Source organism: Bufo bufo, chromosome 2 (assembly GCF_905171765.1).
Source record: "Bufo bufo chromosome 2, aBufBuf1.1, whole genome shotgun sequence".
NCBI lineage: Eukaryota > Metazoa > Chordata > Amphibia > Anura > Bufonidae > Bufo > Bufo bufo.
The window spans coordinates 446,579,788-446,700,996 of NC_053390.1; the positions used below are offsets into that span (position 1 = coordinate 446,579,788).

General features: G+C 43.9%; 1 protein-coding gene across 3 annotated transcripts; it reads left to right on the forward strand.

Annotated features, from left to right (window-relative positions):
* The first annotated feature begins 12,433 nt into the window (after positions 1-12,433).
* On the forward strand, positions 12,434-108,018 carry PALM (paralemmin). Of its 3 annotated transcripts, none has more exons than XM_040417521.1 (9): positions 12,434-12,538; positions 64,491-64,536; positions 70,605-70,685; positions 74,702-74,832; positions 89,334-89,439; positions 102,827-102,848; positions 102,964-102,987; positions 104,966-105,097; positions 106,003-108,018. In XM_040417521.1, the coding sequence occupies exons 1-9, from the start codon at positions 12,534-12,536 to the stop codon at positions 106,518-106,520; spliced, it is 1,065 nt and encodes a 354-aa protein (XP_040273455.1). In that variant the 5' UTR covers positions 12,434-12,533; the 3' UTR covers positions 106,521-108,018. The 3 variants fall into 3 exon arrangements, with proteins under 3 accessions (XP_040273455.1, XP_040273456.1, XP_040273454.1); XM_040417520.1 differs by having other exon boundaries at positions 12,435-12,538; positions 102,964-103,023; XM_040417522.1 differs by lacking the exon at positions 104,966-105,097 and having other exon boundaries at positions 102,964-103,023.
* The last annotated feature ends 13,191 nt before the right edge of the window (positions 108,019-121,209 follow it).

The following is a 121,209-nucleotide window of genomic DNA, read 5'->3' on the forward strand; positions in this document are numbered from 1 at the left end:
ATGCTCGCAATTGTATGCTTGCAATTTGTAGCTTGCAATTGGTATGGTTGCAATTGATGGAACTGTAAGTAAACACACATATATAACTGGTTCAATATACAGTTCCAATCACAATACTAACAACAGGAACATTATATTACTGTTTTAAATACCTAGTTTGGTCTCTCCTGCTTCCATAAAACCACAGCTCAGTGAAGTGAATGTCTCTTCAGCTCCTGTCTCTGGTGAATAATGATTCTAGCAGCAGGAGCTGGGGGAATTCCCAGATAGGCTGTGATTGGTGAAAACTCTTGCTGTGTAAGAAGCTGGCTGTGATTGGTCTAGACTTCTGCCCAGCAACATCAGATTTACACTATGCTTTCAGTTGCTTCTGCGGTGTCACTGAGCTTACCTTACACTATAAATGAATCTTAAAGGCACATTATCTTTTCTGCTTCTGTAAACACAAAATACAACAGTTATATGACATCCAAAACATGATGTCGCAGTAAATAACTCTGCTTTTGTCTTTAACACATAAACATAGGAACTGTATTTAGGTTATTGGCAGGTCTGGCTATATACACATATAAGCTATATTAGCAACCTAGGACAGGTCTTAGCTGGCTAGCTACATAGCTATAGGGTGTGCTGAGGTTGCAGTTGTACCTGGTTCCTGAGAGACCCATATAAGAATGCTCCACTATTATATATGTGCGGGAGGTGAGAGGATGGGAGTGGTAGAGGCCTGATAGTGGTAGTAGTTGTCAAGGTGGGTATAGTCCTCCCTGGTGCTCCCTGGGCAGAGCACAATGAAGTGGAAGGGGCAAATCTTTTGTTCCGCTCGGGGTACATCCTGGCTTGGGGTCCCCTGCCTAGTGGTAGGTGGGGTGTCCTTGGTGTCAGTGAGTATTGAGGAGCAGCAAGGCAGGACTCTGTTGAGGTGCTGGGGAGAGACAATGATGTGGCAGTGCAAGTGGACAATGCCAGACACTTGGTGCAACAAGTCCACAGCTTTACTGAAGCAACTCGGCATATGGCATAAACAAGTGCAGAAAGCCCAGGAGGAGTGAGTGGAGGATGGGAGTGGCAGTAGCTCTGGCAATGAAAAACTAACCATCAGGAAGATAGAAGAAAACAGCAGCACTCACCAAGATTCTTTTGCAGCTTTTATTGTTCCATTTCTAAAACATGGTGGATGCAGGTACAGCATAGCAAAAGGCAGCAGCCGTTTTGCGCTTCCTGCGCTTCCTCAGGCCTCAATGTGATGACGCCGGGGGGTTGTAGTAATCCTTCTCTCTGGGTCTCAAAAGTCTCTCTGCAGAACCTTAGGCATGCATCTGAGGTTCTTATAAACGTTTCCTTAATTCCTCGCCAATTATGCGACGTGAGCCAATTGCCCCAAGGCACTGGGTAGGGATAAGTATGGGACAACAGCAGGGCTGTGGAAAAGTGAGCAGTTCCATTGTGGAAGCATTCATCTCTGCATATTCAACTGTATCGCTGTCCACAGTGCCTGTAGCCTATCAGAGACCATCGCAGGCGGCACGTTGACATCATCATAATTGTGCTGCCTGAGCTGTGCTGCATATAGCTCAGGGCAAAGAGCAGAAGATGCCTGTGTCCTGCACTTTATCCTGACAACCGCATGGAGTTATTCCAGCTTATTATTTTTCTTTTTCAGCATGCTGTTAGGCCACTATGGGGGGAGAGGATCATTATTTATAACTGGCAGGAGTATTATGGGGACATTGGGGGCATTAAAATGAGGCATTTTTGTACTGGCACTCATAATAAGGGAGGTACTATAGGGACTAATTCTACTGAGGGCACTAAAAGGGGGTATTTTGTTGTACAGGCACATGTTATAAGGGTGCATTTTGTGCACTGGCTCACATTATAAGGGGGGCACTTTGAAGAAATTCATTCTACTGGGGACTATAAACAGAGGTATATTTGTATACTGGCAAATGTTATAAGGGGGCATATTTTGTACTGGCACATGTTATAAGGGGTCATTTATTGTACTGAAATACATTATAAGGGGGGATTTTTTGTACTTGCATACATTATGGGCATTGTGTTGGCATACATTATAAGGGGGTATTTTTTGTACTTGTACACATTATAGGTGGGTATTCTTTGCACTGGCACACATTATAAGGGAGTATTTTTGTATTTGCATGCATTATAAGGGGGTGTTTTTTGTACTGGGCTTTTATTACTACCAGGAGCATGATTACTAGTATGGGGGATTATTACTTCTGGGGCACAATGGGGGAAATTATTATTAATTTGGGCACTGTTAACACTCGGGGCACTCTGGCAGAGAATTATTTCTATTTCTTTTGGGAGCAATATTACTATAAGGTCACCCTGGCAAAGCATCAGTTTAACACAATTATTTTTTGGGGACACTATGTTTATGACACTATTAGTGTCAGGGACACTATTTGCTAGGTGCAGTTATTTTTAAGGGCACTGTGTGTCAATAATTATTGAAGGGGGCACTATCTGTGTGGTACTAGTATTTTTTGGAGGATTATCTGTTTCTGCACTATAGTATTGGGGGGGCACTGTTTCAATTTTCTCCTCAGGCAGCAGAAAGGGTAGATGCAACCCTGAATGTGGCTCTCGGGATACGAAAGGTTGGGGCCCACTTTTATAGAGTAAGAGGAGCCTAGCAGATTAATAGTTTTGTGGGAAAAGATTTAGTATAACTTTTACATAATTCATGGAAATCCTTGCTTTTTCTATGCTTAGTAGTCCAGTTTGCAGGTCCTACTCAGTGATTGAAGATCTTCCCTCTATGATTATCCATATAGAGATAACTGTCAATCACTGAGTAAAGACTCCAATTGAATTCTAAGCATAGAAAAGGCAGAAATATAAATGAATTAATAAAATCTAAGTTACACTTCTACTCAGTACCTCCTGCTGTATTACTTGTTCCTGACATATTAGGCACCATGTGCAAAACATCTCACACCCCTAAAAAGTATTTTAGGATTGTACTTTTCCCAGAATTTGCTATTCTTTCTCATCATCCAGAGTGCATTTTACACTTACATTTTCCATTTTCATTTTTTTTTCTATTTGGAAAGAGAGCTAATTGAATTTCCCAGAGGAGCATTGTACCTCCAAAACATGGTCTTCTTTAAACCCTATGGCAGTTGTGGAAAATTACCAGCTTCTCAATCAAAGCCCTAACAGTCTCTCAGTATTCATTAACCCTTTCCACAGAGCCATGTAAATACAGTGACAATGAACAGGATATATATCACGACATATATATAAAAAATGCAGTTACACAGTATGAAGTTTAAACTTTGCATAGGGTAAATAGGCAAATGTCCAAAAATGTTCAAAAGTCAAAGTACTCCCTGCTCCAGGGCACTACACTCTCCCCTACTTTAACTTTGGCGTCCCCGACACAGTCAGGACTATATAACAAAGAAGATTTGTGCAACAGGGCACCAACTATGTACATTGTGTTTAAGATAATCCAGCTCTAGGGGGGCCTTCAAGGTTTCAGGCTCTCAAATGTTACGAACTGGATTCATCATGGGCTTGTTGTGTTCCACTTCGGATTGGTGGGCTGTCGATGCTGTAATCCATCTTGCAATGATGTATCCTGGTAGTTGGTTCTATGGAACATGCAGAATGCAAGTAGACAGGATGCATGTGGCTGATTAAAGGCTGTTTCACACGAGCGAGTCCATTGCGGAAATCACGCTCCGTGTGTGAGTGTGATCCTCTGCTCTGGACTTGCAGGAGCGCACGGCATTATCATGATTTATAATGCTATGTGCCTCTGCTTGACCTTATTTCTACAGAATCATGCTGACAGCTTTATGTCACTATGATTCTGTGGAAAAAAGGCCATGCAGAGACACCTAGCATTATAATTCATGATAATGCCGTGCACTCCTGCAAGTCCAGAGCAGAGGATCACACTGAGCGTGATTCCCGCAATGGACTCGCTCGTGTGAAACAACGCTAAGGCTGTGGTCATCAAGCTGGAATTTTGCAGAGATTAGCAAGGTGATAGTATCCTGCTTTAGCCCCAAGATGAAAAAGGCTGGCATTTTAACGTCTTCCCAGTAGTCATCAGGCAGGTTGGCTGGTGCACCTATAGAAAATTTCGACAGTGCATCTGCATTAATATTATATTTGCCAGAACGGTATTTAATGGTAAATTTGTAATTAGCTAATCTAGAGACCCAGCGCTGTTCTATGGCACCTATATGTGCAATGGAAAGATGAACCATTGGGTTGTTGTCTGTATAGGCCACAAATTCAGTTGCGGTCAAATATTCCCTAAATTTTTCTGTAACTGTCCAGACCAAGGCAAGCCATTCTAGTTTAAAAGAGCTGTAATTACAGTCACTCCTCTCAGTAGGCCTAAGGGATTGACTGGCGTATGCAATTACTCGTTCATGTTGGTCCTGCACTTGAGCCAACACTGCTCCCAAGCCCTTTTTACATGCATCGGTATACAGTCTGAAGGGTTTAGTATAGTCTGGGTAAGCAAGAATAGGGGCTTTGGTAGGTTTCCATTTCAGATCATTAAAAGCTTTTTCCTGAGCATCAGTCAATACAATAGTCGTCTTATTTGAACATTTTTTATTAGGCTGGCCTTTTAACAAGTCCTGCAAAGGGGCTGCAATCTTAAAATTAGTAAAAAAAAGTAAAATCTTGAATAAATCGCAGGTAATATCCAGCAAAGCCTAGAAATTTCTTCACTTCATCGATTTTGGTAGGTGCAGGCCAATTTTTAACTGCAATGATTTTATTGGGGTTAGGGAGGACTCCTTGAGCACTGACCACATGCCCTAGATAGTGCCCCTCAGACTCCAAGTGGCACTTGGATGGTTTTACTTTGAGTCCATGTTTTATGAGTACAGCAAATTCTTCAGTCAGGTGTTGTAAAATGGTCTTCGTAGGATTTAGAGTATATAATAATATCATCCAGATACAATAGCACAGTCTCAAAGTTTTTGTGACCTAAGCAATACCCCATGAAACGCTGGAAAGTGGCTAGTGCATTACACAGGCCAAATGGCATATAATTGAACTCATAAAGTCCAATAGGTGTGGTAAAAGCTGTCTTTCCCCGAACAATGGGTGCCATGGGGACCTGCCAGTACCCACTAGTTAAATCTAAAGTAGAGAATACTGCAGAGCCTAGGGCTGATAGGGACTTTTCTATTCTAGGCAAATGGTACGTGTCTTTATGGGTGATGTTATTTAATTTGCGGTAGTCTACACAGAATCATATTGTACCGTCCTTTTTACGCACAAATACTAAAGGTGCGGCCCAAGTGCTCTGACTGTCCCGAATTACATTAGAGGATTTCATGATGTCCACTAGCTGTTTCACTTGCTGGTACATGGCTGGTGGTATAAGCCTGTATTTTTCTTTAATGGGTAGATGGGACCCAGTAGGGCTGGTGTGTTGGATCACCTCTACCTTCCCCAAATCTGTGGGGTGTTACTGAAAGCAGCCTCATGCTCCTTAACAACCTTCAGGACACCCTCCTTCCACTCAGCGGGGGTGTTCTGATCCCCAATGTGCAGTTGCTCCCACCAGAGACCCTCTGGACAAACTTCCGCCTGGCTGGGAGACTGCGTGGCTGGACAGTCGAAGTGGACAATATGATCGTTCCCAACATGGAGAGAGTTCAGAGAAGAGCTATTAAACTCAGAGGCGTAGCTAGAACTGACTGGGCCCCACAGCAAATTTTTGTACGGGGCCCCCCACACACACTTACACACTTATTCACAAACCCCCTCCTCCTGTGCAAACCCCTCTCATATGGCTATTTTGTGACTTTTTATTTACTGTATTTATTTATTTATTTGAGCACTCTCCCAATGGACCACACAAAGACTATTCAAAAATTATTAGATTTATTACACCAATATATAGATCTAAAAACAAAATCACAATGAAACAAATTACACAATAAAATTACACATTAAGAATAATATAAAAATTGTTGTTCAGATAAAAAGTGAGTCCACTGAGGAAGGGGCTAGGAAAAGACCCCGAAACGCGTCTGGTTTCAAAAGACCCGCACATCAGCTGATGGACGTCCTGACTCTAACGATTTGAATCGACCCCTTTTCACCCTGATGGACTCTTATGGCATATAGCGAACATTCAAACCATTTAAACCCTTGAAGTGACAGAGCTGAAATCAATCTCTTTATCAAAGAATCTCTACACGGAGGGCTACAATATTCACACTGCACCTGCTGAACTGCTACAAACAGGTACTGCCGACTCTGACCCCATCAGCCACGTGGGACGCCACCGTGTGCTATAGTCAGACGGTATTAGTGTTATTTCGTTTTGCCATACAGGGAATATCGACTGATTATTATCGATAGAATAACTATAAGTCTATATCGAATTTCAGTCTGGACATTCATTCGAAAATTTATTTTCCTATTCATTCGAATATTTATCTTCACATAATCGAAAATTTCAGTTTGGACATTCATCCGAAAATTTTCATATTTATTCGAATATATATCTTCTTATAGTCAAAAATTTATTCTCATAGTGTCGAATAATCCATTATCGATCCTCTTGTTTTTTCCAATTAGGACACATCCTTTTTATTCAAGTTGTATATGTTACCCTTTTGTATACCACCGCAATCATAAAATTTTATGCTTTTTATCTGAACAACAATTTTAATATTATTCTTAATGTGTAATTTTATTGTGTAATTTGTTTCATTGTGATTTTGTTTTTAGATCTATATATTGGTGTAAATAATTTTTGAATAGTCTTTGTGTGGTCCATTGGGAGAGTGCTCAGCCTCTCTGTATACAATATTAACCTTTTTGACTGGGTGAGTCATTAGGCTTAGCAGCACCCACCCATAGTTCCAGGCGATAGTGAGCCACCATACTCTTTATATTATTTATTTATTTGCCTGTCATTTTTAGCACAACTTTATTGTTTTTTATCATTCACAGTTGCTGACGGAGTTTATATTCAACTGAACCCCTTTAAAACCTGCGCTGCAATTGTAATAGACATGTCTGATTTACCTCTACATATCCACAAGTATTTTAGCCTCTGTACCTTTCATACTGCAGCCATGGACGCAGTCATACACGCACTCTCCACATACATGGACACAGTCATACACGCACTCTCCACATACATGGACACAGTCATACACGCACTCTCCACGTACATGGACGCAGTCATACACGCACTCTCCACATACATGGACGCACTCTCCACATACATGGACGCAGTCATACACGCACTCTCCACGTACATGGACGCAGTCATACACGCACTCTCCACATACATGGACGCAGTCATACACGCACTCTCCACATACATGGACGCACTCTCCACATACATGGACGCAGTCATACACGCACTCTCCACATACATGGACGCAGTCATACACGCACTCTCCACGTACATGGACGCAGTCATACACGCACTCTCCACGTACATGGACGCAGTCATACACGCACTCTCCACGTACATGGACGCAGTCATACACGCACTCTCCACATACATGGACGCAGTCATACACGCACTCTCCACGTACATGGACACAGTCATACACGCACTCTCCACATACATGGACGCACTCTCCACATACATGGACGCAGTCATACACGCACTCTCCACATACATGGACGCAGTCATACACGCACTCTCCGTGTACATGGACGCAGTCATACACGCACTCTTCACATACATGGACGCAGTCATACACACACTCTCCGCGTACATGGACGCAGTCATACACGCACTTTCCACGTACATGGACGCAGTCAGTCATACATGCACTCTCCACATACATGGACGCACTCTCCACATACATGGACGCAGTCATACACGCACTCTCCACATACATGGACGCAGTCATACACGCACTCTCCACGTACATGGACGCAGTCATACACGCACTCTCCACGTACATGGACGCAGTCATACACGCACTCTCCACATACATGGACGCAGTCATACACGCACTCTCCACGTACATGGACGCAGTCATACACGCACTCTCCACATACATGGACGCACTCTCCACATACATGGACGCAGTCATACACGCACTCTCCACATACATGGACGCAGTCATACACGCACTCTCCGTGTACATGGACGCAGTCATACACGCACTCTTCACATACATGGACGCAGTCATACACACACTCTCCGCGTACATGGACGCAGTCATACACGCACTTTCCACGTACATGGACGCAGTCATACATGCACTCTCCACATACAGTACAGACCAAAAGTTTGGACACACCTTCTCATTCAAAGAGTTTTCTTTATTTTCATGACTATGAAGGCATCAAAACTATGAATTAACACATGTGGAAATATATACATAACAAACAAGTGTGAAACAACTGAAAATATGTCATATTCTAGGTTCTTCAAAGTAGCCACCTTTTGCTTTGATTACTGCTTTGCACACTCTTGGCACTCTCTTGATGAGCTTAAAGAGGTAGTCCCTGAAATGGTCTTCCAACAGTCTTGAAGGAGTTCCCAGAGATGCTTAGCACTTGTTGGCCCTTTTGCCTTCACTCTGCGGTCCAGCTCACCCCAAACCATCTCGATTGGGTTCAGGTCCGGTGACTGTGGAGGCCAGCTCATCTGGCGCAGCACCCCATCACTCTCCTTCATGGGCAAATAGCCCTTACTTTAAAAGTTTTCCCAATTTTTCGGCTGACTGACTGACCTTCATTTCTTAAAGTAATGATGGCCACTCGTTTTTCTTTACTTAGCTGCTTTTTTCTTGCCATAATACAAATTCTAACAGTCTATTCAGTAGGACTATCAGCTGTGTATCCACCTGACTTCTCAACGCCACTGATGGTCCCAACCCCATTTATAAGGCAAGAAATCCCACTTATTAAACCTGACAGGGCACACCTGTGAAGTGAAAACCATTTCAGGGGACTACCTCTTGAAGCTCATCAAGAGAATGCCAAGAGTGTGCAAAGCAGTAATCAAAGCAAAAGGTGGCTACTTTGAAGAACCTAGAATATGACATATTTTCAGTTGTTTCACACTTGTTTGTTATGTATATAATTCCACATGTGTTAATTCATAGTTTTGATGCCTTCAGTGTGAATCTACAATTTTCATAGTCATGAAAATAAAGAAAACTCTTTGAATGAGAAGGTGTGTCCAAACTTTTGGTCTGTACTGTACATGGACGCAGTCATACACGCACTCTCCACATACATGGACGCAGTCATACACGTACTCTCCACGTACATGGACGCAGTCATACACGCACTCTCCACGTACATGGACGCAGTCATACACGCACTCTCCACGTACATGGACGCAGTCATACACGCACTCTCCACATACATGGACGCACTCTCCACATACATGGACGCAGTTATACATGCACTCTCCACATACATGGAAGCTGTAACACTATATATGTTCAGAGCTTGGTTTGTACACACTGCTTGAGGAAGGCTCCTGTGTAAGAGCCGAAACGTCGCTACAGCCTTATGGGTAAATAAAGTTTTTTTGATTTTTATCTATTGGAGTGCTGCCCTTTTTTCATCGTCTATATATATATATATATATATATATATATATATATACACACAGTATATATATATATATATATATATATATATATATATATATATATATAAAGTGCAATTAGACAGTATTAAACAGTGCAAGTTAACCCTTTTAGGTGAAATAAAGTAAGAAGTTTTAACTTTGCATAGGGGAAATAGGCAAATGTCCAAAAATGTCAAAGTACTCCCTGCTCCAGGGCACTACAATTGCCTGGCCTATAAGACTCCTTAGGCCCACTAAGTCCACTCTACAAAGAGAATAGCGCCGCCCAGATCCTGATAAAGGCCTCCTACAGGTAAAGGGGTTATCCAAACCATATAATGCCTGGGCCCCTCACACAGGTTGTCAAGGGCGTCGTTAGGTCAAAACATTCGGGGCTGGAGCCCCGGATGTTTTGTCCAGTGCCCCGAATGTTTATGCTGGTGGGATTTTTTTATTTTTATTAGGCTATTCCTAGCTGTCTTGGCAATCCCACAGATCATCCCCCAACCCCCCTTGTACTTGTTGCGCTACTTGCAGGCTGCGCGGGCATGAGTTCAGAACTTCAGTTACTTCGGTCCGCAGTTCTGTTCTGCGGCGCGAGATCCCGCGAGACCAGCCGCGGGAGGTCGCGGGTCTCGCGGGATCACGCGGTGCAGAATAGAATTGCGGACCGAAGTGACTGAAGTTCTGAACTCATGCATGCGCAGCCTGCAAGTAGTGCAACAAGTACAAGGGGGGTTGATGGGTTCCAACTTCCTACACTTGTTGATGGGTTCCTTCACAGATTACAACAGATTCTGGCATCCCAGCAGCACAATCTGTGATTAGGGGAGTTTGCTTAATTTTAAATTAAGCTGACCATAGGTTAGGATGATATTGCAAAAGTGTGTATTTCAGCAAAACGGCTACAGGGAGAAATGTAAAAAACATACTGTTATGTAATGCTGACATTAGCGCATCACTAATATCAGTCAGCTACGTAATAGTATTTCTGATGGTAGAAACCCTTTAAGGAAGAAAATCCAGGGTTACCCTAACCCCAATGAAAACTAAAAAATAAATGATAAAGCCCTATATGTCACATAAAAATGTTGCAAAAATTATTTTGGTAGTCCTACAAATAAAAAGTTGCAACCGTTTGAACCACCACGTGCGCTAAATCACAAAAAAGTGTCTGGTCATTAAAGCCTTTTCAGGCCTGGTCATTAAAGTGTTAACCAATGAGCGCCTTCCGCACTAGTAAGGGAAAGTGCTTACTGGTTATTATATGGTGTCTGTAACTGCGGGGCAGGAGCTGGTAATAACCATTGGAATGCCGTCCTCTGCAGTGAAGGAAAACGCTAATTTATGAATAGGAGGTAGGATGCAAGGCAATTTCGCCACTTTTCCGGGTTTTTCCTGTAAAAATGATTTTATTAACAAGTTCCTGCAGCATTGCCCCTGAAACAGAAGATTCTCACTTACCTGCTCCATACGGCCCTGGTCCTCTGCGCTGCCTCCATCTTCCGGTTCCAGCACTGTTTACACCTGGCAGTGCATGGCCATGGTCACTTACACCGCTCCAGTCAATGACTGGCTTCAGTGGTGACATGCTGCTTGTGGCCACATCACCGCTGAAGCCAGTCATTGGTTTGAGAGGTGCATGTGACCATGTCCATGCACTGCCATGTGAAAACAGTGTGGGGACCGGAGGCAGTGGGGGCAGTGCGGAGGACTGAAGCAGCGGGGAAGCAGGTAAGTTTAACTCTTCAGTTTCAGGGGCCATGCTTCAGTAACTTGTTAAAAAATCATTTTTACTGGAAAATCCCTTTAAGCCCCTATTACACTGCATGATATTTAAGCTAATTACTGGGAACAAGTGCGACAAGTTCATAAGAACGCTCATTCCTGATATCTGGCCGGTATAATGAATGGTGCTGCTGATCAGCCGATAAACAAGGAATCACTCGTTTGTCGGCTGATTTACCTATTTTATCAGAATGAAAGATGTACAATAATCATCAGCACATCTCACCGTGTAATCAGGGATGTGCTACCGATAATCAATATAACTAAATGAGGGACAATGTGGGCCCCAGACGAAAAAAAGTTGTGCACCCCTGACCAACAGCTTAATCAGCAGCTTGGACACAGCATTTTCAGCAACTTCAGACTATGTTGGGATTCCATTTTTGTGTTCCATCATAGGGGTCTGCTGGGTACCATCATAGTGTCTATCATTCTGTCATGGAGAAATCATGGCCTTACCATAATACAGCCTCAGAGTTATGGACGACCTTGAAGCTGTTGCAAAAATGTGACCTGGTCAAAAAAATAAAATAAATGTTGGGATGGTCGGAAGGTCGTCTGCCATCTTGCTTTATATATGAAAACGTTGAGGTTACAGTAATATCCTGTATTTTCCAGGTCATTTGTGGGAAACACTGTAGCCTCAGCATTTACTTCAGTTTAGTGACACATTCGGATCAGTGGAAGGTTACCATATTTCTCACCGTACAATTGATTTCCCCATTGATTCACAGACTGCATTTTCTTCCTTCTCTCCGAAAGCAAAAATATTCGGATGCCCATCAGAAGGAACCAAACTGACCCTTGCATGGCTTTAATTGGGAATTCAGGAGTGAACCTATCCCGCTTGCCCCTTTCGGAAAACAACCTTCCAGATGTACGCAGCAGGAAACTAGAGGCCCATTTCAAGGGCCATATAATGCTGGAATAACACATAGGGATTTGCACGTTTCCAACACCATGGCGTTGCTGTGGTACAAGATACAGTAAATGTAAATGTGTCCTGCAGCCTCCTGTTTGCCCACTAGAGGGCGCAGGGTACATGCAGATGGTGTAGTGAGGATCCTGCCCTGCCGGTGCCTCCCTCCTTTCACAGCAGCACATCCACACTGAGGGCCAGACCAGGCTCTGCCGCCTGCACATCACCCGAGCTGCTGCAGGAGCCCGCACCATGGAGTGAGTATATGAGAGCTGGAAACGTTTTACCCTGCCTATTGCCTGCAATTCCTTGTGCATCACCTACCTCCCCTCTCTCAGCCCATTCCTTATGTCACCTACCTCTAGGCTCATTGCCATTCCCCTTGCATTCCCATGCTTCCTTGCATTTTCTTTTGCACTTCTGGATTGTCCTGTCTCATCCACATTCCTTAATTCCTGCATGACCCCCAGGCCCCTTTTCCTGTTCTCCCCATATTGGTGTGCACCACCCCCACCTTTCCCAATCTCTGTAGTGCTTTCTCAAATTTCTCATCTTCCTGTAATCACATCTAGTGCCTGCATCCCTGCTGCTGCGCCTCAGCCACTCCTCCTGGTATATCAGGGCTGCTGATGGCTCCCCTCTGCCTGGCCTACACCCCCCCTGCTGTTGCATGTCATTTGCCCAGGACGCCGTTCTCTATGCTGTGATTGCCTGCCCTTCATATGAACTGCTCCTCAGTATAGGGAGTCACCCTCTGGATCCTAGTCCCCCACATCGCACAACCTTCTTTCCTGGCATCTGACTTATTAACACCTGTTGGCATTACTGTATTTGCCCCAATGCTGCATGATTGTGGGACCCCTATAAAAAAAAAAAAAAAAAGGGTGACCACCTGTGCCGCTCGGAAGGAGGGGCTGCGATGCAGATTTTAGACATGGCTGCAAGGTGCAATAGGAGGGCAATAGGCGGTAACGTAAGAAGAGGCAGCAGGGTAGCACTAGGAAGATGAAAGAATGCAGAGGCTGTGGGGGAGAGGAGAAGGAGGGAGACATCATGGAGTGGAGACAGAATGAGCAGGAAAGGGAGCAGGGAGTGAGTGGCCTCAGTACGGAACCAGAGACACATTCCAAAACAAGGTTCCAGTTCCTACTCCAGCCAACAATGCACTTCCTCCAGAAATCCTCCTTCACGAAGCGACACAGCGAGGGGCTTCCAACCTGCAGAGAAGGAGAATAACATGGAACTGGTGTAAAAATCACACAACTGCTTGTCAAGAGGCAGAACCGCTCAGAGAATTAATCACCAACAAACACAATTATATAAGAACACATAGGGGGGATATAATAACGACAATTTAATCACGCAAAGTGTAATATGGATGGCGGCATGCTGCCACCGGCTTTATGTGCGGAGGACTTTTTATTACTGAGCACAGTGTTTAACTTAAATGTTTATGTCGGTATTAAAAAACGGATTTGTAGGATCTCAAAGCCTTCATCCATGCTGCAGAGTTCTGCAATACAGAAAAGCCCGGGCTGGAGCCACTAAACCCATCTCACAGAGGTAGGGTTTCATATTGGTGCTTGGGAGACCAAAACGTGGCCCTCTTCTGCTCTTGGTGGTGCAGTTGATAAATTTACCACCAGTGACCTCTGTATTTTTACTACAGTTTATCATGACAAAGAGGATGTTCCGTAGTAAGCACTCCTAGACATTTTCTGTGGGTGCCCAACATTTTGGGTTATTTTCTGCCGACATGGACGGATTTTCTGGCTGGTGAAAGAAAACAAGCAGGTTCTGCCATCTGTTGTGGTCCAGCCAGTAAAGTGGCAATAAAATCTCACTTATTATCACTCCTGTCCTGTCCTGGTCTACAGTAATTCCTGGTCTGCACGGACACACAGGCAAGGACCACTTACTGGTTTCAGCAGTGACTGGCTGAGCCCTCATTTTCTTGGTGTCGAGAGGGACCAGGGGTGTGCTGAAGCAGGGCTGGGCAGCCGTGAGGTTTCCCCTATTTAGTTTTTTAATGCCATTCTGAAACCTTCTTTAAATCATTTTTTTTTTTAACTAGCCAGACAACCCCTTTAAAAGGGTTGGCCACCTTTGGGGGGACAAAACCTCCCCTCCTGGCCTGACCTGCAAAAGGGAAGAATACTTACCTGCTCCCCGCCACTGGATTCCGGCTCCTTCGCTCCCCGGCCTCAGCTGCCTCGCTGTAAACATCTACTTTGACACCACTGCAACCAATGACTGGCCACAGCAGTGACCTGCTCCCCTTGCCTCATGTCAGTTGGTCACGTGGCACAAGGGGGAGCAGGTCACCGCTGCAGCTAGTCATTGGCTGCAGCTGCGTCAAAGCGGATGTTAGAAGTGAGGGACTAAAGTGAGGCAGCCAAGGTCTAAAAGTGAAGGAGCTTGGACCCAGCCATGGGATGCAGGTAAGTATGCTTCCTTTTTGCAGGTCTGGCCAGGAGGGGGGGTTTACCAAAAAGGTGGCCAACCCCTTTAAGTGTACAGTAATTCGCCCACACTTGCTTTATTTTGCTTTTATTCACATGTGTAACAACTTGAAATCTTCTAATCCAGCATCCATCTGGTCGCATTCATCTACAATTAAAGGAATTCTGCTTATATTGTAGGTGGATATTACATGTGGTACATATAGAAGGCTATTCACACATAGATCCATTCTGATTACGCACATTAGATTTCATTGACATGAGATACACATGATAGCCATCTCTCTCTATATATACACATACACATGCATGCCCCATTTGAGCATGCATGTGTTGTGAATCAGACACCGACGGGGACTTATCGCCACTAAAACAAAAGCATCAGGTGCTCCCTCTGCTGGTGGGTAAATGATATCTCACTGATGCTTTATATTTCTGGATGACCTGTAACTGAGCATTATGGGGGAATTTATAAATGACTAAACTCGCGTTAAAAAGTTGCCGATTGAGAAAAGTGGGTGGAGCTTAGTGAAGCTGATGAGCAATTCTAACCCGACATATTTACTACAATTTTACGGCAGAATTGTGTTTCTGGACACGCCATAGATGCGCCTTTGGTGTATCTTACTGTATTATATTGTAGTATATATTAAGACCGGTGTATAAAACGCTGCACTATGGCAGAGAATGTGCATTGACTTGTATGTATACACTGGGGCCGTATACCGTCCCTGAATCACTGCTTTTCCATGTGTCCTCCAAGGACTGTGATTTAGATTGTAGATTTGTTTGTGTTGAGCGCTGGTGGTTTACAGTATATTTTTGGGGCTTTTTACATTAGATTAGGTGTATTGACAGTTTCTTGAGAACATACAGTAGGTAGTTTTGATTATATTAATGTCTGATGAGGAGTCTCTGTATGTTGCTATGGAGAGATGGGAGGCAGCGAGGAACTATCTTCATAGTAGCATGCTGCCAGAAGAGAGCGACTGCCTAAAAATAGAGCTCATCTAACATGGTGATTATAATGAAAATGACGTACTATACCCTTTTTGTTTTATTTCTAGTGATATTGATTATACAGAACATAAAAATGCAGCTGTGACAGGGATCATTGATCATTGTGGCAGCTCACAGAAATAGCTGCTGATTTCGCTTCATCGGCCACCGTTCCAATGGTGTAGGCGACATTTTGACATGTATAATCTAGGCAGCTTTAGCTTCTCTCGTTTTGAGGTTCTTTCTGTAACGTATTAGGCTACTTTCACACTAGCGTCAAAACTATCCAGTAATCATAAACCTTAGTACAGCAGGGTCACAGAAATGACAAGGCATATCAAATGACCGTTATTGGACCTATTATTTTACTCCATTAAAGGAGTTTTGTGAGATTGGAAAATGCCCCCATTGTCTGATAGGTTTGGGTCCCAGTGGGCACCTATGTAGAGAACGGAGCCCCGAAAGTGGTGGAGGGCGTACTGCGCATGCGCAGCCGCTCTCCATTCATTTTCTATTGGGCCGCCAAAAATAGCTGAGTGCTTGCTCAGCAATTTCCATTGGGCCCATAGAAGTGAATGGGAGCGGTGGCCGGTCATGCGCAGTGTGCTCCCAATCTCTTGGTGATGGCTGGACTGGACTGGAGTCCTCCAGCCACCACTTTGCGGGGCTCCGTTGCAGATATAGGGGAACTGCACCTATAATCAATGGGATCATGTCCTAGAAATATGCCCCCATTGTCTGAGATGAGACAACCCCTTTAAGTTGCCTATACACCTTCAATAGGTGTCGGATGAATGCTCATTTGTCTGACAGATATCTCTCCCGACTCCCCATACACCTACATGCTTGGATCAGCCAGTGTATTTGTGGTTTCTGTCTGTACCGATCGGCAACCGCATTTGCTCCTCCCTTCAGCACCTTTACTCCACCTCCCTCCGCTCCTGATGTCATCAAGCCACCACATCATGAAGCAGAGGGGAGCAATGGATGTGTTCTGTTGCCAATAGGTACATCCCCTTGGGCTCTTTGCATGTGGATCAGAAGCAGATTATGGGGGTAATAAACATCAAGAACATGTTTCACATTGGCTGCATGAGAACTACAGTGCGTCAGGAACAGTTTGAAATGTACAGAAGTGGTGACAGACTCCCTTTAAAAGTAATGAGTAGTGATAATTCAGAAGATCGTCTTTGTCTATTGCTCACTATATACGGTATATTGAATTACTGGTACCCTGTAGTCTCTTATAAAGGGGTAAGGAAATTGACAGTTTTTGGCCTAGGGTGCCACTGATTCTATTCTGCTAGACAGAGAACTGAGAAATGTTCAAGTTAAAGGGAACCTGTCACATTGACCATGATGGGGGAGATATATGGATGCGCCAGTTTTGATCTCCCTGCGCTGCCGTGAGATGCGCCCAATTTATTAAGAGGCAGAAGCCTCTTAACGAATTAGGTACATCTCTGCCCTGCTCAAAAAGTCACAAATTAGGATGCAAACATGACGTGCACGACTTTTTTACACCACAATAGTGATGTAAAGAGCTTAGTAAATGTCCCTCGATGTCTGAGCTGAAGGTACCATGTTTATAGAGCAGGTGGAGCGGAGCAGATTGATATATAGTTTTATATTTAAGTACATTTATACATTTATATTTGTGCTCATTCTCGACTTTGAAGTCCAGGAGACTGTCCTATCAATTACTGACAGCCTTTCCTCTATGACTGTGTATTCAGAGATAGCTGTCAATCACTGATAGGACCGCCTGCTTGACTTCAAAGGCCAGAATGAGCGAGAATTTAAATAAATGAAAAACAAGTTATACTGACTCTTTTCCCACAAACCTATATACCAGTCTGCTCAGCTCCTCCTGCTCTATAACATGCTGCCAGCAGTTTACCCTGCATTTTCATGGTCACAGGCTCCCTTTAATTACACTACAGACTGTGGCAGGGTCTGCATTGCCCTGGATTGTGCAATAACAGAAACTAGATACAATAGGGAAGGACACTTCAAGGCTGAGAACATTTCCAATCAGCGGGGGTAATAATGCTCTGGAGATTCTTCCCATGAATGGATTTTCCACCCTCAGATGATTTCAGAAGATTGATAATGCCTTATATTTCACAATATTACCTAACTTATGGAAAAAGGCAAAAGTTAAAAAAATGCTTATATCTAAAGCATTGTATTGGCAAACTTTGTAGGTATTTAAAAGGGTTTTTCAGGATTTTATTACTGACAACCTATCCTCAGGATAGGTCATCAGTATCTGATTGGTGGGGGTCTGACACCTGGGACCCAGGATCAGCTGTTTGAGAAGGCAGTGGAGCTCCTGTGAGCGCTGCTGCCTTCTTGCAGTTTACCAAGCACAGCGCCGTACATTGTATAGTGGCAGTGCTTGGTATTGCACTCTGCCTCAATTCACTTTTATGGGATTGAGCTGCACCTAGGCCATGTGACCGATGAACGTGACATCACTGGCCTAGGAAAAGCTGTGAGAAGGCTGCGGCGCTACTGCAAGCGCCACTGCCATCTCAAAGAGCTGGGGGTCCCGGGTGTCGAAACCCCACCGATCAGTATAAGGCCTCTTTCACAAGGGCGTTGCGGGAAAATGTGCGGGTGTGTTGCGGGAACACCCGCAATTTTTCCGCGCGAGTGCAAAACATTGTAATGCGTTTTGCACTCGCGTGAGAAAAATCACGTATGTTTGGTACCCAAACCCGAACTTCTTCACAGAAGTTCGGGCTTGGGTTTGGTGTTGTGTAGATTGTATTATTTTCCCTTATAACATGGTTATAAGGGAAAATAATAGCATTCTGAATACAGACTGCATAGTAGGTGATCAATTGAGGGTTAAAAAAATTAAGTTCCCGGTCTCTTCTTTACTTCTTTAATGATGAGCTGTGAGCTAAAGGACCTTTGGTGACATCAGATCACATGCTCCAATCACATGGTACATCACCGTGGTGATGGACCATGTGATTGGAGCATGTGATCTGACGTCACCACAGGTCCTAGCCGGTAGTTCATCTTTTAAGAAGTAAAGAAGAGACCAGGAACTACGCGAACAAGAGGAGAAGGTGAGTTAATAAATATTTTTTTTTTTAACCCTCAATTGATCACCTACTAAGCATTCTGTATTCCGAATGCTATTATTTTCCCTTATAACCATGTTATAAGGGAAAATAATACAGTGAATAGACTGTCACCTAGCAACCATGCGTGAAAATCGCACCGCATCCGCACTTGCTTGCGGATGCTTGCGATTTTCACGCAACCCCATTCACTTCTATGGGGCCTGCGTTGCGTGAAAAATATAGAGCATATAGAGTATAGAATATAGAGCATGCTGCGATTTTCACGCAACGCATAAGTGATGAAAATCACCGCTCATCTGAACAGCCTCATAGAAATGAATGGGTCGGTATTCAGTGCGGGTGCAATGCGTTCACCTCACGCATCGCATCCGCGAGGAATACTCGCCCGTGTGAAAGGGGAGTCTCGGAAAACCCCTTTAATGCAAACAGTTTACCATTGTGTTTCGTTGTGTTTTTTTGTGGTATTTTTATTTCTTTAGCACAACACAGAGTAGCGATAGAACTGCAGAGTCTCGATGTACGCTTTATGGGGTCCATACACAAGGCAATGTCTTGAGGCAGGAGAGGCACATATAATGTATTTCCTGCCAAAGAAATAAGGTTCATGCAATGAATTCCCTGAGATAATCACATTCACAACAATTCACATTCGGTCACCAAAGGATGACCTTTTATTTAAAAGTGTGTAAGGCTCCATTCACACGTCCGCAATTTCGTTCTGCATTTTGCGGAACGGAATTGCGGACCCATTCATTCCTATGGAGCAGCATGATGTGCTGCCCGGACACGGAATTGCGGATCCGCACTTCCAGGTCCGCACTTCTGTTCTGCAAAAAAATAGAACATGTCCTATTCTTGTCCGCAATTGCGGACAAGAACAGGCATATTCTATTAGTGCCAGCAATGTGCGGTCCGCAAAATGCGTAACGCACATTGCCGCTTTCTGTGTTTTGCGGCTCCGTGTATCCGCAAAACACGTTGCGGACGTGTGAATGGAGCCTAATTGTGATTGTTTCTCATCATTGCAATAGGATATATACTGTAATACATATGTTAGAGGGAGTGTGTTAACGATACTTTTTCTGCTAGTTAAAACCAGATAGTGACACATCTCCTTATTTCTAATCCGCTTTTATTTTCTGATTGTAGATTTTTTAAATTCTATTTTCTGAACATGATTATGGGGGCAGCCATCTTGCCTGAGGTGTTAACAGCATTTAGAGAGATGTTTTACAGCAGCCACATGGGCCATAGACACAATGGACAGGAGGGTACTATTTGACTTCTATGGGAGAGTTTTCTAGGCATGCTCTGTGACCTGTGCAGAGGTCAGGAGGGAGTAGGTAAGCTGTGATATCACTTATTATGAATGGTCGATCCTGTGCTATCTATGTATCGGCAATATCTTTCATCCCAATCCTGCCTGTGATGACAATGAGATGCCTGCTGAAAATTGATCTGTACAGATCACTGAAGTGGCGCCTATTATTAGGCTTAGTGGTCAATGCGAAAACTGCAGGATTTTAGAATTTTTCTTAAAATATAGATGTTGACATGGAAAACAAAAAATAACCACAAAAATTCCAAAAAATTATTTTTTAACATAAAACCTTAATTTAAACAATAGGTAATTTTATGATGACAGCTTTCCTTTAATGGGAATTTGTCACCACAATTCTAGACTATTATCTGCAGTAATACATGAATAGTACTGCACATAAAGAGTCCAGATCGCCACTTTTTATTTCCCTACTCTTCTTCTTTTCTCTGCTGCCAGTGCACTAAGCTGTGCTGCAATACACGGGACTGCTGTGCATGCTGACATAACGAAAAGACTCATGTGCGCATGCACAGCAGTCCTGACAGTGTGTTTAGGTGCATCTGTAAATGCTCACAGCGAAGGTACAGGGGGCATTAGGAAAATAAATAATAGGGATCGGGACTCCTTACCTACAGTATTACTGCACATAATAGTCCAAGATTATCCAGCTTAGTAAAATAAAAAAATTATATATTTATTTTTTTTTCAAATTAAGGGTGGTAAAATCTAAAACCTTATTGGAGGCCCCTCATGACTTTTGCTATCGGGCCCTCTTTCTTTTTGCTTTAGTATGCGCAGGTATTAGATATTCAGTTGACTGTTATATCATTGTTTGCAAGCAACACATTGGGGGAGATTTACCATCTCCTTGTGCCAGAAAAGTGGTGTTTAAATGCAACTTTTTAAAAATTAGTAGCAAGTGGTGTTTTTTTACGCTGCCCTTGCCACTTTTTTGAGAAAGTGGGCATGGCTAGGGCAGGAAGGGGCGTGGCCAACCACCATGACAGATTTATCATCATTTATGCCAGTAATCTGGCGCAAATGATGCCAGAAATCGATGGCAGCTCGGAGCTGAGGTGGATTTCTGTTTAGGCGCACGGACTGCCTAATTTATGTCGCGTCCTTCGTCAGCACAGGGGATATCTAGACTGGCCCAATGTCAGGTAAGACTTTTTAGGAAATTGTCATTGAAAGGTGGTGTGAATCCCTTGGTGAATAGAATTTGCATTATGGGGCTAGCCTGCTATCTTTAAACTTTTAACTTTGAAATGCCAGTGTGCTGGTTGATATTTCTTTTAACATATGATCGAAGTAACAAAGAATTTTTTAAATAAATTAAAGCTGAGGGTTTTAATAATTTAGTGCCAGGTGACGTCAGTGCAGTTTATAGTGACATTACTCATTGATTTCTTCCCCACCCGTCAGAATACTGACAGCCCCATGAGTGGCTTGTCACAAGCTATCATTATCCAGTCATTGATTACCTTGGTGCAGGATCACTAGAACGGAGCTCTGATGGAAGTAATTACTCACGACCATTCAGCTCATTTGTTTACCGCCAGTGACAAACTTGTGCTCACGCCATTTTGGCTGTTGGTGCTTGGCATTTTGTATTACATAACCAAGATGCTATTTAGAGCATCAGAGAAGTGTTAAGGTAAACACCCAGAAGATCCGTACGAATTTCTGTGCGGATTTCACTGCATTCCTCCACCATTTGATGTGGTTTTGCCGCAAATCTCACCCTTCATTTGAAAAGAGGGAAATTCACCGCTAAACCGCAAACATAATTAACATGCTGCAGTTTTCAAAATCTGCACAGCAGGTCAATTTCCACGCAGAAGAAATCTGTAAAGTGTACATGAGAATTGTCTAATCTCATATACTTTGCTGGTACTGTTTAATGCTGCGTTTTTTCCCCGCATTGGAATCTGCACTGAAAAAACGCGTATAATCAGTAACGTATGCAGGTAGCCTAAGGGTACAACCACACAGCGTGGAAATGTTTTTAATTCAACTTAGGCCTCATGCACACGACCGTTGTTCTGGTCCGCATCCGAGCCGCAGTTTTAGCGGCTCGGGTGCGGACCTATTCACTTCAATGGGGCTGCAAAATATGTGGACAGCACTCCTTGTGCTGTCCGCTTCCATTGCTCCGTTCCGTGGCCCTGCAAAAAAAATATAACATGTCCTATTCTTGTCCATTTTGCGGACAAGAATAGGCATTTCTTCAGAAAAACGGAACATCGTGTGCATGAGGCCTAACTAGGACTGCACTGTTTAGTCGGTCTGTATTGTTAATGGTTTTTATTGTATTGTGGGCTCTAACCTACTTATAGCCCACTGCAGCTTATACAGCTGTGCAGTACTCGACAACAGTGCAGCCGCAACACAACCACGCCATGTGGTCATACTTTAAGGCATTTTTTTATTTTATTTTTACACATTGGCTTCAGGCCTGGTTTCTAAATAAATTCCATTAGGGCTCTTGCACATGACTGTATCCGTTTTTGAGGACCGCAAATTGCGGATACACAAAATACGGATTTCTGCTGCAGAAATATCCTATTGTTGCCCACAAAATGGACAAGAATAGGACATGTTCTATGTTTTTGCAGGGCCGCAGAACGGACTTACGGATGTGGGTGTGCTGTCCTCATCTTTAGCGGCAACATTGAGATGAATGGGCAGTGTGCATGAGCCCTTAATCAGAAGCATTAAATACACTTTTTATGTTTTTGACTTACAATATTTCATGTATGCTCCCTATTGTATCTGAGGCAGTAAACATCTGAACCAGTATGTGACCCTAGTCTAGGACATGCAGTAACATTAGGATCGGTAAAGGTCTGACCTCTGGGATCCTTAAAGGGTTTATCCCATCATTGATATAAAAAAATAAAAAATCAGTCATCATATACTACATGAGAATCAAGAATCAACAAAGCTAGAACCAGCCCTGTACCTCATATAGATCCAGAGATCTCCCCATTCATTGCTCTGCTAGATTTATATCAAGCTGACAGCTCAAGGGGAGTGTCTTTTCTGCTGCAGCTAAGGGGGCGTGTCCATGCTCTCCCTATTACAGGACAAGGGGAGTGTATTTTCTGCTGCAGCTAAGGGGGCGTGTCTCAGCTCTCCCTATCACAGCTCAAGGGGAGTGTCTTTTCTGCTGCAGCTAAGGGGGCGTGCCAATGCTCTCCCTATCACAGCTCAGGAAGTAGTTGAAAGATGAAACTGAGCATGTGCGGCCTTCTTAGTGAGCAGGACTAAGAAATAAGAAAAAGAGCTAACAACAGGTGGCGCTATACGGATGTATTTCATTAAATAACTCAGTAGCTATGCTACATTTTTAATTACATGCAAATGTAAAAGTAATTAGATTCAGGTGCTGGTTTGAAAACTGTAGAATATTTTTCATAGGACAAGAGAATACAGGGGCTGAGATTCCTTTAGCATTTTTTGCTGCACTGCAGTGTTGTATAGGGAACAGCAACCACTGCCAGTTCTCTCCAAATGGATGGAGCTGTGTTGTATTTCACTGCACAGCAGGCGGCTGGTTGAGTCACTGTGCAGGAGGAATTCGTAAAGGAGCTGCAGCACCTGACAGATATCTGTGTCATACTATTCCCTGATATAAACCTCCAAAGGAAGACTCCAATGCACACCACTGTATAGCCATAGAGTGGCATGGTCACCCATGGGCCCCAGTGTTAATATAAAGCATACTGCGCTATATACATTTTTTGTGGTGGCCCACTGCATTGGAAAGGTTCGCTAATACATACCATCCCAATGGATGCAGAAGGACACTCTTATGGCCTCTGTTGGGTGAATGGGGGCATACGGATACATTCGACATAGTGCTTTTCCAGTGCGTATGCTGCACATAAAGAAAAAGTGCTGTGTGAACATAACCTAAACTCCAAGTCAGTGCAGGAGATTTGGTGCTTTGTATCAGAAGAAATGAGCTCCCACCTCTGTAAAGATATACAGTCATGTGAAAAAATTAGGACACCCTTTGAAAGCATGTGGTTTTTTGTAACATTTTTAATAAATGGTTATTTCATCTCCGTTTCAACAATACAGAGAGATTAAAGTAATCCGACTAAACAAAGAAAACTGAAGAAAAGTCTTTTCAAGATCTTCTGTAAATGTCATTCTACAAAAATGCCTATTCTAACTGAGGAAAAAGATAGGACACCCTTGCCCCTAATAGCGAGTGTTACCTCCTTTGGCTGAAATAACTGCAGTGAGACGGTTCTTGTAGCCATCTACCAGTCTTCGACATCGGTCTGAGGAAATTTTACCCCACTCCTCAATGCAGAACTTTTTCAGCTGTGAGATGTTTGAGGGGTTTCTTGCACGTACAGCCCTTTTCAAGTCACCCCACAGCATCTCAATGGGATTCAAATCTGGACTTTGACTTGGCCATTCCAGGACTCTCCATTTCTTCTTTTTCAGCCAATCTTTGGTTGATTTACTAGTATGTTTTGGGTCATTGTCATGTTGCATGGTCCAGTTCCGCTTCAGCTTTAATTTTCTAACTGATGGTCTCACATGTTCTTCAAGCACCTTCTGATACACAGTAGAATTCATCGTGGATTCTATGATGGTGAGCTGACCAGGTCCTGCTGCAGCAAAGCAGCCCCAAACCATGACACTTCCACCTCCATGCTTCACAGTTGGTATGAGGTTCTTTTCTTGGAATGCTGTGTTTGGTTTACGCCAAACATGTCCTCTGCTGTTGTGTCCAAATAATTCAATTTTGGACTCATCTGTCCAAAGAACATTATTCCAGAAGTCCTGGTCTTTGTCAACTTTATCGCTGGCAAATGTCAGTCTGGCCTCGATGTTTCTCTTGGAAAGCAAAGGTTTCCTCCTTGCACACCTCCCATGCAAGTTAAACTTGTACAGTCTCTTTCTGATTGTAGAGGCATGTACTTCTACATCAACAGTAGCCAGAGCCTGCTGTAGTTCTCGAGATGACACTTTAGGGTTTTTGGATACCTCTTTTAGCATCTTGCGGTCTGCTCTTGGGGTGAACTTGCTGGGGCGACCAGTCCTGGGCATGTTGGCAGTTGTTTTGAAAGCCCTCCACTTGTAGACTATCTTCCGGACAGTGGAATGGCTGATTTCAAAATCTTTTGAGATCTTTTTAAATCCCTTCCCAGACTCATAGGCTGCTACAATCTTTTTTCTGAAGTCCTCTGACAGCTCTTTTGCTCTCACCATGGTGCTCACTCTCACTTCAACAGTCAGGAGCACACCAAACTAAATGTCTGAGGTTTAAATAGGGCAAGCCTCATTCAACATGCAGAGTAACGATCTACTAATTATGTGCACCTGGTGTGATATACCTGTGTGAGATCTGAGCCAATTTAAGAGGGAATACATGTGAGGGTGTCCTATCTTTTTCCTCAGTTAGAATAGGCATTTTTGTAGAATGACATTTACAGAAGATCTTGAAAAGACTTTTCTTCAGTTTTCTTTGTTTAGTTGGATTACTTTAATCTCTCTGTATTGTTGAAACGGAGATGAAATAACCATTTATTAAAAATGTTACAAAAAACCACATGCTTTCAAAGGGTGTCCTAATTTTTTCACATGACTGTATATAAAGAAGTTAATGGCACAGATGTTTTGTCTAATTTAGTAATTTTAGCTGCCAATTAAAACCAGATAGCTGCACATATCCTTTTTTATAATGTTTTTTTTTTTCTGAATATTGCTTTACTGCAGTCGCATGGGCCATACACACAATGGTCTGGAGGGGACCTCATTGGCTTCTATGGGAAAGTTTTCTAGGCATGCTCTGTGACCTGTGCAGAGGTCATTGTACAAGGGAAGAATAGATAAGATTTGATAATCCCCTATTGTGAATGGAGGATCCGGTTTTATCTGTAAGCAGAGTTGATATCATTACAGGCAGGATTAGAAAGACAGATAAGCAGGTAACTGCAGTGATCTGTACACACAAGAAGTGGTTCTAATTAGGATTAGTGGCCAGTGCGAAAACTGCAGGATTTTATGGGTTTTGTTTAAATATAGATATTGATATGGAAAACCAAAAATCTAATCATCAAAATGTTAAAAATAAAACATGATTTCAACAATAGGTCATTTTCTGATGGCACATTCTCTTTAAAGAAAGGAGGAAGAGAGTCACATAAAAGTAAAAGGTGCCCTTTATTAGACCTTCTCTTGTTGCATTTCAGCATTCCTGTAATACACTACTGTTATGTGAAGCCGTTCCTGTACAAGGGGTATTCATATTGCGACGTCTGTCCTAGCACTGCCAGCTGAACGCAGTTGACATTTCCAGCTGAAAAAAGGTCTGTGTTCCTTGAACAGCGCAGGGGTAGCAGGAACAGTTATCTGATTTCCCATAGTGCCTGGGTGAGATACAGGTAAGAGCCGTTTGTTGCTCAAAGCCTAATATACTTCTGTAACTGGAATCAGTCATTAAAGGGAACCTGTCACCGGGATTTTGTGTATAGAGCTGAGGACATGGGTTGCTAGATGGCCGCTAGCACATCCGCAATACCCAGTCCCCAAAACTCTGTGTGCTTTTATTGTGTAAAAAAACAGATTTGATACATATGCAAATTACCCTGAGATGAGTCCTGTATGTGAGATGAGTCAGGGACAGGACACATCTCAGGTTAATTTGCATATGTATCAAATCATTTTTTTACACAATAAAAGCACACAGAGCTATGGGGACTGGATATTGCGGATGTGCTAGCGGCCATCTAGCAGCCCATGTCCTCAGCTCTATACCCAAAATCCCGGTGACAGGTTCCCTTTAAGGAGTGATTCTCACAACAGAAGTATTCTATGGTGCAGTTCCAGGGTGTTCAACCAAAGCAAAATCTATGGTGTAGATACGGTAAAACTAAAAACAAATAGTATGACGTTCCTTGTGCTGCACTTCTGAGATTTGGGAACCCCTTCAGGTAGTATACAAATAGATCAATGGAATTCCTTAGGAAGTCCCAGAGGTAGGGGGCTCAGGGCCGGAAGACCCCACTCTGAAAGGTTACATCTGTGAACCAGATGCCAGAAACAGCTTAGCTTGGGTTAACTCTTAAAGTGCCAGAGAGATAACTGGGGTCCATGTATGATGTCAGATTGAAAACTATATACAGCTTCTAGTCAGTTGTATGTATACACAGTAAATAAGGCAGGGAGTACCTAATCCTCTTAGGTCAGGCACTGGTGTCATTTTGATGATGTCATAATTTGACACTATTAATATTAAACTTTATTCATATAGTGCCAACATATTCGACAACACTTTACAATCAGAGGGTATATGTACAACCAAGATATATAAACTAATCAACAACTCGTACAATAGAAGCCAGGGCCCTAGAGCTTATAGTCTGTGAGGAAAAAGGGGTGACAAAAAAAGTAAAACGTGTTTTTTAGAATGGTCCAGAGATCTTTAAACTATATAGCCAGTATCTGTGTATGTACAGATATGAAGTGCATTTGAGTGCATGAAGTGAGGAGGATACGGATGAAAGGATCAGCTTTGGTGGAATTATATTATAGGGGGTAAATGGAAAAGCGTTAGATTAGTGCCATTGGCCACCCTAAAAAGACGTGTTTTTAAGACACACTTAAAACGTTGGATATTAGAAATGATCTTGATCGGATGGGGTAGCACATTCTGGAGAACAAGTGCAGTGCTAAAAAAGTCTTAGAGATGGGAGTGGGACGTCCAGGCTATGGAGGATATTAGTCTGGCAGAATGTAGATCACGAGCAGACAGAAATAATGGAGGAGATATAGAGAGGTTAGCACATTACCAGCACTGTAGAGGGCTTTGTGAGTGAGAATGATCAGTTTAAATTGTCGTCTGTAGCGGATGGGCAACCAGTGACTGGCAGAGGGTGGAGGCATCAGCATAGCGGTTGGTCAGAAAGATGACCCCTACTGCTGCATTCAGGATAGATTGGAGAGTTTAGTTACGAGAAGACTAATCAGTAATGAGTTACAGTAGTCAAGATGAGAATTATCAACAATAAGTTCATTGGCTGTTCCCATAGTAAGAAAAGGGCAAATTCTGGAGATGTTTCTGAGGTACAGGTGACATGAGTGGGCAAGGGATTAAATATAGTGGAAGTGCTGCTAGGAGTTATGGTAGAACCGCACACTGGTTTAGGTGGGTTAGGAGATGGCAGAAACACAAGAAGCGCAGTTTTTAAAAGCTGTAGGTAGAGAGAAGACATGCGGATAGAGTGGACAGAGAATCACTAGTGTTTTGTAGTGGTGCAGGGAGGATGTCATGGAATGAGGAATATAATTGGGTGTCATCAGTGTTGAGCTAGCAATGAAAATCAAGAAGCAGAAAAAGTTGCAAGCAGCACATTCAAGTGGTATCTGAACTCTGGGATGCATAATCCCAAATTTTGGATCTGTAAATCAGAAAACAAAGGTGTGACAGCACCAAAATGCAGAAAAAGGCAGTGTTTTTTTCACATTCCAATCACAGAAAAACATGAAAGATGTGGTCGAAACATCACATTTTTTGTGATTGAGATATTTTACCGCCTTTTCCTACACTTGGCTGTTGTCACACCTTTCATTTTTGAGGTCCTTAAAGCCAACTCTGCTGATAGTTTGCTAGTTTGCCCAATAGGGGTTGGGTAGAGAGAAAAGAGGACCTAGGGCTGAATCCCTGTTCCATAAGTGGGAAGATGAGAAGAAGTAGAACCAGCGATTGATAAAACTAATGAAGGCTTAGATATAGGAAGAGAACCAAGAGAGAACAGTGTCCTTAATGGGGTTGTTTAGCTTTTTGGTCTTTTTAAACTGTTTTAACCCTGGCCAGTTCTATCTGTGAAAAATCCATACTCACCTGCTCCTTGCTGATCAGTTCTGGCTCCCTAGCTCTCTTCACTGGTCTACCAGTCACTGTCTGCCAGTTTATGCACTAATGAGGTAATTTGTGCTGCTGCAGCCAATGGATGACCTTACCAGTGACTTGTCTTCAAGCGACACATCACTGCTGAGACACGTGCCTCTTGAGAATATATCACTACTTAATTCAAGTTATTGGCTGCAGCAGCACACATGTAGTCAATAGTTTGAAGCATATAGTTGGTGGTCCACACTGTAAAATGCTGCAGGGAGTTCCAGGAGAATGAGTAGATAGTAGTTGCCATTAGATTTGGAGGTTACTTGAGACTTTGGTTAGGGCAATTTCTGTAGTGTATAGACTGTGGAAACCAGATTGTCAGAGGTCTAGAAGAAAGCTAGCAAAGATACTGGATCAGGCATGAGCAGTCAAGGTGTCCCAGGAGTTTAGAGATATGAAAACTAGTGGTCTGTTTGTCACGCCTCTAAATTCCCAAAGAACACATGGGTGTATACCATTTGGGCCAGTGACTTCTTCATTTTGGTTTTTTTAGACCATAGATCTTGATTTAGTTAAATAAGTTCTTGTTCATTTGCAGGGCTTTTGTTAAATTGTGGAAACCATGTTCTTAGACAATTGATTAAAATGAAGCATCTGCAAGTTGTGTCATAATTTACCATGTACAATACATTTTATTGGAATGTAAACCATCCATCACTTTTCATAAGAATACACATTCATTTCTTGCCAAGCCCGTTTACCCTGAAATTTGCTTATACAGCATTTCAAACCTTGGATGCTCATAAATCAGTGACAACTTGCTAAGTGAAAAGTAGAGCTCAGCATCTCTAAAGCAGAAGAAGGATGTATAAGTGCAATGTGCGGAAGATCATTTACAGTAAAGGCCCCTTTACACGAGTAGATAATTGATTCGGCCGAACGGCGAATGAGTCGTTATTCGAGACGTTAACATTCGAACCACAACCCTTTAGATGGGCAGGGCATCTTGTAAGTGTGATCGTGTAATAGATGTTTTGTCAGGCAAACAGTTGCATTTCAACCTAGTGTGGATCATCTGTGCTGTAAATGATACCTGTTTACACTTGTGGAATTCTGGACGATGGGCTAAACTAAACGATCATTACTTGTCGTTCAATCATTCAGTGCTTTTACACTACTCAATAATTGATCACTTTTGCTCGATTTTACTATTTTTCAAATGACAAAGGAGCCTTAACCACTTCCAGACCGGGCCATTTACCCCCTTCCTGACCAGGCCTAATTTTGAAAGTCTGACATGTGTCACTTTATGTGGTAATAACTTTGGAACGCTTTTACTTATCCAAGCCATTCAGAGATTGTTTTCTCGTGACACATTGTACTTCATGTTAATGGTAAATTTGAGTCAATATGTTTTACCTTTAATTATTAAAAAATTCAAAAGTTAACGAAAATGTGACAAAATTCACTGTTTTCTAAATTTGAATCTCTCTGCTTTTAAGACAGATAGTGATGCCTCATAAAATATTCATTAATTAACATTCCCCATATATCTACTTTATGTTGGCATCTTTTTAGTCTACTTTCACACTCGCGTTTTGGCTTTCCGTTTGTGAGATCCGTTCAGGGCTCTCACAAGCGGTCCAAAACAGATCAGTTTGCATTCTAATACATTCTGAATGGAAAAGGATCCGCTCAGAATGCATCAGTTCAGTCTCCATTCCGCTTTGGAGGCGGAGACCAAAACGCTGCTTGCAGTGTTTTGGGGTCCATCTGATGAAACTGAGCTAAATGGATCTGTCCTGACACACAATGTAAGTCAATGGGGACGGATCAGTTTTCACTGACACAATCTGGCACAATAGAAAACGGATCCGTCCTCTATTGACTTTCAATAGTGTTCAAGATGGATCCGTCTTGGCTATGTTAAAGATAATACAAATGGATCCGTTCTGAACGGATGCAGACGGTTGTATTATCTGAACGGATCCGTCCATGAACGTAGCCTTAGTAATGTAATTTTATTTTTTTAGGACGCTAGAAGGTTTAGAATTTTAGAAGCAATTTTAAAATTTTGAAGAAAATTTCCAAAGTCAAGTTTTTTAAGGACCAGATCAGTTCTGAAGTCACTTTGTGGGGCTTGCATAAAAGAACCAACCCATAAATGACCCTATTTTAGAAATGACACCCCTCAAACTATTCAAAACTGGTTTTAGAAATGTTGTTAACCCTTTAGGTGGTCCACAGGAATTAAAGCAAAATAGAGGTGAAATTTCAAAATGTCACCTTTTTTTTCAGATTTGCCATTTTAATAATTTTTTTCCTGGAACACATCAAGGATTAACAACAAAACAAACCTCAATATTTATTACCTTGATTCTACAGTTTGCAGAAACACCCCATATGTGGTCGTATACTGCTGTTTGGGCACACGACAGGGCACAGAAGGCAAGGAGCGCCATATGGTTTTTGGAGGGCAGATTTTGCTGGAATGATCTTTTGGGCACTATGTTGCATTTTGTAAACTACACCATCCAAGGAATTTTTAAGGGGTGTTGCAAGCACTTCACTCAACAGCTGTTTAATATAATTTTTAATACTTGGGTGTGAAAAATTGCATTTTTTTTTACAAGAAAATGGTGCTTCAGGCCCAAACTTTCTTTTTCACAAAAGATAACAGGAGAATATCCCCCCTAATTTGCTACCCACTTTCTCCTGAATACAGTAACACCCCAATTGTGGTCGTAAACTGTTATTTGGGGATACGCCAGGGCTCAGAAGGGAAGGAGCAGCATCTGGATTTTCTAACATGGAATTTTCTGTCATGGTTTTTTGTTGAATGAGCTGCGTGAGGGCTTATTTTGTGCAAGACAAGCTGTAGTTTTTATTGGCACCATTTTGGGGTACATTTGGCTTTCTAGTTGCTTTTTATCTCATTTTTGGGAGGTGAAGTCACAAAAAAAGCTGTTTGGTGTCATTTTTCTATTTATTTTTTTTTTTACACGGTTCACTTGATGGGGTAGATAATAATGTTTATTTATTTTATTTTTTTACGGCGTTCACCTGATGGGGTATATCAGAGCCGGTTGTTGCAGACGCGGTGATACCAAATATGTCTTTTATTTTTTTCATTTTTTTTTTACATTTTTTAAATAACGGATTTGGGGGGGAAATTTTATGTGAAACGTTTTATTTTTATTTTTTCAAAACACTTTTTTTTTTACACTTTGTGTTCCCCATACAAGATCTGTGGGGGACATTTAACTTCCTTTTTTTTTTTACTATTGATTTCTCCTGTAACTGGGGCTGACATAGTAGCCCCAGTTACAGGGGAAATACACCCCCCAGAGAGGCTGTACAGCTTAAGGCCTCGTTCACACGAACGTGTGCTGCCCGCTGCCGTATTGCGGACCGCATTTGCGGATCCGCAATACACGGGGACCGTTCCGTTGCCATTCCGCATCACGGATGCGGACCTATTCATTTCAATGGGTCCGCAAATCCGGAGATGCGGAACGGAAGAACCGAACGGAACACTACGAAAGCACTACGGAGTCCTTTTTGGGGTTCCGTTTCATGCTTCGGCACTGCAAAAAAAGAACGGAAGGATCGCGGACCCATTCAAGTGAATGGGTTTGCGATCCCCATGTGCCTGCCCCACGTTAGTGTGAACGAGCCCTTATACAGCGCTGTACAGCCTCATCTATGGAAGACCCGACAGCTCCTGCACTCACCCAGCCACGGCGATCACATGACCGCAGGCCCGGGACAGGAAGCGAATGGACGTTCCAGAATGTCCATTCAGAGATAAACGACCAGCCCAAGGACGTTTATAGTCAATGGGCAGTCGTGAAGTGGTTAAAGGGGTTATCCAATATGCTCCCCCATATGTCCGGACCCCTCACAGAGGTTGAACTTACCTCGCTCCCCAGCACCTTCATCGTTTCTGATGCCGGCACGGCTGCTGCTGCATCTCCCTGTTGCGCGGATGAAAACATCCGGCGTGGAGGGGACAGCCAAGAGCAGCCTGTGACAGGAACTAACCTTCTTAGCATCACCTGCGATGCTAGGAAGGCTCGTTCCCATTGCAGCCTACTATTGCAGCGGCGGTCATGCGGGGATCAGAAGCAACACGGGTGCTGGGGAGCAAGGTAAGTACAATCTCTTTTAGTGGCCCGGACATATGGGGGGCATTTTAGATCTTGGATAACCCCTTTAAGATAGCACAAGCCACAATCTTAGGTTCCATTCACACGTCCGCAAATGGGTCCGCATCCGTTCCGCAATATCGGGAACGGGTGCAGACCCATTCATTCTCAATGGGGCAGGAATGGATGTGGAGAGCACACTATGTGCTCTCCGCATCCGCATTTCCGGAGCGCGGCCCCGAACTTCCGGCCCGCGGCTCCGCAAAAAAATAGAACATGTCCTATTCTTGTCCACAATTGCGGACAAGAATAGGCAGTTCTATGGGGGTGCCGGCTGGGTGTATCGCGGATCCGCAATACACTACTTACGTGTGAATGGACCCTTAAGTTGCTATTACACTGCCTGATTTATGGGCAGTGTGAGTGCCGATGGATGAGAACACATCCATGGGTGCTCGTTTGCACTGGCCTGATTACACAGGCCGATGCACACAGGATGATGGAGGAACGACTTTCGTAGACCCGTAGATGCTTGCTTTGACAGTAGTGGCACCATGGAAAAAGCCGTTTAGAATAGGTCATGCTTAGCCCAGAAATTCAGCAGTAGTTGCCAAATACCCAACACATAGAATCAATTAGAATCTATATCCCATATTTCTGAATGTGTTTTTACAAAATTTTGTTGTAAAATGCACTTTTTTAAAAGTTGCGTCTTAACATGCACCAAAATTGTGAAACTTTATTCAATCGCAGAGACTGAAAAGCCAAATGTACCAGTAGAATGATGAGAAACGGCGCAAAGTCATTGAACAAATGTCTTAGCAGAAGTAGACATTTTTTGATGGTGAAAGAGTTCAAAATGAGCCAAACTTATTAAGAGACATCTGCCTTTAAAATATGTTTACTGGGAGTGAAATATTGATAACCTATCCTCAGAAGAGACCATCAGTATCTGATCAGCAGGGGTCGGACACCCGGCACTGCCACCGATCAGGCCGTAGCACACTCATGAACTCCTCACGGCTCACCAAGCTTCACAAAAAGTATGATTTTACTGCTCCCTCCAGTCCCATCTAGTGCGGTCAACAGTTTAGAAACATAGAAACATAGAATGTGTCGGCAGATAAGAACCATTTGGCCCATCTAGTCTGCCCAATATACTGAATACTATGGATAGCCCCTGGCCCTATCTTATATGAAGGGTGGCCTTATGCCTATCCCATGCATGCTTAAACTCCTTCACTGTATTTGCAGCTACCACTTCTGCAGGAAGGCTATTCCATGCATCCACTACTCTCTCAGTAAAGCAGGGGTGGGGAACCTTTTTTCTGCCAAGGGCCATTTGGATTTTTGTAACATCATTCGGGGGCCATACAAAATGATCAACTTAAAAATTAGCCTGTTATTATTTGGTCAAACATTTTTTTTGTATAATCTTTATTTATATACTCAATTTTTACAAATAAAGAACAGCACCCTGCATCACTGGACCCCTTTACATTACACAGTACCCTGCATCACTGGACCCCTTTATATTACACAGCACCCTGCATCACTGGACCCCTTTACATTACACAGCACCCTGCATCACTGGACCCCTTTACATTACACAGTACCCTGCATCACTGGACCCCTTTACATTACACAGCACCCTGCATCACTGGACCCCTTTATATTACACAGCACCCTGCATCACTGGACCCCTTTACATTACACAGCACCCTGTACCTCTGGACCCCTTTACATTACACAGCGCCCTGCATCACTGGACCCTTTACAATACACAGCACCCTGCATCACTGGACCCCTTTACATTACACAGCACCCTGCATCACTGGACCCCTTTACATTACACAGTACCCTGCATCACTGGACCCCTTTATATTACACAGCACCCTGCATCACTGGACCCCTTTACATTACACAGCACCCTGTACCTCTGGACCCCTTTACATTACACAGCGCCCTGCATCACTGGACCCTTTACAATACACAGCACCCTGCATCACTGGACCCCTTTACATTACACAGCACCCGCCACTGTGCAGGACATTAATACATGAGTTACCATGACCATTGACCGGTGCAGGACATTTACCTAGGGTTGCCACCTGTACGGGATTGACCCGGACTGTACAGGGTTTGAATCATGTGTCCGGGTCTCCTTCCGCCTTCAACCCGGACACATGATTCAAACTGTACTGTGGCTTAGCTGGTGGAGGAACACTAGTAGTTAAAGTTGGTAGGGGAAAGTTCTTATCCTTATACAGCAGTTCGGACAATTTAATCTGAGCCCCAATGTCCTCTTCTATACAAATACACTGAGTAATGTAATTGCCGGGATCAGCAGCACAAGGATTACTCTGCAGGGACTATTTGATGGTTTTCGGGCTCAGGCGGAGTAATCCTTGTGCAGAGGTTCTCAGTAATTACATTACTCAGCCAGGGTATCTGTATAGAAGAGGACGTGGGGAGATTAGATTGTCGGGACTCAGAACTGCTGAATAAAGATAAGAACTTTCCCCTAATGACATTGTGATTTTTTTTTTAATATGCAGCATGGGGGGAGGGGGTAAATGTCCTGCACTGGTCATGGTAACTTATGTATTAATGTCCTGTGCACTGTGCAGGACATTTACCCCCCTCCCCCCGCCGCTATGCTGCATATTAAAAAAATTTGCTGTATTTCATGATGCTGTCTGGCTGCCTTACTTGCTGCTGGAAATGGTTCCTCGTCGGTGGCGCTGGCTCGTCCTCTCTATGCTCCTCCCATCAGTGTCATCCCAGCCAGCATGAATGGTGATCCCCGCCCGGCGGCGTGACGTCACTCACGGCGGGCGGGGCTGTAAACCTAGGGAAGCATCTTAGCTGCAGTGCAATAGCTGGAGGCTGGCGCCGGCTAACAGGGGGGGGGCTGCAGGAGCAGAGTAAATGCTATTGGCTGGCGCCGGCTAACAGGGGCGGGCCGCAGGAGCGGAGTAAATGTATTGCTAAACACACGGACAATGAATGAATGATCGCCATGATCATCCATTCATTGTCAGTGTGTTTAGCAATACATTTACTCCGCTCCATAGTGACAATCGGCGGCGGTGTTTTACAATCGCATGGGGGGCCGGATTGAATGATTTCGCGGGCCGCTTGCCGCAGGTTCCCCACCCCTGCAGTAAAGTAATACTTCCTGATATTACTTTTAAATCTTTGCCCCTCTAATTTAAAACTATGATAGAAACATAGAATTAGTTTAGCATGGTCAAAACTGCTGACAGATTCCCTTTAACACCCTCAGTGGCATGTTAAGTGTTGAAAGTAACGCCACAGAGGAAATAAAAGGTTATTATCAGTTATAAGTCATTATTTTAACAATAGCAATGTAGAGCTGAGGCAAATCAGGTATAATTGAAACATGCAACAATACTCATCTTTTTAATTCAGTTAAACTACTTTTTGCAGACTTTTTTTTGGAGAAGCTATGAGATTTTAAAGGGGTTGTCTCACTTCAGCAAATGGCATTTATCATGTAGAGAAAGTTAATACAAGGCACTTACTAATGTATTGTGATTATCCATATTGCTTCCTTTGCTGGATAGATTCAGGAAGCCATTAAAAAAATAAAACCAAAGCAGTTGGAATAAGATTTTATTTTGATGGATTCTGCTGATATTTTTGGGATCTGACTGACAATGACAGTGTAAACAGGAATAGTCACAATAGATTGTAAAGCCTGTATTAGACGGGCAGATTTTCTGCCAGATGATCGCTAACGAATATTCATAGTAGTGCTTGTTAGCGATCATCTTGCAGTGTAACACTGCTGCCGATTACCTGATGAACGAGCAAACACTTGATCATTGGGCAATCCAAATCTTTTAACATGTTTAAAAATCTCTGTGCAGACGGCAGATCATGGTGTCTCATCACGACTGGACAGCATGGGGACGAGTGATGGCATAACGATTGCTCCTCCCTATACTGAGGAGGAGATCACTGCATGTAATAGCTGCGGTCTCCTCCACTGGCGATCAGATGATTGCTGGGAAGGAACGCTTCCTCCCCGACAATCGCCGGCAGAATCAGACTTAACTCATCTGCTTCTATTGTTTTCCAGAGATAACTGGCAAAAGAGAAGTCTGGCTGCCATTTATCTCCCTCTATCTACTGAAATAACATGCTAATGTGACATGGGAATTTTCAGCCTATGGACAGCCATGAGATATCTAATATCGCCTTTACCTACATTCTCTATGTTATGAATGTTTCCCATGCTCCAGAATTGTCCCTTACTGCATCCATGTAAATGCTAGCCTAGAGGATATAAAGCTGCTGTCTCTCCTGACTCCCTCCGGCTTCCTCATACACATGCATGTTGAGCTCGGCCAGACATGTACTGAATGTGTATTCGATGGGGAGAGAGGAGAAAGCTGCTGCCAGACGCTTCTGGGAGAACAAAAGAATCGGGGGAGATTCGGGAGCTCCCCACACACATTAGTGTGTCGGCCGAACCCAGCGCTCTTGGAAGACAAAAGACCAGAGTGCATGACCAGCTTTAGTGTGGCCTGGTTAATAGGCCGGCAGAAACTGCAGGGAAATACTATGGGGAGATTTATCAAAACTAGTGTAAAGGAGAACTGACTTAATTGCCCATAGGAACCCAATCAGATTCCACCTTTCATTTTCCAAAGGAGCTCTGAAAAATGAAAGGTGGAATCTGATTGGTTGCTATGGGCAACTAAACCAGTTCTCCTTTACAGCAGTTTTGATAAATCTCCCCCTATATGTGCAGAATGAGACTGAGTACTGATGGATTGTATATACAGTATTAACTTCTAGCTATATAAGATCATTTACAGGAGATGTCTTATGTGTGATAACGCTTTGAGATGTCTTTATTTCCCTAGGTGCTTTAGTGCCTCTAGAGTTAAGGGGGGCCGGGGCATGTCATCCATGGTCTGAGAGCATTTTATTTCTAAATCTCATTAAATATACAGGAACCCCTCTTTCCAGACTTGCAGATCCTCAGGCCTTGCCCCCTCCCAGGACACAGACTAGACTACATCCTCTTTCCTCCTGCACTCTCCTTATCAGTGACACAGCACATCCCAATCACTAATGTACCAAATCAATAACTATCTATCTATCTATCTATCTATCTATCTATCCATCTATCTCATATCTATCTATCTATCTATCTATCTAATATCTATCTATCTATCTATCTATCTATCTATCTATCTATCTATCTATGGTCTATCTATCTATCTATCTATCATCTATCTATCTATCTATCTATCTATTATCTATCTATCTATTATCTATCTATCCATCTATCTCATATCTGTCTATATATCTAATATCTATCTATCATCTATCTATCTATCTATCTATCTATCTCATATCTGTCTATATATCTAATATCTATCTATCTATCTATCTATCTATCTATCTATCTATCTATCTATCCATCTATCTATCTCATATCTATCTATTATCTATTAATCTATCTATCTATCTATCTATCTATCTATCTCATATCTATCTATATATCTAATATCTATCTATCTATCTATCTATCTATCTATCTATCTATCTATCTATCCATCTCATATCTATCTATCTATAATCTATCTAATATCTATCTATCTCATATCTATCTCATATCTATCTATCTATCTATCAATCTATCTATCTATCTATCTATCTCATATCTATCTATCTATCTATCTATCTATCTATATATCTCATATCTATCTATCTATCTATCTATCTATCTATCTATATATATATATATATCTAATATCTATCTATCTAGCTATCTATCTCTCATATCCATATACAGTACAGACCAAAAGTTTGGACACACCTTCTCATTCAAAGAGTTTTCTTTATTTTCATGACTATGAAGGCATCAAAACTATGAATTAACACATAACAAACAAGTTTGAAACAACTGAAAATATGTCATATTCTAGGTTCTTCAAAGTAGCCACCTTTTGCTTTGATTACTGCTTTGCACACTCTTGGCATTCTCTTGATGAGCTTCAAGAGGTAGTCCCCTGAAATGGTCCTCAAACAGTCTTGAAGGAGTTCCCAGAGATGCTTAGCACTTGTTGGCCCTTTTGCCTTCACTCTGCGGTCCAGCTCACCCCAAACCATCTCGATTGGGTTCAGGTCTGGTGACTGTGGAGGCCAGGTCATCTGGCGCAGCACCCCATCACTCTCCTTCATGGTCAAATAGCCCTTACTTTCAAAGTTTTCCCAATTTTTCGGCTGACTGACTGACCTTCATTTCTTAAAGTAATAATGGCCACTCGTTTTTCTTTACTTAGCTGCTTTTTTCTTGCCATAATACAAATTCTAACAGTCTATTCAGTAAGACTATCAGCTGTGTATCCACCTGACTTCTCCTCAACGCCACTGATGGTCCCAACCCCATTTATAAGGCAAGAAATCCCACTGACAGGGCACACCTGTGAAGTGAAAACCATTTCAGGGGACTACCTCTTGAAGCTCATCAAGAGAATGCCAAGAGTGTGCAAAGCAGTAATCAAAGCAAAAGGTGGCTACTTTGAAGAACCTAGAATATGACATATTTTCAGTTGTTTCACACTTGTTTGTTATGTATAAAATTCCAGATGTGTTAATTCATAGTTTTGATGCCTTCAGTGTGAATCTACAATTTTCATAGTCATGAAAATAAAGAAAACTCTTTGAATGAGAAGGTGTGTCCAAACTTTTGGTCTGTACTGTATATCTATCTATCTCTCACCTCTATCCATCCATCTCATATCTATCTATATATCTAATATCTATCTATCTATCTATCTATCTATCTATCTATCTATCTATCTATCTATCTATCTATCTATCTATCTCTCATATCCATTACTATCCATCCATCTCATATCTAATATCTATCTATCTCTCATATCCATATCTATCTATCTCTCATATCTATCTATCCATCCATCTCATATCTATCTATCTATCTATCTATCTATCTATCTATCTATCTATCTATCTATCTATCTTATCTATCCATCCATCTCATATCTATCTATCTCATATCTATCTATCTATCTATCCATCTATCTCTCATATCTATCTATATATCTAATATCTATCTATCTATCTATCTATCTATCTATCTATCCATCCATCTCATATCTATCTATCTATCCATCCATCTCATATCTATCTATCTATCTATCTATCTATCTATCTATCTATCTATCTATCTATCTATCACTATATATCTAGTGTTTTATATCTATCTATCTCTCTCATATCTATCTATAACTATATATCTAGTGTTTTATATCTATCTGCAGATGTTCAGCTATCCAATTTACAACCAGAATACTTTACATTTCCATCCTGTTTACTGTGGTGTTCTCTTGTGTGTGTTTTTGTATCTCCTGTATGTGTACTCGTATTGGACATATTAGTGTATATAGAGTGTCTATTGCTTCTACATGGCATAGGCAGAGTGTCCGCTTCCTCTAGTGCATCTCCCTGGTCCCCTGACGCCTTCTCTCCTCGGTTTCCATGGTGATGTTACCACAGCACCCGCCTCCCTGCAGTGTCAGCCATTAATCCCACACATCTCATCCCTCCCTCAGGGCCTGTCTGGGACACGATGGGAGGAATTTCTAGGTGGCATGCTAAAATACAGACAGAAGAAAAAAACATTTTGCCAGCTGAGTCCAGAGAAAATGGAAGGACGCCACTTCCATGGATTAGAAGATAGGTACCAGTTAGTGACATTTCAAGGAGATGATGAGGGCAGTGTCATGCTACATGGACAGTAAGAATTCATTTTGGAATAGTCGCCCTAAACCAGTATTTACTTCCGAATATGATTTATTATGTACATAAATTCAGCGTCCTGATCTGGTTGACCACATTCAGCTTTGTAGTAAATATAGAAAAAAGATTGCGGCACTCACAACTAAAAATCTTCTTATTCCAAAATAACGATTAAAAATGCCATTTTGGTACAGGCAGCCGCCGTTTTGTGCACTTGACCTTCCTCAGGGCCTTGCATGGAATAAAGAAGATTGTTAGTGGTGAGTGCCGCAATCCTTTTTCTATGTTTACTACTATTTACTGTGCTGACATCGCTGAGCACCTATACCCCTGGTTTGTGGACGCACTCCAGGTCCAGGTGAATGTGGTGGGGGTTGCTGTGCAGATCCTTGCGTTACAGTGTTGCAGTGCCGGTCAATGACTCTACTCCTGCTGACATCGCTGAGCACCTATACCCCTGGTTTGTGGACGCACTCCAGGTCCAGGTGAATGTGGTGGGGGTTGCTGTGCAGATCCTTGCGTTACAGTGTTGCAGTGCCGGTCAATGTCTCTACTCCTGCTGACATTGCTGAGCACCTATACTCTTAGTTTGTGGACGCACTCCAGGTCCAGGTGAATGTGGTGGGGGTTGCTGTGCAGATCCTTGCGTTACAGTGTTGCAGTGCCGGTCAATGACTCTACTCCTGCTGACATCGCTGAGCACCTATACCCCTGGTTTGTGGACGCACTCCAGGTCCAGGTGAATGTGGTGATGGGTGCTGTGCAGATCCTTGCGTTACAGTGTTGCAGTGCCGGTCAATGACTCTACTCCTGCTGACATCGCTGAGCACCTATACCCCTGGTTTGTGGACGCACTCCAGGTCCAGGTGAATGTGGTGGGGGTTGCTGTGCAGATCCTTGCGTTACAGTGTTGCAGTGCCGGTCAATGACTCTACTCCTGCTGACATCGCTGAGCACCTATACCCCTGGTTTGTGGACGCACTCCAGGTGAATGTGGTGGGGGTTGCTGTGCAGTTCCTTGCGTTACAGTGTTGCAGTGCCGGTCAATGACTCTACTCCTGCTGACATCGCTGAGCACCTATACCTCTGGTTTGTGGACACACTCCAGGTCCAGGTGAATGTGGTGGGGGTTGCTGTGCAGATCCTTGCGTTACAGTGTTGCAGTGTCGATCAATGACTCTACTGCTGACATCGCTGAGCACCTATACCTCTGGTTTGTGGACACACTCCAGGTCCAGGTGAATGTGGTAGGGGTTGCTGTGCAGATCCTTGCGTTACAGTGTTGCAGTGTCGATCAATGACTCTACTGCTGACATCGCTGAGCACCTATACCCCTGGTTTGTGGACGCACTACAGGTCCAGGTGAATGTAGTGGGGGTTGCTGTGCAGATCCTTGCGTTACAGTGTTGCAGTGTCGGTCAATGACTCTACTCCTGCTGACATCGCTGAGCACCTATACCCCTGGTTTGTGGACGCACTCCAGATCCAGGTGAATGTGGTGAGGGTTGCTGTGCAGATCCTTGCGTTACAGTGTTGCAGTGCCGGTCAATGACTCTACTCCTGCTGACATCGCTGAGCACCTATACCCCTGGTTTGTGGACGCACTCCAGGTCCAGGTGAATGTGGTGGGGTTTGCTGTGCAGTTCCTTGCGTTACAGTGTTGCAGTGCCGGTCAATGACTCTACTCCTGCTGACATCGCTGAGCACCTATACCCCTGGTTTGTGGACGCACTCCAGGTCCAGGTGAATGTGGTGGGGGTTGCTGTGCAGATCCTTGCGTTACAGTGTTGCAGTGTCGGTCAATGTCTCTACTCCTGCTGACATCGCTGAGCACCTATACCCCTGGTTTGTGGACGCACTCCAGGTGAATGTGGTGGGGTTTGCTGTGCAGATCCTTGCGTTACAGTGTTGCAGTGACGGTCAATGACTCTACTCCTGCTGACATCGCTGAGCACCTATACCCCTGGTTTGTGGACGCACTCCAGGTCCAGGTGAATGTAGTGGGGGTTGCTGTGCAGATCCTTGCGTTACAGTGTTGCAGTGTCGGTCAATGTCTCTACTCCTGCTGACATTGCTGAGCACCTATACTCTTAGTTTGTGGACGCACTCCAGGTCCAGGTGAATGTTGTGAGGGTTGCTGTGCAGATCCTTGCGTTACAGTGTTGCAGTGCCGGTCAATGTCTCTACTCCTGCTGACACATATAGCTTTGTGAAAGCAAGGTGGGGGACACTTATCAAATTGGTGTGAAGTAGAACCGGCTTAGTTGCCCATAGCAACCAGTCAGATTCCACCTTTCATTTTTCTGAGCTTTATACCAGTTTGCTAAATCTCTCCCATAGTTTACTGGTACAAACCATTCTGTCATTGAATGCAACGCCTGAAGGGGCTGTCCATGTTGGACAATGGCATTTTGTTAGAGAGATCCCCGGGCAATAAGCTGAGAAGATCATGGCCTACTTCTTGGAACCTCAGCAATCAGCTGGTCTCTGTGAGGGAACAGGGCACCAACTGTTTGGTAACAGCAGCACCACCACAGGGGAAATAAGGAACTACACGAGTCTCTGTATATGGCTCTGTTCATATCTGTGTTGGAACCTCCATTGTAGATTCCATCACATTGACAGAAAATGTAGCGCTGTATGCGGTATGTTTTTTTTGTAGCAATACAATGGACCCCATTATAAGTCAGTGGGGTGTGTCAGGTGTCGTTGTGGTATGCCGGGTTGAATTCTTTTTTTATGCAGAACGTAAAAAAATAAGATTCACCACAGAGATGTTAGCTCATCCAGGGCCCCTCAGAACTAGAGGCACTTTTTATGGTCAACCTCTCCTGTGTCAAATGGGTAAGGGGCCTGGATGTGGGACACCCCATCTGCCAAGTCAGAATTCAGTAACAGAGTACTTGACAATGAGTTTCTTTGACAATTCTTTTATGCTGTCCTCACGGAGGGCAGCAGAAAGTAGAGTCAGACGTCGAAATCAGTGGTGTGTGGTCGGACTGCTGCTGAGAATTTGCTGGCAGTGCATGCCTGAGAAGAGTCCAGCACATGCTGGAGAAGAGTCTGGCTTATTCATGAGCTCCTGCTGTCCCTGCCCATCCAATGATGGTTGCTAATTTTCTCCTATGGCGAAAAGTAAGGAGAGAACTGCCAATCATAAGTGGACAGGTGGGGGGAGGAAAGAATAGCCAGTGTGTGCCTCTTCTCTGGAGCACACTGCTAGCATCAGCAGAGGTGTTACTTTAGCAGATAAGTGACAGGCCTCTGATTTCAGTTTGTATCTCACAACTTTATGCTGCCCTCCGTGAGAACAGCATATAGTAGGTGATCGGATCCTTTAAAGGGAACCTGTCATGTGGATAATTGATTATAATCTAACTAATTATATACAATCATTAACTACTAAAAAGTACCTTAGATGTATTCACTTACTGGTGTGACAGATGGTTACCTCATAATATACACACAAAGATGCCACATGCCTCATGCTAATGAGCTGATTGGAGTCTGGCGTAATGTCAGTGAGTCCAGCGTTTTTTTAATTTAGAGCTTTTTACTACTCCCCTGCCCACCTGCTGCTGATTCATATGGAAAATAACTGTCAATCAGCAGCAGGTGGGCGGGGAGAGTCAGGAGCTCATGAATATTCAGGACTCATCATTATGAGCTGGAGCTTTTCAATACAAGATGTTGGCAGATTGACTGGGTCAATTAAAGAAAGTGACCCAGCATTTTGCTAAGAGAATCAATTACTTAGTCACCTTAGTTAGGACACCATAAAACTGGTGACAGGTTCCCTTTAAGTAATGCCGCTTTAACAGAATAAATTACTCTCTGTACAAATAAGTCGTTAGTTTATTGGTTGGGTGCAAAATGTGCTCTAAACCAATTCAACCAATTAAATACCTGCTCTTAAAGATACAATGAGAAACATGAGTCAATTGTGCAACAAAGTTTCCATTACAAAAATCCTACTATTTTGCATCTCCATGGTTACAGACTACAAACAAACCTGTAGTCACCTGTTACTTCAACCCATCAGTCCCTTCTTGTTGTTAACCTACAGAGAGTAGTAGAGAAGATGAATGAGAGTTAGGCCACATTCACATGATCGTATGCATGAGTCTGCATTCGTTCTGCAATTTTGCGGAACGGGTGTGGACCCATTCATTTCAATGGGGCAGCAAAAGATGTGGACAGCACACCGTGTGCTGTCCGCATCCGTAGCTGCGGTCCGCAGCCCTGCAAAAAAAATAGAACATGTCCTATTCTTGTCCGCAATTGCCGCCAAGAATAGACATTTTCTATCATAGCGGTAGCATGTACGGTCTGCAAATTGCGGAATGCACATGGGCCAGTATCCGTGTTTGGTGGATCCGCGATTTTCGGATCCGTAAAACAGCACGGTCGTGTGAATGTTGCCTTAAGCTGTCAGACATATGCCAAGCGGACACCTTATTGGCACCTTGAAAGCTATGGTGTTTGTTTTTCCATCCTGTAGCCTATAAGTGGGATGTGAAAGGTAAGTTATTCAGGTCTTTTTATTACGCAATATGTCCACCTTCTTGACACGCTCTTTACATGTAAGGTCCAGTACAATTGTCGTGTTTTGGAGCCCACATCTGCCCTGTTCCATCTTCAGGGTCATACATTCTGTATGATGTATTCATTGCTTGTAGCTAGACGTGTTTTTGTCCAATGCATATTCCACTGATGATTAGCATATATAATTTAGTTTTTAGAATACTTTTAAACTTCATAAAATGGAAAACTGAGAACATTAACCCCTTAGTGCCTGTTTCGGACCAAGCATTTTTCTTCCTCTATGAGCGCTTGTTTTTTGCCTGACAATTTATAGAATTTAATGATGCCATTTCGGGGTACACATAACTCTCTGATTACCTTTATTCAAATCCCTATAGTGACCCCAGAATGCTCGGGCCCCTCTTCTAGAGCATACTTAGCTGCTCCCCAGCACCCGCTTCCCTCTGAATGCCTTCACGGCCGCAGCTGCACCTCCCCGTCACACGAAATGAAACATCTGGTGATGAAGGAGTGCAGCCAATAGCAGGCCGCGACGGTAACCAGCCTCCCTAGGTACTGTCCTGCTATTGGCTGCACCCCCTCATCGCCGTATGTCTTGATCCCTCCCTTTAACTCTTTCTGGGAAAGAGATGGGGAAAAAACAGCAATGCTGCCACTGAGTTTTTAAGTTATAAATTTTGCGGCGCTCATTTTTTGGCATAAATAACACTATATCTTTATTCCCTGGGTTAGTATGATTAGAGTGATACCAAACACGTTTTTTTATTACGTTTTACTACTTTTGCGCAATAAAACCCCTTTTTTGCATCTCCACATCCCAAGACCCATAACTTTTTTATTTTTCTTTCTATGGATTTTTGCCAGGGTTTGATTTTTGCAGGATAACTTTTAGTTTTCATTTTGGGGTTATGACGTGGCGTCATGGACGTGGCGATACCAAACGCGAGGGAGATTTTATTTTTGCAATTTTTTTTTCACCGAAAAGTGTATTTTCAATGGAAAAAAGCGTTTTGTTTATTTGAATTTTTAAAACTTTTTTTTAACCTACAAGGGGACTATAACAGGCAATATTTTGATTGACATTGTGCCTGCAGATTGCATTGCATTTCCTGGGCAAAGAATCAGGACAAAGAACAAAATGGGGCCCACAATTTTGGTGCCAGGTTTTGCTTGTGTTAGCTTTCCCCTCCATTCCCTTTTGCTAACAATGCAGTTCCACTGGAGAAACCAGTTGTCACCACCAGCTGACAAAGGAGATTACACCCCCCTGTCATGGGCCCCATTGCATACTTATCAACATTTTAATTTGCAAATTCGGGGCATCTAGGCCCACCCCCTGGGAATGCCCTAAATCCACCCAGAAACACCCAATTTAGTGCAGTTGGCAAGTATGCCATAGCAGCTGCATGCTCTGTCTCTTAGTACATGTTTGTTGCTCATGGATATCTTTCGGCCTGCTCACAACTTCTTGCAGTTACATGATTCTTCCATTTTCTCCTAGGATTTGTGTTGTACCTACAGGCCTCTGTTCTGTTTGGTGCCTCTGTCAGGGGGTTCGGTCATATTGGACGGGAAGAATAGTGCAGCATGCAGCACAGTTCTTCCCATCAAAATGATGGCAACGAATCCAATGGACCCCATTGTAAGTCAGCAGTCGGCCAAACGGTCTGTCATATGATGAATCTAACACTCTCGTTATTTCCATGTTTCTGACCCTCTAGCACAGGCATCCTCAAACTGCGGCCCTCCAGCTGTTGCAAAACTACAACTCCCAGCATGCCCGAACAGCCTACAGGTATCCGCCTACAGCAGGGCATTGTGGGAGTTGTAGTTTTACAACAGCTGGAGGGCCGCAGTTTGAGGATGCCTGCTCTAGCAGAACAGGAAGAAAAACATAAAAATTTACATAAATGACAACAGAGTGTAACACAGTCCGCACCCGTGCCGTTGAACGGACTATGATGCGTGGGAGCGCTGCATCCTGTTCAATATTTAACTGCATTCTGTATCTCTTAGGGTACTTTCACACTTGCGGCAGAGAGATCCGGCAAACAGTTCCGTTGCCGGAACTGCCTGCCGGATCAGGCAAAGAACGTATGCCAACTGATGGCATTAGTAAGACTGATCAGGATCCTTATCAGTCTTAAAAATGCCTGATCAGTTGAAAAAATGCATTGAAATGCCGGATCCGTCTTTCCGGTGTCATCCGGCAAAACGGATCCGGCATTTATTTTTTTCACCTTTTTTTTTAAAGTCTGCGCATGCGCATACCGGGAGGACGAGTCCGGCATTCCGGTATTCTGAATCTGATCCTGATCTGTCTTACAAATGCATTGAAATGCCGGATCTGTCTATCCGGTGTCATCCGGCAAAACGGATCCGGCATTTATTTTTATCACCTTTTTTTCAGTCTTGACGGATCCGGCACTAATACATTCCTATGGGAAAAAATGCCGGATCCGGCATTCAGGCAAGTCTTCAGTTTTTTTCGCCGGAGATAAAACCGTAGCATGCTACGGTTTTCTCTTTTGCCTGATCAGTCAAAATGACTGAACTGAAGACATCCTGATGCAAACTGAACGGATCGCTCTCTATTCAGAATGCATGGGGATATGCCTGATCAGTTCTTTTCCGGTATAGAGCCCCTGTGACGGAACTCTATACCGGAAATGAAAAACGCTAGGGTGAAAGTACCCTTATAGTGGCAGTGCAGTGTAATTACAACTTACTCTCCCAAAAGCTGTAATTACACTGCACTGCCGCCACAATGGAGACGACTTGCAGGTAAAATTTGAAGAGGACGCAACGCTTGCACGAGAGCCATGACCCATTCAAACAACTGATCAGCAGAGGTGACTAAGGGTACATTCGCAATTTTGCGGAACGGATGCGGACCCATTCATTTCTGTGGGGCCACAAAAGATGTGGACAGCACACCGTTGCTCTGTGCCGCGGCCCCGCAAAAAAAAATAAAACATGTCCTATTCTTGTCCACAATTGCGCACAAGAATAGGCATTTTCTATGATAGCCACAGCATATGCGGTCTGCAAATTGCGGAACGCACATGGGCCGGTAAAACACAACGGATCCGCAAAACGCGATGTTCCTGTGAATGTAGCCTAACCCTAAGGATAGGTCATGAATATTATACCCCTTTAATTTTTACACTGCAATGGATCTAAATTAGGTTTTCATGTGTTACAATATGTAAAGAAAAGAATACATATCAGTAGCAGGCATGACATTAAATACGCACACACACACTATATATATATATATATATATATATATATACACTGCTAGTAGGTATACCTTTCGGATATACATCCCTCAGTCCCCAATTCTTTCTTCACCAGTATTGTACTAGTAGGGTGGGCTATCTCCTTCCCTTGTTATTATAGGATGAGCTCATTTTCCACCCACCCTTTCCCTTGGGACTCCTATCTGTGATTGGCCGTGTACCCTGAGAAGCATAGTAACAATGCTTATGTGCAAATTGATTCATTCCAGAATATCCTGGAAAACGTAGAGCCTGTCTTGTCAGTCAGTACCTGTGTAAATGCTGCACTGGGCCTGATGCGGGGGGATGCTTCTGCAGTGGGGGGGGGGGGGAATCTCTTTAGCAATATTTTTTCATATTAGCCTTGTTGTTCTCAATCATTTCATCCTGTCAGATGTTTGTCTGTGCTTCAGGAAAAAATGTCTAGGATTTGATGTCACCTGGCAGGAAACACCAGAAAGGCAGCAGTGGAGCTGTAATGGATTTAACAGGTTATTTTATACCATTTCTAAAAAAAAATCTTGGACAGCCTCATAAACAAATTTTTTTTTTTTTTTTGCCCAATGCAAATCTACAAAACTGTTCATAAAATGAATGTGGTCTGCTTAAAGGGGTATTCAATTGTTAGTGTATGGCTCAGAGTGAGTTAAAAATTAAAACGCCATACTCACCCATCCTTAAAACCAGGGGGGTGCTCCTTATGTGAGAAACAATTAAGGCCCCTTTACACGTGATGACAATCGGGGAAATTATTCAGAAGGAGCATTCCTAGGAAATGCTGTTTCCCGAAAATTGTCCCGTGTAAAGGTGCCGCCAATCACCCTTATGAATGAGCAAACACTTGTTCATCTGGTGAAGGTGTCAATGATGCGGTCACCTAAGTCATCGTTTCTGGGCAGCACAGAACTTGGGCAGGCTGTCCTCTGCTGGATTTCCTTGATGCATGTGTGAAAGTCTTCCTTGTGAAATTGTGCTGGTCTTGTTCTTCTACACAGCACCTGATCTCAGCACAGCACCTGATCTCAATAGTCTGAGCCACTCATAAAACAGTGCTTGGATTTTAAACCACCTCAGAACTTTAGACATGTGCATGTTAGGGTACTTTCACACTAGCGTTATTCTTTTCCGGCGCTGAGTTCTGTCCTAGGGGCTCAATACCGGAAAAGAACTGATCAGTTTTATCCTAATGCATTCTGAATGGAGAGTAATCCGTTCAGGATGCATCAGGATGTCTTCAGTTCAGTCTTTTTGACTTTTCAGGACGGAGATAATACAGCAGCATGCTGCGGTTTTATCTCCGGCCAAAATTACGGAACACTTGCCTGAATACTGGATCAGGCATTTTTTCCCATAGGAATGTATTAGTGCCGGATCCGTCAAGACTGAAAAAAAGGTGATAAAAATAAATGCCGGATCCGTTTTTCCGGATGACACCGGATAGACGGATCCGGCATTTCAATGCATTTGTAAGACAGATCAGGATCCTGATCCGTCTTACAAATGCCATCAGTTGGCATACGTTTTGCCGGATCCGGTAGGCAGTTCCGGCGACGGAACTGCTTGCCGGATCACTCTGCCGCAAGTGTGAAAGTAGCCTAAGGTCGCGTTCACATATGTGATGTGATCTCCGGCAGTCTGTTCCAGTGGAGGAGCAGACTGCCAGAGTTCACTGTATCGGGCATAGCCGGATACCACTGTGAACTGCTGAATCCCCATTCACTGAAATGACATCCGGCGGGGATCCGGCCGCTTTCCACCGGAACAGCGCATATGTGAACCCTGCCTAAAGCTGGCAGATTAGATTAAGGTTCCTGCACACGGGTTGGATTTATATGCCATGATTTAGTGATGGATATTTCCATGTATCTGCTGCAAATTCGCAGCAAAATCCACAAGTGTTACATACAGATTTTGCGGCGGATTTACTGTGCGTTTCACCCCTCACATTGAAAGGAGTGAAACCCACAGTGACGTCATGCATGGAGACGTCACCGCTGCAGCCAGCCATTGGCTGCGTCTCCACATGACCCCAGTCAAACAGAAAGTATACCAGAAGGAACAGGAGAGCTACGGCAGGGGACCAAAGGAGCAGGGACCTAGTTGCCAGGGTCTGCCTGATAGGCCCCCATAGTTGGACAACCCCTTTAAGTGAAGATGAATAGTGAAATATTATAGTGGGTGTTATGAGAATGTTGAATTTAGTGATGTGTGAGTAAATGAAGTTGACTGTATGACTAATAGGATTGTTTTACAATTGGCTGCTTTGTTTTGAACGCCTTGTCTTGGTTCTTAATTAGAGTGAAGTTCCAGATTAAGAGCTGGCTCACATAAAAGGTTAGGGAATTAGATAAATAGCAGTTCCTAACAGGTCGTTTTGAAGACAACTCCTGTCCACCATATGACCTACTAGTGACCAACACTGTATTCCAGAATGGAGAACCACTATGGTGGTCACAGGTGGTCCATGCACTACATCAACAGGCAGTTATTTGAATGGGCAACATTAAAAATTGGGAAAATGTATATATATGTCTTTCCACAGTGATAACAGCGGATCCACTGAGGTTGGAGAAGCTGGTCCCACAGTGATCAGCAGATCATAAGGCCGACATCTTTGTGAAGCTGTAGGGCAGCTACCTGACTGCAGAGACATGTAGGGATCTGCTCCTAGTTTGGCATCTTGATATGTGATCGTTTTTCGCTAAAAGCACTGTCAATGACATCGGCTTCACATGTTTTATGGTATAAACTGCGAGCGCCTTCAACATAGGCCTCATTTACACGGCGATATTCAGTTTTTTTCCACAAAAAAAAGCATACTTTTCTTTGTGTATTCCATTTGTTGTACTTATATCGTGCGCATGGATCGTAAATTTGTGCGTGTCCTCATTGAAATGTACGGTTAGCAACGGATAGCACACTGAAGAAAAAATGGGGGGGGGGGGGGGGGGGGGTGAGTCAGATATATACCCTGTGGTGCGTTAGTTTTTTCTGCCTTTGGTCCCCAGAAATATTCCTTTGGTCTGATAAGGTGTCCTGCTAGTGGTGTACCATTAGGCCTCTTTCACACAACCGTGTTTTTTTTCCGTTTACGGGCCGTTTTTTCCGTTCCGCATACGGTCCGTATACGGAACCATTCATTTTAATGGTTCCGCAAAAAAAAACGGAATATGTTCCGTATGCATTCCATTTCCGTATTTTTGTTTTTCCGTTCCGTTAAAAGATAGAACACGTCCTATTATTGCCCGCAAATCACGTTCCGTGGCTCCATTCAAGTCAATGGGTCCACACAAAAAAGGAACACATACGGAAATGCATCCGTATGTCTTCCGTATCCATTCTGTTTTTGCGGAACCATCTATTGAAAATGTTATGCCCAGACCAATTTTTTCTATGTTATTACTGTATATGCCGTACGGAAAAACGTAATGGAAAAACTGAACCACAACGGAAACAAAAAACGGATCCGGAAAAAACAGCCCGCAAAACACTGAAAAAGCCATACGGTCGTGCGAAAGAGGCCTTAATGAGGCAAAGTAGGGCAGTGTTTCTTTGACTGCGGGGAGGTGGCAGCATTTTGGCACATATGTCGGTCATTCATGCACTTTGGGAGGCACAGTGCCACCTTTCATATCAGGCAGAAGCTAAAGGCATCAGTGACTATGATAGTGCAGTGACATTAACTTCACCCAAGAAGTGCCAGCCTTTAGTCTTTGAATTTCGTTAGCTGCCTTTACTTTATTATATTTTAAATAAGTCATGTAAGATACAGTTTCTTACTGTGCTTGGAACGGAAAATGGTATCTGTTTAGCCGATTTAAAAATAACATAATGTGATTCTTACCATCATTTTCATTACCACAAAACTTTTCATCCCTATGTCAAGTCAGGTCGCAGTGGGGTACGGCAGTGGGATTAAGGTTTTACCCCAAAAAACACCACACCACACAGAACTTGCGGAAACACATACTGTTTACCTAGTAACATGGCTTTGATAGCACATGTCCTTCCTGGTAGGCCGCAGCCTGCTTTTGCCGGCTAGGCCTCTGCTCGTAGGGCACGCTTGCATGCTCCCCCTGGCTCCTTAAGGGCCTGTGCATTTCCTAATTTTCACCAGCCAATGTCTGAAAACCTAGGGGTACTTCAGGCATCTTCCCCAGTGGGAGAGTGAGCAATAGTTGTCTAGCTTGCTAGTTTCCTGTGAAGGTGCGCTGTATTCGTTTGTCTGCCCGTTAACTGGATTCTGACTCTCCACTGCCTGACTTTTGCCTGACCTCTGTACTGATCCTTTGCTGCCTATTCTGACCTCGGCCTGCTTACTGTATTGCACATACTCTACCTGCCCTGACCTCAGCCTGTCCCTGACCAAAATTGTGCCTAACCCCTCGCTGACCCATACCGGTGTCTTTGATCCCCATGGGTCAGCTGTCAACCACACAGGGACTACTTCAGCAGGCAGCGGCCTGGTGCCCCCCTGCAGTAAAGTCCAGATCCCTATATAGTGGTTAAAGAGTGACGGGACTGCAAGGATAATGCTCTTAGGGTTAGTCCATAGTCAAATCTTCTGGGTGACACAGTAGTTCCACACCCACTGCAGTAACACAATTATGGGTCAGTGGGATCAGTACGTGCTGTGGTTGTCCTTCAGTAGGGGTTAGTGTTTTTCACTCAGGTTCTTACAAGTATAAAATTAAACATTTTAAATGTAAGCTCTCATTCACAGTCTTAAGGGTGTGTCTTGGATCGCCTGATTATGGAGCACGGATTCTTATGTCATTATGAAGAGCATGTATTCATGGTTTAATTTTTAAGTACGTCTAATATTTATCTGCATTCAGCTTAACACACATCACAAATCTTTTTAGAAACCTAACATGAAAGACCCTCAGCCAGCCTGCAGCAGTTTCTCTGTGACAGTTACTGGTTTTTATGGGTTTGTGCAGTCTGCATCTTTTATATGTGGTGCGTATGCAATCCTTCTGTGTGTCCTTCACTTCTACATCAATGAATTTGCTTTTAATGGAATGCAGATAATGGAGGCTCTTATCTCCCCTCCCCCACTCTCCTACTCTCCAGGGTCTCCTTTCTCTTCCACTCATCTTGATAACTGTCAGTGTTGCACTGCCCCCATCATCACTGGACATTGTCTATATCCTGTAGTGCCCCACCTATGTTTTAATTCTAGTGAAACTTCTAATGCCCAACTTGGTTACCAGTTTCCACTCTATGGCTGGTATTGTGCTTTCTTTTCTTTATCCTCTCTCCCAGTGTAGTGCTTTTCCAGGCCATGTCTCCTGCTGGGTCCCATGATCCCATCACAAGGACCCCAGGAGCCTGAGGCGCAAGGTTTGAATATATGTCATTACCATGTGTGCAGCTTGAACTAACACCTCCCAGGCTGCAGCATTAACCCTCGTTTCAGAGTTGTAATACTTGGCTACAATGGAATTATCTACTTTGGAACCTTAAAACATCCCTAAGATGAAGAATAACCCAATTTAAATTAATGCAAGGCTTTTTGATGGCCACCATTGGAGCTATAGATTGACAATTTCAAGGGATTTTAGTGAAATAAAAATAATATATACGGTCATTTCCAACATTTATTATTATTATTTATTATTGAAGTCCCATTCCATGGCACTGTACACATGAAAAGGGTGTGCGTACATAATACCAAACTGAATTGTAATAAGCATGAAGAAGAGGAGGTACAAAGTAGTACAGAGGGAGAGAGGAGGAGAGGGTTTTCAGGTCTCTTTTGAAGGATTCCACAGTAGGTGAGAGTCTGATATGTTGGGGTAGAGAGATATAGAGTATGGGGGATTCACGGGAGTAATCTTGGAGATGATTGTGGGAAGAGTAGGTAAGATCAGAGTAGAGAAGTAGATCTTGTGAGGATTGGAGATTACGTGTGGGAAGGTACCAGGTGATCAGATCATAGAGGTATAGAAGGGACAGGTTGTGGATGGCCTTGTATGTCATAGTAAGTGTTTTGTATTGGATTCTCTGGGCAAAGGGGAGCCAGTGAAGGGACTGGCAGAGAGAAGAGACAGAGGAATAATGTGGGGAGAGGTACATTAGTCGGCAGCAGAGTTCAGGATAGATTAGAGGGGTGCGAGGGTGCTAGATGGGAGGCCACAGAGGAGGATGTTTCAGTAGTCTAGGCAGGAGATGATGAGGGCATGTACAAGCATGTACAAGCACTCCTGGTTGAGGAATGAGCAGATCCCAGAGATGTTTTGGAGTTGGAGGAGGCAGGAGGTGGAAAGGGCTTGGATGTGCGGTTTGAAGGACAGTTGTTATGGATAATGATGCTTTTAGGCCAACATCTCCTAGCACAAACAACTCTTCCAAATGTCCTAAGAAAGCTGTTTTCCTCCACTGCAGTATGGGAGAAGGATGGTGACAGCCTCATATCAGTGCTACTTTGTGTTCGAAGAATACTAAATATGCTTGACAATGGTGAATAAGCATCAAGTCCAACGAGTATATATTGAGGTATCTAAAAGGTTTGGACTGGGAGAATATTTGACTTTTTTGTTTGCTTTTAGTTTATTATCTTATGTTTAGGTTTGTCTTTATTCGATGTGTATTCCCCCTCCTGTTTTTCCTTATCCTTTGTTTTCAAGAGGGTAAGGCCTCATGCACACGACTGTTCCGTTTTTTGCGGTCTGCAAATTGCTGATCCGCAAAACACGGAAGCCGCCCGTGTGCCTTCGGCAATTTGCGGAACAGAACAGGCGGCCCATTGTAGAAATGCCTATTCTTGTCCGCAAAACGGACAAGAATAGAACATGTTATATTTTTTTGCGGGGCCACGGAACGGAGCAACGGATGCGGACAGCACACAGAGTGCTGTCCGCATCTTTTGTGGCCCCATTGAAGTGAATCGGTCCGCACCCGACTGCGGCTCGGATGCGCACCAGAACAACGGTCGTGTGCATGAGGTCTAAGGTGATGGAATTTGTCTGGTCCGTGAAGCAAATCTAGAAACTTTAGTATTACTGAACAGTTGCTACCCCAGCTATGTGGATGGGAAGACCCCAGTGCAGGGCCCCAGTGTTGGGTTTATAGTAAAATGAAGATATGTGTATTCTGCAGATTTGCAGTACCACCTTATGTTAGCACATTTTGTTCCATATACAAAACATTTGGATTCACCTGTCTGTTAACAGCGTTCCAGGAAATTTTTCACATGCTTATGACATTTCTACATTTCCTTTATTTGATATTTCTTTCATCCTGTGTAGCACATACTGCTTAAAGGGATCTAATCAGGTTCATGCTGCCTGAACTAGAGACAGCATGAAATCCCTACAAAGTCTATCATGACAGGGAGCTATTAACTGTCTTATGCCAGAAGTCTGACATTTTGCGAAAGTCGCATTTTGCACAAAAGTTTGCATCACTTTTGCAGCGTCCCAGCACTTTTGTCAGTTTAAAAAAAACTGGGCGGGTGATTACAGGGCCCAACAGATTTATTATTATTTTTTGCCGACGTATTCTAGAGCACTTTACAGACATTGGCCCACATTTCCGAATTTGAGTACGCGTAGACATTATTGTAAACTCTTGTGCATCTTGGCACAGTTTTAACACAATTTGGCATGACTCGTTTTATAGAAATCCTCTGCACCTAGCTCACCAAGAAGACATGGCTTAGCAGGAAAGGTCTACGATGCCAATATTTGTGCCAATATTATGCCACAATTCACAATAGTTGGTATGAAGTTAAACAAAGGTGTCTATTTCTGCACCACAATTGTTATCCTGCCTAAGCCATTGTGATAAATCTGGTGCAGCAACAAAAAAGAAAAAAAAGAAAAAAAGAGCTAAAAACATAATCATTTAACAATGTGTAGTTTATTGGGATTTTAGAGTATAGACAGAGCCCAAAACCAGAAAAAGGCCTCATGCACACGACCGTTGTTGTGTTCCGTTCCGCAAAATGGGGTTCCGTGATCCGTTTCCGTTTTTGTTTCCGTGTGTCTTCCTTTATTTTTGGAGGATCACCAGACATGAAGGAAAGTAAAAAAAAGTCTAAGTCAAGTTTGCCATGCAAATGATAGGAAAAAAACGGACGCGGTTGACAACCTTGTATGCCTCCACGTTTTTTCACGGTCCCATTGACTTGAATGGGTCCGCGAACCGTTTTCCGTAAAAAAAATAGGACAGGTTATATTTTTTGGACGGACTGGAACCACGGACGCGGATGACAAACGATGCATTAGCCGAGTTTTCAGCGGACCCATTGAAAGTCAATGGGTCCACAGAAAATCACGAACAACGGACACGGAATAAAACAACGGTCGTGTGCATGAGGCCAAATAGTGAAGAATCTAACCCAATGGCGAACATCAGGGTATACACCAGGTATAGAACATGAAAGATACTGCGTGGTCCACGAGATATATACAAGAGATGACTGAAAGCCTAACCAAGAATACATTGAATTGATGAGACCTAACTGAAAATAATCTGGTGCAGGTCTAGATAGTCTGTCTCATTATCATCACTCTGGTACCATATTACACTGCAGTTTTTCCGCACAAAATCCACACGGAACAAAAAACATGCGTAATCCGCCCCTACCTAGGGTTTCATGCTGCCTGGATGACAAGTTCCCTTTAATATTTATGATGATATGAGGGTGATGTCATTATAGAGGGGAGCAGGTGGCAAGACTAAGTAAGTAGCTCGTTAAAGAAGGAGGGGTCTAGCAGAAGGTTGTAAAACATGAGGAGTAAGAACTAAAGATAATGCAGCTGGGGCAATAAAAAAGAGAGCTAAAAGAATGTCCATGAATATGCTGGATGTCACAAGCACCTTCATTTTCTTTTTTGTTTGTCTGGATGATGTTTTGTGAAGAATCAAGTCGGTTTTGGTTATGATAAAATATAAGTTGCATACAGATATCACAACAGTTCAGATTTCTTCAGTAAATCGAAATGTTGATCTCAGAAGAAAATCGTCAATAAAAGTATAATTGTATTGATTTGGGTGAAAATGAATTCTATATGCATAATCATTTTAGTTAGCAATGGTCTGGTTGTTGCATGTAAAGGGACACCACTGAATACTGACTACTATAATGTTTATGATCAATTTTGTACTAGATCTGTTCCAGTACCTAAAAAAGTCCTAATTAATTAGTGCTCGTGCACATGACATATCTATTTTGCGGTCCACAAGTTGGACACATCCCAACTTTTTTTCCCAACTTCTCTAGAAATGTCCTATCCTTGTCTGCAAAATGGACAAGAATAGGACATGTTCTGTCTTTTTTGCGGGGCCCGCAAAACGGACATGCGGATGCAAACAGCACGTAGTGTGAAGCATTAAAATGAATGGGTCTGCATCCGATCCGCAAAAAATGGTGAACAGAACAGATGCTCCAGAATTGTTATTACATGGGGAATGCAAGTAGTTACTAAGAAAGACGCGTTAGGAAAAGTGACAGGTCCTCTTTAAGTATCTTCCATATAATTAATATTGGATCTGCACAATATTTATTCAGACAGCAGATCACTGATATGAAGAGTGACGAGTGGCATTTAACAATGTTTTTACCCCACCGTTGTGGCATAAAAAAGTTGCGCATTATGGTGCACGCCATATTTGCACCATAATATGTGACTGTTTGAGCTCCTCACCACTTTTCTCAAAGGTTGACAAAAGGAGGTAGGGCTTATCTGAAGAGTCAGGCTTAGTACAGCCCACCCGATTTTACTATAACTTACACCAGAAACTGGCGTAAGTTATATTACCAAAATAGATCAGCAACAACAAAGTATAATAGATAAATGCATGATTTTATTATAACCAACACAATACACATGATTGACATAACACCATAAATAAAAACATAGTTAAAAACCAAACAGGCTGGTGGTGCGTGGTCGGCCGACCATTCCATAAAGTGCAAGTGCAAAAAGGGTCAGATCAGCCAAATGTTTAATACACCATGCTATATTGCCAGCAGGTATAGGCACATGTGATGCAATTTAGAGTACACGGTGGGTGTCCAACAATGTATATGTGGAGACCACATGCAGTGTTCAAGACATGTGCACTTAGAAATGTATATGCATCAACATGAGTTAATACCAATAACAATACAGTAAAGCTATGCTGTAAAAGTAACAATGAGTGTTAGTACTGACCACACAAAGTCCACAGCAAGCACCACCAGGGGTGATGGCTAAACTGGCAGTGGTGCTTCATATAAGTATGGCACGAATCACAATGCAGGTGAAAACAAAGGGCGTTCATTGCCCCGGAGATTTAAACAAAGATTCAGTTAGATAATGATAGATTGAGTAATCATTAGCTATCCATCTCACCTGTGTATTGAAACGGATGCCGCTCACTATATGGCGCCTGAATCCCTGCCCATGTGCACCGCGGGCGCAAGCACACCACCCGGTCTGGAAGAGGAGGACCACGCACAATTGCGTGATCCGCGTTGTCATGGAGCAACGGGATGCACTCTCACCCCGGCGCATGCGCAGAAGACCAGGCGCACCGCGGCCGCCCTGTTGGATGAGAGAGTGGAAGCTGGAAATAATGTGGGGGCGCAACAACATACATTGGACCGATATGATTAGTAACTGGTCCCCATGGGGTGTGTCCCACAATGGGACAATGCATATTACAAAAGCAGAATGAAATAGAGTTAATATATACAAAGTGTAAATAAGCATAAATAAACATCATGATCCACATAATCAGTTATGAACTGTATATTGAATAGTTGATCAAAGAATGCATGATTTACCTAAAGCATATTGATAATGGAGAGTTTGTTGTGAGTTTAGTTTGTATAATGAACCCTAAGGTATCAATTGATGCCATAAGCAAGGCACGTGTATATATAGATACGTGATAAAGAGTGCCAGTGACGATTACTGCTACATAATAACATGCAAACAAATGAAAAAAATGGTGTGGTGTTAAACAGGCAGGAAGTGCTCAAACCCACATGCGGTTGTGCATATATATACAGGGGAGCAAATCCTGCACTTGTGGCCCGTTGCTAATGGAGATCCCCAGCAAAAATGCATACGGTGGAGGATGCCTGCGGCGGACCACAAGTACCACAATAGACATCCTACACAAGATAGCAATTATGTGGATGTGATAATCAATATAACAATATAATAATAGCAAAGACAGGTGCACTCTGCGGTCTTACTAAACCCTCAAACTGATGATAAAATTTAGAGATTAGCCAACATATCCCACTAGGGGGACATGTCTGAGCCCGAGCACCGCGCCACGGTTTCTCAAGTAGCTCGGGTCCTAACACTCACCTACCTGAGCCGTATGGGCAACAGGAGCCAGTGGGCAAATTACAGGAGCGTAAAGGTCCGACTCACAGCTCACCAGTTACCTCCAGCATGTAACCATGCTAGCAATGGGAGGAGGGAGGAGTCTGCGACATGTCCCCATAGTGGGATATGTTGGCTAATCTCTCAATTTTATCATCAGTTTGAGGGCTTAGTAAGTCTGCAAAGTGCACCTGTCTTTGCTATTATTAGATTGTTACATAATAACATGAACATATTGAATTAATATTATACAATATAAATCAAAACTACAAAAATTGATAATAAAACCAAATACTGTATGAATGCAATAATCATAATAAAAAGTGTGTGAATGGCTATAGAATTCATATGTAGTAATTAAAAATGAATAATGAAAAGAATAATCATGGTAAAAATAAAAAAAATAAAAAAGTGTATAAGTGGGTGTAAAATTCATATGTGATAGTTCAGAATAAGTGGTGAAGAGAATGATCATGGTAAAACTGAAAAACAAAAAAAGGAAAAAAGAAAAAAGAGAAAAAAGGAAAAAAAGGGGTAGGGAAGAAAAACAAAACTGAAGTGGACTGTGTAATGAAATAAAGTGGTAATGAAATTAATAATTTATAAAAAATATTGCAGCATATATCTGCATGTGGTTACAACACGTGCAATGGAAAACGAATAATAAGACAATAAAGAGAAAACAGAAAATAGTGATGTAGAAAGGAGTGTGGTGCACAGAAAGTGAGGTGAACATACACGAGGGGAAAAGGATGAGTGTGAACCAAAGCAACAGTGAACCAAAATGGGTGGAGCACCCACAATGTTAAATACATGACGCGTGACAAAATATGATGCACTGAACATACCCAGTGACACAAAACACAAAAAAAAAATACAACTGGTTACTAACCATCATTCCGTCGTCCATGGCTTTACGTAGGTCCTCGAACTGCATGCGTTTCAATTGGTTTATATTTATTTTTGTCTGTTTTTACTTGTACTTCACTTTTCACCTTCTTAGTCTCACCTCATTATATGGAATGATGGTTAGTAACCGGTTGTATATTTTTTTTTGTGTTTTGTGTCACTGGGTATGTTCAGTGCATCATATTTTGTCACGCGTCATGTATTTAACATTGTGGGTGCTCCACCCATTTTGGTTCACTGTTGCTTTAGTTCACACTCATCCTTTTCCCCTCGTGTATGTTCACCTCACTTTCTGTGCACCACACTCCTTTCTACATCACTATTTTCTGTTTTCTCTTTATTGTCTTATTATTCGTTTTCCATTGCACATATTGTAACCACATGCAGATATATGCTGCAATATTTTTTATAAATTATCCATTTCCTTACCACTTTATTTCATTACATAAACACAGTCCACTTCAGTTTTGTTTTTCTTCCCTACCCCTTTTTTCCCCTTTTTCTTTTTTCCTTTTTTCCTTTTTTTGTTTTTCATTCTGAACTATCCCATATGAATTTTACACCCACTTATACACTTTTTTTTGTTTTTTTGTTTTACCATGATTATTCTTTTCATTATTCATTTTTAATTACTACATATGAATTCTATAGCCATTCACACAGTATTTGGTTTTATCAATTTTGTAGTTTTGATTTATAATGTATAACATTAATTCAATATGTTCATGTTATTATGTAGCAGTAATCATCACTGGCACTCTTTATCACGTATCTATATATACACGTGCCTTGCTTATGGCATCAATTGATACCTCAGGGTTCATTATACAAACTAAACTCACAACAAACTCTCCATTATCAATATGCTTTAGGTAAATCATGCATTCTTTGATCAGCGATTCAATATACAGTTCATAACTGATTATGTGGATCATGATGTTTATTTATGCTTATTTACACTTTGTATATATTAACTCTATTTCATTCTGCTTTTGTAATATGCATTGTCCCATTGTGGGACACACCCCATGGGGACCAGTTACTAATCATATCGGTCCAATGTATGTTGTTGCGCCCCCACATAATTTCCAGCTTCCACTCCCTCATCCAACAGGGCGGCCACGGTGCACCTGGTCTTCTACGTATGAGCCGGGGTGCGAGTGCATCCCGTTGCTCCATGACAACGCAGATCATGCACTTGTGCGTGGTCCTCCTCTTCCGGACCAGGTGGCGCGCTTGCGCCCGCGGTGCACATGGGCAGGGATTCAGGCGCCATATAGTGAGCAGCATCCGTTTCAATATACTGGTGAGACGGATAGCTAATGATTACTCAATCTATCATTATCTAACTGAATCTTTGTTTAAGGGTCCATTCACACGTCCGTTGTTTCTTTCCTGATCTGTTCCGTTTTTTGCGGAACAGATCTGGACCAGATCTGGACCCATTCATTTTCAATGAGTCCTGAAAAAAAACGGACAGCTCAATGTCTGAGTTTTTTTCAGGACCCATTGAAAATGAATGGGTCCAGATCTGGTCCAGATCTGTTCCGCAAAAAACGTAACAGATCAGGAAAGAAACAACGGACGTGTGAATGGACCCTAAATCTCGGGGCAATGAACGCCCTTTGTTTTCACCTGCATTGTGATTCGTGCCATACTTATATGAAGCACCACTGCCAGTTTAGCCATCACCCCTGGTGGTGCTTGCTGTGGACTTTGTGTGGTCAGTACTAACACTCATTGTTACTTTTACAGCATAGCTTTACTGTATTGTTATTGGTATTAACTCATGTTGATGCATATACATTTCTAAGTGCACATGTCTTGAACACTGCATGTGGTCTCCACATATACATTGTTGGACACCCACCGTGTACTCTAAATTGCATCACATGTGCCTATACCTGCTGGCAATATAGCATGGTGTATTAAACATTTGGCTGATCTGACCCTTTTTGCACTTGCACTTTATGGAATGGTCGGCCGACCACGCACCACCAGCCTGTTTGGTTTTTAACTATGTTTTTATTTATGGTGTTATGTCAATCATGTGTATTGTGTTGGTTATAATAAAATCATGCATTTATCTATTATACTTTGTTGTTGCTCATCTATTTTGGCAATATGGTGAGGATCCATATATCCTTATAGGAGTTTGTAGCTTTTTTATATATGGGTTTAGTACATTCATTTGGGAATTAGCTTTGGTTTCTCATTGGCGTAAGTTATAGTTCAGGTGTATGCTAACCCCTGCCTGGCATAGATTTGAGCTTCTAGCAGGGCAGAGACGTGACTAAACAGAGGTCAGTACTGATAATGCCACGATTAAATGATCATCATAGGGTATAGGATCAATCCGAAGCTCTAACACGGCTAGCAAAGGGGAATAAATTCAGCGGTTAGCAAGACTACAACTCCCAGCATACAAAACTAGGCTGTTCTTGGAATTCCCCCTAGAAGTGAATGGAGCATGCTGGGAGTTGTAGTCTCACAACAGCTGGAGTGCCGGAGATTGCTGACCCCTGGACCAATTTATTAAGAGGCAGTCTGGCACTGATTGGACAGTGTCACAGTGTGTAGGGAACCACTCCAACTGGTAATACCCCGCTGTCAATTTCTATATGAATTTCCAGGAGGAATAGCAGAGGAACGGTACAACATTGAGTTCTGCAAAAAGATACTCTAGTATTCTTATTTCAGGGCGAGCACAAGTATCTAGACAATCACTCCCCTGCAATGGGGATTATTTCTCCCTTTGCCCACAGATAATCGCCCTGATGTGGAATTGTCAGGAATGTTAGTCGGACACCCACCACCCAGAGCGGTGAATAGGTTAATAGGCCCATGGGGAGCAGGAGGCACGCTGCCATTGTGACCCAGTGACCACCGATGCGCTCTTACTGATGAATGGAAGCCATTTTTTACATTAACACAATGAACCCTTTATTAGATAAGCATATTGGCGGCAGATTCTTCTGCATCTGTTTTGCATTAAAAACAGTTTATAAAAAAAAAAGCATATTGTTGGTTATTACATAATTATTCCACCATTAATCAGGATTTTCTTGCATGTAGTGGGAGTTTTTTTAAAATAATTTATTTTCTATAATATCCGAATGCCAATAGATGTAATAAACTCCTGTCTGTGAGTTCTATGGGGGAGATTTATCAAAACTGCTGTAAAGGAAAACTGGCCCAGTTGCCCATAGCAACCAATCAGATTCCACGTTTCATTTTTCGTAGCTCCTTTTTAAAATGAAAGGTGGAAGCTGATTGGTTGTTATGGGCAACTAAGCCAGTTCTACTTTACACCACTTCTGTTAAATCTCCCCCTGTGAGTTCAAGGTGAATGAAACCCCCGCCTCATACCTTTTGGCATGTCAAGTTATTGTTGTTGGTGCCAGTCTCACTTTCCTGTTTCATTATTGTTTCCAGGATTACTGAATCCCAAAGTCAGCAGGACAGACTGCAGATGATAGCGGTAAGTTCGATTTGCGGTTGTATACAAAATTAGAATTTAGTAACTAAAAATAGGTGTGGGCACGCTTCTGACTGTGGTCGCTGACAGGCTGCGGTTGACATGTAGTTCCATCATGTAGCCTGCAGGTGTCACTGCTGCTTCACTTCTTCATGATCAGCAGTTCTGAGGGCACGGCCACACAGAGATTTCTGGAGGAGGCCTTGAGGCAGATCTGCCTGCAGTCAGAAGTGGATTAGAAAGAAATCGGAAATATAAAGGAAGGATTTATACTTCTCCTTCCTGGTGAATCAACTTCTGGCTTTGGCTGAACTCCTACAAGCAGATCGGCCTCAAAACTTCCTCCAAAAAACCCATAGGCTGACTGCACATATTGCGGATGGTTTTTCTGCACAGCGTAGTAAGCACCAGCAAAGGGAATGAGATTGCACAGATCTCCTGTACACTTTGCGGTTGTTTTCCTTGAGGGATCACTGTATTTGTACCTGCGGTCCTTTGATTGTAGTGCAGTGTATTATGCCTGCATTTCTGTGTAAGGCCTCTTGCACACGACCGTATTTTTCAGTACTTTGCGGTCTGTTTTTCACTGATCCGTTGTTCTTTTTTTTTGTTTCTGTTGTGTTTCCGTTCCGTATTTCCGCAAAAACATCTCTGTGTGGTTTCCGTATGCGATCCGTTTTTTGCGGATCCCAAACGGAAACATAAAATTTGTAATCATTACTGTAATGTACTGTAATGTTTGTAAACAGTAAACACATGGGCAAAGTGGGCATGGATCCACAAAATACGGATGACATATGGATGTGCTCCGTATGCACTCCGTATTTTTTGCGGACCCATTGACTTGAATGGAACGACGGAACGTTATTTGCGGACAATAATAGGACAAGTTCTATCTTTTAGTGGAACGGATTTACGGAAACGGAGTACATTCCGTTCTCTTTGCGGAATCATTGAAATGAATGGTTCCGCATACGGACCGCAAATGGAAGCCGCAAAAATGGAACGGAAACAGGAAAAAAATACGTTCGCATGCAAGAGGCCTACGGCTGTGCTCACATTTTCGGCGTGATTTTATGTTCTGGTTTAGGAAATAAAAAATGAAAAGAAATGCTTTATCAGACTTATTGTGAACACCACTGACTATAATAATAATGGGGTCCATCGAGTTTCTATTCTGGTTTCCATCATTCTGCTGGACCAATGCATACAGCGGTATTAGTCCGGTGTTTTTCCCGAATCTGCAGTGGAGGCTCCTAACAAACCGAGCCTTAGGCCTCATACACACAACCATATCTATTTTTCAGTCTGCAAATGGCAGATCTGCAAAATACAGATACCATCCATGTTGTTGTGCGGACCCATTGACTTCAATAGGTCCGTAGCATTTTGCAGCCAAGTATAGGACATGTTCTATCTTTTTGCTGAACTGACATATGGAAAGCACATGGATAATCTGTATGCTTTTTGCATCTGTATGTCAGTTCCACAAAAAGACAGAATGGGCAAGATTTATCATTAGCTCAAGTCAGAATAATGGAGAGAAAAAGTCGCAGATTTTTGCGCAATCGCTAAAACTGCGCACAAATTTGCAACTTTTTTCTGCTCTGCACTATGGTCGCCAGTTTTCTGAAAGTGGGCGTGTTTTCCTATGTAAATTAATCTCTAGACAGATTTACTATTGGGACTATTAAAAGTCGCAAAAAAGTCGCAAAAAAATGCGCAATTTCACTCCAGTGAGGACCATGCTTATCTTATGCGACTTTTTAATAGAACATGCAACTTTTTCGTAAAGACGTGCGACTTTTGTAAAGCTGCTTACTGACAGATAAACTGCTACCGTCAAACCACATTTATTACAGTCTTAAAGGGCCAATCATAAATCTGACTTGGCTAAAACTGACTTTAGCCATATGTGAAAGTGGAGTGAGCTGTCAGAGTAATGATAAATCTGGCCCAGTATGTGTGCAAAATGCAGACTACTGACCTATTGAAGTTAATGGGACAGCCTAATAGATTACCTGTCAGTTTATTACAGACACTAATGGTTTGGTAGACTGGGTATCAGCAATCAGCAGATCTCAATGTGAAGTCCCCCAGAGGAACTAAAAATAATCAAAGTTTTAGGCCTCATGCACACAAACATATTTTGTTTCCATGTCCGTTCCATTTCAATGGGTCCGCAAAAAATTGCGGACAGCACACCGTGTGTCCATTCCGTGGCCCCGCAAAACAAAATATAACATGTCATTCTCTTGTCTGTTTTGCGGACAAGGATAGGCATTGTTACAATGGATCCGCAAAAAAAACGGATGCCATACGGACATCATCTGTTTTTTTTGCGGATACGCAATTTGCGGACCGCAATACACATACAGTTGTGTGCATGTAGCCTAATACTGTTTAAAAAAAGGTGTCCACTCCACAGTAAAAAAGTGAACAACCTGTATAGTAAGGTTAAAGAGGACCTGTCACTTCTTCAGATGTGCTTGTTTTATAAAATAATTTAATTTACCATGAGAGACTACTTCTGAAACATCCTTTTTTATAACACTAAGGCTACATGCACACAAACGTTTTATGTTTCAGTGTCCGTTCAGTTTTTTTTGCAGATAGGATGCAGACCCATTTATTTCAATGGGTCCGCAAAAAATTCGGACAGCACACCGTGTGCTGTCCACATCAGTATGTCCGTTCCGTAGCCCCACTAAAAAAATAGAACATGTCCTATCCTTGACCATTTAAGGCTACTTTCATACTTGCGTCAGAGGATTCCGGCAGTCAGAGGATTCCGGCAATCTGGACGCAAACGGATGCATTTGTCAGACGGATCCGGATGCGGATCCGTCTGACAAATGCATTGAAATACTGGATCCGTTTCTCCGGTGTCATCCGGAAAAACGGATCCAGTATTTTTTTTCCCCCACAGATTTAAAGGTCTGCGCAATGGAAAGTAATGCCGATTCCGGCAAGTGTTCAGGATTTTTGGCCGGGGAGAAAAATACAGCATGCTGCAGTATTTTCTCCGGCCAAAAAACTTAAGAGGGACTGAACTGATACATCCTGAACGGAATGCTCTCCCTTCAGAATGCATTAGGATAAAACTGATCAGTTGTTTTCCAGTATTGAGCCCCAGGACGGAACTCAATACCGGAAAACTTTAACGCTAGTGTGAAAGTACCGGCATTGTTACAATGGATCCGCAAAAAAAAACGGATGGCATACAGATGTCATCCGTTTTTGTTTGAGGATCCACAATTTGCGGACCGCAAAAGACATACGGTTGTGTATATGTAGCCTTATCGTGTTCTTCTGGGTGTCACATAGGCCCGTCACTGCCCACACAACCTTGAATGTGACTCGAAGGGGTTGATCAGCTTCTCAGACACACTGTCAGATACACCTTTGTCAGGCAGCCTCTCGGCATAGTTGCCGTGCTGCGGTCAGATCTCCGTCGCTCCCCGGACTTTCGGCAGCACACGTGTGCACACTGTAGTACAGATCCGGCAGCCTGTTCCCTTGCCGGAACAGCCTGCCGGAAAAGGTAAATGTCGATGTGAAGCTGACCTTACCTGTCCAGTTTAGAGACTAGCTTCTGAGCTATTTATATTATGAGAAGCTGCACAAATCTCTCTGTACGTTTGCTACAATGTTTCAGTCTGGAGACCAAAAATAAAGCCTATTTGAAAGTTGTAGAACTTTTTATTTACGCACTAATATAACAAAGCTGGAAAAATCTGGTCTGCGATTTATAGCTGTAGCAAGCATCTTGACCGGCATGAAGTGCTACAGAGTTAGGGTCCTTGCAGACGAGCGTTCCTCCCGCAGAGTGTCCGCATTGCAGCATCCGGCCTGACCTACCGGGGGTCACATAGCATTATATTGATTTATGATGCTATAGTCAGGTCCATAAATATTGGGACATCGCACAATTCTAAATTTTTTGGCTCTATACACCACCACAATGGATTTGACATGAAACAAACAAGATGTGCTTTAACTGCAGACTGTCAGCTTTAATTTGAGGGTATTTACATCCAAATCAGGTGAACGGTGTAGTAATTACAACAGTTTGCATATGTGCCTCCCACTTGTTAAGGGACCAAAAGTAATGGGACAATTGGCTTCTCAGCTGTTCCATGGCCAGGTGTGTGTTATTCCCTCATCTTAATTACAATGAGCAGATTGAAGGTCCAGCGTTCATTTCAAGTGTGCTTTTTGCATTTGGAATCATGTTGCTGTCAACTCTCAAGATGAGATCCAAAGAGCTGTCACTATCAGTGAAGCAAGCCATCATTAGGCTGAAAAAAAAAAAAAACATCAGAGAGATAGCAAAAACGTTAGGCGTGGCCAAAATAACTGTTTGGGACATTCTTAAAAAGAAGGAACGCACCGGTGAGCTCAGCAACACCAAAAGACCCGAAAGACCACGGAAAACAACTGTGGTGGATGACCGAAGAATTCTTTCCCTGGTGAAGAAAACACCCTTCACAACAGTTGGCCAGATCAAGAACACTCTCCAGGAGGTAGGTGTATGTGTGTCAAAGTCAACAATCAAGAGAAGACTTCACCAGAGTGAATACAGAGGGTTCACCACAAGATGTAAACTATTGGTGAGCCTCAAAAACAGGAAGGCCAGATTAGAGTTTGCCAAACGACATCTAAAAAAGCCTTCACAATTCTGGAACAACATCCTATGGACAGATAAGACCAAGATCAACTTGTACCAAAGTGATGGGAAGAGAAGAGTATGGAGAAGGAAAGGAACTGCTCATGATCCTAAGCATACCACCTCATCAGTGAAGCATGGTGGTGGTAGTGTCATGGCGTGGGCATGTATGGCTGCCAATGGAACTGGTTCTCTTGTATTTATTGATGGTGTGACTGCTGACAAAAGCAGCAGGATGAATTCTGAAGTGTTTCAGGCAATATTATCTGCCCATATTCAGCCAAATGCTTCAGAACTTATTGGACGGCGCTTCACAGTGCAGATGGACAATGACCCAAAGCATACTGCAAAAGCAACCAAAGAGTTTTTTAAGGGAAAGAAGTGGAATGTTATGCAATGGCCAAGTCAATCACCTGACCTAAATCCGATTGAGCATGCATTTCACTTGCTGAAGACAAAACTGAAGGGAAAATGCCCCAAGAACAAGCAGGAACTGAAGACAGTTGCAGTAGATGCCTGGCAGAGCATTACCAGGGATGAAACTTAGCGTCTGGTGATGTCTATGCGTTCCAGAATTGACTGCAAAGGATTTGGAACCCAAGTATTAAAAAGTGAAAGTTTGATTTATGATTATTATTACGTCCCATTACTTTTGGTTCCTTAACAAGTGGAAGGCACATATGCAAACTGTTGTAATTTCTACACCGTTCACCTGATTTGGATGTAAATACCCTCAAATTAAAGCTGACAGTCTGCAGTTAAAGCATATCTTGTTCGTTTCATTTCAAACCCATTGTGGTGGTGGATAGAGCCAAAAATGTTAGAATTGTGTCGATGTCCCAATATTTATGGACCTCACAGTATGTAACCCTTACAGTTCTTGAATGTATTGGATAACACTGACACCATTATGCCAGTGTTATCCAGAACATTCCAGAACTGTAAGGGTTACATAGCATCATAAATCATCATAATGCCATGTGACCCCCCTGGCAACACTGGGAGGTCAGGCCGGGAGCTGCGATGCGGACTCGCTGCGGGAGGAACGCTCGTCTGCAAGGGGCCTTATGCTAGTGCGCCTAGCCTGTTTGTGTAGCACCGTAGTCATAGCAAAGCAATGGCTGCACAAATAGCGCGTCACGCCGATAGAATGTTCAGCACATTAAATAAGCGTAATATGCGGAAGGTTCATTTGGTGCCTTCTGCATCTGTACATCATATTGCAAGTCTCCTCTAACTGATGACGTTACTGTTTGAGAGATGTATTTGTTACCAGCGCCTACACAGCCCAGTCATCGATGTGTCATATGTGATCCTTTGAATGTAAAAGTATGAAAATCACTTCACTGAATCATGATAGAACATGATGGCATTTATGCTATGTATTCATTTTTTCCTTCAGGAAAAAAGACGGCGTCAGGTAGAAATTGAAAACAGAAGACGTCAACTAGAAGATGATAGAAGACAGTTGCAGCACCTCAAAGTGAGTTTTTCCTTACATTTGTATGTCTTGTTATTTTATGGAAGGAGAGCACATGATAGACAGGACCATCAGGATAACAAGCGGGAATCTAGGTAGGCATAACAACTTATGGGCAGTGAAAAATGATGCACATGGTCCCCACCGAATCTATAAGCCGGACTGAAGTATACAGTAAAGAAGCAGAAGAAGAAGGAATTTTGGAGTGGCGCTACCTAAGCAGACAGTATGATCTTAATATTAGAAGCTTGATACTTTATTATAGTTGTCTCTGCAACGTGTTTCAGGGCCGTAGCGGTTCATCAGGCCGTACACAGCATCAGTAAATGTAAACTGATGTTGTGTATTGCCTGAAAAAAGGACCAGTACAGCCCCAAAACGCTTTGCAGAGACAACTGTAATAAAGTATTAAGCTGCTTATATCAAGATTGTACTGTCTACTGAGGTAGGACCACTCCAGACTTCTCTCTTCTTCTTCTTCTGCTCCTCTACTTGCATTATGATACTGTGCTTTGAGTCAGTATTTACAAGCTGCTGTTTCTTTCGACACACCCATACAAATGCTTGGCCATAGACTTAGGGAGGAGAGAATAAGTTGCTGCCAGGCACCTCTGGTGGTGGATTATTGTATCTTTCTTAGGCCTCATGCACACGACCGTTTTTTTTTTAGGTCCGCAAAAACGGGGTCCGTAGATCCGTGATCCGTGACCGTTTTTTCGTCCGTGGGTCTTCCTTGATTTTTGGAGGATCCACGGACATGAAAAAAAGTAGTTTTGGTGTCCGCCTGGCCGTGCGGACCCAAACGGATCCGTCCTGACTTACAATGCAAGTCAATGGGGACGGATCCGTTTGACGTTGACACAATATGGTGCAATTGCAAACGGATCCGTCCCCCATTGACTTTCAATGTAAAGTCAGGAGTCCCTATTATACCATCGGATCGGAGTTTTCTCCAATCCGATGGTATATTTTAACTTGAAGAGTCCCCATCACCATGGGAACGCCTCTATGTTAGAATATACTGTCGGATATGAGTTAGATCGTGAAACTCAGATCCGACAGTATATTCTAACACAGAGGCGTTCCCATGGTGATGGGGACGCTTCAAGTTAGAATATACTAAGAACTGTGTACATGACTGCCCCCTGCTGCCTGGCAGCACCCGATCTCTTACAGGGGGTTATGATCTGCACAATTAACCCCTCAGGTGCCGCACCTGAGGGGGGTTAATTGTGCGTATCATAATCCCCTGTAAGAGATCAGGGGCTGCCAGGCAGAAGGGGGCAGACCCCCCTCGGCCCCCCCTCCCTCCCTCTATTGTATTAATTTCATTGGTGGCCAGTGTGCGGCCCCCCCGGCCCCCCTCCCTCCCTCTATTGTAATATTTTCATTGGTGGCACAGTGTGCGGACCCCCCCTCCCTCCCTCTATTGTATTATTTTCATTGGTGGCCAGTGTGCGGCCCCCCTCCCTCCCTCTATTGTATTATTTTCATTGGTGGCCAGTGTGCGCTCCCCCCGGCCCCCCCCTCCCTCCCTCTATTGTATTATTTTCATTGGTGGCACAGTGTGCGGCCTCCCCTCTCCCCCCCCCCCCCCCGTTCATTGGTGGCAGCGGAGAGTTCCGATCGTAGTCCCAGTTTAATCGCTGGGGCTCCGATCGGTAACCATGGCAACCAGGACGCTACTGCAGTCCTGGTTGCCATGGTTACTTAGCAATATTAGAAGCATCATACTTACCTGCTGCGCTGTCTGTGACCGGCCAGGAGCTCCTCCTACTGGTAAGTGACAGGTCTGTGCGGCGCATTGCTTAATGATCTGTCACTTACCAGTAGGAGGAGCTCCCGGCCGGTCACAGACAGCGCAGCAGTTAAGTATGATGCTTCTAATATTGCTAAGTAACCATGGCAACCAGAACTGCAGTAGCGTCCTGGTTGCCATGGTTACCGATCGGAGCCCCAGCGATTAAACTGGGACTCCGATCAGAACTCTCCGCTGCCACCAATGATCGGGGGGGAGAGGGGAGGCCGAACACTGTGCTACCAATGAAAATAATACAATAGAGGGAGGGAGGGGGGGCCGCACACTGTGCCACCAATGAAAATAATACAATAGAGGGAGGGAGGGGGGCCGCACTGGCCACCAATGAAATTAAAACTGGGGAGGGAGGGGGGTCTGCCCCCTGCTGCCTGGCAGCCCCTGATCTCTTATAGGGGGGTATTATATGCACAATTAACCCTTTAGGTGGAGCACCTGAGGGGTTAATTGTGCGGATCACAGCCCCCTGTAAGAGATCGGGTGCTGCCAGGCAGCAGGGGGCAGTCATGTACACAGTTCGTAGTATATTCTAACTAGAAGCGTCCCCATCACTATGGGAACACCTCTGTGTTAGAATATACTGTCGGATATGAGTTTTCACTTCGTGAAAACTCAGCTCTGATAAAGCTTTTATGCAGACGGATCTTCGGATCCGTCTGTATGAAAGTAACCTACGGCCACGGATCATGGATGCGGATGCCAATCTTGTGTGCATCCGTGTTCTTTCACGGACCCATTGACTTGAATGGGTCCGTGAACCGTTGTCCGTCCAAAAAATAGGACAGGTCATATTTTTTGGACGGACAGGGAACACGGATCACGGCCGCTGATGAACAACGGTGCATTTTCCGAGTTTTCAATGAGCCCATTGAAAGTCAATGGGTCCGCAGAAAATCACGGAAAAGTGAACAACGGCCACGGATGCACACAACGGTCGTGTGCATGAGGCCTAAAGAACAAAAAATTAAGGAGTTTTGAAATCCAACATCTGCCATTATGGTGTGGGATTCAGGCCATCATACACGTTAAGTGGTCGGATGGTCCCTCAGAATTTGGTGGGTTTGGCCTACATTCATCAAATGTGTATGGCTAGCTTAAACACAGAAATAGCTTCAGTTCAAGTATGGATGGCATGTATCATTTGGCTGATGGTTGTAACTTCAACCCTCCCCCCATACACATGCATGTACCGCTTAGCCGAACAATCATGATCTCATATTAGGGACAGGGCAATAAGCTATAAATGTGCCAATTACCTAATAATCTTCATTTTGACTTCTTGATGATGGCTTCTTGCTAGACATATAAGAGGTATTTATACAGTGATGAACTACTGACCTCCCTTAAAGCAGGGCTAAAACAAATAACAAACAAAATAGATGTCAGTAAGTAAGGCCTCTTTCACACTTGCGTTGTTGGGATCCGGCATGCACTTCCGTTGCCGGAGGTGCCCGCCGGATCCGGAAAAATGCAAGTGTACTGAAAGCATTTGAAGACAGAACCGTCTTCCAAATGCTTTCAGTGTTACTATGGCAGCCAGGACGCTATTAAAGTCCTGGTTGCCATAGTAGGAGCGGGGAGCAGGGGAGTGGTATACTTATAGTCCGTGCGGCTCCCGGGGCGCTCCAGAATGACGTCAGAGCGCCCCATGCGCATGGATGACGTGATCCATGCGATCACGTGATCCATGCGCTTGGGGCGCCCTGACGTCACTCTGGAGCGCCCGGGGAGCCGCACGGACGGTAAGTATGCTGCTCCCCCGCTCCCACTACACTTTACCATGGCTGTCAGGACTTTAGCGTCCCGGCAGCCATGGTAACCACTCTGAAAAAGCTAAATGTCGGCTCCGGCAATGCGCCGAAACAACGTTTAGCTTAAGGCCGGATCCGGATCAATGCCTTCCAATGGGCATTAATTCCGGATCCGGCCTTGCGGCAAGTGTTCCGGATTTTTGGCCGGAGCAAAAAGCGCAGCATGCTGCGGTATTTTCTCCGGCCAACAAACGTTCCGTTCCGGAACTGAAGACATCCTGATGCATCCTGAACGGATTTCTCTCCATTTAGAATGCATTAGGATAATCCTGATCAGGATTCTTCCGGCATAGAGCCCCGACGACGGAACTCTATGCCGGAAGACAATAACGCAAGTGTGAAAGAGCCCTAAACTGCTTACAACGTAAATAAGTATTCCCTCTTAATTACAGTCTAAAGCTCTACGGGAGCGCTGGCTTCTGGATGGGGCTCCTGCCTCAACCCCTGAGGAAGATGAAGCAACAAAGAAACAGATGCAGGAAGATGAGCAGAAAACCCGCGAACTAGAAGAAAGTATCCAGAGGTATGTGGATTGGCCAACATTTATGTATGTGTGTGTGTCTTGTGGAGTTTTGCTCTTGTAGATAGGGTAAGCGGGCGCAGTACAGAGGCAAAATACAAGTTCTTAACTCTAAACGTCAGTGTTTATTCACACTTGAGGCAATTGCGCAAAACAGCATCTAACTTTGCAGTCTTGGTGTTAATTCACACACAATGGAAAGTTCATATAACACAAGTAACCTTGCTGGCAGTTCTGCCTCCAGTAGTCCACAGCAGGCTTTAGGGGGCCTGTTTCCCGAGCATGGGGCTCTCAGCCCTCCAGCACGGCACAAGGCCTCAGATCCCAAAAACAGAGACATCTCTGCTGAGCCCAACTGCCTATTTAAGGACAGCCAGGTGCTGCCAAAAAGTTTAAGTGCCGGTCCGGTATTTGACCTCACCTGGCTGGAAACCAGCCCAGCCGCACATGTTGGGAGGAAAATACCTGCCTTGCCAGACACAACCCCTCACTGTGTCACATATTCCCCCCCGCCCCTTTTTTCAACCCTGAGGGGGTAGACACACGCCAGACAATGCACCCGGGACAGGACATCCGCGTTTCCCTGCAACCGGCCTGCTCTGTGTTCTACCGAGAACTTAAAGTTCTGCAGAGACAAAAACTATCTGGTGACCCGGGCATTCCTGTCTTTGGCCTGGCTCATCCACTTGAGAGGGGAGTGGTTCTCCCCAACAAATAGTAGCGGAGAGACTCGAGTGCCCACTTGATAGCCAGGCACTCTCTCTCCCCACTATACTGTACCTGGTTTCGGCTGGGGTGAGCTTGCGGCTTAGGAAGACAACAGGATGCTCCTCCCCGTTGACTTCCTGAGACAGTACAGCACCGAGGCCTACTTCGGAGGCATCTGTTTGTACCACGAACTCCCTCTTGACCAGTGACCCACACAGGGCCGACTTTAAAGCTTCAAAAGCCTCTTCCACCCGATCATCCCAGCGAACCATCACTGATTTTCGTCTCTTCAAGAGCCCTGTTAAGGGCGTGTCTAGAGTAGCAAAGTGGGGAACAAACCTCATGTAATAGCCCACCATTCCCAGGAATGACTTTATTTGCCTAGTGGTGACAGGTCGGGGCCAATTCTGTATCGCCTCTATTTTGTTCACTTGGGGTTTGATAACTCCGTGCCCAATGACATACCCCAGGTACTTAGTCTCTTCTAACCCGATCACACATTTTTTGGGGTTAGCGGTAAGGCCAGCTTTCCGAAGGGAGTCCACTACAGCCTGCACTTTGGGTAGGTGACTTTCCCAGTCGGTACTGTGGATTTCAATATCGTTCAGGTAAGCCGAAGTGTACAGACGATGTGGACGAAGCACAATGTCCATTAGTCGCTGAAAAGTGGCGGGGCGACATCCAGACCAAAGGATAAGACCTTATATTGATACAGCCCCTCAGGAGTGATGAAGGCAGTTTTCTCTTTGGCAGCCTCCTTTAACGACACCTGCCAGTACCCTTTCGTGAGGTCCAAAACAGAAAAATACCGGGCTTGTCCTAACCTCTCGATGAGCTCATCCACCCCGGGCATGGGATACGCATCGAATTTGGAAACCTCGTTAAGTTTTCGAAAGTCGTTTAAAAACCGTAACATCCTGTCCGGCTTGGGTATCAATACTATAGGACTGGCCCACTCACTTTTTGACTCATCAATGATGTCTAGCTGTAACATTAGCTGTACCTCTTCCGATATGGCTTGTAGCCGAGCCTCTGGTACCCGGTATGGTTTTAATCGGACTTTTGCCTCAGGCTCAGTGACAATGTCATGCTGGTGTCACAGTACCTCCTGTTAAAGAGGTGAGAAGATCGGATAGACTTGCTGCACGTGAGGCTATCTGACAGGTCTCTCTGTTTTCTATGTATGTTGTTGTTTGGCAGGATCTCACCTCTCCTCAGGTGCCGCTCGTTATCAGTTATGAGGCTCTATTTAGATCCGCCTCACACTGCTGACCATGCGTACTTATTGCCTTCGCTGTTTCTTATTATCTGGTGTGTGTTGTTTCTAGGCCTCAGGGTGACGCAGGTTCCTTCATTCTGGAAGGAACCAGCAGTCTCATCCCCTGCTACCTATCCTAGGGCTTGTCAGTTTTTGTAGGGCTTTAGGTATCCGGTGTATGAGTATTTCCACCATCAGGATCTGCTCATAATGGCAGGAGTTAGGGAAAGGCCTAGGGATTACTAGGAGGTCTCCATCCCTCTTGCTTAGCTTTTGAGGCCTAGATTGTTGTCTATTCGTTGTGGTGCATATTTGGTATTTTCCCTTCCCCTTAACCTGTGACATTATCAACCGCCCAAACTCTTATCCTTTGTTTTATCAGTGCAGCTAGGGATACTGTTTCTGCACTGGTTGATCATAAGCAGGGGTTGTCTTTGGAGGTGGCTGACCTCCGCACGGCCATTGCACAGTTTCAGAGACCAAAGGCGGTGGGTTCCGGCAGCGGGAACCAGGCCTGCCATGAACTGAAGTTTGCTCTCCCGATAGGTTTTCCGGGGGACGTGACAACTTTGTTCGGTTCAGGGAATCGTGCAAATTATATTTAAGACTGCGTCCTAGCTCTTCTGGGGACGAGAGTCAGAGAGTGGGGACTATTATTTTGTTGCTGAAAGGTGACGCTCAGTCTTGGGCTTTCTCTTTGCCGACTGGTTCACAATCCCTCCGGTCGGTAGATGAATTTTTCAGAGCTCTGGGACTTATCTACGATGACACGGATCGGGTTTCCCTAGCCGAATAGAAGTTGCGTTGCTTGCGGCATGGAGAGCATTCAGCTGAGTCCTATTGCTCTGAATTTAGGAGGTGGGCAACTGATACAGAGTAGAATGACCCAGCTCTCCATAGTCAATTTTGTCAAGGACTGTCTGAGAACCTGAAGGACGCCTTGGCATTTCACGCAAATCCAGAGTCATTGAAGGCGGCCATGTCTCTGGCAGTGCATATTGATAGACGCCTGAGGGAGAGATCTAAAGTTCCTCTCGCTTGGGACGTATTATCTTACAAGGAAGTGGTCTCTTCTGACACTCTGGGTAAAGAGACACTCGAGCTCGTGTCTGGTGATAAGCCAATGCAATTGGGTCAGGTCACACCTGTACCAGGTGATAAAAACTTTAGGGTTAAGAAAAGACTTTGCTTTTTCTGTGATCAAGGAGGACATTTTGTTAACTTGTGTCCTTATGTTAAACATCAAGGTGAAAAGGGAAAAAAAAAGTCCTAATGTGTCTAGTCCTCTTGTGCAAGAGAGGCGGCTGCCATAGTAAAAATTGCTGACAGCCTCTCCTCTAAACAGACTCAGGAGGCCAGGGAGTCCGTTACTTGGAACACAGATGTGTTCTCAGACCTCCCTGAACTCACTTCCATAATCCAGCATGACATTGTCACTGAGCCTCAGGCAAAAGTCTGATTAAAACCATACCGGGTACCAGAGGCTCGGCTACAAGCCATATCGGAGAAGGTGCAGATAATGTTGCAGCTAGACGTAATTGAGGAGTCAAAAAGTGAGTGCGCCAGTCCTATAGTATTGATACCCAAGCCGGACGAGACGTTGCGTTTTTGTAATGACTTTCGAAAACTTAACAAGGTTTCCAAATTCGATGCGTATTCCATTCCCCGGGTGGATGAGCTCATCGAGAGGTTAGGTCAATCCCGGTATTTTTCTGTTTTGGACCTCACGAAAGGGTACTGGCAGGTGTCGTTAATGGAGGCTGCCAAAGAGAAAACTGCCTTCATCACGCCTGAGGGGCTGTATCAATATAAGGTCTTACCCTTTGGTCTGCATGTCACCCCCACCACTTTTCAGAGACTAGTAGACATAGTGCTTCGTCCACATCGTCGGTACACTTCGGCTTACTTGAACGATATTGAAATCCACAGTACCGACTGGGAAAGTCACCTACCCAAAGTGCAGGCTGTAGTGGACTCCCTTCAGAAAGCTAGCCTAACCTCTAACCCAAAAAAATGTGCGATAGGATTAGAAGAGACTAAGTACCTGGGGTATGTCATTGGGCACGGAGTTATCAAACCCCAAGTGAAAAAAATTGAGGCCATACAGAATTGGCCCCGACCTGTCACCACTAGGCAAATAAAGTAATTCCTGGAAATGGTGGGCTATTACATGAGGTTTGTTCCCCACTTTGCTACTCTAGCCGCACTCTTGACAGGGCTCTTGAAGGGACGAAAATCAGCGATGGTTCGCTGGGATGATCGGGTGGAAGAGGCTTTTGCCGCTTTGAAGTCGGCCCTGTGTGGGTCACCAGTCAAGAGACAGTTCATGGTACAAACAGATGCCTCCGAAGTAGGCCTTGGTGCTGTACTGTATTAGGAAGTCATTGGGGAGGAGCATCCTGTTGTCTTCCAAAGCCGCAAGCTCACCCCAGTCAAACCCAGGTACAGTATAGTGGAGAGAGAGTGCCTGGCTATCAAGTGGGCACTCAAGTCTCTCCGTTACTATTTGTTGGGGAGAAAGTTCCGCCTGGTGACTGACCACTCCCCTCTCAAGTGGATGAGCCAGGCCAAAGACAGGAATGCCCAGGTCACCAGATGGTTTTTGTCTCTGTAGAACTTTAAGTTCTCGGTAGAACACAGTGCAGGCCGGTTGCAGGGAAACGCGGATGCCCTGTCCTGGGTGCATTGTCTAGCGTGTGTCTACCCCCTCAGGGTTGAACAAAGGGGGGGTATGAGACCCAGTGAGGGGTTGTGTCTGGCAAGGCAGGTATTTTCCTCCCAGCATGTGCGGCTGGACTGGTTTCCAGCCAGGTGAGGTCAAATACCGGACCAGAGTTTAAGTGCTGGTCCGGGTTTTGGCAGCACCTGGCTGTCCTTAAATAAGCAGCTGGGCTCAGCAGAGATGTCTCTGTTTTTGGGATCGGAGGCTTTGTGCCGTGCTGGAGGGCTGAGAGCTGCACGCTGTGGAAACAGGCCCTCTAATGCCTGCTGTGGACTACTGGAGGCAGAACTGCCAGCAAGGTGACTTGTGTTATATGAACTTTCCATTGTGTGTGAATTAACACCAAGACTGCAAAGTTAGGTGCTGTTTTGTGCAATTGCCTCAAGTGTGAATAAACACTGACATTTTGAGTTAAGAACTTATATTTTGCCTCTGTACTGCGCCCGCTTACCCTATCTACCAGAGTGAAACCCCACAGTATATATATAATGTGTTATCTCTAAATGTTATCTCTAAAAGGTTATGTATAACATACAAATTGCATATCTTCATGTTTTAGAGGAAATATTATAATAGAAACGAGAATGTCCAAATATTCCATCCCTCATTTCTGGACATCAGTTATTATTCCGAAACTATACAGTTTTTCAGTGTTAGAACAAAATAGTAGAATTTTAACAATTGTGGAAGTTATTCAAATAACTCATATTTCTAATAATGTAAGCAGTACATCTTATATCATTGAGATTAGGGAACCGTGACTATATTAAAATATGCCACCAAGATGAGTCCAAAGACTAAATGTGCACTGTGTTCCAGAGATAAATACAATGCTCTGTGCTCCAGAAATAAATAAGGCCTCTTTCACACTTGCGTTGTCCGGATCCGGCGTGTACTCCACTTGCCGGAATTACACACCGGATCCGGAAAAACACAAGTGAACTGAAAGCATTTGAAGACGGATCCGTCTTCAAAATGCGTTCAGTGTTACTATGGCACCCAGGACGCTATTAAAATCCTGGTTGCCATAGTAGTAGTGGGGAGCGGGGGAGCGGTATACTTACAGTCCGTGCGGCTCCCGGGGCGCTCCAGAATGACGTCAGAGCGCCCCATGCGCATGGATGACGTGCCATGCGATCACGTCATCCATGCGCCTGGGGCGCCCTGACGTCACTCTGGAGCGCCCGGGGAGCCGCACGGACGGTAAGTATACTGCTCCCCCGCTCCCCACTACACTTTACCATGGCTGCCAGGACTTTAGCGTCCCGGCAGCCATGGTAACCATTCAGAAAAAGCTAAACGTCGGATCCGGCAATGCGCCGAAACGACGTTTAGCTTAAGGCCGGATCCGGATCAATGCCTTTCAATGGGCATTCATTCCGGATCCGGCCTTGCGGCAAGTGTTCAGGATTTTTGGCCGGAGCAAAAAGCGCAGCATGCTGCGGTATTTTCTCCGGCCAAAACACGTTCCGGTCCGGAACTGAAGACATCCTGATGCATCCTGAACGGATTTCTCTCCATTCAGAATGCATTAGGATAAAACTGATCAGGATTCTTCCGGCATAGAGCCCCGATGACGGAACTCTATGCCGGAAGAAAAGAACGCAGGTGTGAAAGAGCCCTAAAACACCTCGTGCCCCCAGAAATAAATAATACAATGCACTGTACCCCTAGAAATAAAAAATACAATGCACTGTGCCCCTAGAAATAATGCAATTCAGTGCACTCCAGAAATAAATAATACAATGCACTGTGCCCCTAGAAATAATGCAATTCAGTGCACCCCAGAAATAAATAATACAATGCACTGTGCCCCTAGAAATAATGCAATGCAGTGCACCCCTTTAATAGCTGATAGTTAATAGCTATCTCGAGTGTTAGACTGAGGTGCATAGGGCCCACCAGAGGACTTGATTCTGAGGGCTCATCTGCAGGGATTCAGAGTTTTAAAAACTTTCACTTCTTAGGGCTTATGCACATGAACATATTTTTGGTCCGCATCCGAACCTACATTTTTTACGGGTCTGATGCAGACCCATTCACTTCAGTGGGGCTTCAAAAGATTCAGACAGTACATATATTCTGTTCTTGTCCGTTTTAAGGACAAAGATAGGACAGTTCTATAGAGGGCAGGATGTTCTGTTCCGCAAAATGCGGAACACACACAGCTAGTATCTGTGTTTTGTAGATCCGCAATTTGCAGACCACGGAAATGATCATGTGCATTAACCCTTAGTGTGTTGGATGCAGTGTAGAAAATAATACCTGGTTTATTCAGCAAATAAACCAATTTCCAAGTCAAGTTAACACCCTTCTATATACACTGTGAAACTACAGCTTCCAGTGTGATCTAAACAGTGGTGAGGGTATGCTGGGAGATGTTGCTTTACAAACAAGAATAATATCACTATTATCTCTCTGCAGGCCTTAAAATGGATTGGATGTAGTCAAGGGTGGAATACATTTTTACATTTAGTGACTCTCAAGTGACGTCCAACAGATCCCCCACCTCTATACTAGGACAAAATCTCCTCATACAGCCAAACACATTGCCCTTGATTAAATTAATTACACATGCTATGCATTCTGAAAATATCACCAAACATTATGCCCCCTAACACTGCACCTGATATCAATAATACAATGCACCATGCCTCCACACATACAATGCACTGCATCACCAAACACAAGTACTACACAACGTGCCTCTAGAAATAAATAATATAACGAATTGCACCCTCAGAAATAAATACAGTGCACTGCACCCCCCCCCCCCCCCCCCACACACACACACACCAAAAAATGACTCACTTAACCCCAGAAATAAATAATACAATGCACCACATCCACAGAAATAATAATACATTGCACTGGGCTCTCAAAATAAATAATACAATGGATTGCACACTCACAAATAAATACAATGCACTGTGCTCCAGAAATAAATACAATGCACCACACCTCCAGAAATAAATACATAAATACAATGCACCACACCTCCAGAAATAAATACAGTGCACTGTGCTCCAGAAATAAATACAATGCTCAAAAAAATAAAGGGAACACTTAAACAACACAATGTAACTCCAAGTCAATCACACTTCTGTGAAATCAAACTGTCCACTTAGGAAGCAACACTGAGTGACAATCAATTTCACATGCTGTTGTGCAAATGGGATAGACAACAGGTGGAAATTATAGGCAATTAGCAAGACACCCCCAATAAAGGAGTGGTTCTGCAGGTGGTGACCTGACCACTTCTCAGTTCCTATGCTTCCTGGCTGATGTTTTGGTCACTTTTGAATGCTGCCGGTGCTTTCACTCTAGTGGTAGCATGAGACGGAGTCTACAACCCACACAAGTGGCTCAGGTAGTGCAGCTTATCCAGGATGGCACATCAATGCGAGCTGTGGCAAGAAGGTTTGCTGTGTCTGTCAGCGTAGTGTCCAGAGCATGGAGGCGCTACCAGGAGACAGGCCAGTACATCAGGAGACGTGGAGGAGGCCGTAGGAGGGCAACAACCCAGCAGCAGGACCGCTACCTCCGCCTTTGTGCAAGGAGGAACAGGAGGAGCACTGACAGAGCCCTGCAAAATGATCTCCAGCAGGCCACAAATGTGCATGTGTCTGCTCAAACGTTTAGAAACAGACTCCATGAGGGTGATATGAGGGCCCGACGTCCACAGGTGGGGGTCGTGCTTACAGCCCAGCACCACAGACTGTACAGGAGTTGGCAGATGCTTTAGTCCAGGTCTGGGAGGAGATCCCTCAGGAGACCGTCCGCCACCTCATCAGGAGCATGCACAGGCGTTGTAGGGAGGTCATACAGGCACGTGGAGGCCACACACACTACTGAGCCTCATTTTGACTTGTTTTAAGGACATTACATCAAAGTTGGATCAGCCTGTAGTGTGGTTTTCCACTTAAATTTTGAGGGTGACTCCAAATCCAGACCTCCATGGGTTAAAAAATTTGATTTCCATTTTTTTTTTTTGTGTGATTTTGTTGTCAGCACCATCAACTATGTAAAGAACAAAGTATTTCAGAAGAATATTTAATTAATTCAGATCTAGGATGTGTTATTTTTGTGTTCCCTTTCCCAATGCACCACACCTCCAGAAATAAATACAATGCACTGTGCTCCAGAAATAAATACAATGCACTGTGCTCCAGAAATAAATACAATGCGCTGTGCTCCAGAAATAAATACAATGCACTGTGCTCCAGAAATAAATACTGTGCACTGTGTTCCAGAGATAAATACAATGCACTGTGCTCCAGAAATAAATACAATGCACTGTGCTCCAGAAATAAATACAATGCACTGTGCTCCAGAAATAAATACTGTGCACTGTGTTCCAGAGATAAATACAATGCACTGTGCTCCAGAAATAAATACAATGCACTGTGCTCCAGAAATAAATAAAACACCTCGTGCCTCCAGAAATAAATAATACAATGCACTGTACTCCAAGAAATAAAAAATACAACGCACTGTGCCCCTAGAAATAATGCAATTCAGTGCACCCCCAGAAATAAATAATACAATGCACTGCACCCTCACAAATACAACTCACTGTGCCCCTAGAAATAAATACAACAATCTGTGCCCACAGAAATAAATATGGTAATTTAATATATTGCACCCCCAGAAATAAATAATACAGTGAATTGAGAAATAAATATCATATTTCTATTAGATGCACCTAGGTTTTAGAGTGGGAAAATAAGAAAAAAATATTTTTCACTAGACCTCAGGTCAGACCCCCCAAAATTCATCAGACCTTATATCAGACCCCCATATCAAACCTCAGATCAGTTTTTTTTTTTTTTTGGGGGGGGGGGGGGGGGGGGTGTGCATCTTATAGAGCAGGAAATATGGTAGTAAAATGCACTGTGCTGCCCTGAAATAAATAATACACTGCCCTGCAGGAGAGGCCACAGCCCTGGTGTGTACTGGACAGGTTGAGTCCTTATCCGGTGACTGTGCCCGTCATGAAAGTGCAGAGAGATGCCAGCAGGCACAGAGCACCGGAGAACGAGAGAAGCAAGACAGGTGAGCAACCAGTGAACAGGCTGACATATATGTAAGACAGTTTTAACTGTCTGGCGCTGTCAGTGGATAGACGCTAGATCTGTGCAATGAAGTGCAGTTCACATATATCAGTTGTGTCCAGCTCCCGGCCTGAAATGCCTGGACACAACTCATATATGTGAAGGGGTCCTTAATCCAAAGTAGCAAGGAGAAATCTCAGCACTGTTCCACTGGTTAAAATCCTTCACTTTATTGGGCAATGATTCATAAAATCAAAGTCACAGGAATATAGTCCACATTTTGGTGTCTTAGCATAGCAGCATGACTATCTGGTTGACGCGTTTCATAAAGCAACCCGTTCCTTACTCATAACCTTAATCCAAACCTCCAACTCCAAGACTTTTCTTGTGTTGCATCATTTATCAGAAATACACTACTCCGGACAATTGGATTAATTCCCATTAAATCCACAGTTTTAAACGTGTCCTAAGTCTGACTCCTTAGCCTTAGGCCTCTTGCACACGAGCGTGACGGATTGGCTCCGGATGCTTTCAGGATGCGTTCAGTGAAACTTGCACCATTTTGCAAGCAAGTTCAGTCAGTTTTATCTGCAATTGCGTTTAGTTGTTCAGTTTATTTCTGCGCGAGTGCAATGCGTTTTGATGCGTTTTTCACGCACGTGATAAAGAACTGAAGGTTTACAAACAACATCTGTTAGCAACCATCAGTGAAAAACGCATTGTATCCGGACTTGCTTGCGGATGCAATGCCTTTTTGACTAAAGCCCAATTCACTTCTATGGGGCCAGGGCTGTGTGAAAAAACGCAGAATATAGAACATGTTGCGTTTTTCACGCAACGCAGAACTGATGCGTGAAAAAAAAAAAAGCTCATGTACACAGACCCATTGAAATGAATGGGTCAAGATTCAGTGCGGGTGCTATGCGTTCACATCACGTATTGCACCCACGCGGAAAACTCGCTTGTGTGAATGGGGCCTTACTCCTCAGAACTTAATCCCTTCGTTCAACATTATTTCCCACTCTCCGTTATTCCAATGCTCTTTATATCTGGTCATAGACAGATAATGACCGATGACTGGCTCATGCAGTTTTGTTTACAGAAGATGCCTGGATCATCGTACAATGGGGCCTTAACTATTGGCCAACCTCGTGTGACTGCGATGTTCTCTGCGTCCTGATGCTTCGGCTGCGCATGCGTTTTGCTTATTATATTTATTACTTGTTATCTACAGCAGAGATACTTTATGTTTAATCCTATCTTGAACCAGATGACAGGATTATAATTTTTTTGTTTGAATGTACCGTGTAGAAGTTTTCATTACAGTCCTGTTTGCACTGTTTTACTAGGACATGATTTTCAATATGCCGTTTTATATCTATTGATTTGAAAATCCGTGATTTCAGCAGATTATCTTGATGTTCTACCACTTTTATTAGTTGCATGTAATCTGAGATACGTGTACACATGGTAAGATTTTGATGTTTTCTGTGAAAGACAAATCTGCATAATTCTCCTGCACAGTATACTGAATCTCACTTATTACAGTTGCACATTCAATTGAGAATTTAGGGTATAAGGTGGCGTTTTAAACTGTCCCGCTTGTTATTTTCCCCCAAAATTTACTTCCGCATACATAAGAAGAGGATCTTGTTGCATTGCGTGCATACTTTTATACAACTTCTCATTAAAATACTGTACTAGTCTTCTTGAGAATATATTTGCACAATTTGCAACCAAACGACTATTGTTCCAATGCTGCATATCTGCCAACACCCTTACAGTACTGCCTCTTAGGCCGAATGCACACGGCCGTGTTCCGCGGCCGAGAGCGGTCCGTGATATGCGGGGCTGGATTCCTGCTGACAGCAGGAGCGCAGGGCGTCATTGGTTGCTATGACGCCGTGCGCTTCATGCCGCCGCTGCACTACAGTAATACACTCGTATGATCTATACGAGTGTATTACCATACAGCAGCGGCGGCATGAAGCGCACGGCGTCATAGCAACCAATGACGCCCTGCGCTCCTGCTCTGAACAGGAATCCAGCCCGGCATACCACGGACCGCTCTCAGCCGCGGAACACGGCCGTGTGCATTCGGCCTTAGGGTACTTTCACACTAGCGTTTTTCTTTTCCGGTATAGAGTTCCGTCCTAGGGGCTCTATACCGGAAAAGAACTGATCATGATGTCTTCAGTTCAGTCTTTTTGACTGATCAGGACAGAGATAAAACCGCAGCATGCTACGGTTTTATCTCCGGCCCAAAAAACTGAACACTTGCCTGAATGCCGGCATTTTTTTTCCATAGGAATGTATTAGTGCCGGATCCGGCATTCAAAATACCTGAATGCCGGATTCGTCCTGTGAAAAAAATAAATGCCAGAACCGCTTTTCTGGATGACACCGGAAAAACGGATCCGGCATTTCAATGCATTTGTAAGACGGATCAGGATCCTGATCCGTCTTACAAATGCCATCAGTTGGCATATGTTTTGATGGATCCGGCAGGCAGTTTCGGCGACGGAACTGCTTGCCGGATCACTCTGCCGCAAATGTGAAAGTACCCTTAAAGAATTGCTCCTTTAGTACTGAGATAGGGATGTCCCCACTGTTACTTTGTGGCAGTTATAGCCGTTTCAGAGCAGTAGCCGGGTATCCATTTAGTCAGCTTGAAGACAATACCTGTACTAGGGACAGCTGTAAGGACAATCTAGTAACAGACTTATATTTCCTTACCAAATCACGTCACCCCTTAAAGAGGTGTTCTCATCACAAACATTTATGACATCCAGACGCCTGATAGATGCAGCTCACACCTCTGAGACTTACAGCCAGGTCCATAAATATTGGGACATCGACACAATTCTAACATTTTTGGCTCTATACACCACCACAATGGATTTCAAATGAAACAAACAAGATGTGCTTTAACTGCAGACTGTCAGCTTTAATTTGAGGGTATTTACATCCAAATCAGGTGAACAGTGTAGGAATTACAACAGTTTGCATATGTGCCTCCCACTTGTTAAGGGACCAAAAGTAATGGGACAATTGGCTTCTCAGCTGTTCCATGGCCAGGTGTGTGTTATTCCCTCATTATCCCAATTACAATGAGCAGATAAAAGGTCCAGAGTTAATTTCAAGTGTGCTGTTTGTATTTGGAATCTGTTGCCGTCAACTCTCAAGATGAGATCCAAAGAGCTGTCACTATCAGTGAAGCAAGCCATCATTAGGCTGAAAAAAAAAAAAAAAAAAAACATCAGAGAGATAGCAAAAACATTAGGCGTGGCCAAAACAACTGTTTGGAACATTCTTAAAAAGAAGGAACGCACCGGTGAGCTCAGCAGCACCAAAAGACCCTGAAGACCACGGAAAACAACTGTGGTGGATGACCGAAGAATTCTTTCCCTGGTGAAGAAAACACCCTTCACAACAGTTGGCCAGATCAAGAACACTCTCCAGGAGGTAGGTGTATGTGTGCCAAAGTCAACAATCAAGAGAAGACTTCACCAGAGTGAATACAGAGGGTTCACCACAAGATGTAAACCATTGGTGAGCCTCAAACACAGGAAGGCCAGATTAGAGTTTGTCAAACGACATCTAAAAAAGCCTTCACAGTTCTGGAACAACATCCTATGGACAGATGAGACCAAGATCAACTTGTACCAGAGTGATGGGAAGAGAAGAATATGGAGAAGGAAAGGAACTGCTCATGATCCTAAGCATACCACCTCATCAGTGAAGCATGGTGGTAGTAGTGTCATGGCGTGGGCATGTATGGCTGCCAATGGAACTGGTTCTCTTGTATTTATTGATGATGTGACTGCTGACAAAAGCAGCAGGATGAATTCTGAAGTGTTTCGGGCAATATTATCTGCTCATATTCAGCCAGATGCTTCAGAACTCATTGGACGGCGCTTCACAGTGCAGAAGGACAATGACCTAAAGCATACTGCAAAAGCAACCAAAGAGTTTTTTAAGGGAAAGAAGTGAAATGTTATGCAATGGCCAAGTCAATCACCTGACCTGAATCCAATTGCGCATGCATTTCACTTGCTGAAGACAAAACTGAAGGGAAAATGCCCCAAGTACGAACTGAAGACAGTTGCAGTAGAGGCCTGGCAGAGCATCACCAGGGATGAAACCAGGCGTCTGGTGATGTCTATGCGTTCCAGACTTCAGGCTGTAATTGACTGCAAATGATTTGCAACCAAGTATTACAAAGTTAAAGTTTGATTTATGATTATTATTCGGTCTCATTACTTTTGGTCCCTTAACAAGTGGGAGGCACATATGCAAACTGTTGTAATTCTTACACCGTTCACCTGATTTGGATGTAAATAACCTCAAATTAAAGCTGACAGTCTGCAGTTAAAGAACATCTTGTTCGTTTCATTTCAAATCCACTGTGGTGGTGTATAGAGCCAAAAATGTTAGAATTGCGTCCATGTCCCAATATTTATGGACCTGACTGTATGTCCAAAACAGGGTTCTCTGACTCCTTCCTCTTCTTGTTCAGATTGGCGCCATGCACTTGCTCGGTCTTTCCAGAACTCCCATAGAAAGGAATGGAGACAGATGCATATGCGTGGCCCTCTTTTCATTGACTGCAGCCGCAGCTGCATTTTTATATTTTTGAGACCTCTGATTTTGAAACAGAGGGTGATTTGGGCAGAAAATGTGATGTTGTAGTTGATATAGTACCATAATGCAACTACAAGTTCTTTTGTAGATTAAAATGTCTGTTTTTACCATTCCCCAGGCTGGAAAATGAAATTGAGCAACTAGAGACTGGCATGTCTACCACATCTACCAAAGAGAGTTTAGCTTCAGAGCCTGAGAACCAAGAAGTGGCCAGAAGCAACAAGGTGAGGTTCACTTTTAGGTACTAGTTTTTACATTTCACACATGTTTTTTACTTGTTCATACAGTCCCAATTAGAGACACAGAGGCATGCCATTTCCCACCATAAAGTATTATTATTAGGCACGTTTAGGTGCTTTATGGACCAATAGCATACTTAAAGCAGATCCACCTTGCCTTTCTGCTGCCTAAGGCAAAAACTGAAATGGCCCCCTCCCCCAATCTCCATATCAAATTCTCAATCTAACCTCTTCCCTCCTAAAATTACACACAGTACTACAAAACATACAGGATATTACAGTACCACATACCTCTTACATCCAATGATGTCTCCTTTGTTGTAGATGTTCTCTTTCCCCCTTTTTGTGCCCCCAGTAGAACCAATGTCCCCAAAGTGGCCCCATAATCTGTGCCAGTTTAAAATACCCCTATATAGTGCCCCCAGTAGATGCCACCATAGTGCTCATCTCCCTCTTCCCCATAGTGCTCCCTATAATGTGTGCCAATATAAAATGCCTCTATAAAGTGCCCCCAGTAGAAGCTCCCATTGTGCTCATCTTTCCCCTTCCTGTTAGTGCCCCCCATAATGTGTGCCAGTATATAATGTCCCCAATTAGATTCCCCCATAGTGCTCCTCTCCCTCCTTCCACATTGTTATGCAAGCGGGTGTGGACCCACTGCGCCACTGACTGGCGTGACTAAGCAACTACCTGGTCTTCACTAGAGCCTCTGATGGTGAGGATAGGCTTTGGCCGTTAGGGTAGTTGCCAGATGCCACTCCAGAGCAATTCCCGAGTTAGTGGCAGCTGACCAGGGGGGTCAGGGATACAAGCACCGAGGGGAAGTACGTGGTCAGGAAGTACGGGGTCAGGACAGGCAGCGATCAAGCAAGGTTCGTAAACAAAGTCCGAGGTCAGAGGCAGGCGGCAAACAAGCAAGTCCATAAACGAAGTCAGAGGCAGGCGGCAAACAGGCAAAATCCGATAATTCCAAAAGCAGGGTCCGTTACACAGCAAAGCAGAACTTGAAAAGCACCTTCACACTTGGAACTAGACAGGCTACTGACAATGAGTTGCTCAGGCATCTTCATGTGGTAGGAAGCACCTTTAACTTCTTTCCAACCGCCTAACGCACGGATGCGTCCTGGCGGCGGTCGATTCATTCCTCCATGACGCATCCGTGCGTCATCTCGCGAGACGCGATATTTCGGTCAGAGCCGGCCCGCGCATGCGCATCGCGGGCCGGCAAAAGTTAAAGGAGTATTTCGTCACCAGCCTGCCAGCCAATGATCGTTGCTGGCAGGCTGGCGATTTTCAAAAAATCAAATCAGAAGCCATCTAACACCATGGGCCAGATTTATCATTACCTCAGGTCAGAATAATGGAGTGAAAAAGTCCCAAAAAAGTCCCAAACGCTAAAACTGCGCACAAATTTGCGACTTTTTTCTGCTCTGCACTATGCTCGCCAGTTTTCTGAAAGTGGGCGTGTCTTCTTATGTAAATGAATCTCTAGACAGATTTACTATTAGGACTATTTAAAAAAGTCGCAAAAAAGTCCCAATTTCACTCCAGTGAGGACCATGCTTATCTTATGAGACTTTTTAATAGAACATGCGACTTTTTCATAAAAACGTGCGACTTTTTCGTAAAGATGTGCGACTTTTGTAAAGCTGCTTACTGACGGATAAACTGCTACCGTCAAACCACATTCATTACAGTCTTAAAGGGCCGATCATAAATCTGACTTGGCTAAAACTGACTTTAGCCATATGTTAAAGTGGAGTGAGCTGTCAGAGGAATGATAAATCTGGCCCCTTATATTTATAAATATAAGGGGCCAGATTTATCATTCCTCTGACAGCTCACTCCACTTTAACATATGGCTAAAGTCAGTTTTAGCCAAGTCAGATTTATGATCGGCCCTTTAACACTGTAATAAATGTGGTTTGACGGTAGCAGTTTATCCGTCAGTAAGCAGCTTTACAAAAGTCGCACATCTTTATGAAAAAGTCGCACGTTTTTATGAAAAAGTCGCATGTTCTATTAAAAAGTCTAATAAGATAAGCATGGTCCTCACTGGAGTGAAATTGGGACTTTTTTGCGACTTTTTTGCGACTTTTTTAAATAGTCCCAATAGTAAATCTGTCTAGAGATTCATTTACATAAGAAGACACGCCCACTTTCAGAAAACTGGCGAGCATAGTGCAGAGCAGAAAAAAGTCGCAAATTTGTGCGCAGTTTTAGCGTTTGGGACTTTTTGGGACTTTTTCACTCCATTATTCTGACCTGAGCTAATGATAAATCTGGCCCAAGGTGTTAAATGGCTTCTGTGCTCCTCTGCTGGTCCTTTTCGTCGGTTGGTCCCAGCAGAGGAGCACACATCACAGTGAGTAGCCACCAAACACCACACTTAGCCCCAGATCACCCCCCATCACCCCAATTAACCCCTTGATCGCCCCTGTCAATCACCTAGTGAAAGGGAAAAAAGTGATCAGTGTAAACTGTCACTTTTTTTTTCCATTGGTATTGACTGATAGGTTTTAGGATAGTTTAGACCCCTTGGTTAGGTAGTTAGCGTCGGTTAGCGCCCAGCCCACCGCACCGCAGTCACTGATTCGCTGATTAGCGTATCGCTAATCAGCTTTTGTACTTTTATAGTATCTGTAAGTGATCAAAACTGATCACAGTCAGATCTATAATAGTATTAGTGTCACCTTAGCTCGCCCTCCACCCAAAACACAGTGTTTGCCCGATCAGGCCTGATCGGTCGCCCATACGTGCGTTCACCCACGCCTGCCCCGCCGCAGTGACAAAAATTTTTTTTTTTTTTGATCACTGCACAATCACTGTACAAGCGCTGCGGCGATAAAAAAATCAGTTTTGATATTTTTTATCAATCGCAGCGGCCTCCGGTACTTCGCTAGCCTCCCATTTGTAAGACAGGCTTGCTTTTTTTCTTGGGTAGTCTCAGGGAATACCCCTAAATTTAGTAGTCCAAATGTCAAACAGGGGGTATTCTTCTGAAGAGGCCTACAGGATTCTGACCCAGTCGGATGAGGAATGGGAACCCTCATCTGATGAATCTAGCGGGTCAGAATATGAACCTGTAGAAAGCAGTGGCAGTCTGACCCAAAGTTCGGACGAGGAGGTTGAGGTCCCTGATAGCACCAGGCGTACCCGGCCCCGTGTCGCTAGACCACAGGTTGCGCAGGATCTGCTTCAAGGGCAGCAGAGTGGGGCTGGCGCTGTCGGATTACGTGGTGAGGCATACACCAGCAGCGCAGCCCATCCTGGACCTAGTACCAGCACTGCCGTACAACATGATGAAGTGGCGAGCACCAGAAGGGCAGTTGAAGCTGGTACGGTGGCACGTGCAATAGTTACCCCGTCGCAGCCATCGCACAGACAGGCCCATAGAGCCCCTAAAGTCCCTGAGGTGCTGGCAAACCCTGATTGGCAGTCCCCAACTTCAGCCGCACCTGTAGTTCCCCCTTTCACCGCCCAGTCTGGAGTTCGGGTTGAGACAGCTCAGATCGGTTCGGCACTGGGATTTTTTGAGCTGTTCTTGACTGCAGAGCTCTTGGACATAGTCGTGGCAGAAACAAATCGGTATGCCACTCAAATTATAGCCGCCAACCGAGAAAGCTTTTATGCCCAGCCTTTCCGGTGGAAACCAGTCCAAGTTTCCGAAATTAAAATTTTTCTGGGCCTTCTCCTTAACATGGGTCTAACCAAAAAGCATGAATTGCGGTCATATTGGTCCACGAACGCAATTCATCACATGCCCATGTTCTCTGCTGCTATGTCCAGGACACGATTTGAGACCATCCTGCGTTTCCTGCACTTTAGCGACAACACCACCTCCCGTCCCAGAGGCCACCCAGCTTTTGACCGGCTCCACAAAATTCAGCCCCTCATAGGCCACTTCAACAACAAATTTGCAGATTTGTATACCCCTGAGCAAAACATCTGCGTAGACGAGTCCCTTATACATTTTACCGGGCGCCTTGGCTTCAAACAATACATCCCAAGCAAGCGCGCCCGGTATGGGGTCAAATTGTATAAGCTCTGTTAAAGGGCCACAGGCTATACCCACAAATTTCGGATCTATGAGGGAAAAGATCAGACTCTGGAGCCGGTCGGTTGCCCTGACTACCTGGGGAGCAGTGGGAAGACAGTCTGGGACTTGGTGTCACCCTTATTTGGCAAGGGGTACCATCTTTATGTGGACAATTTTTACACAAGTGTGCCCCTCTTCAGGCATTTGTTCCTAGAACAGATTGGCTGCTGTGGCACCGTGCGACCTAGTCGCCGGGGCTTCCCCCAACGGCTCGTTACCACCCGTCTTGCAAGGGGGGAGAGGGCTGCCTTGTGTAACCAAGAACTGCTCGCGGTGAAATGGAGAGACAAGCGTGACGTTTACATGCTCTCCTCCATTCACGCAGACACGACAATACAAATTGAACGGGCAACCAGTGTCATTGAAAAGCCCCTCTCAGTCCACGACTATAACCTTCACATGGGAGGGGTGGACTTCAATGACCAGATGTTGGCTCCCTATTTAGTTTCCCGACGCACCAGACGCTGGTATAAGAAGGTGTCTGTATATTTTGATTCAATTGGCTGTATATAATAGTTTTGTTCTCTACAGTAAGGCTGGTAGAACAGGATCCTTCCTCAAATTTCAGGAAGAGATCATCGAGAACCTCCTATATCCAGGAGGTTCCGTGGTCCCATCCACCAGTGTAGTGAGCCGTCTACACGAGCGACATTTCCCCAATGTCGTTGCTGGTACCTCAACCCAACCGTCACCCCGAAAAAGATGTCGTGTCTGTAGCAGGAGTGGAATAAGGCGTGACACCCGCTATTTCTGTCCTGACTAAACTGACCACCCTGCCCTATGCTTAGGGGAGTGTTTCCGGAAGTACCACACACAGGTACACTTAGCATAGGGATTGCATCTCACAGGACAGGCACACAGGGCTATTAGGGCCCTTTCACACAGAGCTGCTGCTAACCTTTCCTTTCACCTGGGACAAAGTGCATAATGTACTTCGCCACATCTTTGGGCGATTTGCGCTTTGCGCATTGTCCCATGGGGAAGGAGAGGTTTGTCCTATAAAGGTAAAAAAAAAATCACCGGTAAGCAAAAAAGTTAACGTTCTGTTCAAAAAGTTAAATAAAGTTTATATGTTCCGTTCAAATTTTATTATAAAGTTAATAAATTTATTGCGTTGCGGCCTGGTTTTTTCTTTTTTCTTTTGTTTTTTTTACCTTCCAGGTGGACCAACCGATCGACTAGCTGCAGCACTGATGTGCATTCTGACAGAAGCATTGCGCTGCTGTCAGATTACACAAAAGTCGGTGTATGAGGCGCTGCAAGACGAGATTTCTCCTCTGCAGTAAAAGATACGTTTGCCGAGGCATATGAGCTGAGGAGGCGGCAGTGTTCATATACTTTGGCAAACACTTTGTATATATATAAAAAAAAAAAATCCCGGCAATGATTTATTCATTCACATCGATTGATGTGAATGGAGAAATCTGGTTTGCCAGGGCATAAATGACCCCATTTTGGAAAGAAGACACCCCAAGGTATTCGCTGAGGGGCATATTGAGTCCATGAAAGATTGAAATTTTTGTCCCAAGTTAGCGGAAAGGGAGACTTTGTGAGAAAAAACTAAAAAAGAATCAATTTCCGCTAACTTCTGCCAAAAAAAAAAAAATTTCTATGAACTCGCCATGCCCCTCATTGAATACCTTGGGGTGTCTTCTTTCCAAAATGGGGTCACATGTGGGGTATTTATACTGCCCTGGCATTTTAGGGGCCCTAAAGCGTGAGAAGAAGTCTGGGATCCAAATGTCTAAAAATGCCCTCCTAAAAGGAATTTGGGCCCCTTTGCGCATCTAGGCTGCAAAAAAGTGTCACACATCTGGTATCGCCGTACTCAGGAGAAGTTGGGGAATGTGTTTTGGGGTGTCATTTTACATATACCCATGCTGGGTGAGATAAATATCTTGGTCAAATACCAACTTTGTATAAAAAAATGGGAAAAGTTGTCTTTTGCCGAGATATTTCTCTCACCCAGCATGGGTATATGTAAAAAGACACCACAAAACACATTGCCCTACTTCTTCTGAGTACGGCGATACCAGATGTGTGACTTTTTTTTGCAATACATTCCAAAGAGCACCTTTCGGATTTCACAGGGCATTTTTTACACATTTTGATTTCAAACTACTTCTCAAGCATTCGTGCCCCTAAAATGCCAGGGCAGTATAACTACCCCACAAGTGACCCCATTTTGGAAAGAAGACACCCCAAGGTATTCCGTGAGGGGCATGGCGAGTTCCTAGAATTTTTTATTTTTTGTCACAAGTTAGCGGAAAACTAACTTGTGACAAAAAATAAAAACTTCCATGAACTCACTATGCCCATCAAGAAATACCTTGGGGTGTCTTCTTTCCAAAATGGGGTCACTTGTGGGGTAGTTATACTGCCCTGGCATTTTAGGGGCACGAATGCTTGAGAAGTAGTTTGAAATCAAAATGTGTAAAAAATGCCCTGTGAAATCCAAAAGGTGCTCTTTAGAATGTGGGCCCCTTTGCCCACCTAGGCTGCAAAAAAGTGCACCTTTCGGATTTCACAGGGCATTTTTTACAGATTTTGATTTCAAACTACTTCTCACGCATTCGGGCCCCTAAAATGCCAGGGCAGTATAACTACCCCACAAGTGACCCCATTTTGGAAAGAAGACACCCCCAGGTATTTCGTGATGGGCATAGTGAGTTCATGGAAGTTTTTATTTTTTGTCACAGGTTAGTGGAATATGAGACTTTGTAAGAAAAAATAAATAAAAATCATCATTTTCCACTAACTTGTGACAAAAAATAAAAAGTTCTATGAACTCACTATGCCCATTAGCGAATACCTTAGGGTGTCTACTTTCCGAAATGGGGTCATTTGTGGGGTTTTTCTACTGTCTGGGCATTGTAGAACCTCAGGAAACATGACAGGTGCTCAGAAAGTCAGAGCTGCTTCAAAAAGCAGAAATTCACATTTTTGTACCATAGTTTGTAAACGCTATAACTTTTACCCAAACCATTTTTTTTTTTACCCAAACATTTTTTTTTATCAAAGACATGTAGAACAAAAAATTTTGAGAACAATTTATATATAGATGTTGTTTTTTTAAAAAAAATTTACAACTGAAAGTGAAAAATGCCATTTTTTTGCAAAAATTTCGTTAAATTTAGATTAATAACAAAAAAAGTAAAAATGTCAGCAGCAATGAAATACCACCAAATGAAAGCTCTATTAGTGAGAAGAAAAGGAGGTAAAATTCATTTGGGTGGTAAGTTGCATGACCGAGCAATAAACGGTGAAAGTAGTGTAGTGCAGAAGTGTAAAAAGTGGCCTGGTCTTTCAGGGTGTTTAAGCTAGGGGGGCTGAGGTGGTTAAAGGATAACTGTCATATTTTCACTCAAAATGCAATTTTCATATATGTTGTTGCTGCTGTGGTGATAATCCATAATCACTAATTATTGTGTTCACATACCACTTGTTTAATAAGATTCCGTCCGCTCCTCACAGAGGCTAAGACCTCCCTCCCTAACTACCCAGAATTCATTCGGCTTATCTCGGGAACGCGCAGCCTCACCCCAACCAATCGGCTTTCTCCAGACTTAAACACGCCCTCTTCCTCCTGAGTAATCGCAAATTTTTATTGCGAATATCGCGACTATCCCGGTCCGACGGGAGCGCGCACGCAGCGTTAGGGACTGCCCACTACTACGTCCTCTGTCTTCTGTATATAGAAGATAGGAGACGGAGGACACCTAGCAACGCTGTTTTAGCCACACCACTGAAATGCCTGGGGGAGGAAAGGACATGCTGCAATTACTAGGTAATTCAATACCTATACAAAAGTATTAACTAGGGAACTAAGGTAAATTTAGTCAGACCAATCCAATTACATAAAAAAAAAGACATTTACCCTTAAAACACTTCCTGCAATCCAGCTATAGGCTAGTGAGACAGAGGGCGTGTACAAGGGAGGAGAGACACACCCATACAAGCCCTGACAAACAGTACAGGTCTCCAGCAGGAAGTAAACTCTGGCATGGAGCACAGATGCAACAGTAGCTACCTGCTGCACGCACTTGTCAGCACGGCACATGGCTGCAGTAGGGAAAGAGGGAGCCCGGCGCCCCTTGCCCGTGGGTAGGGGCAGCAGAGCCGGCACAGACCACTGGGCTAACACCTATATTGGCGAACATCAAATCAAACACCTCCATGTGGCTGTCAGGATGCGGTGCAGGCCTCTTCTATCCTGTGTCCTGCTCTGTATGCTGCCTGGCTCTAGGCCCGAAGCCTGTCAGCGGGGCAGGGAAACATCACTCCTGTGCCTTGCCGCAGAATACAACTGTAATACAGTTGAATAGAGACAGATGAGCGCTTCCACAATGGAAGCGCTCATTTCCCTTGGCCCTGCTGCTGCCTCCCTCATCTCCAGGGCCGTGCCGCCTTATGCGATCGCCTCATCTCACCTAATTGGTCATGCAGCCCTACCTGGACCCTGCCCTGTAGACGTGATGTCAGCAATGATGCTGCGTCTTAGGCCCCTTGCAGACGAGCGTGAGCAAATTAGGTCCGGATGCGTTGCGGATGTGTTGAGTAAAAAATGTGTGATTTCGCAAGCAAGTTCATTCAGTTTTGTATGCGATCGTGTTCAGTTTTTATCGCGCAGGTGCAATGCGATTTAATGCATTTTCCACGTGCGTGATTAAAAAACTGAATGTTTACAAACAACATCTCTTAGCAACCATTAGTGAAAAATACAGTTGCTTGCGGATGCTTGCGATTTTCATGCAGCCCAATTCACTTCTATGAGGCCTGCGTTGTGTGAAAATCGCAGAATATAGAACATGCTGCGATTTTCACGCAACGCTGTGACGTTATCACTAATTGATTTGTTACCACAAAACGCGAGGAAATTCGGTTTTCTGACAAAATTTGGATCAAAATCCACTTCGTTAACTTTCATTTGCATAACACTAGTGACAGGTCCGCTTTAATATTATATCTGTCATGTTATCCTATTGCTTTGCATATGTTTTGCGGTATTTTGATAATTAAGGCAACTTTGCTTACAGTAATGATTAACCTTTACAACTTTTATACAAAAGGGGACCCCAAAGGGGAGAGTGTCTATCTCTAAAACATAACTTTTAATTGATAATGAAATAAAACACACCACTGTGATGCAAAACTCTAAAAACGTAAGGGGTCCAAGCCTGGTACGCCAGCAATACTGGTAGACAAAGAGAAATCCTGCTCCACTAAGTGAAAGGTGTGAGCAGTCTTACCAGACCAATGGATATACCGGGACCAGGAGAATCTGAGGAGGGCGAATCCGACGGACATCAGGTGTAGGTCCAATGGAGGATCACGGTGGTGGACAGGGTCATATAAAGATGGTGGAGCTCTGTGCCCTCATACACCCTAATGAAGGTGAGGGGGGCTAGTTTCATTCTACCTATCTACACAGAGCAACCGCCCCGAGAGGGGCGACCCCGTCAGGATACCTGTCCCTACTCAGGCTCGATCCCTAAATCTAAAAATATGAATAGCCAGCTAGTCCGCTCCTGTTACCATCCCAACGTGGCACGTTTCTGCCCGTGTCGACTCTTCAGGGGAATTCGTACAGAACGATACAGACACCGCAGGTAATAACCTGTGGCGATAACTGGGTCAAAAAAATGCCTCTCAGATGGGAGGGTGCATTTGTACAGAGGATTGGTAATCCTAGGCTGAATGGTCAGGAGGATATGATAGTCCTCCGCTTTACTGAGCCCCTATGGTGGGGGGAATCAAAACTACCAGCAGCCTAGGACCATTCAGCCTAGGATTACCAATCCTCTGTACAAATGCACCCTCCCATCTGAGAGGCATGTTTTTGACCCAGTTATCGCCACAGGTTATTACTGCGGCGTCTGTATTCTGTACGAATTCCTCCGAAGAATTGAAACGGACATAAACGTGCCAAGTCGGGGTGGTAACAGGAGCGCACTAGCTGGCTATTCATATTTTTTGATTTAGGGATCGAGCCTGAGTAGGGACAGGTATCCTGACAGGGTCACCCCGCTCAGGGCGGGTGCTCTGTGTAGATAGCTAGAATGAAACTAGCCCCCTTCACCTTCATTAGGGTGTATTAGGGCACCTTCTTTATTTGACCCTGTCTACCACCGTGATCCTCCATTGGACCTACACCTGATGTCCGTCAGATTCGCCCTCCTCAGACTCTCCTGGTCCCGGTATATCCATTGGTCTGGTAAGACTGCTCACACCTTTCACTTAGTGGAGCAGGATTTCTTTGTCTACCAGTATTGTTGAGGTACCAGGCTTGGACCCCTTAAGTTTTTAGAGTTTTGCATCATAGTGGTGTGTTTTATTTCATTATCAATTAAAAGTTATGTTTTAGATATAGACACTCTCCCCTTGGGGCCCCCCTTTGCTTGAATATTGGAGTGTTTGATTAAACCTATACAATTTAGAGCTCTCACTTTGCTAATTAGTTTTACAACTTTTATACTAAGAAAAAAAATAACTGACCTGACAACCCTAAAGTAGGTGTGAGTATACCGACATCATAGATGAGCAGCCTCTCTACTGTATGTGAAGTACAGGTCGATAAAGTTCCCGAACGTTGTCCAACCCTGACTGTTTTGACATGACCATCTGACTTAGGGTGGGTTCACACTAGCGTTATGGAGTCCGTTAGGGCTTTCCGTTATGACAGGGTTATAACGGAACATAACGGAATCCATAAGACGGAAGGGCTGATCCGTTTTGCTGCCCATAGACTTGCATTATGACGGAATGCAAAACGGACGCCTTTCAAAGGCATTCCGTTTGCTCTCCGTCCTAATAGAAGTCTATGGGAATCAAAACGGATCCGTCTGGTTCCCGTTATGCAAGACGGAAAACAAAGTCCTGTCAGCAGGACTTTGTTTTCCGTCTTGCATAACGGGACCCAGACGGATCCGTTATGTTTTCCCATAGACTTCTATTAGGACGCAGCAAAACGGAATGCCTTTTAAAGGCTTCCGTTTTGCATTCCATCCTATGGATTCCGTTATGTTCCGTTATAACAGAAAGTCATAACGGACTCCATAACTCTAGTGTGAACCCACCCTTAGGCTGCTTTTACATTTGCGCTTTTACATTTCCATTCTTTTACTCCGTTATAGGAGCAGAAGAATGAAAATAACAGAAGTGCCAGATTCCGCACTTAACTGAAGCGAACGGAGCCTACAGACTCCATTGACTATAATGGGGTCTGTTATAATGGGAACCTTCCAGGAGAAGGTTTTTGTAGGGGAGAGAAAAGGAGATTTTGCAGTAGTTATAAGAAATAAAACATCTCTGCTATAAATCATATTAAAACTTATCTTAGTATACCACAACCTGTATTATGATCAGCAGCCACATGCCATTAGGCCTAGTGCACGCTACCATATCAGTTTGGCAGTCCACAAATTGCAGATCTGCAAAATATAGATGCGGTCTGTGTGCCATCTGAATTTTTTGCGGCTCATTGATTTCAGTGGGTCATTGGACCGCATTTAGCGAACATATTGTATCATTTTTAAGAAACGGACATAGAGATGTGGAAAGAACATGGATGATGAAACGCCAACTGTATCCATATTTTGTGGATCCGCAATTTGCGGACAGCAAAATACATACAGTCGTGTGCATGAACCCTAAATCTGTAGTCCTAGTCTTGAATCTTGTACAGATATCTGCTCTTCCAATAAAGCAGATGAGTTCAGGTGCATGTTTTTTAGTCCCTGAGGCTATATTCACGCGATTAGGCCTCTTTCACACGAGCGAGTTTTCCGCGCGGGTGCAATGCATGACATGAACACATAGCACACGCACTGAATCCTGACCCATTCATTTCATTCATGGGTCTGTGTACATGAGCATTTTTTTATTACGCATCAGTTTTGCAGCAGCATGCATGTTCTATATTCTGCATTTTTCACGCAGCCCTGGCCCCATAGAAGTGAATGGCGCTTCAGTGGAAAAACGCATTTCATCCGTAAGCAAGTGCAGATACAATGCATTTTTCACTGATGGTTGCTAGGAGATGTTGTTTGTAAACCTTCAGTTTTTTATCACACGCATGAAAAAAGCATCAAAACGCATTGTACCCGCGCGGAAAAAACGGAACAACAGAACGCAATTGCAGACAAAACTGACTGAACTTGCTTGCAAAATGGTGCAAGTTTCGCTGAACGCACCCAGAACGCATCCGGACCTAATCCGTCATGCTCGTGTGAAAGAGGCCTTAGGGCTCATGCCCACAAACGTAAGGCACTCTGTGCTACAGATATGCACCCGTTGACTTGAATGGGTCCGCGATCCGCAAGATACAGAAAAAACAGGACATGTTTAGCAGTGCGGAGGCACTGACCCGAAAGCCCACGGAAGCACTTTGTAGTGTTTCTGTGGGCTACCAATCCGTGCCTCCGCTCTACAAAATATATGACATGTCCAGTATTGGTCCATATCTTGTGAATTGCAGACCCATTCTAATCTGCGGTCTGCAATATAGGCAACGAGCCCTTACGTTCATGGACATCAGCCCTTAAAATCCACCACAGATTCTATTACAGATGACAGACGTTTTCCCCAGTGGAATCCGCGATCAAAACGCCACCAATAGCAAAACGCCACCAATAGCTTTCTGTTGACTTCAATGGACAAAAAACGGTTTGATAGTGGTTTCTGCATTGGAGTCAATGGGGAAGTAGAAAAAAATGGTAGCAGTTTTAAAAAGCGGTTAAAGCGGTTTCACAAGCATTTTAGCGGTGTTTCTTCCACCAAAAATGCTTCTGAATTTTCTCAACAAAGCATTGACAAAAAACTAAAAAAATTGCTTCAAAAACCTCTTCTCAAAACCCTTTCAAAATCTTCACTCAAAAACATTTCAAAAATGCTTGTAAACACTCCCCTAAAACGGCACCAATTAAAATCTGCCACCAAAAAAACACATGTTGCACTCATTGAAGTCTTATATACCTCTAAATAGGTCATTTTACAGGAACATTTAAACAATGATATTCTGACCCATAGGTTGGAGGTAGGATATTCTAACAAAGGGTCAAAATGGAAATATAATGGGTATTATTCCTTTTTCCATATTCGCTGATTAAATATAAGGAAGATCTCCCATGCCCAGCTCTCAGAAGTGTCCATTATGGATCGGTAAAATATGCAAGACATGATTGTCCTTCACCAAAGAAATGTGAAATGAACGGACAGCTATAGGATTGTATTCTCACAGATGTGCCACACTAATTCCCTTCTGTTTCATTTCAGACCATAGTGAACACTGCCAGGGGTAAGTTCTACTACTTTTTTTCCATTTGGGTCTCATCAGAGCTAGATACAAGTAGAACTTATGCTTCACTGCATAGCTACATTCTTTTTAAGCTTTCTTTGTATGCTTTCCATAGATCAGACTACTTCACAGTCCCCCGGTAAGAAGACAGATAGTGCAGATATGATGAGAGCAGGTAAGTGGATATCTAAGGGTAGGTTCGCACTTGCGTTAAACGGGTAGTGGCAGAGAACAGCCTGGTGGAGTTCACCGGATGTGGCCTAGCCAGATACTGCCTTTCACTATAATGGGGCCGGTGGGAATCTGGCATAAGTGGCAGTTTTCGGCCTCACAGAAACCTGTGCATGCAATGGTTTTTGTCCGGCCGAAAGCCTGCGTTTCGCCGGAAAGCGGACAGATCCCATTATAGTCAATGGGGTCCAGTGGTGAACACCAGTATCCGGCTAGGCTGCATACGATGAACTCTGGCAGGCTGTTCTCTCCCAGAACAGCCTGCTGAACCTGTTTAATGCAAGTGTGAACCTACCCTAACCTCGCAAGGTTTGCAGCATCTCATAATCTGCTGGGCACTGCTTGGCTTTCTTGGCATTCAGGAAGGATGCATGGCTGGGCTCTTCTGAGGTTAACATAACTTGTTATTTAACATAGCCATGTAATATGAAAATGAAGACAATGGGGGAGATTTCACCTTTCATTTTTCACAGCTCCTTTGGAAAATGAAAGGTGGAATCTGATTGGTTGCTATGGGCAACTAAGCCAGTTCTACTTTACACCAGTTTGATCAATCTCCCCCAAAATATGGCACAGCATGGGATTTTGACATTGAAAGGGGCATTTTTTTGCTCAAACAGCATGCTTTTGTTTTTTTACTGCCAAAAAAGAAGTCCTTGGGCTGGGGCTATACACAGACTTTTGGATGCGGTATCATCAATCTCATGCCAGAGGCAGTCAAGCACCTTGTGTGAGCATTGCATGCGACATTCACTCTACTTCTTGATTCTTTTCACGTAATTTTTTCATAATATTTCGATGTACGTGTGACTGTTGTGTGATTAAGTGTATTCCTATAGACAGCGACTGTTGCTATTGTGATACAAAAAGTCTGTATGTACCCCGAGCCTTACAAAACCATGCACATACACCTTCTCTCCCCACAGAGATAAGTAATCTATATGTCAGTCCATTATACTTGGGCAGATGATGGATGATAATGGATGTGTAGAAGGACCAAAAGCTTATGGAAATGGGGAACAGTGATACGCCCAGTTATAACAAGGAAAATAACTTCGTAATTTTGAATTTACGACTTAAACCGTGGAATTTTTTTCCCACTGATGCTTCAGCCTTTAAAGGGAACATGCCACCATTAAACGCCATCCAATCTATTGCCAGACCAAGGGGATCGGAGAAAACTGATAGAAAAAGATTGGGGAATAGATTAGTAGAACCTGTAATTTATTAATTGAAATCCCTGCACGTTCTCTGCTTGGGAGTCCAGTGGGCAGCTCTAATCAGTAATTCACGCTATCTCTGTATGAATATGCACAGAAATAACGATCAATCAATGATAAGACCTCCCACTGGACTCCTAAGCATGTTCAAGTTCTACTAAATTACTTCTCACAAAACTATCAATCTACGCAGCTCCTCCTGCTCTAAAACATGCTGCCTACCTGTCAGCCACAGTGTTTAACTCCCAGCTGCTGAACATTTGGTGGATTAAAGAACATTGAACTAGCCTTGGAGTGCCGTGACTTTCTTCATCTTCACTGGTAACTCCCATGTCAATCACATCACCCACACCAAATATGGCTATTGGCATAAGATAGTATCCTTACGCTCAGCACCATACTGCAGTAGTGCACTGAAGCCCAGCTGATCACCGTCTGCTGCTGGTGACTCTGGTTTCCTCACAGCATGAATAATATTCTTTGCCTGGGATCAAGCAAGCTGAAGGAAACGGCTGTTGCCCCTGCTATCTCCCTGCTTCGCTTTTCTTAATTTAAGCTCACTCCCTCCTGTATCTTCCTACCCTTGCTTGCTGCACCTCAGCAGGATAATGGGAGAGATTGAGAGGTATTATGTGATATAATGTCACCTTCCTGTTTGTATCCCAGCAATGTACTCTGTGGAGATTACAGTAGAGAAAGACAGAATTACAGGGGAGACTAAGGTCCTCTCTAGCAACACTGTGCTCCCTCAAGAGCAACCCCTGCAGGGGGTCAAGGTGTATGAAGATGCACAGAAAGGTAGGGTGCCCTGAAAGTTATTTTTGTGCCAAGGAGATAATTTCAGTAGCAAACATCTGACCATGTCATGGAATGGAACACAGTTATGTTTGCTTGTACAACACGTAGTGTCCAATTGGGTCTAATTTTGGTGAACATAAGTTTTGATGTTGCTGTGGCTTTTGAGCCTTTAAAGGAGTTTTCTGGGTTCAGAGCTAAACCTGAACATCTCCCCTTCATCCAAACAGCCCCTCTGAGATGAGCATCAGAGCATACTTCGATACTCGCAGGGCAAGGGCTTTTTCTGCAGATCCGGTGACGTACCAGGTCTTTGCTAGACGGAGGCTTCTGACTAGCAGTGTACCCAGTGACGTCACCAGCAATAATGAGCGGGTTTAGCACTTCCCTAGTCTGTTTTACAGGCTATGGCAGCGCTAAAACCCACCCATTAGTGCCGGTGACGTCACCAGTAATACTGCTAGGCGGAAACCTCCGATTAATGTAAAAGTGTAAACAAAAAAATCTCTTGCCCTGTGCGATACAGCGCAGGGCAAGGGAGAGCATCGGACATGAAATGCTGCTATGCTCATCTCAGAGGGGCTGCCTGGGTGAAAAAGGGGATATGTCCAGGTTCAGCTCTGAACCTGAAAAACCCCTTTAATTCAGCTTGTTCTATGAATTGTTTGCTCTATCTTTCCTATGAATACGTACTGTACCGTTTTCTATTCCATTTCCCCAATACTCATTAATTATAGAATGATAGTTTCGTTTTCTGTCAATGCAATTGTCCTGTATGTTAAATACCATGGTGGTGTGTGGAACCTGTATAGTAATATTTAGCTTTATATTTATACTACCTCTTTCATTTTTTCTATGTCAACAAAATGTCACATATTTTCCTTAAATTTTCTTTAATTTGTCTACAGTTGTACATGCAGTGAGATCCGAGGTTGCAGCACCTAATGATACAGTCCACCAGCTCACTTCCACAGAGGTGGAGGATCTGATCCACAAGGCAGAGGAAGCGACTCTTAGTGAAGTTTCTTTGACATCAGATGAAAAGACCTCAATCCAAAGAGCATCTCCTCGAAAGGAAATCCCAGGTGTACAGGCTCGACCTCCTGAGACATCACCTGGCCCGGAGCAACCAGTAACCATGATTTTTATGGGTTACCAGAATGTGGAAGACGAGAACGAAACAAAGAAGGTCTTGGGTCTTGAAGAGGCCATCACCGCTGAACTAGTTGTCATTGGCGATGGAGACCCACAGCCAGCTGCTGATGGAGATGTACCAGAAAAGGCACAACATCCTCCAAATGGTGCTCCTGTAGAAAATCCCAACAAGAGTGAGAAGCCAGAGACCAATGACACAGCAGCACCCAAGAGTGGAGAGCAGGATCTAACTATGAAGAAGCAGAGATGCAAGTGTTGTAGCGTGATGTAAGCAGTTGAAGGTAGGGTAAAGGTGTGCCTTTCCTCTAACCATCATACACCATAAAGCCTGAAATTGGAGGTTGTACTTTACCATAAATCTTGGATGGAGAGCTATTACCCCGAAGCCTTTAGTTTATAAAAGGGGTACTCTCTTTATCCATCACAGCCTTTGAGGGAGTCCCCTCCATGATCCAAAACTTTAACGGTGTTCTCATTTCTGTTATATACACTCCTTCTTATGAAATCGGAGAGGACATTCTGTTATTAATCCACAAGTAACGTGGGTAATGTTCATTCTATACTGAGTTTGCAAGCTCTCAAACTGGAAAGGAGACTTCCGTTTACACAACCTTCAGATGTATGATTGGAGCATCATACGACTAGCAAGTGTTCACCCTTCTTCTTGGCTATATTTGCTCCTGGTATTTCCTTCTGAAGAATCTGCAGCTCCCTCTATATATTATGAAAGCTACTGCCATTTTTTATCAAGACGAACCTAGTAGATGCCCCTTATTTCCTCTACCTCCTATGATCATTTTTATAGCCACCAACTTGAACTGTTCAGATGGAATCTCAGAAGATAGAAACTGTAGGTTGAACACACAACCAATTGGATTAATTGAATGCTCAGTACATACAGGATTTTTCAAATGTATTACAACATTGGGACATTTCAGGAAATTATGTGATAAAAAGAGACAAGGTTAACACGGCTCATGAGTCTCTATTAAATTGGGTATTTCAGTAGGGTTTACACTTTATGATGATATTCATTACAGTTGAACATCAGAAGGATTTCAAGTAGCAATTTTGTTTGGCCATTTTACGAATACGGAAGAACAGATATTAAATTCCAGTTGTAATAAAATTAACATTCACATCAGTAATAACCTACAGTATATGTTGCATTAACAGCTTATAAATATGTTGAATAATGAAAGCTAAAACTGATTAATAGGAAAATCCTCTTCATTCTCAATTTCAGTGTTTAGTGCGTACAGCTTGCCTTGTGTTAGAATCCCTGTATAAGGTCCGACATGTCATTTGGAATGTGCTCCAGTGTGTGACAAGATTATTGTTACAAGTATAGTCATTTGAATTGGTTTTTGTGTTTCATCAAGAGTAAAGTCCAGACACGTGATATGAAAGTTAACTTTATTTTTATATCCCTTAGCTACTGTGTATGATTTCCATTCTGCAAAACATTGTAACGATGTGAATATAGAGTTGCTGCAGGTTCTACTGAAATCCCCTTGACCTTCACCCTCTTGCCTTTTCTCCATGCCCCTTGTATGTTAACTGTGAACCCTACTACCCTGGTTGACTGTGTGCCCATAGTGCGGGACATGAAGCTAGGTGGAGCCTGTGGGCCTCAGCTGGACTTTCAATATATTGGTGCCTCTGTCTATTGCTCTGCCTGCCTGAAAATTACCCATATCCAAACATCCCCTATCTAAATTTTAAATGTAAAACATAAGAAACAAATAATTAAATAAAATGTCATTTAATCTCAAGATGCAACATTGTTTATGTCTGAATGACTGAGAACAATACACATAGTATTTTAAAAAATGAATGATAAAAGAAAACAGGAGATTAAATTGCCCTCCCTGTTCTCAGTCTACAGGATTGTTCCTGAAATAGACAAACTTGTAGAATTGCTGCATAGAACAGAGGGGTTAATCTCCCGCTGATCTTTTCCATTTTTGGCTGATAAACCTCTAAGGGCTCTTTCACACCTGCGTTCTTTTCTTCCGGCATAGAGTTCCGTCGTCGGGGCTCTATGCCGGAAGAATCCTGATCAGTTTTATCCTAATGCATTCTGAATGGAGTGAAATCCGTTCAGGATGCATCAGGATGTCTTCAGTTCCGGAACGGAACGTTTTTTGGCCGGAGAAAATACTGCAGCATGCTGCGCTTTTTGCTCCGGCCAAAAATCCTGAAGACTTGCCGCAAGGCCGGATCCGGAATTAATGCCCATTGAAAGGCATTGATCCGGATCCGGCCTTAAGCTAAACGTCGTTTCGGCGCATTGCCGCATCCGACGTTTAGCTTTTTCTGAATGGTTACCATGGCTGCCGGGACGCTAAAGTCCTGGCAGCCATGGTGAAGTGTAGCGGGGAGCGGGGGAGCAGCATACTTACCGTCCGTGCGGCTCCCGGGGCGCTCTAGAGTGACGTCAGGGCGCCCCAAGCGCATGGATCAAGTGATCGCATGGCACGTCATCCATGCGCATGGGGCGCTCTGACGTCATTCTGGAGCGCCCCGGGAGCCGCACGGACTGTAAGTATACTGCTCCCCCGCTCCCCACTACTACTATGGCAACCAGGACTTTAATAGCGTCCTGGCTACCATAGTAACACTGAAAGCATTTTGAAGACGGATCCGTCTTCAAATGCTTTCAGTACACTTGCGTTTTTCCGGATCCGGCGTGTAATTCCGGCAAGTGGAGTACACGCCGGATCCGGACAACGCAAGTGTGAAAGAGGCCTAAGTGGGGTGGGATTTATTCAAGAAGTGGAGATTAACAATCTTTAGATCCTACCATAGATGGAATTGAGGTGGGAGGCTCCTGATGCTGATTGTCTTACAACCAGACACTGAATTGTGAGAGGAGGGTAATGGTTGATCTTCTGGGACACATTAAGATTTTAATTAAAATTTCATGCAAAATAGGTCTAAAAGAAATTAGGGCTTTACCCGGTTTTCCACAGGATAGGCCATCAATATCAGGCTGGCAGGCGTCTGACATCCCGCACCTCTGCCAGTCACTTGTTCAGGAATATCTCTGGCGCCAGGATTACACAGATCTGTCCATTATATAGTAGCTGGTGCAGGTTATGTTGGATGCGGGTGTTGGACCCTACCAATATCATATTGAGGATAGGCCATCAGTATAAAAATCATGAAAAACCCCTGTGAGGGAGGAATTGCTGAGATATTTTTCTATGCATTTTCTATGTTTAGTGTTCCTTGAAATAAAAAAAACAACAACATTGTACACACTCACAGTTATATGATAAACTTATAATAGAACCTGGCATCCATATAAGCAGATAGGACTAACTACAGTACCAGTTAAAGGAGTTTTACGGGATCTTAATATTAATGACCTATATTCAGGATAGGTCATCAATATCAGATTAGGTGGATAGCCGATAGGCCATCAATATTAAAATCCCGGAAAACCCCTTGAAATTTTTGGACACAGCTAACTAGATGTTGGTTTTAAAGACATTTTGATCTAAGGGTATGTATACACAGCAGTGTATTTTAGGCAGTTTTCACACCATTTCCGCACCAAAATCCACATGTGTTACTTGCAGATCTTGCTGCGGATTTTGATGTGTTGCAAACGGTAAAATCTGCACTGAAGTATTGTATTTTGGAAATGCATCTATCTCATTTTGAACTTCAGTGATATTTGGAAGTGAAAAATTGTGAACCTCAATAATTCAGACATCAATTTTAAGGAACTCATAAGTGTGCCTATAATGTACATCAGGGGTCAGCAACCTTCGGTACTCCAACTGTTGTAATACTATTAAAACTACAACTCCCAGCCTGCACACACACTCCCCAGCATCCCTTGTAAATGAATAGAGCGTGCTGGGACATGTAGTGTCACACAGCTGGAGTGCCGGATGTTGCTGACCCCTGATGTACATAATAAATGTGCCTATAATATGCATAAGTGTGTGGATAATGCGCATATTAGGTTTTTGGTTTTTAAAGTTTATTTGTGGGATATCCTTGTGCATGCTAAACAGTAGTGCCAGCAAAGTAGGGTGGGTCATAAATGGCCTTGTTTTGGTCTTTCTGTCAATATGGAAAATTGCAGGAACTTTGAAAGTTTCTTCAAGTGCAGTGTGAGGATTGCCACAAGTAATACAGACCATCATCACCACAGACAGGTGATTCGAAAAATATTAACTATCACGTGACAGTGGTTCCTGTTAAGCGGTGGAATATGCACGTGGCATTGTTTCGATAAGCTTCTGCAATATCACAAGATTTATTTCCATCCAGTGTTGCATTCATTTTTCACCAAGATTTTGCATTGATGATGGTAGAGTCTGACTGCTGTGCAAAGCCTTCTCCAGCACATCCCAAAGATTCTCAATGGGGTTAAGGTCTGGACTCTGTGGTGGCCAATCCATGTGTGAAAATGATGTCTCATGCTCCCTGAACCACTCTTTCACAATTTGAGCCCGATGAATCCTGGCATTGTCATCTTGGAATATGCCCGTGCCATCAGGGAAGAAAAAATCCATTGATGGAATAACCTGGTCATTCAGTATGTTCAGGTAGTCAGCTGACCTCATTCTTGGAGCACATACTGTTGCTGAACCTAGATCTGACCAACCCCAGATCATAGCACTGCCCCCACAGACTTGTACAGTAGGCACTAGGCATGATGGGTGCATCACTTCATCTGCCTCTCTTCTTACCCTGATGCGCCCATCACTCTGGAACAGGGTAAATCTGGACTCATCAGACCACATGACCTTCTCCCAATGCTCCAGAGTCCAATCTTTATGCTCCCTAGCAAATTGAAGCCTTTTTTTCTGGTTTGCCTCACTGATTTGTGTTTTTCTTACGGCTACACAGCTGTTCAGTCCCAATCCCTTGAGTTCCCTTCACATTGTGCATGTGGAAATGCTCTTACTTTCACTATTAAACATAGCCCTGAGCTCTACTGTTGTTTTTCTTCGATTTAATTTCACCAAACGTTTAAGTGATCGCCCATCACGATCATTCAGGATTTTTTTCCCGACACATTTCTTCCTCGAATACGATAGGTCCCCTCTATCCTTCCAGTTTTTAATAATGCGTTGGACAGTTCTTAACCCAATTTTAGTCGTTTCTGCAATCTCTTGAGATGTTTTCTCTGCTTGATGCATGCCAATGATTTGACCCTTCTCAAACAGACTAACATTTTTTCCACGACTACGAGATGTGTATTTCGACATGGTTATTTAAGAAATGAGAAGCAACTCATTGCACCAGTTGGGGTTAAATAGCTTGTTACCAGCTGAAAGATAATCGCCCATGCAGTAATTATCCAATAGGAGGCTCATAATTATTTGCTTATTTAAATCCAGGTGGCGACTTTTTTTTGGACAGGCCGTGTATATTGGACAGCAAGGGAACTGTTAGTTCTTGAAGGTGCTGTATTGAAATTAGTATATAGGCCAATTCTACGGATAATATAAACTTTTACAAGGGCCAAATTTTGATGTTTAGACCACTGGGTCACAGCATCTCCAAAACGGCAGGTCTTGTGGAGTATTCCAGGTATGTAGTAGTTAGTACCTACCAAAGGTGATCAAAGGAAGAACAACCGGCAAAATGGCATCAGGGTCGTTGGTGCTCAAGGCTCATTTATGGTTGTGCAATGGCAAGCCTTTCTGCTGTGATCCTACAGAAGAGCTACCGTAGCACAAATTGCTAAACAAGCTAATGATGGAGAGGTGTCAGAACCTACAGAGCACTGCAGCTTGCTGTGTAACCACTGAAATATCACAGCACACCTTCAAAAATCTTGTGGAATCTATGGCTCGATGGGTGTGAGCTGAGAGAAACCTACACAATTTTAAGCAGGTGGGTTAAATGTTAGGTTGATAGGGTGTATACAGTACAGGTCACCAGCCTCAAACATCAGATTGGTGTCCAATTGAATTTATGACTGAGTTCAAATAGCAGATAAGTCTGGACAGGAACGGTTCAGAGCACAACAGTCATCCTGTGAGAATGCATAGAGTGTGCCAACCATTAGTACTTCATATAAGAAAAATAAATAGTCTCTCAAAACATTGTAGGGTACTTATCGGCGCTGCAGATCCACCGCGTGACGTGGGTCAAGTTCACATAGAGTTCAAGCGAATAGGTAATGGTGGTCGCGCTGCCCAATACATAGAAGTCCGTCAGGTCAGAGGTATATCGGATTTCCAAGCTTTTCCCAATGCAGCCACACAATAAATTCAGGGGTCGATGCACCGGAGGACATACAAACCGCTGTAATGAAAGTTTGGCGCACAATATTGAAGTTCCACAAGGATATATTTCACAAGGATTTTTTATATACTCACAAGAGAGTGAATTGTAAAAGCATAAAACCATATAGTGGTTCCTCGTGTAGCACCCAACCTAGGTTTCGCCAGTCAGCTTCTTCAAGGGCGATACCACCCCTTTCAGGTGTGGTATTTAAGGGTAGTGCATAAAGCACGCCCCCTTTTTTTGAGGTTACAACGTATTCTTTAAATCAATAAAAATCTTTTCCAGCAATAACATACAATACATAAATCGATACAATTTGCATATATAATCTCTCAAAAGTAAAATGGGATAATGTACCACATCCCTTTTCTTGTTAAATCGCAAAAGTTAAATCATTCTCCTTTCCATTGATAAAATGGTCATATGACTCTTCCTCCGATCACATGCTCATTTTCCTCTAATGACATTCTACAACTCCTATTACTCTAGTCACGTGATACCTAGGTGAACACCTCTTTTCATTCATACAAAGGTCACCTGTCCACACAGTCCGATCACGTGTCCATTTTCATCCAATTAAATCCCACACCCGTCCAACTAGTCCATGTTTCACATTGATTCTTCTGTTTAGTTATTACATATTAAATCGAATATCTATCGAATCCCTCTTTGACAGAGCGAATATACAAGAGACGGTCCACAAGCTTTGCCTACTCGACTAAGCAGGGCTTAAGATCGATATCAATATTCAGCCCGCCTGGTTTCAAAGTGTTCATTTTAAATATCCACTCCACTTCTTTGCGATTTATATCAAATACTGGATCCCCCCACCAGTTCGAACTAACTTTTTCTAATCCCATAAATTTCAAACCATTCGGGTTTTTGTTATGATGTAGTTTGAAGTGGAGCGGGACACTATGATTTTCCAAACCTTTTTTGATATTGCCAATGTGCTCTTGTATTCGTGTTTTGATTTTGCGGAGAGTCCTGCCTACATACTGGAGCCCACACAGGCACTCCAGTAAATAGACTACTGCCATTTTTTCGCATGCCATCTCACCTTTTACCTTATGTACCACACCCGCTATGAAAAATGTACAATTCGCTATTTCCAAAGCATCTCCTAGAAAACCTTCAAACAGTTTACCCACAACAGATGTTAAACTTACCGGCCTATAGTTTCCAGGGTCTGTTTTTGGACCCTTTTTGAATATTGGCACTACATTTGCTATGCACCAATCCTATGGAAGACTCCCTGTCAGTATAGAGTCTGTAAATATCATAAATAAGGGTCTGGCTATGACATTACTTAATTCTCTTAGGATACGGGGGTGTATGCCATCTGGCCCTGGCGATATGTCTATTTTAAACTTTTTAAGTCGCTGTTGTACTTCTTCCTGGGTCAGACAGGGCACTTTTAATGGGGAATTTACTTTTACATTCTGCATTTCAATTGACACTTTATTTTCCTCAGTGAATACAGTGGAGAAAAAATTGTTTTACTTTCTCCTCGTCGTTCTCTGCAACTCCCCCCTCGTTGCTCTGTAGAGGCCGACACCTTCAGATTTATACTTTTTACCATTTATATAATTAAAGAACATTTTAGGGTTAGTTTTGCTCTCTTTGGCAATTAATCTCTCGCTCTCTAGTTTGGCGGCTTTTGTTTTTTTACATATTATATTTTTTTCCTTATAGTTTTTCAGTGCTTCCGTGCTACCCTCCTGTTTTAGTGATTTAAATGCTTTCTTTTTGTCATTTATTGCCTTCTTTACAGTTCTATTTATCCACATTGGTTTCTTCTTGTTCCTTAACCTTTAATTCCCATTAGGTATATACCTCTCACAATTAGATTTTAGGACGCTTTTAAAAAATATCCCATTTTGTAGCTGTATTTTTATTTTTGAGGACTTTGTCCCAGTTAGTTAGGCCTATGGCCTCTCTTAGTTGGCTAAAGTTTGCTTTTTTGAAGTCTTGTATTTTTGTTCCCCCCTGTAGAAATGCTTGCTTGAAGGATAATTGGAAGGTTATTACTTTATGGTCACTATTTCCCAGGTGTCCCCCAACCTGCACATCTGTTGTTCTGTCAGGTCTATTGGTTAATACTAAGTCCAGTATGGCCGTCCCTCTAGTCGGGTCCTGAACCAGTTGGGAAAGGTAATTGTCTTTGGTAATTGCCAAGAACCTGTTTCCTTTATGAGATGTACAGCTTTCAGTTTCCCAGTCTATATCTGGGTAGTTGAAGTCCCCCATAATAACCACCTTATTATTATTTGCCGCCTCGTCTATCTTGTTTAGTAGTAGATTTTCTGTGGACTCTGGTATAATAGGTGGCTTATAATAAACTCCTATTAGTAATTTATTATTATTTTTGCCTCCATGTATTTCTACCCACAGTAACTCCACATGTTCATGTCCCTCACTTATATCTTCTCGGACTGTGGGCTTTAGACAGGACGTTACATAAAGGCAGACCCCTCTCTAGTTTTGACGATCCTTTCTAAACAGACTGTAACCTTGTACATTAACTGCCTAGTCATAGTTATCATCCAGCCATGTCTCATTATTCCCACTATGTCATAGTCCTCCTCACACATCACAAATTCCAGTTCACCAGTTTTATTAGTCAGGCTTCTGGCATTAGTATACATACAATTAAGAGGTTTATTTATATTTTTTACCTTATACCTTTCCTTCTGAACTGTTCTAGTCCCTCCTTCCATTCCTGCCCCAGTCCCACTACCTTGCCCCCGGTCTCTATCTGCACTATCTTGCCATACTATAATGTAATTACCCTCCCCCCCAGTCCCTAGTTTAAACACTCCTCCAACCTTCTAGCCATCTTTCCCCCCAACATAGCTGCCCCTTCCCCATTGAGGTGCAGCCCGTCCCTACGATAGAGCCTGTAGCTAACAGAGAAGTCGGCCCAGTTCTCCAGGAACCCAAACCCCTCCTTCCTACACCAGTTCTTGAGCCACTTGTTAACCTCCCTAATCTCCCGCTGCCTTTGTTGTGGGGCTCATCATACAGGCAGTATTTCAGAAAACACTATCTTTGAGGTCCTTGCCCTAAGATTTTGACCTAAATCCCTAAAATCATTTTTAAGGACTCTCCACCTTCCTCTAACTTTGTCATTGGTTCCGATATGGACTATGACCGCTGGGTCTTCTCGAGCCCCTCCCAGTAATCTGTCAACCCGATCCGCGATGTGTCGAACTCTAGCGCCAGTAAGACAACACACTGTTTGGCGATCACGGTCTTTGTGACAGATTGCCCTTTCTGTACCTCTAATAATAGAGTCTCCCACTACCAGCACCTGTCTGGCCTGCCCTGCTCTCCTGGTCCCCTTGTAACGGATCACCTGGCACCCCGACTGAGTACCTCCGTTGACGAGTGCTCCTAGCGTTTCCTGAGGTTTCCAAGCACTCTGGCAGACACCACAATCACCGAACCGAAGAAGCATATAAATCCTCTTCAAGCATATGACTGCTGTAGACAGTTGAATAGGAAACCATACGAATAGGTTTACACTCCTAGCAGTCAAACTGGAACAGCATACCATAAATCCTCCCCCAAGAATGAGACGACACTTCACCTTGAGGGTTAAAACAGGAACTGCTAGGAGTGTAAACCTATTCGTATGGTTTCCTATTCAACTGTCTACAGCATTTATATGCTTGAAGAGGATTTATATGCTTCTTCGGTTCGGTGATTGTGGTGTCTGCCAGAGTGCTTGGAAACCTCAGGAAACGCTAGGAGCATCCGTCAACGGAGGTACTCAGTCGGAGTGCCAGGTGATCCGTTACACTGGTGGCAAGCAGTGGGATGGCGTCCTAGTGCGAGGAGAAGCAGCTCAGAGACACCAGTAATGTGTGGAGTTACAAATTGAGGGCAAACGCTAGCACTCGTGCAGCGCCCCTGGGAGCAGAGGTATCCAGCGACTTGGAGCAGACAAGTATGGAAGGCTCTGAAGATGTCTGGCTGGCCGAGGTGAGGCAGCGAGTGGCCCAGAATGGAGATAATGTGTCCATGGATATATGCCAGGCTATCTGGAACCAGGTCACAGCCAAGCGACACGCAAGGATGGAACGAGAATTTCCGACTGGCGAAAGAGAGAGAAATTGCCCAGCGGAAGGAGTGTTACAGCAGCCGAGCAGAGCAGAGGCTGCATCCGAGGAGGTTAGCAGTCTCCCCCTGAGGCGGCCAGAGGAACCCGAAGTAGGGGTCCTCATAGACTGGTCAGAGGAACCACAACAGGCAGGTGGAGACGGGACCGAGGTCTCTCCACCGGGATGCTGGGCAGCTGGCCCAGACCCTCAGCAGCAGTCGGAGTTGCCAGGTGTGGACGCAGGTGGTCCTTACTCGCAAATGTTGAGAGACCTCACAGACTGGTCCTAGGAAGACCCACATATGGCAGGTGGAGATGGGACCGAGATCTCTCTACCGGCCCTACAGGGATACTGGGCAGCCGGCCCAGATCTCCAACTCCAGATGGGGGTAATACAGGGAGAGAAGTGTGTCGTCCTTCCTTCCCAGCGGCAGAGTGCTTTACAGGGAGGGGAGACAGCCAGTCTCACTCCACAGCGGCAGTGTGCTTTACAGGGAGGGGAGACAGTCGGTCTCACTCCCCAGCGGCAATGTATATCCATAGGAGAGGGGACAGTCGGTCCCTCTCTCCAACAGCTAAATGTGTTATTGGGAGAAGAGACAGTCGGTCTCTCTCCCCAACAGCAGCAGTACCAGGAGGAGGAGGTAAGCAACCCCTCCCCTCCACAGCCAACTCCAAACCAGGTACTGGGGTCAGTAGAGGAGTCGTTGGCCCCCTCCCAGCAGAAGAGCTGGCATCTGGGCAGAGCGCCGCTGGCCTCTGCCCTACTTGTCCCCTTACTACCCAGCAGAACTGTACTCCAGTCCCTCCAGCAGAAGAGCTGGCATCCTGGCAGAGCGCCGCTAGCCTCTGCTCCACCGACCCCCTTGTTACAGGACTGACTTTCACCCCAGCAGAAGTGCTGGCTTCAGTGCAGAACACCGCTGGCCCCCAAGTAGCCCCAGCGGTTTGCCTAGCACACCAAGGGGAGACAGTAAGCCCCACAACAGTGCAGATGGGACCGTAGTCTCTGCACCTACACCACTGGGGATAGGGACAGTCTGTCCTGGTCCACAACAACAGGACAATGTATTGGAAGGAGAGGCAGTTTTCCCCTACAACAAGGGAGGGTGTCGCAGAGAGAGGAGCCTGTTACCCCTTCCCCCCAGCAACAGCTTTGTTCAACCAGGGGAGAGGACACCCTGGTTACCTTCCCCCCAAGCCATGGATCTACAACTGGGCACAAGTGGCAGGGGGCCATAGGGACAACTACACCCTTGGAGAAAGGCCAGCTGACTATCAGAGCCCCAGACCGACTGGAGGTCTGGATAGTCTCAATGGGAAAGGGGAGAAATGTGGCGGAACCCGCCTCGCCACTGGGCATTGGAGAGGCCTGGCTACCCGCCTCCTACCTACTGACTATGGCCCCTGGTAAATTGGTACGTTTGTATGCAATATTTGGCCATGTGGTATTTTATATTGCTGCTACTGGCCCATTAATGGCCATCCGTGGACATATTATGACTTTTAGGAACAATGCCCCTTTAAGACTGTGTAGCAAATTGCATTCAGGCTGTCTTTAAATATTATGTGTGTTATTATGGGTTCAGTTAAATTCTATTGCTGTGTGTTGTGGACTGTATATATCTTGCTCCTGGTTCCTGTCTCTGGATTTAGGAGAGGTTCACCCACTGGAGCCTGGAGCCTTGTCGTAGGTCCAGGGTGGGTAGGAGACGGCGAAACCTCCACCAAGCTTCGGCGGTTCGTTGGGTCTGCAGTGCTGACGGTGTCAAGTGGAGTGCTTGCAGTCCTCTGGAAGCACTAGGAGCATCTATCGACGGAGGTACCCGGTCGGGGTGCTAGGCGTTCCGTTACACCCCTGTTTACTGGAGCTGACATTCCCCTGACTGGCAGAGGAAGTGTCCGGCTGAACCGACATCCCCCTGATCTGCCAACCGTGCAAACTTGTTGGGGTGTGACCAGGGCTGGTTCAAGGATTTTTGCCACCCTAGGCAAAAGCTAATTTTGCCGCCCCCTTGACTCCGCCCATTGACCACACACCTTTTCCCGCCCCTTTTTCAGCCATCTATTGCATGCAACATTTAACTATGGTCGTGTACCCTGTGCCAGTCTATGGTCATGTACCCTGTGCCAGTCTATGGTCATGTACCCTGTGCCAGTCTATATAATATCCAGCCATTGTCTGCCACCTAGTACCATCCCAGTGATGCCAATCACTCTGCGCTGTTCAGCAGGTTGGCACACCAAACACGAGCAGTGCCACCTATTCACTGCCAGGCGCCATTCAGCCTCTGTCTGAAATCCTGTGCCACCAGGGCAACATAAAACAGTATGCTGCCTTGTGCCCTCTGCCAGTCTGGCACTGTCCTGCACCCTGTACCATTCATAGCCCTTTAGACAGTCTGTGCCACCTATTAGGCTCCATGTGCCACTGCTGGGCACCCTGTGCCAGTCAGAATCTATGGCCCCTAGTCAAGCAGCGGGTGTGCCCTGACCCCTGTACACAAGTGTGTGCCACCCTGCTGCCAGTCACTGTCCTGCAGCCTCTTGACACCCTAGTGCAGTTTGTCAGAGTGCGGTTGCCAGGGGTGCTCACCAGGTTCTGCTCCTCGCTGTGCTCCAGGTCCACATTGCCTTGGCTCTTGCCAAGATCATGTGTCTTTGGCTCGTGATCCCGCGAGACCCACCTCTGGAGGTCACTGGTCTCACGGGATTGTGCGCCCGAAGTCAGGGCCAGTGCAAGGATTTTTGTCAACAGAAGCAAATCTACATTTTGCCCCCCCCCCCCCCCCCCCCCCATCATTTCACATTTCTGCCCCTCATGATTCATGTCCATTTCTTGCCCCCCCATGTGCTAATATCATAGTGCCATCCTCTCCCCCTCCATGTGCCAGTATCATGGCACCAAAAGCCCCCCCTCCCCCGTGGCAGTAAAGTAACAGTCCGGTATTTAAAAAAAAAAAAAAGCACTTTCAGAAAAGTTTCTCCTGGGACTTGAACTCACAACCTTTCACATCAGAGGCAAGGCATTTACCCACACAGCTATAAGAGCAGTGTTGGAAATAACATTAAAAAAAAAAGTTAAGTAACAGTCTGGTATTTAAAAAAATAAATAAAAACATTTTCAGAAATGTTTCTCCTGGTATTTGAACTCACAACCTTTCACATCTGAGGCAAGGCATTTACCCTCACAGCTATGAGAGCTGTATAGACAGTTACTTAAAAAAAAATAAGACTTCTACTGTAGATAACTTTGATACTTAGTGTACATCCATACACATGACAGCTGCCCCAGTACACTGTGTATGGATGTAGCAGAGCTGGGTGTGTTGGGGCAGCTGACATGTGTATGGATGTACACTAGGTATCAAAGTTACCTACAGTAGAAGTCTTATATATTTTTTTATTTTTAAGCAACTAGCAATACAGCTTTCATAGCTGTGAGGGTAAATGCCTTGCCTCTGATGTGAAAGGTTGTGAGTTCAAATCCCAGGAGAAACATTTATGAAAGAAAGCCTAAATGAGATTTAAATACACCAGGGTCTCGTAGCTGTGTGCTGTGCTCTCTGCTGAAGTGAACAAACTCATGCTCGCACTCATCGCAGCGCATCCGGCTGGCAAGTTCAGGAACCGAAGGAGATGATGTCAGATGGATGACAAGTTGGGGGCAGGGTGCAGGCGGCGGCCCTGGCTGTGACAGATCAGGGCTAGCCTCCCTGGCATTCTTCCCTCTACCCTGCTTTCTAACTGTTACCCAGCTAGCTACCTCACTTTCTTCACCCTCCCCCTCAACTACCCCATAGAGTGCTTGCTCAGTGAGCAGCAAACTCTTTTCCAAATTGTTAACGCCTCTCAGTGTTGAAACTCGCCCGTTTAGACACTCAATTTGTGATTCCTAACGGGTAATTTGCTCACATTTTGAACAATGATATACACCCTCGAACGGCTGTTCCAGGACTGCATACATCATGCAAGATGTGCACTGGACTGCGTTGTCAATTATGGAACACATACTAATGGGGATTACACAATGAAAGCGAAAAATACAATATAATGTAGTAATAAGATTTACTGCAGTCCCCCACTGAAGTCCCTGAATCTGAAGTCACTTAATCTAAAGTCGCACACTTATACAAACACCCACTTAAATCAAACACGTGACGCGCAAACTCGCATTATATGCCTGCTTATATAAATGGAGCTCTCAAAACCAGCCTGTTTTGTTTCCTCTGGATTCAAATATGGCGATGAAAAGAAACAATAACTTGTTTACAAAGTTTTTCTTTTGTATTAAAACACAAGAAAAACTATACAAATGTATGACCGTAATTGTACTGATCTGGAGATGACCACATGACGCGCTAAAGATGGCCACATGACACGCTAAGGCATTTACCTCCCTGACTGCTTCCATAATGATCCGGCAGAGAGCTTATACAGCGTTCTGCTGGATCAATGAGAGCGATGTCTCTCTCTCTCTGCATGACACTGGTCTGTATGATCTGTGCAGGCAGGAGGGTGCACAATCTTGAAGGGGAACATATGCCATCTCCATGCTGAAAGGTCCTAAGGTACATTCAGCGTCCACATCAAA

Excerpts from the sequence above, each read along its gene's own strand:
- PALM (XM_040417520.1), top strand. Across the intron at positions 64,537-70,604 it reads ACAGACTGCAGATGATAGCG|GAAAAAAGACGGCGTCAGGT; the intron begins GTAAGTTCGATT and ends TTTTTCCTTCAG. Across the intron at positions 70,686-74,701 it reads GACAGTTGCAGCACCTCAAA|TCTAAAGCTCTACGGGAGCG; the intron begins GTGAGTTTTTCC and ends TCTTAATTACAG.